The 144,179-nt window shown below is 43.6% G+C and overlaps 2 protein-coding genes across 10 annotated transcripts; one reads left to right on the plus strand and one right to left on the minus strand.

Moving 5' to 3' along the window:
• The first annotated feature begins 307 nt into the window (after nucleotides 1–307).
• PTPN21 (protein tyrosine phosphatase non-receptor type 21) lies at nucleotides 308–64,926 on the plus strand. 2 transcript variants are annotated; one of them, XM_036429584.2, is made up of 19 exons: nucleotides 309–503; nucleotides 5,102–5,488; nucleotides 29,740–29,909; nucleotides 33,314–33,411; nucleotides 34,856–34,923; nucleotides 35,984–36,054; nucleotides 38,029–38,116; nucleotides 38,763–38,851; nucleotides 39,790–39,877; nucleotides 40,553–40,632; nucleotides 45,014–45,074; nucleotides 46,228–46,312; nucleotides 48,296–49,764; nucleotides 56,058–56,195; nucleotides 57,043–57,264; nucleotides 59,508–59,636; nucleotides 59,824–60,058; nucleotides 61,314–61,474; nucleotides 63,576–64,926. In XM_036429584.2, the coding sequence occupies exons 2-19, from the start codon at nucleotides 5,309–5,311 to the stop codon at nucleotides 63,702–63,704; spliced, it is 3,561 nt and encodes a 1,186-aa protein (XP_036285477.1). In that variant the 5' UTR covers nucleotides 309–503; nucleotides 5,102–5,308; the 3' UTR covers nucleotides 63,705–64,926. The 2 variants fall into 2 exon arrangements, with proteins under 2 accessions (XP_045430636.1, XP_036285477.1); XM_045574680.1 differs by lacking the exon at nucleotides 29,740–29,909 and having other exon boundaries at nucleotides 308–503.
• A 10,116-nt stretch (nucleotides 64,927–75,042) lies between these two features.
• SPATA7 (spermatogenesis associated 7) lies at nucleotides 75,043–101,336 on the minus strand. Of its 8 annotated transcripts, none has more exons than XM_036429605.2 (12): nucleotides 101,169–101,336; nucleotides 96,513–96,587; nucleotides 93,240–93,335; nucleotides 90,147–90,194; nucleotides 88,256–88,389; nucleotides 83,539–84,005; nucleotides 82,375–82,441; nucleotides 81,194–81,309; nucleotides 80,643–80,699; nucleotides 79,154–79,231; nucleotides 77,797–77,854; nucleotides 75,043–75,650 (listed from the first exon to the last, which is right to left on the minus strand). In XM_036429605.2, exons 1-12 carry the CDS (start codon nucleotides 101,185–101,187, stop codon nucleotides 75,081–75,083), a joined length of 1,785 nt encoding a protein of 594 aa, XP_036285498.1. In that variant the 5' UTR covers nucleotides 101,188–101,336; the 3' UTR covers nucleotides 75,043–75,080. The 8 variants fall into 8 exon arrangements, with proteins under 8 accessions (XP_036285498.1, XP_036285491.1, XP_036285517.1 ...); XM_036429598.2 differs by having other exon boundaries at nucleotides 88,256–88,407; XM_036429624.2 differs by lacking the exon at nucleotides 93,240–93,335.
• Between the last annotated feature and the right edge of the window lie 42,843 nt (nucleotides 101,337–144,179).

Genomic DNA, 144,179 nt, shown 5'->3' on the forward strand with positions numbered 1-144,179 from the left:
CGGGGACAGCACGAATATCCCCCTTCCCCTCGTTTGTATGAAAAGCCCCGCTCGATTTGGAAACTCCTAAAATAAGCGGTCATATGATTAAAACCAGCGGCGGCGCGCCCCCTCCCCGGCGGCCGGGCGCAGCTGTCCCGCCTCCCCCGCGCCCCGCCGCCCGCATTCCAGCCCTCTGAGGTCACGGCCGCCGCCCGGATCCGCCCGCCGCCCGCCCGCCCGGCCCGGGGGAGGGCCCGGCCCCGCCGCCCGCCGCCCGGATCCGCCCGCCGCCCGGCCCCGGTCCTCAGCCCGAGCCCGGCGCCGCTCCTCCTGCCCCGCGGCCCGCGCGCTGCCTCTGTGCGCCTCCCCGCCGGCGGCCCCCGCCCCAGGCGGCTCCCCGGGAAGGGCCCGGGTTTGGGGGGACAGGAAGTGCGGCTCCGAGCCCCGGGAGCGCGCGGCGGGGCCCGGGAGCGGGCGCTGAGCGGGGCGCGCGGCCCCAAGGATGCGGGAGCCCCGAGCAGGTGAGCGCGCGGGCCGGGGCGGGGGGCGGATCGGCGGGGTGTGTCCGCCCGCGGGGACCCCGGAGCGCGCGGAGCAGCCCCGGGGGGATGGTCCCGGCTCTGGACGGCGGCTGGCAGGAGCGGAACAAAGAGAAAAGTCTTCCTTCTCCAGGTTCTCGGGGGTCTGTCTCCCGGAGTCATCCCTGAAGGGGCTTGCAGGTCTGTTCTGAGCTCCCCCTCTGCTCGTGGCGGCCCGATCCCGGAGCGGGGGGTTCGGTCTGTGCCCCCGGAGTGCGGAGTGTGCCCGGGGGCCCGGCGGAGGAGGGGAGCGGGGAAGGGCTGGGACCGGTTTTGCTTTTGGAGTTCAGGAGTGTTGACTCTGGAAAAGAGACTTCTTGGGTCTGCAAATTCCGACTTGTGATTTCTGCGCATCCTGATCAGAAGTTGCTGGCATGCTCGTCTTATTTTCTTTTTTATTTATTTTTCTTGCTGAAGAAGCCTTATAATAATAGCGTGTGCTCTCAAACATTCAGAACACTCCGTGTGCTCCAAGTGACAACCGCTGTATGCCTACTAGTTGCCAAAAGGTTTTTTTTTTTGTTTTTTTTTTTGTTTTTTTTTAAGTGTCGGATAAGACAGCAGTTTTACCCTGAAAATAGTTGATTGTTTTGTTTCTAGGGCGTTTTAGTCTCGTGTATCTACGTGTACATGGATGGTCCATGAGAAACATAAGTTTGAATGCTATAGATCTATATAGTACTCTGAAAATATCGTGTACTTTCTTTTAGTGATTATTTTAAAGCATCATTGGCAAAATATATATGGCGGGGACCTTATCAGCAGAGCGGGAAAGTACAGGATTCGGAGTTAAAGTGCATTGAGCAAGTTTGAGAGGGGATGGGAAGAGAAAACATTAAAATGAATTTACAAACATCTCTGTCTTTTGAAAACTTGAACAGAATATATATTTGTTTTCTTGTTATGTAACAGAATGGTTTTGTAGTTTTTTTCCTTCAAAAGCTAATTATGAATTGTTTACTTTAGTAGTGAGGTAATTTATAACTCCAGACCCAACTACCTTTCAAATTATTACATATTATTTTACACCGGAGACTCTCCAAAAAGCATCCTAAGTTTCTACTCCTCTATACATTTATAACTCTATGAGATCATTTGGTAGCAAGTACTGTACATAAATGAAAGTTAAAATGTGTAAATTAATAAATTTGTGGTTAAGCAAAACATTAACAGTAGGTTTTATGAGCAAAAATCAAGCTATTCTAATGATTAGATCTTGGGGGGAAAGAGTTGGGAAAAGTACCTGATACACACCCCCTCAACTTTTAATATTACATTAACATCTACCAAAATAAAAAAAGAGAACACATTGGCTTTTCTTTATCCCTGATACTGTATAGTGTTTCACATCTCAGGGATAATGGCAAAGTTTTACTCTGCATTTGCTTAATCAGAGCATAAGTTAATAATTACATTGTGTCCTATCTATTGCCTTCAATGTATAGCTCTACTTCGTAATGAAGAGACTACCATATTTGAACACCCTTTATACATATATTCATCTTTTCTCTGCATATATGCACTATCTTGTGCTTCCTGCACACTACTTAATCCTTCTTCAGTTACCATCATTTGTGTATTAAGCTGAAACATTACCTCATCTCATGAAAGGGTATTTAGTATAGGTTATGTATATACAATCTCTTAATATTTATACAAATGCTACTGGCTCATCAGAAAACTTTCTAGTTTAAAAGTATTAAGGTTCTCATGTCTTTCCTTTTTTTTTTTTTTTTTTAAGTATTTTTATTGATTTCAGAGAGGAAGGGTGAGAGAGAAACATCAGTGATGAGAGAATCATTGATCAGCTGCCTCCTGCACGCCCCCTCCTGGGGATCGCCTGCATGTGCCCTTGACCAGAACCAAACCTGGGACCCTTCAGTCCCAAGGTCTATTCAGGGGGTAGGGCAAGGTTCTCATTCTTGATTTTTTTACATTTTGCTTGAACTATCTATTTAGTTTATACCTTGACATAACAAAGAGCATTACAAACTGCAGGTGGAGGAGCATATCTTTTTATTTTTAAAGTTTTATTTATTGATTTTAGAGAGAGAGGAAAGAGAGCGAGACATCAGTTTGTTGTGCCACTTATTCATTGATTGCTTTTTGTATGTGCCCTGATGGAGGATCAAACTGGCAAAATGTGTGTAACCGGATGCCACTCTAACAGAGTTGCCTGGCCTGGGTGAGATAATATATTTTTTAAATTTATTTCCTATTTCCCTCCTTACCTACAGAAGTATGGTGCTTTTACCTACAAAAGGCACTCAGGAAATGCTGTTAATACAGTGCTATAGGTAGTAGTTCCGGTCTCCTCCCCACCCCTCTGGCCTTCCTCCTCTACTCCTTGTTTTAAACTTTTCTTTTTCTTTTCTCTCTCTGAAAATAACCAGAATTCAAAGACCAAAACACAAGCAACACAAACAAAAAGCCAGACAGATTGGGTCCTTATCAGAGGTACATCCCTGTAGGTAAATATAGATGCTTTTAATCTCCTTAAGGGCAGCGACGGCTTAGGCTTCGTCTTGTATTTTTCCCGATGCCCACGGCTCTGCCTGGGACCCGGAGATGCGAGGCACTTTTGCGGAATGGAATTACAAAACGTGGGCTGAGGCCCATCATGTCTGGGGCTGGGGCGCAGTCAGAGCGGAAAAGAGGCGTCTGGGCTGGACCCCAGCGCTCTCCATCCTGGGGTGAAGCTGCGAGGCCTGGGGTCCGTGTCTGCCTGCTGAGAGGAGGCTGGGGGCGCTCCCCGCCTCTCCGTGAGGTTCCGGACCCAAGTTCTGCCTCCTCCTTCCTCCTCCCCCCCACCCCGCCCAAGCTTTGCTGAACGATCACCTTCCTCTGCTCCGACGAAAGCGGAGGTGGGCCCTCTCCCGGGGTGCTGTCCCCTCCTCGGGGGCGAAGGACACCCCGCTAAAGTAAGAACCCGCGCTGGCCGCTCCCGCCCAGGAGTTACCATCCACAGGTGTGACGACAAACGCTGTTGAAGTCGCGTATTTTGGAGTCTTGAGGCTCCAACCCGGGAATCAAACAGGTTCCCAGCACCTGTGGCGGCTCAGAGCTTGGGTCCCTTAAAAGTTCCCTCCGGGAGCAGCCGGCCCGGGCCCGGCTCTAGCGCGTCCGGCCGGAAAGCGCTGCCCCGGGCGGAGGGTTCCGGGGCCGCCGAGGCTGCGCGTTGGCATGGCAACGCCGCCCGCTTTCCCGGGAGCAGCCGGCGCCCCGGCGCTCCGCGGTGTTCTCAGCCACGCGAGCTGGCCGGTCCTGGCCCGCCGCTCGGGAAGCCAGACGGCATTTAAGCCCTCGCCCGCCTCCTCTGGGCCGGGCCCACCGCCTCTCAGGCGTCCCCACCCGCCAGGCAGCCCGGACCACGTGGTGATCTGATCGCCGGCCGGTGCGGGGTCTTTTACGGTTTGTTTACAAAGCAATCAACGTGGTGACGTCACTACGTAGAAAGGCTTCTCCCAATGTTTGCTAGGCGCTACACCTCCTTTGAACTGACAGCTGCCATATGCTAAAGGGGATTATCCCTCTCCTTTGGGTGCAGTGTTAATTTGCCTTTGGAGAGTGGGGCTTGGGCGCAGCCTTTTTTTTTTTTTTTTTTTTTTTTTTTTTAAAGAGTAATGTTTTTTAAAAAAAATATTTTATTGATTTTTTACAGAGAGGAAGAGAGAGGGATAGAGAGTTAGAAACATCAATGAGAGCCGAAGCCGGTTTGGCTCATTGGCTCAGTGGTAGAGCGTCGGTCTGCGGACTGAAAGGTCCCAGGTTCGATTTCCGTCAAGGGCATGTACCTTGGTTGCGAGCACATCCCCGGTAGGGGGTGTGCAAGAAGCAGCTGGTCGATGTTTCTCATGGACGTTTCTAGCTCTCTCCCTTCCTCTCTGTTAAAAATCAATAAAATATATTAAAAAAAGAAAGAAAGAAACATCGATGAGAGAGAAACATCGACCAGCTGCCTCCTGCACACCCAAGGTACATGCCCTTGACTGGAATTGAACCCAGGACCCTTCAGTCCGCAGGCCCACGCTCTATCCACTGAGCCAAACCGGTTTCGGCTGGGCGCAGCTCTTTTGGAGGGTTTTGTAGTTAACTCCCCTAAAGACTCAAGACCCTCCTGTGTGGAGTATTGGGGAGCCAAAAAGAAGCAGAAAAAACAAACACCCCACCTTATCTTAACTGTGGAAAAACAAACAAACACCCACCGTATCTAAAATAGAAACGGAACCACTAATGCTAGCTATTCTGATGGGATTATCGTCCTGCCAGCAAACTATCTCATTTAATCCGAAACAGCCTTGGGTGGGGTCACTCTTTGCTGGAGTGAGTGAGGGGTGGGGTCTGACCCCAGGCGCCAACACTGCTCTGATGTCAACCCCCCCCCCCCCACCCCCCTACCTCTCCGCCCCTGCTAACGCCTTCCTCTTCCAAAGGACAGAGGAAGCTTATTCTTTGCATGTGGCTTTATTGATGCTGATTTTGAAAAGCAAAGTCCGGAGTTGCCATTGCCCGGGTAACCGGCGTGTTGTTCCTTTCCTCAGCACCGGCGTGGATGCCCCCTTCGCCTGGCCTCTGGAGACTCAGTTGCGTTTTAATGGCGGCGGCAGCTGCTGGGTGAGCAGCCGGTGACTGTGCGTGCCCTCTGGCTGGAGGGCAGGAGAGGAGAGATCGCCCTCCTCCTCGGGCACCACCCCTGCATTGGTAGCCCTGCATTTCCCTCTTTACTCCTCCACTCTTGAAGAGAGAAGATGCCACTGCCATTCGGACTGAAACTAAAACGCACCCGGCGCTACACGGTGTCCAGCAAGAGCTGCCTGGTCGCCCGGATCCAGCTGCTCAACAATGAGTTTGTGGAGTTCACGCTGTCTGTGGAGAGCACTGGGCAGGAGAGCCTGGAGGCGGTGGCCCAGAGGCTGGAGCTGCGGGAGGTAAGCCACACGTGAGCCTGCCGGCTTCTCTCCTTCCTGCCCAGCCACGGAATGGGTGCTGGCTGTGCGTGCTCACAAGCATGTCCCTGGCCAGGATACCGGGACTAGGCTGCAAGCCCACAGTCCCGTGAGGACGGAATAGATACAGAACAAGAGGTCTTTCCTTGGGGGTAAGAGAGAGAAGAGAATGCACAGTGCCCGAGGTTTTTATTTATTTATTTTATTTTAAATATTTTGTATTGATTTCAGAGAGGAAGGAAGAGAAAGAGAGAGAGATGGAAACATCGATGATGAGAGGGAACCATGGATTGGCTGCCTCCTGCACGTTGGACCTGCAACCCATGCATATGCCCCCAACTGGAAATCAAACCCGGGACCCTTTAGTCCGCAGAGTGATGCTCTATCCACTGAGCCAAACTGGTTTTGGCTATGAATGCATTTTGGATGATCACGTTTCTTTTTTCTAATATAATACCAAATAGGGCTTATCTTGATCTATACGTGTACTGACTTCATTCATTCAACATTCATGGTTTTCCCCGGGCCAGGCCAAGATTATGGCTTGAGTTTGAATTCTGGTTGTTTAGCCTTGGGCAGCTCTGTGACCTCTCTGGGCTCCCGTTTCCTCATGGGAACCATGGGGATCACAAGGGTTATCCTCAGAGGGGTTGTGTGATTTGCTGTGCTAGTAAGGCCAAGCTCTAATCACTAGTTGCTATAGTAACCATAGGGAGGTTTGCCCTGGAAACCCCCCCCCCCCCCCCCCATCTAGGCAATAGGAGTAGAGTCCTCAAATATCCACCTAGCGGCTTCAATTTATTTATTTATTTAAAAATATATTTTATTGATTTTTTAGAGAGGAAGAGAGAGGGATAGAGAGTTAGAAACATCGATGAGAGAGAAACATCGACCAGCTGCCTCTTGCACACCCCCTACTCGGGATGTGCCCGCAACCAAGGTACATGCCCTTGACCGGAATCTAACCCAGGACCTTTCAGTCCTCAGGCCGACACCCTATCCACTGAGCCAAACTGGTTTCTTTCTAGTGGCTTCAATTTAAAATGCTATGTAAGGCCTTTGATCAAAAGGGTCTAATTAAACCTAGGGTCCTTCCACCCTTTGGCCACCTGGTTCTAGGATAAAAGAAAGATGAAGAAACTGGTTATTCCAGATAAACATCTGATTTCCTAACTGGCAGTAGATAAACGGTGCGCCTGGTGACCATCCAGTCATTTGATGATTCAGTATTGAAGAGTTAAATGCCAAGCGCATATGTATTAGGAGCTTACCCTAGTGTTGATACCAGTAAGAGAACAGTCCAGGTCCATGCTATGATAGGGGAATTGGAGGATGTTATAGACCACATGTGTCAAACACAAGGCCCGCGGGCCAAATCCTTGATAGCATGTGAGTTGGTTAACAGCACTGTTAAGGAAAAGATTGTTCCACTCATTTTAAATTCACATTTCTGGTTAACATTGTCAGTTTATGACTGTTCAGTAAACCATTCGGCCCGCGATTTAGGCTGGATTTTAGATTTTGGCCCCTTCTCTGATTGAGTTTGACACCCCTAAATATAGACAATAGGGTTTGGCAGTAAAGGGAGAGATTTCTTGGGTAAGGGATATCTGAACTGGCACCTGAAGAATGGGGCAGGGTGGTCCTATCAGGGGTTGGGAAAGACTATCCCAACAAAGGGCCAGAGACAGGAAGCAGATCTACCTGGAACCTGAAGTGGGGAGAGGAGAGGGGGGCGAAGAAGGGACCCTATACCGCGTTTTGTTAAAGGGTTGCGGCGTATCTTGAAAGTAATAGGGAAGTTAATGAAGGGCTTTTAAATGGGTGTGGGACGATTGGTTTTTTTTCGAAGAGTGGGCCCTCTGGGGAGTCATTAGAAAGGAGTAGTTGGAGTACAGATGGTGGTCCCTTTGATTTGGATGAGATGGACACAGCGGGTGGAATCTGGAGAGATTCAGGACCCGCCTTCGGGGTGTTGGGGAAGGTCTAGCCGGGGGTCCAGGTTGATACTTTGGTTTCCAGTAAATGGCGGGAGCTATAACTGAGCGAAGAAACATAAAAGAAAGAGTACGTTTGAGGGGGAAAGGAAAGGGGTGGTGAGCTCAGATCTGAAAGGATTGACGCTGAGATGCCAATTGAGATGTTGAGCAGGCAGAGGCAGTTGTGGGTCTGGAACTCAGGTGAGAATCCAGGAGAGAAGAGATTTTGGAATAACCAGCCGAGATCAGTTAATGAATCAGTTAATGTGAGAAGGTGGGAGGCTGTCCGGAAGGAAACAAGATGTAGCAGACTCTCAGGGTTGCATAGAGGAGGGGAGCCTTGGAAGGAAGTGGAGATGGAGCAGTCCTTATGAGGAGAGCGTAAACCAGAAGAGTTGGCCTCAGCAACCGCTCCTATTTACTTGCATTTATTCCATCGTTTTTGCTTCCTTCACCCATTTTCCCCTATTTTGGTTTCTTTTTTTCTATAATTCTTCCTCATTCACCAGATCTGCCTACAAACCCTATAGAGTTAACGTCTTGAGAAACTGTGGTTAATTTATTTTTGAGTACCAGGCATGGGATGTGTCAGTAAATACAGGTTGAACTGAACCCACAGGCCTTGCCTTCATTCTGGTTAGCCAAGAAGTCCAGGGAGCTTGCTATCCCTTGTTTAAGGTGATCAAACTCAGGAATTAGCAACTTCATACAGCTGTGGGGATTTTTTTATTTTTTATTTTTTATTTAATTTATTTTATAGATTTTACACAGAGAGGAATTGAGAGGGATAGAGAGTTAGAAACGTCGATGAGAGAGAAACATCGACCAGCTGCTTCCTGCACACCCCCCACTGGGGATGTGCCCGCAACCAATGTACATGCCCTTGACCGGAATCGAACTCGGGAGCCTTCAGTCCCCAGGCCGACGCTGTTCCACTGAGCCAAACCGGCTTTGGCCAGCTGTGGGGATTTGAATGATTTTTTTTTTTTTTTTTTTTTTAACACAAGGGGGTAGAATGCTTTGAGAGGGAGCAGATGTGACCCCTAGAAAGTGTCTTGCCCTTGCACAGGCTGTCCCACCATCCCCACCATTTCATGGCAGTCATGGTTAGGAACTTCGTGTGTAGAGCAGATTTTTTCCTCACCAAGTTCCAGAAGCTTTCCTCTGTAGTGTGTAAACAAATGGCTCAAGCGCCAGGCCTAATCGTACTGAATGACTGCTCAGAAATAACCTGGCTCAGTGACACCTGTTCTGAGTTTGTGTCCATACATTATTTATAGGATTCATACCAAGTGGTATTGGCATGTTGTTGTCTCACACTGTTCTCCCATCAGGCAAACTCAGAACCATCGTAGTGTATAGATTTGGCTGATAAGCTTCGCTATTGCCCATATTTAAATTGGGGGAGGAAAAATTCTTTCCTTGTCTTGCCTAATCACATACCATTTCACTATTATGACACTTACAAGGGCTCCACAATAATACCGTTATAACGCCGTATCCGCGGGCTTCAACTATATTGACAGCATTTTATTTCTTAAGCTGGATGTGTGGGTATATGGTGTTTGCTTTTTGGTCTTTTTTTTTGTCAGGTATTTTTTAATACATGAAGAACCTAATAACAAAGGTTAATATACTTGTATTTGACCTAGTTGTCTTAGGGCTGTTAACTGTTCTCTAAATTCACCATATTTGAACTAGGGAAAGTGACTTTTAAAAAGGGGAAAACAATCCTCATAGGAAAATATTGCTGTTTATTATAGCCACAGCCTCTCAGAGCTGTTGGAATTCTCCGCCTATCATTCAGAGTCTCATAACACTTTCAAAGAGAAGCTCTGAAAAGCCTTATAGAATTTAAGGGGAATTAGGACATCTTGCTTCCAGTATTGAAACTAAATTATAGCGGTTTGATGGAGGTGGTGAGACGGGGAAGGGGGGGAAAAACAGGGCGCTTCATCTGGGCCCAGCTACTCCCATGGGAATCAGCACAGCCGAATGTCTCAGGGAGGGAGACCTGTGTCACCCCAGACCTGTGTCACCCCAGCTCCCTGAGAAGGATTATAACCAGGATGCAAGTTCAGTAATGAATGCCCAGCTGTGGAACCACCAGGGCCCCCGAGTGAGTGTGCCATGACCTTCCTGTAGGCAGGCCACTTGGGAGCCAGAGCAGCTTGGTGAGCAAGAAATGAGAGAATGGAGGTTGCCCTGAAAAACCTTACATATCTTCCTGATGGACTGCCGCCCGGACCACACCAGTTCCTTCGAGTCTGGGTGGTTTTTCTGGGAAGGGCTTAAGGTGGGCACTGGCTCTCCTTGCCTCTTGAGAAGACTGCTTACCAGGGCGATGAACTCATTTGCCAGCAGAATCCAAAACACCTGGTTTGGACCCCAGTGCTGCCACTGATGAGTTGTGTGAAATGACTTAATTTCCCAAGTCCACTGTTAATTATCTCTAAATTGAGAATAACAGTATCTACTTGATGGTCATTGTGAGGATTCAGTGTCAAATGTAAGCCGTTTAGTGGAGGACCTGATATTTAGGGAAGTCTGAGTAAAGGTTATTTTTCATTACTGTTATTATTTGTGACTCCCATTTCCATGTGGTGGTGGCTGATCCACTCTGCTTCAAATTAACTCTTTCCTTTTGTACATGTCTTTGTTTCTTCCATTTACGAAGAGAACATAGCTGTTTATAAAATGTTCTTATAGTACAAACAAGTAGAGTCGTCGATTGTAATCACACTTCTTATATTACTGAAGGGCTAACTTTTCAGTAGATCACTGTAATTTAGCAGTCATATTTGAGCCTCTGTTTAATGCCAACTGAAATTAATTTGTGCAATGTCACTGCCTCATTGCCCTGAGCAACTAGAGCTTCAGTAGGTTTTTACTTTCCTATTAGCCTATTTCTTCCCTCTTGTCCTCACTTAACTACTATGATTAAAAAAAAAAGTTTTAAGGAAATTTTGGATTAAGATTTTCCCCCCCTTCTTTCTAGTGCACAGGGTGAATTAAGATTTATATTTTATATTTTTTCTTTAATGTGTGTATTTCTCAAGAATTCTTTAAAAATCTTATGTTTGATAATTCCATTTTTATTATTGTATACTGTCCTGGGTTTTAATTAGATTCATTGCAATCTCTTATTTACAGGAGCCTTCCTGGGCCTTAAAGTCCTTCTTCAGCTAGGATTTACACGCTGTTGGAGTTTTTTAAGTTTTTAAGTTTCTGGTTAGGAAATAGGAAAGTTATAAAATTCTGAAAGCCTTCTGAAGACAACTTTTTCATAATTTTTTGCTATGATTTTTATGTGTTTTAGAATTTAAATCTTAGAGGGCATTTTCTTTCAGCTATTTCTGAGTTTTGTGTCTGTAGAGGGTAAGTTTCCTCATTGTTGTCTACTTATATGGCATATATACATAACTACAATTTTGAGGTTGATTGAGATCAATACTCAATTATTCCTAAAACGACCTCCAGCATATTTTGTTGAATAAGTGGAAAAGTCTGGCAACATTTAGAAGTTCTTACTATGGCCTCTCATTTTAAAATTATAATGATAGGCTTTGATATTTGGTTACTGTGTTGTGGTTTATCACAGGTCTTCAGAAAATGTTTTTTCATTTGTATTTGAAGTGCATCACACATAAATCAATGTTGATTTTTTGTTTTGTTTTTTTTGTTAGAACATAAGCTTCACCAGAGTAGGACTGTTCTGTCACCACTGTTTGGAATAATGCCTTGTGCTTACACTACATAGTTGCTGAATAAATGTCTACTTATTCTTATTTATTTTAAATATATATTTTATTGATATTTTACAGAGAGGAAGGGAGAGGGATAGAAAGCTAGAAACATCGATGAGAGAGAAACATTGATCAGCTGCCTCCTTCACATCCCCTACTGGGGATGGTGCCCACAACCAAGGTACATGCCCTTGATCATAAATCAAACCCTGGGACCTTTCAGTCCACAGGCTGACGCTCTATCCACTGAGCCAAACCGGTTTGGGCTCTACTTATTTTTAAACTAAGAGTCTTTAAAAAAAAAAAAAATTAGATTGATAAGCATGGACAGCAATTCAGTTTAGTCAGCCTTTATTTACTGCATGATTTTATCTCCTGGAGAAAGTTGAACATTTACTACAACATTTTGAATACAACTTGAAAAGCACCTTTTTCTTTAGCCTTTTATTTTTCACTTTGGGGATTTTTTTTTGGAAACACTTAGAAAATGATCTCGTTTTAACAACCCCCTAAGATAAGATTGCTGTATTGAGGGAGTGTCCACTTGGCTGAACTTTGAACAAATGCATCTCACAGTGTTTCCTGGCCAATGGGAACATTTTTGGCTAAGGGAGTTGTTGGCAGGGAGAGGAATCAAGCACATAATGCAAGCCATTCCTCTCAAGTGCAACTTTAGAAAGTGCTCTTGGCCTCCAGAGTGTTTTATTTTAAATTAGTGGCTCAGGTATTCCAAATATCCACTGACCTTATCTTGACTGTTACCTGAGTAGGCCTCAAGAATTTCGAGCGCATTTCCTTCTGTACTAGCTGTTTTCATTTGGACTCTAAAAATAGCTGAAATATGTGTAAGTTAAAAGTGTAATTACCTGCAAACTTTTTGAACTTTTGGGCTGGTAGTTATTAAATCAGCTATGTATGTTATGAAACTAATAAGACTGACAAATAGGCATGGATTAGCAAATATATATATTTTTTAAATATATTTTATTGATTTTTTTACAGAGAGGAAGGGAGAGAGATGAGAGTTAGAAACATCGATGTGAGAGAAACATCGATCAGCTGCCTCTTGCACACCCCCTACTGGGGATGTGCTTGCAACCAGGGTACGTGCCCTTGACCGAAATCGAACCCAGGACCTTTCAGTCTGCAGGCTCTATCCACTGAGCCAAACCGGTTTCGGCAAGTAAATATTTTTAGTTAGATCTATTGAACCATATGAAGCAAGTATAAATCTCAAGTTGACCTCTTCCCTTAGATCAGGGGTGGGGAACATCCAGTCCGTAGGCCGTAAGAGGCCTGAGCAATCATTGGGTCTGGCACTGCCAAGGCAGTAGACATGAGTTAATTAAATGTTTGACCAAGGATAGCAGGCTAATTTTTAGGTTGGTAATTTGGTATGGCCCATGGATGCTATTATAAATATCCAAGTGACCCTTGGCAGGAAGAAGGTTCCCCACCCTGCCCTATCAGATAAAGAAAGCTTTGCAAAGTCCAGAGCTGATGATAAGTGAGCAAGGATTTTTTCTGATTTTTGGATTATCTGTTACTTTTTTTCATTGTGTTTAGATAATTATGAACCAGTCATATAAGTAAGTAGAGGACTTATACATACGGATATGAAGATAGTATGCACTTTAGAATAAATATTATCACACAAGTTAATACAGAATTCATTTGGGAATGTGTTTACTTAAAGAAATGGAGTATTAATCAACCGTCACCTCATTCCTTTTTTTATTTTTTTTATTTAATATATTTTATTGATTTTTTACAGAGAGGAGGAGAGACGGATACAGAGCTAGAAACGTCGATGAGAGAGAAACATTGACCAGCTGCCTCCTGCACACCCCCTACTGGGGATGTGCCCGCAACCAATGTACATGCCCTTGACCGGAATCGAACCCGGGACCTTTCAGTCCGCAGACCGACGCTCTACCACTGAGCCAAACCGGTTTCGGCTCATTCCTTTTTTTAAAAAATTCACCTTTCTAGTAAATGTAGAGGCTAACAGTCTAAGATGCCATTCTCTTATTATTCCTTGAGTCTCTCTCACCAACCATCTGTCGTGATAATGTAGCCCCATGATCACATGGAGTTAAGTGTGGTTTACCCCTGTGGGGAGGTTGGTAAGTTGAGGTACAGAATGGCAAATGTGGGGAACTGATGGCGATTGGGAGCTCTAAGTTCTGTCATTGTACTTTGTGTGTATGGCTTCCGATTTCATTCCTTATCATAGTAGAAGCTTTAATAGCGTTCTGCTATCCTTCTGGGTGGTTGGCCATTATTATCCTGGAAGCTTAACATGTCTTATCTGGTTTAATCCTCACAATGAGTTAGGCCTTATCTTTTCTATTTTAAAACGAAGCTCTGAAAAATTGGGTAATTGGTTCCACTAATCTGGGTGGTCTTGTAGCTAATGAGCAAAAGAACTGGAATTTGAGTGTACACCTGGAAGACGTCTGCCTGAGCTTTGTTAAAGTTAGAGGGGTCATGGACCCCTTGGAGAATGCGATGAAAATGCAGAAGTTTGCACACGGTTTCAGATTCATGGATGCCCCTCTCTCAGTCCATCTGTGAGCTCCTATTTCCTGGGAAGTAAATATGGAATGGCTGGGGGCCTAGAAGCCTCTTGGATGAAGTAGTTTTCCCGATTTTTTGGTTTAACAGATTCTTCCCTAATCTTTCTCCAGAGTGAAAGTGCGAATAGGATAGGATCTTAGTGAACAAATTCAAGACCTTCGTAAGTTGAAGAAAATAACTTTCCTCGGAAGTATACTCCTCACCTCCTTCTCCCACAAATGCCCTTTTTGTTTGTTTGTGTTGTTTTTTTAAAATATATTTTTATTGATTTCAGAGAGGAAGGGAAAGAGAAAGAGAGAGAGAGAGACAGACAGACAGACAGACATCAATGATGGGCTGCCTCTTGCATGCCCCACACTGGGGATCAAGCCCGCAACCCTGGCATGTGCCCTGACCGGGAATCGAATCACGACCTCCTGGTTCATAGGTTGATGCACAACCACTTAGTTATACTGGCCAGACTCAAATGCTCTTTTTATTTATTTAAAATGTATTTTATTGATTTTTTTTCAGAGAGGAAGGGAGAGGGATAGAGAGTTAGAATCATCAATCAGCTGCCTCCCGCACATCTTCCACTGGAGATGTGCCCGCAACCAAGGTACGTGCCCTTGACCGGAATCGAACCTGGGACCCTTTAGTCTGCAGGCCGACTCTCTATCCACTGAGCCAAACCGGTTAGGGCTCAAATGCTTTTTTTGAATGGCCTTCATATTCAGATCTCAGGAAAGGCCATTTGGGTTATTCGTTTCCTCCCTGGGACAACTACTATTAATGGGGAAACAAAACAAAACTCCTTCCTAGGAAGAAAGGGGGGAGGCTGTGAGTGGGATTCCATTGCGGTTCTGGCGGTAGATCCATGTCTGTCTTCCCCACCAGATAGCACCTTGGTGCCCACCAAGAGGTCAAGCAGTAGGTGTGTGATAACTCTTCAGTGAATGAATGGATGATCATGCTTCCATTAGGCATTAACCAAATTCCAGGCCAGTTGTTGAGACTTATGCTTCATTCTTCTTGTCAGATACACACCTACCTTAACATGACACTTTCCTTCCTATGAACAAGGCCTTTGCTCATATGACTGTCTTCATAATATGCTGGTGTCTAGTTTTGGGGGTAGGGATGCAAAATTATGCTCCAAGACTGAGTTTGTCTTCATCAGCAATTTATTTAACACAGGCTCACTGTGGGAAAGTCACAGGCTAGAAGCATGTGGGATGACTGCCTTCTTAATAAGTTGATAAAGAAATACTGTAGCTCGCCTGGCATGGCTCAGTGGTTTAGCATCGACTTATGAACCAGGAGGTCATGGTTTGATTCCGGGTCAGGACATATGCTTGGGTTTTAGCTTAGACCCCCATTGTAGGGTGTGCAGGAGGCCACCAAGCAATGATTTTCTCTCGTCATTGATGTTTGCATCTCTCTCTCCCTCTCTGAAATCAATAAAAATAAAAATAAAATTGTAACATATTCCAAAGCAGTGATAGATTAATTACACTATTGTTTAAGGCAAGGGGAGATGAATTTAGTTGAGGTGCACCTTTTATAAGTTGGCACTCAGCTTGGCCCACTGAGAGCTGACGCCCAGTTGCCAGCACAACGTAAAAACTTCTTGTTGCTGGAGCACGTTGCTGGGGAACGAAGGCGTGGAGTTGACCGCCATGATGTTCTTCTCCATGGGGCCTCTGAATAGCTTTTGCCACTGCTGGTAGGAGGCACCTTTGCCAGGGCAGGAGTTAGTACCCCCAAAGGTCTTTGGAGAGCTATTTAGATCAGCCAAGTGTAGCCTTGCCTAGACCAAACATTCTCACATAGCTCTCACAAAGTCTGGGTATTTATCATCTAAATGTCTCCTGCCACAGTTGTTTCTTCATATATTCTTATCAATAAGCCCCAGTGGAGTCCCTCAGCAGCTGAGCTACTAAGTGCTTATCAACCACTCAAGTGAGATATGGCATCCTCACAGCTCACCTCACTTAAAAAAAAAATTTTTTTTTTTTACATTGATTTGTGAGAGAGAGAGAGAGAGAGAGGAAGAAAGAGAGAGAGAGAGAGAGAGAGAGAGAGAGAGAGAGAGAGAGAGAGAGATATTGATTTATTGCTCTACTTATTTATACATTTATTGGTTTGTTTCTTGTATGTGCCCTGACTGGCAATTGAACCCACAACCCATGGCCAGGGCACCTCACTCTTAAATCAAAACAACTTTACTTATAAAAACAACTTCACTTTAGATCAAAACAACTTCACTTTTAAAAACAACTTCAGCTTTTGTCATAAGCAAGTGGATTTGAAGTCATATCAAACTGATACAAAACAGCTGGTTTTGCAAATATATTCCCATTTGAGTTTCTAAGCAGTTTGTTCATAAGTAAACGTCACTTAGATTTAACATTTAGTAAACTAGTAGGATATCTAAGTCAATTTAAAAATGTTAAGGATTAGCTTAAAATGCTAATTTTACTAGAAGAAACTATGCATGTCACAAATTTTATATGTGAGTAGTAGCAGCATGTAGTGGAAATAACTTTTCTATTGAGGGTTTGTGGTACTTTTTTTTTTAATACATTTTATTGATTTTTTACAGAGAGGAAGGGAGAGAGATAGAGAGCTAGAAACATTGATGAGAGAGAAACATCAACCAGCTGCCTCTTGCACACCCCCTACCGGGGATGTGCCTGCAACCAGAATCGAACCCGGGACCCTTCAGTCCGCAGACCGATGCTCTACCACTGAGCCAAACCGGCTTTGGCTTCTGTAAGATTGCTAAAAGGTGTGCAGCATTTAGATTTATGAATAGGGCTCAGTAATTGTGCCATTTTGAGCAAGCTTAAACTGAGCGGGGTAAGAAAATATACACGTAACTTTGTGCTTGGTGGCAGCAACTCATTTTATTTGTGGATATAAAATAACTTGTCTTTGCTCAGTCCTGTTACAATTGTTTAGGATCAGACTTTGGCTTGACAAACTACTTTTAATGGCAAGTTAATTGTCAGAAGATTGAATTCAACTGATTGACGAAGCGGGTTTTGTAGGCAACAAGGTAGAGTTTAGGTGCCAGATGAACTTGGATTGAAATCCCTGCACCACCTGTGTGCCCAAGAAAACCGTGGATTTTGTTTCTTTCATATGTGATATGGTTACATGTGGTAGTCAGAATGATAGCTAGGTAATTATTGGTACTGACCCTATGCCAAGCGCTGTACTAGCTGCTTTGCTGGATGTCTAATTTAACCCTGAGTGTGATCGACTTCCTTCTCCTCCCTCCATCTCGGTGATGGAGTGGACCAAAGGGAGGTTCTGGCGCAAGACACTTGTCAACTGTCAAGTCAGTTTTTTGTGTGTGTGCAAAATTATTTTTCTTTAGCTATTTCCATTTTCTTTTACATCACGTATGTTTGTTCTTTAGTTAGAATAATTTACTGAGAAAAAAATGGATCAAAGAAAAGTGACTTGGTGTTATTATTTAAAAAATGTTTAATTACATTTATTGAGGTAACATTGGTTAGTAACATTATATAAATTTCAGGCATAAAACTTTATAATAGAACATCTATGTATCACCCAAAGTCTAGTCTCCTTCTAGAGAAGGTATTATTATTGTTAGCCAATTAAATCAGTTACATCACTTAGAATTAAGATATTCGGTGTAACATCTTCTTTGTCCCAGAGATTGGTATGAATTATCTAGAGCACATGTGTCAAACACAAGGCCCGCGGGCCAAATCCGTCCCGCCAGGCCTTGCAATGTGGCCCGCACCGCGCTGTCATCACTGCACTCCGCTGCGTTTCCATCACAATGACAGTTTATGACTGTTCAGTAAACCATTCGGCCCTCGATTTAGGCTGGATTTTAGATTTTGGCCCCTTCTCTGATTGAGTTCGACACCCCTAATCTAGAGAATACCCCTATCCACCCATAGTTTGCACTTACACATAATATTTAGACAAGTGCATATTTGACTTGTCTGTATTTTTAGTACTGGCACCTAATTTGAAGTCGAATTTATGTTTGAATGGCTATTTCATGAAAAGAACACTTATAGGTTCTATATTACAGCATGATAAAAAGGAGAAATAGAGCATGTTTAATAATAAAGACTGTATCTGAAATTACATATTATTATGCATAGAACATCTGTCACCCACTACTGGGACATAGACTTCACTGTACACTACTGCGCCCCGCTGCCTGGCTGTGAGGCAGTCAGTGACAGCCCAACCAGGATGCAGGTCCTCCAGCTCCAGGCTTGGCATTTTTCCTCAACAACACACTACTTTTCCTTCGAGCCTTTGCTATTTTCCTTAAAATCAAAAACAAAACAACAACAACAACAATCCAAGCATTGGTATTTTCTTTTCTTTAAAAAAAATACATTTTATTGATTTTTACAGAGAGAAAGGGAGAGGGATAGAGAATTAGAAACATCGATGAGAGAGAAACATCGATCAGCTGCCTCCTGCACACACCCCTTACTGGTGATGTGCCTGCAACCAAGGTACACGCCCTTGACTGGAATCGAACCTGGAACCTTTCAGTCCACAGGCCGACACTCTATCCACTGAGCCAAACCGGTCAGGGCCAAGTGTTGGTATTTTCTAATAATTTATTTTAAAAGGAAAAGTTACCAAAGACAAAACCCTGTTCATGAAGGAAGTATTTAGGTGTCGAATTTCCTATATGAAAGAAGATGGAATATGAAACTTGATGCTGGTTAAGGGGATTTGAAGAGTATGATTGTGGGAGCTAATATTACTTGAGTGCTTACCGTGTATGAGACACTCTTCCAAGTGCTTTAAATGTTTTCACTTATTTTGATCCTCAAGATTCCTGCGAGTGAGGCACTATTATATTCTTCTCTATTTTACAGAGAAGAATATAACAGGGTAGACTGAGGCTCAGAAGAGTTACGTCACTTGCTCATGGTATACACGGCAGGAATCACACCTGGAGGAGCAGCTGTGGCTCCTTGATGGGCATCTTTCTTCCTGACCTGTAGCCGTGAGCACGTGACGGCTGTTCTGCCATGGAGCTGGGCCCTTCAGTGCAGCCTGGCACATTGCAGCCTCCCAGAGCTGATGGAGATTGCTTTAAGTACCCTTGAGATATTTGTTGTCATTCACTTTAATTAGTACAGTTTATTATCATGCTTACAATATGCTTTTTCCCCCCCAATTCATCAATTAGTTTATTTATTTTTTATTTTTTTAATAAGATTTTTATTGTTCATATTATTACAAATGTTCCTTCCCCCCCCCCCACCATTGCTCTCCTCCACCAGGTTCCCACCCCACCCTCTGCCCTTTCCCCACCCCCCATTGTCCTCATCCATAGGTGCACAGTTTATGTTCAGTCTCTTCCCACGCCCCCCTCTCCCCTTTTCCCCAAGAATCATCAGTTCACTCCCCTTCCATACCTCTGATTCTATTATATTCAACAGTTAATATTGTTCATCAGATTTTTTTAATTTCCTTGGTTTTTAGATTCACTTGTTGATAGTTACGTATTTGTTGTTCATAATTTTTATCTTTGTTTACTTTCTCTTCTGAAAGAACCCCCTTCAGCAATTCATATAATTCTGGTTTGGCAGTGATGAACTCCTTTAGCTTTTTTTTATTAGTGAAGCTCTTTATCTGGCCTTCGATTCTGAGTGATAGCTTTGCTGGGTAGATTATTTTTGGCTGTAGGTTCTTGCTATTCATCACCTTGAATATTTCTTGCCATTCCCTTCTGGCCTGCATGGTTTCTGTTGAGAAGTCAGCTGACAATCGTATAGGTGCTCCTTTATAAGTTACTACCTTCTTTGCTCTTGCTTCTTTTAATATTCTCTCTTTGTCTTTTGCTCTTGGAATTTTAATAATGATGTGTCTCGGTGTGGTCCTCTTTGGATTCCTTTTGTTTGGAGTTCTGTGCGCTTCCTGGACTTGTAAGTCTAATTCTTTCACCAGGTGGGGGAAGTTTTCTGTCACTATTTCTTTCAGTATGTTCGATATCTTGCTCTCTCTCATCTTCTGGGACCCCCATAATTCTGATGTTGGTTCGCTTGAAGTTGTCCCAGAGGTTTCTTACATTATCTTCAATTTTCTGGATTCTCTTGCCTTCTAGCTTCTGTGGAGGAGTGTCTTCTGGCTCTTTATGTTTCAAATCTTTGACTTGATTCTTGCGATCTTCCCTTCTGTTTTTAGGACTCTAAAATATTTTTTATTTCAGACAATGTATTCTTTATTTCTTGTTGATCCCTTATCATTTCTTGTTGACTCCTTATTAATTCTAGTTGATCTCTTTTCATATCCTCATAGGCCTTATCCATCTTTTCTAGGAAATTCTTGAAAAACCTTATAAGCGTAGATTTGAACTCTATATCCAGACGCTTTTTGTCCTCCATTTCTTTCGTTTGTGATCTATTTTGTTGTCGCATTTCGCAGTTACAGATGGGACGGGGTTTCAGGGTGGAGCCTGCAGCTTTGGCTTCCGTCAGCCCCGCCTTATGCGGGTCCTTCAGTGTTCGCTGCCAGTGCCTGAGAGAAAGGTGCCCTCGATTTTCGCCTGCTGCCAAACAGTCTATGCTCTCCCCCAATGAGCCCAGTATTGGGGTTCAGTTCAGTTGGAAGTGGAGTTGGAGGTGGCGTTCACAGCAATCTGGAGCCCCAGTCTCCTTCCCGTCAGGGCAATCCCTCGACACAGCCGACCGTCCCTTCTCTGCGCGCAGTGTGCGCGCCTCCGGGACCTCCTTTCGCCACTTCCCCGGGGTTCTACAATATGCTTTTAAAGTCACATCAGGCTAAGACTAGATTCTTTCTTAAAATGAATTAAGACCCATATTCATTTATAGTTCCCAAATCCTCTTTCTGAGTCCCTTTATCTCTGTATGGCCCTCCCCGTTGACCAACCACATCATAACCATTTCTGAGAAGGGACATGAATCATGACTAGCCAGCAAGACTAAGGTGACCAGATGTCCTGCTTTTGACGGGACAAATTGTCAAAAATCGGGGCTGTCCCGCCAAAAGTGGGACGAGGTTGGGAATGAATGCCTGACTTGCTGGGGCAGAGCCGGGTGGATGGTAGGAAGCCTTTTGTAAGTTTGTTCCCTGGTGGAGTGGAAGCATCGGGCTGATGAAATACGCCTCAGGAGAGTTCCCTTCTGAGAGATTTCCCAAAGCAGCGTCTGGTTGCACGGCTGTAGGGAACCTGGGAGAACTAGTGAGCCAGCCATAGTGGTTCTTGCTGCCGCCCCTGCTGAGCTGGGTCATTGGGATTCAGCTGCTGTGCCCACGGAGGTATCCCCACCTGTTACAGCAGTTCACACCAGAGTTTCCATCCTGCCACCTGGGAATTCCTGAAATGGGGACCAGGCCACTAGACATTTCCCATTTTTAATTCCTCTTTTGCAGGTTATGATTCTGTCATGAAACCTTTATTGTCTGTCTCTTCTCTCCCACTCCTCTTTTATTATTATCAAAGAGGAGTGGGACTTTTATTATTATATTCCTTGAATATAGGATAGTTGGCTATAGGATAATGAATAGTGGGCAATTCGTATTATCCTTAGTAGCAATACATATTTATGGTCAGTTCAACTGTTCTACTTTTAAATTATAATGAAAATACCTAGTCTTATGTATTTTTTTTTTTTAAATAGCACCTCTTGGAATAAAATGTAACTGGTATTATGGTACTTAAACAATTAAAAAGTATTGAGTGTATATTTCTGAGTTATGTACCATCCATGACTTATTCGTCAGTGAGAACACAGTTTAAAAGGAAATTCATTAAAGCCGTAAGTGTGCCCTTTGCTAAATGGAACTTTCTATCCTCAATAAAAAAGGGATAATAGCCTTTTTGTATTAAAAAAGGAAAGAATTTTACTGTTTTCTTGGAACATTTGTGTACATGGAAGAAGTGTTTACTGTAACTGGAATGTGGAGAGAAGAGTTACTTCATGTACGATGAAACCAAGCGTTGATTAATGAAGAAAACAGTGTAGCTTTTAGTAACAGAAATCTAGGAGTTTCTTCATGTGTATCTGTTAGAATTTTAACCACAAAAATAATTTACTTGATTTTATAACCTTGAGATCTTTCATGGCAATACTAATTTAAGAACAGTGAAGCGACTGTATTTTTTTTTTTTTTTAGGACAATGGAAAATATGTTGGGTAATATTCTTTTAGGCAATAGAAATTAACTTTGACTAGATTCTTTCTTAAAATGAATTAAGGCCCATATTCATTTAAAATGGATTTATCCTCTTTCTAATTCCCTTTATCTCTTTGTGGTCCTTCATGGTTACCACTTTCTGAGTCACATGAAACAGCTATAATTTTGACCTGACAAGAGTGAATGTCAGAAAAATAAGCAGCTATTCCTAAATATACTCATTTCATCTCTTTTCATTTTTACATTGTGTAGTTACCACTTCTAAGCATAATGCTCACACTGCTCAATACCTATGATAAACCAATATAAAAAGAATAACTGAGACTCGAATTCAGGAAAACATGAAACAAATTTTTTCCTGTGAATTCATTGAAATTTTAAATCTGGAGTATGGGCCAAATAAGGCTGAGGTTATATGTCTTTTCACTCTCTTATCAATAAAAAGAGAACAGTTATGAATGATCTAAAACATTGACATTTGTGAATTAAGCTAATAAGCAAATCCGAAGATGCCCACATTTAGAGATCTGAACAAAGAGAAATCTGTCTGATTCTGTTGGAATGGGATATAAGAAATGGGCCTGTAATATAACAAAATAGACAGCTAAAGTAATTAAAGCATGGGAGGCGTGGCTTATCCTCAGGTATGAGGGTTTTAAACTAATTGACCTTTTATGTGGTTGGTACAAGATGGAGCATGTCAGCCTTTGTATGGGAACTGTGCAGGAACATCTGTTATTTCTAACATTTTGGGGCAGTAAAATGTATGTAATAACATTTTGTATTTATTCCTAGCTTGGTCTTTAAAAACATGCCAGTATCATTTTAACTTTATAATTGAATATATTTCTGTGTAGCACTTACTGGTATCTGACCTCCCATATATTTTGCTTGTCTTTCTTTCCCTACTGGAATGTAAGTGACATGGGTTGTGTGTTCTTTTCCTCATTGTTGTGTCCCTATAAGGGTTTGACACATAGTAGGTGTTCAGTCTGTATTCACTGAATGAATAGATGAATTTTTCTAAGCCCATTTTTTTATTAGGAAATGCAATATATATGTTTTTTTAATGAAAAAATGTATTTTATTGATTTTTAACAGAGAGGAAGAGAGGGATAGAGAGTTGGAAACATGGATGAGAGAGAAACATCCATCAGCTGCCTCCTGCACATTTCCTACTGGGGATGTGCCCGCAACCAAGGTACATGCCCTTGACCGGAATCGAACCTGGGACCTTTCAGTCCACAGGCCAGTGCTCTATCCACTGAGCCAAACCGGTTTTGGTGCAATATATATGCTTTGAAGGATGTTTGTACAATATATATTTTTTGAAGGATGGGTCATTGGGTTCTTCATAGCATCTTACTGTTCAGGATAGTAAATAGAGAAGCTATGAGTCATCTATGTAGATAATGATCCCCATTCATGCCTCGTATTTCCTTTTAATAAATCCCTGAAGTTGGCTTGTCATTGGACCCTTTTTCCTGGAAGTGAAATGTTACAACAGCAACAAAATCTGCTTTTGTGAGGCCCTCAGTGTTCAGTTTAATAAAGGTTTCAGTGTTATTAGGAGATAAAGATACACTCATGATGGTTATATTTCTGAGTCCTCATAGGTGCTAGGGTATAGTGATATTGCATATTATCACCTTGAAGGCAGATAATATACTCCCTGACCAAGGACACAAGAAAATGGATTAAAATTAAACAGGAAAGGACAACATGCTGTCTGCTTGGAGGCAGTGTGACCACCGCACTCACTGCTGAAAGGAAGAAGTACCGTGCTCCATTATTTATGGCAGACTCCGTGTGGAGCCAAGAGCTGGGCTTGAATTAGGTTAACACTTGTTAACCACCCGTGTTAGATGATCTCTGCCTGGGAAAGGCTTTATCGGGTGCTATCTCCTCTCCTCTCGCTCCCGATGAAACGTCTGCTGACTTCTGCCTCGTCTAAGAAAAGCACCAGGATAAAATTATAGTTGCCATTTTATATGGGATTAACCTGCATCAAACTCAGGGCATCCGTGGCTTAAAAAACCCTCCCGCTAATTTGTGTGTCCTTCTGCTCTGCCTTAAAAATAGCACAACTAACAAGGCTCTTAAAATAATTAGACAAGAAAGGACTTGGGGCTTAGGGTTCACATTCTGGCAGAGTTTGGACCTGCTTATAACAATGGTGTCTCTTTAGGTGACTGTGATTTGGGACACGTTCTTCGACCTGAGCTCCACAATGTGTTGTAGCTATGTTTTCTTCCGAACAAAAAGCTCAGTTACCGGATCACTTTGTTCTCTGAGTAAATGTTGGTTCATTAAAACCCTGTTGTGCCTGTAAAGAAACCAGCTTTTTTAACCGCCTAACTTTTGTTTTTACTGTTGTTTACACAGCGGGCACAATTATCCATACAATTTTTAGGAGAGTAGCTAGTAAAATCTTAAACAGCTTATGAGGAAATCCTTGAGCAACTTTAGTAAGACGACTGATATGTTTGTTTAGAGCAAAATAGGAGAGAAAAGTATCCCACTGTGAAGAAATTTCACAAAAACCTGTTGAATGATAATGGAGGATGGAAGATGCTGGAAGATTCAGTGAGGTAGAGGCTTCTCTTGGGGTGAGTTTCCCACAGGCCTTGTCAGCTTGCGTGGGCATCAGTGAGAGCAGACAGGGCTGTGGGGCAAGGGAAGCCCCGTGGATTCTTACTAGGGAATGTCCTGGGGAGAAAAGAAGGCGTGATGGAGGTATTCCCTGAAAGCCAGTAATTACAGGCTGGTTCCTGGGAACATTTTAACTGCAGCTAAACCAAGCCCATAAACTCTACAAGACATGCACAGCCCAGAAGATTCGATTCAAGGAAGAGAAGACACATGATCCTGGGAAACTATCCCAGACCAAGTAATGACTGGGAAGAGTCAAAATGTAAGGCACCTAGGGGGCCTGTCTGTACTAAGGTTGTTGTCTGGGGAAGGGGGGGGGGGGGGGGAGTTCCTGGTATATCTTAACTTTAAATAAAGGAAGACCTAAGTATAGATAGTTATTAGGAAGCAGGAAATCCAATTAACTCACGGCTAGACTCATCTATTTCTGTCTCATTTCCCCCCTCCCCCCTTTGTTTCAAATGCACTAAATTTGACCTATTTAAAAATTTAAAAAAGTCTGTATTTTGGTTGTTAGTGTGTGTGTATGTGTGTGTGTGTGTGTGTGTTTTAGTGTTTCTGTTCTTTTTTTTTTGTTTAAGGTATTTTATTGATTTCAGAGAGGAAGGGAGAGGGAGAGAGATACAAACATCAATGATGAGAGAGAATCGCTGATCAGCTGCCTCCCTCAGGCCTCCAACCAGGGATCGAGCCTGCTACCTGGGCATGTGCCCTTGACTGAAATCAAACCCGAGACCCTTTAATCCGCAGGCTGATGCTCTATCCACTGAGCCAAATCAGCCAGGGCAGTGTTTCTGTTCTTTAAAATAAATCTTTTTTGAAATGAAATTCATATAAAAAATTAACCATTTAAAAATAAACGATGTAGTGATTTAGTACATTCACAATACCTCCTCTATCTAGTTTCAAAACGTTTTGTTACCCTGAATGAAAAACCTGTACCTGTTAATCAATTACTTTCCTCTCTCTCCCCCCACCCCCCAAACCATCAATCTACTTTCTGTTTCTGTTGCTCAGGATTTATCTACCGGTATTCTGAACATTTTTTTAAAATGGAATCATACAATATGTGATCTTTTGTATCTGGCTTCTTTCTCTCAGTATAATGTTTTTGCAAATCATCCACACTGTAGTATGTATCAGTGCTGCTTTTTTTATGGCTGAATAATGTCCCATTGTATGTATGTTCCAAAATCTGTTGATCCTTTCTTCTACTGATGGACTTTTAAGTTGTTTCCATCTTCTGGCTATTGCAAATAGCCCTTTGCTGAGCATGCCTGTACCTGTATTTGAGTACCTGTTTTCAGTTCTTTTGGCTGTAGTATATCCACGAGTGGAATTGCTGGTTCATAGGATGATTAATATGTTTAACTTTTGAGGAACCACCAAACTATTTTCCATTGTGGCTGAACTATTTTACATTCCCACTGGCAATGTATAAAGGTTTCAGTTTCTTCACATCCAGTACCTCATTGTGGTTCTGAGTTATATTTGACTAATGACTAATGACGGGAAGCTTGTCTCATATGTGTTTGGCCATTTGTATATGCTCTTTGGGAAGAATATCTAATCAAGACCTTTGCCCTTTTTAAAATTGAGTTGCCACCAAAACCGGTATGGCTCAGTGGATAGAGTGTCGGCCTGCGGACTGAAAGGTCTCAGGTTCAATTCCATCAAGGGCATGTACCTTGGTTGCAGGCACATCCCAGTAGGGGGTGTGCAAGAGGCAGCTAACCGATGTTTCTAACTATCCCTCTCCCTTTCTCTCTAAAATATCAATAAAAATATATTTTAAAAAATAAAATTGAGGTTTTTTTTGTTGTTGTATAAGAGTTCTTTATATATTCTAGATACTGGATATGTGATTTGAGGATTTCTTCTCCCTTTCTATATAGTTTGCCTTTTTTACTTTCTTGATTTGGTCCTTTGATGCACATACTTTTTAATTTTGATGAAGTGAAATGTATCTGTTTTTTCCTTTGTTGCTCATTTTCCTTTGTGTCATTATCTAAGAATCTATCAATATTTTAAAGTCATGAAGATTTACCTCTATGTTTTCTGCTAAAGAATTTATATTGTAGTTCTTATATTTAGGTTGTTGAACCAGTTTGAGTTACTTTTAATACATGATGAGAAGTACAGGGGCCTGACTTTAGTTTTCCTAGACCTGTGGTCAGCAGAGTGTGACTCTTCCACAAAATATCACGGCCTGGGCAAGTCCATTTTGAAGAAGTGGCATTAGAAGAAGTTTAAGTTAAAAAATTTGGCTCTCAAAAGAAATTTCAATCCTTGTACTTTTGATTTTTGTTTCTGTTGACTAATGAGTTTGCTGACCACTGTTTAAATCTAGACTGTTTGTTGAAGAGACTGTTCTTTCTCCTCTGAAAGGTCTTGGCACTATTGTCTAATCAGTTGACCATAGATGTGTGGCTTCATTTCTAGACTCCATTCTATAATAAGTCTCTTCTTATACCAGTACCTTACTGTTCTGATTAAGGCAGCTTTGTAGTAAGTTTTCAAATCAGAAAATGTGAGTCCTCCAACTTTGTTCTTTTTAAATATTGTTTTGGCTATTCCATATGCATTTGAGAATTGGCTTTCCCATTCTGTGAAAATGGCTATTGGCATTTTGATAGGGATTGCATTTGAATCTGTAGATCACTTTGGAGAATCTTGCCATCTTAGCAATGTTAAGTATTCAATCCATTTACATGGTATGTCTTTCAATTTAATTTCTTTCAGCATTGTTTTGTATTGTTCAGTACAGAAGCCTTTTCACCTCTACGGTTAAATTTATTTCTAGATGTTTATACTTCCTTTATTTTCTTTTTGAAATTTTCATCCCTGATCTTTGCTTGGAGATTTGCTGAATTTATTAGCTCTAGTAGTTTTGTTTTGGTGAGGGCATCTTTGGGATTGTTTAAAAAATATGTTTTTATTGATTTATATTTTTTTAGAGAAAGAGAAGGCAGATGGAGAGAGGGAAACATCAATCTGCTGCCTCCTATATTGAACCAATCCAGGCACCTGCCCTAACCAGGAATCGAACTGGCTACCACTAACTGAGCCACACAGCCCAGGGTGAGATATATATATATATATATATATATATATATATATATATATATATATTATTTTTTTTAATAATACAGGATCATGTCTCCAGTGTATAGAGATAGTTTTACTTCTTTCCAGTTTGGATGCCTTTATTTCATTTTCTTACTTGGAGAGAATTCCCAGTACAGGGTTGAATAGCAGTGGAGAACATAAGCATGCTTGTCTTGCTCCTGATCTTAGGGGGAAAGGTTTCAGTTTTTCACTGTTGAGTATGATGTTGGATATGGGTTTTCTTCAATGCTCTTGAAAAATAAAATGTAATAAAGTATCTTTTGCATCAAAAATTAAATAGCATTAAAAAATTCATTTCCTCAGCTGCACTAGCCACATTCCCAGTGCTCAGTAGCCACGTGTGGCTAGTGGCTGCTGTATTGGAGAGTGCAGGTAGAGAATATTTTCATCATCGTAGAAGGCTCTATTTGGTAGTGTTTCTGTAGAGCCTAGGACAAAGCCGCGAGTTTTGTAATGACCTTGGCAGTAAATTGATCGGGAAGGGGTAAATATTAGCAGTGGCCAGAGGCTGTCCTTTCAACCCTTAAGTGTATTAATGCCCTTTCAGGTTGACCAGGCCCAGAGCTAGTATTGATTTACCTGAACAGGTTCCTTACACAGCAAGTGAGATCTAAATGTCTGGGCATTTAAAAGCACACAACAAACATGTGTATAACTTAAATAACTTAAAATTATAAGTTATTTTACTGCTTTAGGTATAACTTTGTGTGTGTGTGTGAGAGAGAGAGAGAGAGAAAGAGAGAGAGAAATAGATATTTTACTTCCATGGCTTACAGTTGCTTTAAGTTTGTCTCTAATAAGCTTTTGGAGACAAAGAGGAGTTGCAGTTATACAACTGTATTAGTATTATTAGAATTTAGAATATTTACAGAGATGTGTTTATTTATAGAAGTCAAATTTTAGAGTAGTGAAAGATTGGATGAACATTATCTCTTCAGAATTCTACAACGTAGCCTAGCCAGTGTGGCTTAGCTGGTTGAGCATCCTCCCATCACTACAAGGTTGTCAGTTTGATTCTCAGTCAGGGCACAAGCCCGGGTATCGATGTTTCTCTCTCCTCCTTTCCCTTCCTCTCTCTGAAATCAATAAAAACATAAAAAAAGAAAAAGAATTCTACTAGGTAGAGCCCCAGTTATGTTTGTTATAAATTATTAATTATAATAAAATTTAGTTTTTCAATATTTTTTAGCATATGGTTTTTGTTAAAAACTGTCTGTAAAATTTCATAGCACCCACTACCTTCTGCTGTCTAGGCCATGAAGGCACTCTTTTGGTGCAGGGGTGAAGAAATAGTCTGCAAAAGTAATTGACTTCTCACCTTTTCCCCCCAGAATATGAGTACCTACCTATAGGTAGGTCTTGTCTCTCTCTCTCTCTCTCTCTCTCTCTCTCTCTCCCTCCCCCACCTCCTTTCAGGTTTCGCTGTTGTCCCTTTCTGAGCAGTGAAACAATAGAAATTGCTGTCTCTTGGTCCCAGGTCATGGGTTAGAGCAATTAAAGTATAGCCAAAACCGGTTTGGCTCAGTAGATAGAGCTTCGGCCTGCAGACTGAAAGGTCCCTGGTTCGATTCCTGTCAAGGGCATGCACTGTGGTTGCAGGCACATCCCCAGTAGGGGGCATGCAGGAAGCATCGGATCGATTTTTCTAAGTCTCTATCCCTCTCCCTCTTTTTAAAAAATAATAAAAACATACATTAAAAAAAAAAAAAAAAGGTGCTGAAACCGGTTTGGCTCAGTGGTAGAGCTTTGGTCTGCGGACTGAAAGGCCCCAGGTTCGATTCCAGTCAGGGGCATGTACGTTGGTTGCGGGCACATCCCCGGTAGGGGGTGTGCAAGAGGCAGCTGGTTGGTGTTTCTCTCTCATCGACGTTTCTAGCTCTCTATCCCTCTCTCCTCCTCTCTGTAAAAAATCAATAAAATATATTTTTTAAAAAGTATAGAGACCCTTTGGTACATTTCCGCCTCCTTCAGTGATCTCCCCTCTTTCCAGATCACATACTTCAGCCTCTGGTACTACAACAAGCAGAACCAGCGCCGGTGGGTGGATCTGGAGAAGCCTCTGAAGAAGCAGCTGGATAAATACGCCTTGGAGCCCACCGTCTCCTTCGGGGTGGTGTTCTATGTGCCCTCCGTGTGCCAGCTGCAGCAGGAGGTCACCAGGTGAGAGTCCCTGCTCTGCTTTCAGGAAAGGATCGCGTGTGGTTGGAAAAGTGAAAGGAAGGCTGCAGTGCAGGCTGGCCTTTGCCCTCCCGCCCCACTTTACGTGGAGGTTCTGGCATGCGGTGTGCCAGAACGCCTTACTCACTGCCTTTGCATGAGTTACGGCTTCCCTGGCACAAAGGAGTGATTAAGGGGAAAACTTTTCACCTCGGCTGTGGACTCTTCTCGTAGTGTGTTCGCTGATTTGTTTCTGACCTTTCTAACAATCAAAGGAGGGAGGGGGGAACATTTAGTCACAGAATCTGTGTTCCTTCTTCAAGAAAGTGTACAGCCGGGTTCTCACAATTCTTTGACCCCAGTGGCTGTGTGGGGTAGTGATATGAGAGGGGGAGAGGGAGAGGCGGGAGGTGTTGAAGGTCCGAAAATGTTGGCTAATATGTGCCCTTTCCCCTTCCCCTCTTCTCCCTTCCCCTTCCTCTCTCCCTCTTTCTAAAAGCAATAAAAACATGTTTGTTTGCTTTTTAAATAGGAGTATTTTAGTCATAAAATTATGGTACAATGAGGACAGACATTTTTTTTCATTTGTACAGAATGGAAATGATGACATTGGTATATTACAAAGGACACCCATCATAGAAGGTAGATTAGAGGCAGCAAGACTGTAGGTAGGAGACCAGTTAGTAATGTCCACGCCATAATCTGGGCTTTAGGATGTGGACCTGAACAAAGGCATTAGCTGTGGGAAGGGCTGAGAGAGAGGAGGCCCTGTAGCTTCAACCAGTGTGTGATCACACATTAATTGGTTGTAGCAGAACCTGATGGATACTGGTAAGTTGTAGCAGTAAGGGTTAAGGATGTAATAAGGATGGCTATCTGTAACAAAAGCCCTTAACTTTGCCTTCCTCAGTGGAAGAAGGCCAGAGGTCAGCCCTGCAGGGCTTCTAGATCAGCTCCACCAGGTCTGCAAGGACCGATGCTCTGTCTCTTCCTGTCCCACCGTCCTCAGCGTGCTGGTGCTCTTCCTATTCACTATGTAACCTTGGAGCCAAAGAATCCTGGACACCACCGAGCTGCTGCATTCACATTCCAGGGAGCAGGGGCTAAACCCGGCTCTCCTCTAAGCAAGTCATGCTGCTTTAAGGGGTCTTTACCGGTTCCTCAGCCACACTCACCACATTTAAAAAAAAAATTTTTTTTATTGATTTTTTACAGAGAGGAAGGGAAAGAGAGAGTTAGAAACAACGATGAGAGAGAAACATCGACCAGCTGCCTCCTGCACACCTCCTACTGGGCATGTGCCCACAACCAAGGTACATGCCCTTGACTGGAATCGAACCTGGGACTTTGTAGTCCGCAGGCCGACGCTATATCCACTGAGCCAAACCAGTTAGGGCTCTCGTTTTAAGTGTGGCTCATGGCTGCCCTCTGGGACAGCACAGATATATACCATTTTCACCACCGCAGGACGTTCTGTTAGACAACACTCCTCTCTACATCCAACAGTTAGCTCACAGGAGAAGAGATATATCACATGTCCCCATGAGAGTACATCAGGCAAACCGAGAATGTGGAAAATTCTACATGATCAGTCACATCGTTTTGTCTATAAGTAACATGAAAATGAAGAGGAGGCATTTTTTTCCCTAAAATTAAGAGAAATTTAGAAAATAATCAAATGTAACCTGTGGACTTTGTTGGGATCCTGATTTAAAAAACAACTGTGAAAAGACTTGACGCAATCACAAAAATTGTTCATGGACTGGATGTTGGATAGTGTTAAGGCATTATTAGTCATTTATTTTGTTGGGTATGTTAAAAGTGTGTGTGTGTGTGTGTGTGTGTGTGTGTGTGTGTGTTTAAGCTGACTTTTTAGAGATATATACTGAAGTATTTGTAGTTGTTATGATACATTTGGAATTCTCAGGGTCAGGGAGGGGAGAGCATAGCGGAGACGTGGCAGGCATAAAGTTGGCAATTGGTGAGGCTGCATGGGAAGGCTATGGGGGTTTTTGTATTTATTGTCTGTATATCTTTCAAAATTTCTATAATAAAACTTAAATATATAAACATAAAATGTCTGTGTTTTAGCTTTCTATTACTAATCTAGGAAAAACAGGTGAAGACTACCTCACTGCATATTATTTAAAATGTCTGTTGTGCAAAATGAGGCACCTGATCTATTATAATTATTTAATGTAATCTTTTTGTGTAAAAATACTTTATGTTGGAAAGTTGACAAGTCGATAAGGCTTTAGGTGATATTTTTATTTGATCAGCATATTTGGCTTTTGGGCACTATTATGGAATGCTTGCTTTAGAATTAACATGTGCAGTCTCTTTCCTTGCTTGGTTTAGACAGTTTTGAATTCAGGTTTGCATTATACCAAGGCGTTACTTTTTTAGACCGTATTGGCAGAGAGTTGTTGGATCTTCATTTCACATCAGGTCCCCAGCATCTCAGACAGTGCGTGATGCAGAGCAGGTCCTAGTAATCACCAGTTAAAGAGGGTGAATCAACGGGAGGCAGAACAGATCTGCACTGTAGAGCTTTACCAAAATGGAGAAAAGATAGCATGAACTGGTGGTGATTGGCTTGAAGTAGATGGATTACTGATAAAAATCGTAGTATTTACTGTTTCTTGAGTGCCAGCTGTGTTTAGTACTGTGTCGAAAGCTTTAAATTATACTCTTTCAATACGTTCAGCCTTGTGAAGGGACAATGGCATTCTCATTTGGCCAGTGACAATTTAACGCGTAGGTTATGGCTTGCTCAGATTCCTGCAGAATGCTAGATTGGAGAGCAGGAATGCAGCCTCGGTCTGTGTGACTGAAGCTTGTGCTGGTAAGCAGTGTTCCGAATATTGAAAGTGTAATAATAAGTGAACTCATTTTACAAGAATATCAAGAAAGCATTTAGCAGCTACGCTTTTAGGGATTCCATCCAAACAAATTTCAATATAAACCTGGTTTGAAATATCAGGAACTGTTTTCTTATGGGTTTATTTTCCAGAACAAGGGATCTGAGTAAGCAAAGTCTTATGTTACCAAGGTACTAGTCAGAGTTTTTAAAGTAAAGATTGCCTATGGCATCTCTCTCCAACTAACAAGGACAGTATGTAGGGACTGTCTTATGGGGCATAAGATAGATGACCAGTTGTCTTCTACATGGTTACAGCTTTGAAATAACTGCAGTTAAGGAGAAGTAACTCAATAAATTGATTGTGTGTGTGTGTGTGTGTGTGTGTGTGTGTGTGTGAAGGATGTTCTTGTTTTTCTTTGAAACCATCCAGGATAAGGTTTTAGTTGACTAGTTTATGCTCCTCTAATAAATTATGGTAAAATGCATTGTCTCAATTGGAGCTAATGTTGGTGTTAACTTTTTAAAATTGACATTTCTTTTGTAGGTATCAGTATTATCTGCAGCTGAAGAAAGATATCTTGGAAGGAAACATTCCGTGTACATTAGAGCAAGCAATTCAACTAGCAGGCTTGGCTGTTCAAGGTAAATGATGACAACTGATACTGTACCCGACCTATCAGATTAAAACGGTTATAACGAAAACAGCAATGACTTCTTAAAGTAACGGACTTTCTATAGTAGTGTAAGTATGTTGGTGAAATGTTTCTCTGTTACCGAAGGGGCTTTCTTGTGGGAAGAATGAATTTGGGTTTTCTAATGAAGGGAAACTTCTGGAAGGATAAACATGTTCTCATGTCAACAGAGAAACAGAGGAAAAAAATACACACACAGAGCATTTGCATGCTAGGTATTCCTCTTGATTTGCTGCTAGCTAATATTTTAGGAAGAAAGATCAGCCAAACAGTTAGATGGAAGAAATTATGACCACTTCTACTTTAGGCATACGTCACTTGTTTGGTTTCCTAAACAGTGTTCCTGGGTCACAGAGCATCAGTCATAACAGATCAAGTTTGCATTTCACGGGTAGTTTTTTTTTTTTTTTTTTTTTTAATATATTTTATTGATTTTTCACAGAGAGGAAGAGAGAGGGATAGAGAATTAGAAACATCGATGAGAGAGAATCATCGATCAGCTGCCTCTTGCACACCTCCTACTCGGGATGCGCCCGCAACCAAGGTACATGCCCTTGACCGGAATCGAACCTGGGACCTTTCAGTCCCCAGGCTGACGCTGTATCCACTGAGCCAAACCGGTCCCGGCTCATGGGTAGTTTTTTGGATCATTTAATTCTGTCATTTTTCCTTTGCCCTAACAATATGCATTTACACGGATATACAGCATATCTTCTGATGGGCCATTTGTTTTGTATGATAACTGGCATTTAACCTTGGGAATTGAAATTTAGTCAGAAGAATTATTACTAAAATTCATCAGATATTAGCAGATGTGGAGATCTTATTATTTCTAGACAAACAGTTGTCTGACACGTAGAGTCACTTTCCTTTTCGAGGTCCTTTGAATCTTCCTACATGTCATCTTTGGCTTTAAGAGCTGGTTTTTCATAAACTTTTTGCCAAACTGTGATTTATTTTTAGCGGCTAAAATTTTCTAAACCAATACATCTTGCTGTAACATATTCAGATGATCTGGTTCCATTCTCAAGAGGTATAATCACCACTATGAACACTTTGGTTTCTTCCTGACATTTTTCTGTGCACGAGTAAGCCCACATGATTATGGGGCAGTTTTTTTTTTTTTAATTATAAAGAGGAGATCACATTACATACAGTTTGTAACTTATTTTTCACTTTATTAATAGGCATTTTCCAAGTCAAGACACATGAGTCTACCTAACTAATGTTTTAAGAATGATATTTTTAAAATATACACTTTCTAGCTGTAATGCAGATTTGACTTCTGAATCAGAAGCACACTTTCTACGTAACGGCATATCGAGTCTGCTTTGAGCATGGGTTGCTATGCAAATTAAATATAACTGACGTGAATATTTGTCATTTTTGTATAGCTGATTTCGGTGACTTTGATCAGTATGAATCCCAGGACTTCCTTCAGAAATTTGCCTTATTTCCTGTGGTAAGACTCCTTTTGACATTGGGCCTTTATATAAACAGCTTATTTCCATGCCCTTAATACTCCCTGAAATGAATTCCAGGAATAGTGTTAAAGAATCAGTTCCCTCTGAGGAACAACGCAAGTATAAGTATTTTTCCTATAACACCTTTCTTGGTTGTGGTAAAGCCACGGGAACGGGAGGGTCTGCAGTCACGGGGCCATTCCCAGAGACGTCTGTTTTATGTTTGGATGTTGAGTCTAAAGAGGGGGATTCATTTCCTGCTTCTGAGGAGCCACACAGAGGTTTTGCTTTTAACCGAAGGCTTGAAACCTCCCAAAATTATGTTGAAACTAGAGACCCGTAGCATGATATTCGGGTAAGAATAGGCCTTCCTTCCCCTGGCTTCACTCCCAGCCGCCCAAAGCCGGCAAGCCCTTGCTTCTGTCTGGGACACCACTCCAGTAGCTCCCTCGGCCCCCCTTCCCCTCATAGTAGGCTTTACCCTGCTCCCTGCCTCCATATGCAAATTAACCTCCATCTTTGTTGGGTTAATTTGCATATCCACTCTGATTGGCTGTGGGTGTAGCAGAGTGATTGTTAATTTGCATATCTCTTTTATTAGGTAAGATAAATTTGGCTTCTCAGCAACAGTTTAAAAAGTAGATGATGGGAGGACACTGCCTTCTGCTCTGTTACTGGTTGCCTTGGCAGGAAAACTGCGCTGGAGCAACCAGGGGAGGGATGCTCTTCCGAGCATTGTCTGCATAGCCAATGGGTGTGTACAGGTGTCCTAGTGCCGGGATAGCAACTGGCCGTGGATGCTACCAACCTGACCTGACCCAGTGGGAACTTCCTTTGAGGCTGAGTGGAAAAGGCAGGGCGAGTGTTTGGCTCCTGAGCAGAAGCCACTAGATTCCTTAGGCAGTCCATGATTACGGGCTGGGGCCAAGCTCCCCCAGATTCCTACCCATCCTGCTTCTGCCTGACAGTGAGGAGAGTTGGGTAGCGTCAGCAGCAACGAATCTTCCTGAGAAATTGGGGTGACTCGTGTACATACTTACTGCAGTGTGTTTTCTTCAGGGGTGGTTGCAAGATGAAAAGGTATTGGAAGAAGCAACCCAAAAGGTGGCCTTACTGCATCAGAAATACAGGTAATGCTGAGAAAGGAAGGTGTGGCAATGGTATGGAACCAGTGCCTGTTTGAACTTGAAATGTGAAATTCAGCACTTAACGCTGCTGCTGCTGCTGCTGCTGCTGCTGCAACCGCTCCCCCTTTGGAGCGTCCGCATTTTCAGAGCACTCACTCTGTGCCGAGTGCTGGTCCAAGCACTTACCATGTTACCTCATCTATTATCCATGTTGTCCCCGTGAGGAGGCTGAGACCGTTCAAAGGGTGCCCATCCTCCACCCCGAGTATGAGAGGTTTTGGTGCCAACCGGTCCTCTGTCGGTCAGTTCAAGGTTGGAGAGACTCCTTTTCCTATGTGATGCAGCAGGCGCAGGGTTTTCTTCTCTTCACCTTTGGATGCTGTATCTCTGTCCTCTGGGGAAGCTGTGCTAAGAGCTACAGTGCTTATTGCACTGACTTACCATCCTGATAGACAATGACTTTCTTGGATTGTGAATCTGTACGTGTTGTTGGAAGAAAAACCCTCCCCTGGAGAATGCTAGGTCTCCATTCTAAAGCAAATACACAGTTCTAAGTATGTGATATGTCATTCTATTCTTATAACCACTCTTTAAGTCAATGTCATTATCTCCTTACAGATTGGGGGAGCCAAGCTCAGAAAGACTAAATAACTTGCCCAAAGTTACAGGTGGTAGAGGTGGGATTTTGGACCCAGGTCTGTCTGATTATAACCTATTGTTCATCCCCTCCCATTAAACATAACCTTGTGCCTTTAGTCTCTCCTCACTCAAATCCATACAATCGCTCACCAAGGATTAATCTCCCTAAAACATCACTGTTCCTCTCTCTTTCCCAGCCACCCCCACACCCTTTGTCAGATGCTCGTGAATTTGTTCTTGCTCTTCACTAGCCTGAGTTCATTGCCCCTGGTGTTAAAGACCTCCTATGAACTGGTTAAATCCTGCCTTCCCCCACCCCAGCATAATGAATCCCTCAGGCCTACCTCCCCTTATCTTTCGTTCCTTTCCTTCATTCATTTATTCATTCATTCATCTGCTTAAAGACATAGTGGGGGAGATAAGTTGAAAACAGTCGCCTGCCGTCCAGAAGATGCATTCCGTTCCCTGCCTTGCAGGCTAAGGGGTAGGCAGGACTACCCACTGAGGAGGCAGTTAGAACAGTCAGAACAGAATACGGGAGCAGCGGGGAAATGTGTACAGAATGTGGGTTTGCGTCGTGGGTTTGCATAGAGCTGGGATGTCTGACCTGGACTCGGGGTTCACAGCAGGTGATAGAGAAGGAGTGATGGACACCTAGGCCGAGCCTCGAGGGATAGGTGCACAGGTGAGTGACAGGCATCCTAGGAAGAGGGATTAGTGTGTGCAAAGGCCCAGAGGCCTGAGGGAACGTGGTGTATTCAAAGAAAGGCAGAGTTTGGGGAGGCTGAGGTATGGGGTGCCCTGTGGGTATGGGGGAGCAGCAAAGATGAGGCTGGAGAGGCAAGTTTCCATGCAGCTGAGCACTTTCTCTGTCCACACCACCTTCCTACCCACCCATCCTTCTAACGGTGTCCCCGGAGTAAAAAGGATTTCCATCCTCCTAACTCGTACTTTCCGCGCTTTGATCCCTTGGCATTGAGCATGGGATGCTCAGTACCACCTGCTGGTTTGGATAGTGAGCAGTTAGTGGCTTAGAAAGAATCCTAGCCTTTCCTCAAGATGTTCCAGGGGTTGTCTTACTGCCTGTGTCCCCCTCGCCTGTCCAAAGCACAGGGAGAGGATCCTCCCTAACTAACCTCCGTGTGCAGCACCGTGCTTTGCATGTGGTCAGTTTTCAGTCAGTGCTGGATTGATGTAACCCATGGCCGATGCTTAGAAACTTGGAATGTTTGTAATGTTTGAGGCCAATGCCTGTGTAGTATTTGAGAAAAGCTCTGTGGCTTTGTTTGTTGGTGTTTAGTTTTGTGGCCAATCTCACTGACATGGTTTGGGTTGCAGAGGGCTTGCAGCCCCGGAGGCGGAAATGCTGTACATGCAGGAGGTGGAGAGGATGGAAGGCTACGGGGAAGAGAGCTACCCTGCGAAGGTAAGCGCACGGCGGCCGGGGCGCTCCGAAATGGGTCTCAGGGTTCCCGGGGGATAGCGGGGAAGCCCAGGGCGCCCTGCTGTGCAAAGGCCCACCTCGTGCAAAGGCCGACCTCGTGCAAAGTTCTGGGCGTTTCAAAGCGGAGGTTCTTGTGGCCAAATGGATGCAGTGAACATGTAACTGATTTGCAGTTTGTTCTCTGAATGCTCTTGAGGGCGTTCCTTATGGGGCCCATCTCTCTTTCTTTTTTTTAATTGAGTTTTTACAGAGAGGAAAGGAGAGGGTCAGAGAGTTAGAAACATTGATGAGAGAGAAACAGTGATCAGCACTCCTGGTGTGCAGGAGGCAGCTTATCATTGTTTCTCTCTCATCAATGTTGTGCCCACAACCAAGGTACATGCCCTTGACCGGAATCAAACCCGGGACCCTTTAGTCCGGAGGCCGATTCTCTATCCCCCGAGCCAAAGCAGTTAGGCTCTTCTATTCACACATGTTTACGACACATTGGTAACTTTCAGACTTTTCCCCTTCAGAGCAGTTATCCCGTGAGTCTTCCGCGCATTCCTGCCTGGGAAAGAGGTTTGGGGACGGGGTGCAGGTGTGGTTGCTCTGCACCTGCCGCCTGAGTGTGTCTTTCTCCTTTCAGGACAGCCAAGGCAGCGACATCTCCATCGGAGCCTGCCTGGAGGGCATCTTTGTGAAGCACAAGAACGGAAGGCCTCCCGTGATATTTCGGTATTCTTCCTACATCGTTCCGAGCCGTGTCTGTGGCTCCCATTTTTAGTCTCGATGTTAGTTATATTGCTCATAAGTATCCCCCAAGGTCTCGTTAGGAAATGGAAATACGCCTTCCTAGGAAAAAATACCACCTCACTGCCGGCTTCTTCTTGTAAGCCGCTTTCTTCAAAACAGGTGTGCAGAAAATGGTGCTTGTAATAGGGGTCGACTTGGGACATACTTAAAAATGCGCCCCTTTTCTTCCCATATGGAGGTGTTCTCTTGATGTGTATTTTCATATGAGCTCTGATTTCTAGGGCTATTTCTTTTTTGTTAATCCTCACCTGAGGATATTTTTTCCATTGCATTTCAGAGAGAGTGGAAGGGAGGAAAGGAGCAAGGGAGGGAGGGAGGGAAGGACAGAGATGGAGAGAGAGAGAGGGAGAGAGAGAAACATTGATGTGACAGAGACACATCTACTGGTTGCTTCCCGCACTCAGAATGGGAAGCGAACCTTCAGCCCAGGTGTGGGCCTCTCTAGGGAAGCACTGGGCCTCACTGACCTTGGTGTCCTTGGGACCTAACCTCGTTTCTGACCTTGTCATAACGCACACCCTTTTGCACATCTTTGTAAGATGTTTGTTGAATGAAGAAAGGGGTCATTGGCAACTGGCTCATGTAGGGACCTTGGATCTAACTCATCTGACAAATGGAGATAAATATATTTTACGTTTTCAAGCATTCTTTGGCCTTGTTTAATATACATGCACTTTATTGCAGCTCTGGGTTATCACTTCAATTAGAAAATGCATGCTAGAGCATTAAAACAACAGTCTTATTTCCAAGATGATCAAATATTGATTTATGTATCAAGCTCAAACGTGGAAATCACATGTTCCACCTCGTGGTGTGCGCATGAGCACTCACATTGCCGCTTTCTGTTTGTCTCTCTCTAGGTGGCACGACATTGCTAACATGTCCCACAATAAGTCCTTCTTTGCCTTAGAGCTGGCCAGTAAAGAGGAGACCATCCAGTTTCAGACGGTGAGTGGGCAGCGGGAAGAGCATGGGATGTTCTTCCTGAAAGTTAACATGTTAGCATTTCTGTGTGTGTGTTTGGGGGGGTGAGGGTGGGTGGCATTAAAGTGATAATACTTTACAGTTTTATAAAATTCTATAACATTTCACCTAATGGTAGTTTTGTCATAACAGTGCACTTGACAAAAGTAATTGCTCAGTGAATATTGTCGAATGAATCCTTAGATGACTACTAAATGTAAGCAACTAAATAGGGGAGAAAGTAAGCACTGATATCTTAATTTCCATTAAGTGAATAGCTCTGTAGAAAGATTATTTTACAGTGATTTGTTTTTGCTCCCTTGAACACATGGCAATATTGAGTCACCGAGTCAAATGTTTTGTTTAAAAATGTCTCTGAGTTACCTATTTGTCAAGATGAAAGTAGGTATTTTCATAACTTTTCAATTTCTAAGTCATTTTCAAGCTGTTTAATACAAGAATCACACTGTTCGGATAGATTTTTTTGTCTTCGTAATTTAAATCCTAATGATAGCATTCCTGTGAAGACACAGTATTGGAAAAGGAAAGAGTCCCAGTGTGTTAAAAGTGACTTAACATAATTACGCCTTGTCCCCAGATACACTCTGTGTCACGCTGTAAATGTGCTCTCACTTATTTTATGCATATTTTACTTACTAGGAGGACATGGAAACAGCAAAATACATGTGGAGACTCTGTGTGGCGAGGCACAAATTTTACAGACTCAATCAGTGCAGTCTGTAAGTATATCCTGCTCATGGTGGAGAAAAGAAGAAGTTGAGACATTTTCATCTTGAATTGTATTGTATCATCTAGAAAGGCCAGTTTTATGAAATAGGATATTTCAAATGGCATTTTGATGATAAACTCTTGGCTGTTTTTGCATGTTAAAGTGATATCCCTAAAATTTTTAAAATGTATTTTGCTTTGGACCAACTTCTAATAACTACAGATATGCCTCTAAGATTTCTTTGAACCATTTACTAGAATCATTCTAATTTTTGAAGTTAGAAACTGAATATTTTTTATTTTTTTTAATCAGCATTTTGTGTAATTAAGGATTATTGCTTTCAAGCCATGTGAAGAATGTATGGCTCTTTTTCCTAACATAGTTTTCTTAACCTACATCCACTGCCCCCTACTGGATCATTGTCATCAGCACATAAACATGCTGTAATATTTCACATCTTAAAACACTTTTTCTTTGTGCCACAAGCTCCCTAGCTGTGGCATTGTGTCTCTGCTCTCCTTTATAGTAAATTTCTTTCTGTTTTTTAAAAAATATATTTTATTGATTTTTCACAGAGAGGAAGAGAGAGGGACAGAGAGCTAGAAACATCGATGAGAGAGAATCATCGATCAGCTGCCCCCTGCACACCTCCTACCCGGGATGTGCCCGCAACCAAGGTACATGCCCTTGACCTGAATCGAACCCGGGACCTTTCAGTCCGCAGGCCGATGCTCTATCCACTGAGCCAAACTGGTCCCGGCTGTTTTTTATTTTTATTTTTTAATATAAATATTGATTTCAGAGAGGAAGGGGGAGAGAGAGAGATGGAAACTTCAATGATGAGAGAGATTCATTGATTGTCTGCCTCCTGCACGTCCCTTATGGGGATCGAGCCCGCAACCCAGGCATGTGCCCTTGACGGAAATTGAACCTGGGACCTTTCAGTCCATAGGCTATCCACTGAGCCAAACTGCGGTCTGCCCCTGTGCGGACTGTTGGAGTGTCCGTGTCTGCGTTGTGATGCGATGTGTCTGCCTTGTCTGCCGTGGCTCCCCGAGGGCAGGCTCCTCCCATCCATCTGTGTGCCCTGGAGCCTGGCGGGGGGCCTCGTGTTCAGGCTCAGCACCTGGTGGAAGCTTGTATGACACAGTGATGGATCCGTGGGGAGAAGAGCCCTCTCGCTCCTTGTTGCTTTCCTTTTACTGCTGATTGTCAATTGGAAAAAAAAATGGGCCAGAAGGAAGAGGAAAGGCTGGGGAGTGCTTGTGTTTTACAGGGACCTGGGTGTGAAGAGAACCTCCATCAGGAGAAAATGTGCAGAACCACCTGACGATTAGCACTTAGGTCCCCATCCTCCCCTCCCTGCATCCCTGCATCCCTACATGCGTGTTTTCAGCCGAATCCTCCTGCTGGTCTGGTGATGGGGTTTCTGAAAGCACCAGCTGGTGGAGAGGAGAACCCCTGCTTCCTTGTGATGTGGGAGCCTCTGCTTGCTGCCTGGCTGGGATTTGTGGTGCATTTGTGGATGGAAATGTTTTGCTGCTGCTAGATTTGGGAGTGTTGCTAGTCCAGGATGGTTGCATTTGGGGCTCCTCCGGGCTAGGGGGGCGGGTAGGTTCTAGGCGTATAATCAGTTATCAGGAGCCTGCGCCCAGGAAGCTGACAGACCTGCCTGTTCAAATGCCGGTTCTGCCGCTTATTTTCCACATGAGCAGCAGTAACTTACTTCATCCGAGTATCAGTTGCTTCATCTGTGAAATCAGGGTAACAGCCGCCCTGCCGCACGGGGCTGGTGTGGGCTCCCCGGGATGATCCCGCTCCGTCTTCAGCCCTGTCTCAACAAGTCCTGCCATTTATTCTCCTCGGGGCTGGCAGCCTTTTCTTGTTTTGTCTTCCCGATGCACGCATGCCAGTGATTTCCTTCCTGCCTTCTTCACCGGCCTTGTGTCAGCAGCTCCCGTCAGCATTGAAAACGGCCCCCAGAGTCCGGAAAACACACCAACAGTTCCCCCACGTTCTGTCGTGTATTGGGTGCGGGGTAGCTGGTCCCAAATAAAATGCATCAACAAGGATACTGGCAGGAAGAAAGGGGAGGTTAGAAAATTAGAACGAGGGCTGGGCTGACTCCGCCAAATGGCGTGGCGGGAGAAAGAGGACCTCGCTGGTGTGTGTGCAGCGGGCAGTGTCGCCCACGTGCTGGGCGCTGCCGGCCAGGGTCCAGGGTAGTGCGTGGGGGGGCTGCCGCCGGTGTCCTGGGCTCTGCCTCCCGGGGTTCGTGTCTGACACACTGCGGCTGACTTTGGCTGCAGGCGGGGCAGCTCTGGGCATGTCGTTTGAGGATTCTGTCGGCAATCCTTCCTCCCAAGTCTCAGTTTCACATTTGTAGTGCTTTCAAGTTCAGTCCACATCAGTGAGTCTCTGGGCTAAATAGAAACTTCAGAAGACCAGTTTGCCTAAACCTACCTTGACCTTGGAGAATGAGCAAAGGAAGAGTGAATTTCAAGGCTGCAAAAAGTGCAGTGTCTTCAAATTCTGGACACAGATTTTAGGAATATGAACACGCAGTTAAGGACTATTTAAAAAAAAAATAAAGCCGCCTCCTCCTTCTCCTCTTTCTCTTCCTCCTCCTCCTCCTCCTCCTTCTTCTTAAATATATTGTTATTGATTTCAGAGAGAAGGAAGAGGGAGAGAGAGACAGAAACATCCATGATGAGTGAGAATCATGGATCGGCTGCATCCTGCAAGTCCCCCACGGGGGGTCAAACCCACAACCCGGGCATGTGCCCTTGACCAGAATCGAACCCGGGACCCTTCAGTTCGCAGGCCAACGCTCTATCCACTGAGCCAAACGGGCCAGGGCAGACACAGCTTTCTCAACCTGCTTCACCAAGGAGGCCTCCTTCTCTACCGGCATGTGTGGCATTTCTGTAGTCTAACGGAAGTGGTGTCCACTATGTTGAGTAACATAAATCCTGGCAGAACGGAGCGTCCTTGGGAAAGAGACATCGGCTCGTCAACAGGGTTATTTATTACATTCCAAAGATAATGAAAGAAGTTATTAAAGCCTTTAATTTAAAAAGAATCATCTGGTCAAAGCGGTTGTAGTCGCCCAGTGGTAAGCTAGTGGACAGGGTTTGAATGCGATGTTCGTTGTGAGAGCGCTAGGAATGCCGGCCGGGGAGACGGGGCTCCGTGTCCTGGGGCCCGAGTGTTCACTCTGTGCTGTGGGTTTGCAGTCATCAGTCCTTGGAGCAGTGCAACCGAAGGTCACAGCATATTTCTGTAATCATAATTACGTGTCACGTCGGATCACAAGCCAGAACAGAGGGCGAAAGGTTTTTTTTTAAAGTGCTTTGACAAAATTATGTAAGTCATCAAAGCCAAGAATCCGTTGTGCTTATGTTCCTAGCTCTCACTTTCAACAAAACGGACCACACAAAAACACAAAATGCCTGCCTCTGTGTAAAGACTGTAGAATTACAAATGGGCTTCTCTGTTGCTTGTTTCTAATTTTATTCAGAGACGGGGCTTGTCGGGACTAGTTTAAACCCTCAGATTAACTGGTAAATGTTAGCTGGCCCTCCTTCTTGTTCTCATTGCCCTTTAAAAACATTTATTTTTTCCCACCACCATTGATCCCTCCTATGCCCTCTCCCACCTCCACCCTTCTCATTGCTTTTTAAAAAGTACATTTAAAACCAGAGAGAAGTTTCTTGAAAGGAAGGCAAAGAAGTGGGTTTACCATAGGCCCACTAAAACAATTTTCCTACGTTTTTGCTTTCTCTAACTTAATTCCTTAGAAGAAATACAGGTTCTTAAGTTACCGAAGTTACAACTTATCTCTTCATTATGTTTGGAGTCTGTGGTTCACAGAGTTTAACTAAAGGCAGTTGCTTCTGGCTTTGGGGCTGGCAGCTGAAGGCCGCCCCTCCCGTGTATTAGGGGGGTGGTCAGTGCTGAGCCAGGCCTGTGGAGCGATGCATTTGCCCTGTCTTGCTGCCTCTGGGGCGAGTTTGTGGGTGGCCTTGCCTCGCCTCCTCCCCGCTCTGCTTTTCCTGGAGGGACCGGGGAAGGTCCCGTCTCCCGCCCACCTCCCGTTGTCCCCTCTGGTAATCCAGGCAGCAGATGCTGCAGGAGGAGGCTCAGCCTCTGGCGGGGTCAGAGAGGCCTGGGCAGCGGGACGGGGCCAAGGCCATGCCAGGGATGGGGATCCTCCTTCCTTGACTCAGATTTGAGATTGGATTACTTTGTCTTTTGCATGGGAACCTTTATCATGTTACCGTCCTATTAATTTGTTCTGGTAGAATTAGGAAGATGGCATGTATGTATGAGAGAGTGAGTGAGAGAGATAACGTACGTATACTCTTCTAAGGACACGCCTTATTTTACAGGCAAACACCGACCGTCACCGTGAACCTGATTAGGAGGAGGTCTTCTTCAAGGATGTCTCTGGTAAGAAAGAAGGAAAGCCACGCTGGCTGCGTTTCCGTTAGTGCAGTGGTCGGCAAAATCATTAGTCCACAGAGCCAAATATCAACAATACAACGACTGAAATTTCTTTGGAGAGCCGAATTTTTTAAATGTAAACTTCTTCTAATGCCACTTCTTCAAAATAGACTCTCCAGGCTGTGGTATTTTGTGGAAGAGCCACACTCAAGGGGCCAAAGAGCCGCATGTGGCTTGAGAGCCGCAGTTTGCCGACCACAGCCTGAGTGATTCATCTTTCTTAATAGAGTAGGCTTATGGCAGTGCTGATTTTTAGTGTGAACATAAAAGTGTGTCAATATTCTATTGTTTTTTTGACCAAAGAAATGGTGATTTCCATCCTCCCCCCCCCCCCAAAAGGGTAAGCCCAGTATTGGTATAACATTTATTAGATTATACATTGAAATATTAGGTCGAATATATAATAGAAAAAAGAAAAAAAGAAAAAAAAGAAATATTAGGTCTAATCTAATGTTTAAAATTTTGACTGTGAGCCAAGAGTAATCAGGAGTTCGTAGATATTTTTTTTAATATATTTTATTGATTTTTTTACAGAGAGGAAGAGAGAGGGCTAGAGAGTTAGAAACATCAATGAGAGAGAATCATTCATCAGTTGACTTTTGCACACCCCCTACTGGGGATGTGCCCACAACCAACATACATGCCCTTGACCGGAATCGAACCCGGGACCCTTCAGTCCGAAGGCAGACGCTCTGTCTTCTGAGCCAAACCGGTTTCGGCAGGAGTTTGTAGATAATTTAAAGAACTGGACAGTTTTGCCTTTTAAAATGAAATTTACTCCATATAAGCTTCTGACATTCATATGTTTACAGGAGGATCCAGGGCATTTTTGCCTGTCCCTCCTTGCCCGTAACTTTTCGGTCGCAGCCCTTCTCTTGTGCTGTGTGATGTCTGCCCTCAGTGCATGGGGCTTGGCATTGCCACTCAGGGAAGCAGTGAGAATGGCAGATAGGAGCTACGGATTTTTATGTTCACTTTTCATGTATGTCTGTGCTCCTTTGGGAGTGTCTTAGTGGAGAGGAAGAAGCCAGCAGACAACGCCTTTGCATGTTACCTAGGCAGTGTGTTCTAACCCTGCCTCCAACTTCCCATTTTTCAGCCTAAGCCTCAGCCCTATGTGATGCCCGCCCCACCCCCGCTGCATTACAATGGACATTACACAGAACCCTACACTTCTTCTCAAGGTAAGGGGCACTGGCTCTCAGGGGCCTGACAGCATGATTACAGTTTGAGTATATCATGAGATTTGGGAACCTTGAAGCCAGTATAATTTTTGACTGAAGTGACATGCAAAATTAGTGTGATGATTGTAGCCATGCTAGATTCATAGGATAGGCCGCCATTATATTCTGTTTCTTGGACATGCATAGAAAACATGCAGTGCATTAGTTCCCCCTTGGGGAAACGAAGGGCTGTTTCATCGGTCCAGTCAAACGTGTTTTTGACTTTCAGAAAAAGACAATGTGTTGTGTTGTAAGTGTACTCTTTGAATTTCAAATCTTTGACTTGATTCTTGTGATCCTCCAATCTGCTGTATAATATTTTTTATTTCAGTCAGTGTATGCTTAATTTCTAGTTGGTCCTTTTTCATATCCTTGAGAGTCTCACTAAATTTATTGGCCTTTTCTAGAAAATTCTTGAAAAACCTTATAACTGTGGTTTTGAACTCTATATTCAATCGTTTGCTTTCCTCCATTTTTTTTTTTTTTTTTTTTCATTTGTGACCTGCTTCTTTGACTCTGCATTTTGGCTGCTTCCCTGAATTGATAGAGTGGCTTTGTGGCTAGGTGTCCTATAGGGTCCAGTGGATCAGCCTTCCCAGTTACCTGAGATGGAACACTCTTGGTGCACTCCCTTGTGGGCTGTGTGCACAGTCTTGTTGTAGTTAAGCCTTGATTGTTGTTGGTATCACTGGGAGGAATTGACCTCCAGGCCAATTGGCTGTGAGGATCAGCTGTGTCTACATTGGGAGAACTTCTGTGCTGGAGAAACTCTTATGAGACAAGGCTTACAAAAACCTCTGTGCTCAGTTTGGATGGGGTGGAGTCTCAGGGCAGAGCTGACAGCAATGGCTTCCTGTCAGCTCTGCTCTAAGAGGCCCCTGGGTCTCAGTGTCCTGTGGTAATCACTGCAGGCATCTCTGAGAGAAAGCCGCCTTTGAGTGTTGCCCGCTGCCAGACAGTCCAGTTTCTCCTCGAATGAGTCTGGCTCCCAAGAGTCTCGCCTGGAACTGGAGTTAAGAGCAGTTGGAAGCTTTTGTCTCCCTCCCAGTTGAGAAAGCCAGCCATGTATTCAGTTGACAGCCCTCTCCGCGCACGCACACACCTCCGTACCTCTGCCTTCTGTAGCTCCTCTGAGTCTCAGTGCTTTTCTCTTTCCTTCTAGTTGTATAATTTCCACTCAGCCAGCCTTCCTGTGGTTCTTGGATGATGTCCGTTTTGTCTTTTAGTTGTAGTTTTGAAATTATTGTGTGAGGCAGCAATTTAGGTGTTTACCTATGACACCATCTTGGTTTCTCGCAATTGTATTCTTAATATTAGACTAGATTTGCCTCATCGTTATTGCGTGCCATGTCCTGAACTTCATCTTCGGAGTTGGCGGAGCCATCCCATACTATAGACGAGGAAATGACCTGCCCAGGGTTACTCAGTATGTGTGTGGGGGAAGTCAGGTCACTTCAGTACCATTTCCATAAACTACATCATCAACATTCAAGACCCCTCTCAGTATCTGTCTAGAGTAATTAGTCTGGTCTAGTCCATTTTTTTTTTTTTTTAAAACACCTCATTTTAAACTACCGTATTTTTCGGACCATAAGACGCACTTTTTTCCCCCCAGGAGTGGGGGGAAAAAGTCCCTGCGTCTTATGGTCCAAATATAGCCTACACATATACTTTAAAAAAAAAAGTTTTTTTACTTGCCCGGCTCTGTGTGGTCTCTGTGTGCTTGCCCGGCTCTAAAATGGTTCTAAATGCTGCTGTTTACTTTACAGGGTTGATTACATGTGTTTATGACTGTGATGTTGGGTTTAATGCACATAAAATATTTTAGGACACTGTTTCAGAATCTTTTTTTCTTCATTTCCCTTCTCTAAAAACTGGTGCGTCTTATGGTCCGGAGCGTGTTATGGTCCAAAAAATACGGTATATCTTACTCTTTTCCCCCAGATAACCTCTTTGTCACCAACCAGAATGGATACTACTGTCACTCTCAGACCAGCCTGGATCGAGCCCAGATCGACCTCAACGGCCGCATCCGGAACGGCAGCGTCTACAGCGCCCACAGCACCAGCTCCTTGAACAACCCCCAGGCCTACCCGCAGCCCTCACCCATGTCCTCCAACCCCAGCATCACGGGGAGCGACGTCATGCGGCCCGACTACATCCCGTCCCACCGGCACAGCGCGCTGATCCCCCCGTCCTACCGGCCGACCCCCGACTACGACACGGTGATGAAGCAGCTCAACCGGGGGATGGCTCCTGCCGAGCGGCAGAGCCACTCGCTGCGAAACCTCAACATCGGCCACTCGTTCGCCTACAGCCGGCCCGACGCCGCGCTGGTCTACAGCCAGCCCGAGATCCGGGAGCACGCCCCCTTCCCGTCCCCCCAGTCCGCCCACTACCCGTTCAGCCTCAACTACAGCTTCCACAGCCAGTGCCCCCACCCCTACGCCGCCGAGCGGAGGCCCGTGGTGGGCGCCGTCAGTGTGCCCGAGCTGACCAACGTGCAGCTGCAGGCCCAGGACTGCCCGGCCCCCAACATCATGAGGACCCAGGTGTACCGCCCGCCCCCGCCCTACCCACACCCGCACCCGCGGCCCGCCAACAGCACCCCGGACCTGTCCCGCCACCTGTACATCAGCAGCAGCAACCCTGACCTCATCACCCGGCGCGTGCACCACTCGGTGCAGACCTTCCAGGAGGACAGCCTGCCCGTGGCCCACTCCCTGCAGGAGGTCAGCGAGCCCCTCACCTCGGCCCGGCGCGCGCACCTGCAGAAGAGGAACAGCATTGAGCTGGCGGGGCTGACCCACGGCTTCGAGGGCATGAGGCTCAAGGACAGGTCCATGTCGGCCTCGGCCGCGGACGTGGCCCCCAGGGCCAGCACCGCGGGGGGCTCCCAGCCCAGTGTCTTCCCGGACCGGACAAGACGGGGAGAGGCGGCCGAGCAGGAAGGCCTGAGATACGGTCACAACAAGTCCCTGTCCGAGGCCACCATGCTGATCCACAGCAGTGAGGAGGAGGAGGAGGAGGAGGAGGAGCTGGAGGAGGACGGCAGGGCACAGGCTGTGCTCGCCCCATGCACACGGGAGCCCCGGGGCAGTCACTCCCAGGAGCCGCCGCCTGCAGGCTGCTCCTGCACCGCGGCCGCCCCGGGCGTGGGCCCTCTGCACATCCACGAGCCCAAGGCCCACGTCCCCGAGGCCGAGAGGAGGGGGAGGGAGGGCAGCCCCGTGCACGTGCCTGCGGAGGCCCGGCGGCCCCGGAGGGACGGGCTGCTGACGCCCTCCATGTCCGAGTCTGACCTCACCACGTCGGGGAGGTACCGGGCCAGGAGGGATTCTCTGAAGAAGAGGCCGGTGTCCGACCTCCTCTCGGGAAAGAAGAACATCGTGGAAGGGCTTCCGCCGCTGGGGGTAAGTGTGAGGGGTGCAGGGGAGCCACAGCCACCCACCCGCTCAGTGCCCTGCAGGCTGGGGTTTCTCAGCACCTTCTGCGCTCCTCGATCTCTTCTCTGGCTCAGTATTTTTTTTATGTTTCCAGCTCTTTTTCTTTCTTTTTATTTCAGAGAGGAAGGAAGAAGGAGAGAGAGATGGAAACATCAGGGATGAGAGAGAATCACCGACCGGCTGCCTCTTGCGGCCCCCATTGGGGATCGAGCCCGCAACCCAGGGATGTGCCCTTGACTGGAATCGAACCTGGGGCCCTCCAGTTTGCAGGCTGGTGCTCTATCCACTGAGCCAAACCAGCTAGGGCCAGCTCTTTTTCATTTAACATTTTTTATCCCTCTTTTGCCCTTGACTATGTCTTTGACTTATTTGGAACACATTTGAGTTCTATTATCTATGGAAGCGATAGAGGTTGATGACTTGTTAGTGGTTTTTCTGGAGATAGATTAAATGTAAACGTTGGGAACTCTGTGGAATAGAGTAGAAAGAATGAATGGAACGCTTCAGCCACGCAGTGTGAAGGGAAAGGGAGCTGAGGTTTGGTGACCTGAGCCCAGATTGCTTTGTCCGCCGCCTGTTCGCAGCCCCTGTGCTGGCGCAGCAGCCAGGGCCGCCTTTGTTCCGTTTGCTGCTTTCTCCTGGGATGTCCGAGAGCAGCGTCCACACCGGGCAGTGTTCCTCACGCGTCCGTGTGCCGGGCGTGTGGATGCAGCTTCGGATGTTGGCTGTGATCCCTGAGGGCTGTAGCATGATCCTGGGGTTGGGAAGGTGGCTCTTGGTCAGGAAAGCTCCAGGTCTCTTTGAAAGAAAGATGAACTGAGAACCCAAGGAAGGTCCCTCGTAGAAAATACAGGGAGCCCTAACCGGTTTGGCTCAGTAGATAGAGCATTGGCCTGCGGACTGAAAGGTCCCAGGTTCGATTCCGGTCAAGGGCACGTACCTTGGTTGCAGGCACATCCCCAGTAGGGGGTGTGCAGGAGGCAGCTGATCGATGTTTTCCCTCTAATCAATGTTTCTAACTCTATCCCTGTCCCTTCCTCTCTGTAAAAAAAATCAATAAAAATATTAAAAAAAAAGAAAATGCAGGGTTACTAGTAAATAATCAGGATAATAAGTAACCATGACCTGGTTAAGCACGCCTTACCCATTGGAAGGAAAATGTAAAAGAGCGTAACATCATCCCTAGATGCCTTTTTCATAACATCTACATGGGCTTTGCCATGTCCAGTCTACAACAGGCCTATTGTTCCTGCGGGGGAGGAAGCGGACTCAGATATTCAGTAGCTTTCCAAGGTCGCAGAGCGAGTGAGGGACTAACTGTAATTTTATTTTTATTTTTTTATTTTATTTCATTTTTTTAATATATTTTAGTGATTTTTAAAAAAAATATATTTTATTGATTTTTCACAGAGAGGAAGAGAGAGGGATAGAGAGTTAGAAACATCAATGAGAGAGAATCATTGATCAGCTGCCTCTTGCACACCCCCTACTGGGGATGTGCCCGCAACCAAGGTACATGCCCTTGACCGGAATCAAACCCGGGACCCTTTAGTCCGCAAGCTGATGCTCTATCCACTGAGCCAAACCGGTCCAGGCTATTTTATTGATTTTTCACAGAGAGGAAGAGAGAGGGATAGAGAGTTAGAAACATCGATGAGAGAGAGTCATTGACCAGCTGCCTCTTGCACACCCCCTACCGGGGATGTGCCCACAACCAAGGTACATGCCCCTGACCGGAATGGAACCCGGGACCTTTCAGTCCACAGACCAACGCTCTACCACTGAGCCAAACCGGTTTCGGCACTAACTGGAATTTTCAACTGGCATTTATCTCTGTAACGTGTTCTCTTATCTGCTACACTGTTCTCCGGCAGTTATACTGTATATATAATGTGTTGTTAAGTAATAATTGCTTATCTAAGCCTCGCTGTTCTCTGCCTTCCCACCGAAACCTTCTAACTTTGAGTCCCCGAGCTTTGGCCAAGCCTGCGTGGCCTTGGCCTGCCAGGGTGTCCACTCTGAGACGTCTTGCTGCAGCAATCAGGCTTCCGCTCACTGCCTGGGCCTCCACTCCCAGCCAGAAGCCATGCGCTGACCTGTCCATTCTGTCTCACATGGCTCCCGGGTCCTGGCAGCTGGGATTCCTCAGCTCTGCCAGACGGCAACCTCAAACATGGGCCCATTGCCAGCGAGGTTCTGGCCTTGTATTTTTAAAAAATATATATTTTGTTGATTTTTTACAGAGAGGAAGGGAGAGGGAGAGAGAGCTAGAGACATACATGAGAGAGAAACATCGACCAGCTGCCTCCTGCACACCCCCCACTGGGGATGTGCCCGCAACCAATGTACATGCCCTTGACCGGAATCGAACCTGGGACCTTTCAGTCCGCAGGCTGACGCTCTATCCACTGAGCCAGACCGGTTTTGGCTAGGCATTGTATTTTAGATCCTCTGAGATGCTGTAAGCATCTTCATAAATAGGAAAAAGTTCCCACGATGTTACTGTGCTTATGAAATAGATAAGTACCCATAAATTAAAACTACTTATAATAGTGCTGTGGATTTAACTGTGTTTTCTTTTAATGAATTTTGGGTTTGAGTAATTTAAGTTTACTTCTAATTTTGTGGGAAAGCACATTCTTACTGCCCTACCTGTGCACTCAGGCCCCTGCCTCAGGTTGGCTGAAGGTGTGGGCTCATCACCAGTGGCTCAGGGTGGGGCAGGGGGTGGATGTGATTCCACAGTGACCCCGCTGGAGCCCCTGAGCCAGCTGCACAGTCCCTTTCATAGTGAATACTCTCCCCTAAGTACATCAAGACCTGTCCATCATTTTCATGAGACCGAGTCTTTTCCCCAGAAGATACTTGTTTTAGTGTGGTCCAGTAGGGAGGCCTCTTGTCTCTGTGCGCTTTTAGTGGGCCAACAAGTCCTGCTAATTCTGAGGATTTTGACCAATTTGGTTCCCTAAAAACACAAGTTTTCTCTCTCACTGACTTTTAAGACCTACAGGATTAATTTAATAAGACTATGTGATTGGCTTGTGCTTTTTGCTCCCCTTCTTTTCCCTTAAGGGATTCTCTTTACTTGAAAAACGTGCATGGGAGCTGGGGCCAGGGGACAGGTACAGGACCAGATAGTGGGAAAACTGCTCTGAGTCTAGACCACATGTGTCAAACACAAGGCCCGCGGGCCAAATCCGTCCCGCCAGGCCTTGCAATGTGGCCCGCACTTCGCTGTCATCACTGCACTCCGCTGCGTTTCCATCACAATGACAGTTTATGACTGTTCAGTAAACCATTCGGCCCGCGATTTAGGCTGGATTTTAGATTTTGGCCCCTTCTCTGATTGAGTTCGACACCCCTAGTCTAGACCCTGCCCTTTTTTTTAAAGTATATTTTTATTGATTTCACAGAGGGAGAGAGAGATAGAAACATCAATGATGAGAGAGAATTATTCATCAGCTGCCTCTTGCACGCCCTACACTGGGGATCTAACCTACAACCTGGGCATGTGTCCTGACTGGGAATCAAACTATGACTTCCTGGTTCATAGGTCAGCACTCAACCATTGAGCCATGCCGGCCCTGGGTAGAGCCTGCCTTTTAAAAAATTATTATTATTATTATTAATATTATTATTATTATTATTATTATATTAGTTCTCTGCTCAGTGGGCAAGACCCTTGTGTACCAGAACCTCAGTTTCCCTGTCTGTCACCCAGGGGCAGTCATCTCTGCTCTGCCTGCCGTGGCATGAAGTTTTCCGTAAGGATAGGCATGAAAATTGCTTCTGAATTCTATATGCAGCGTAACTGATTTTATTGAAAGGTGCTATTTATTGTTTTGACACCGATGACCATTTCTCTATATGAAGAGGCAGTTGTGTGACCTTGGGCAGCTTTTTAATCTCTCTGACTCCGTTTTCCCTTTTGTCAAGGAAGAGGAGCCCAGAGAGTTGTTGGGGGGATAAAGTGGGCTCCTGCACACAGGCAGTGCTCAGAGTTAACCTGCTCCTGGGATGTGGCACCATACATTTCTCTCACCAGCTACCCCGGAATTGAATAGCTCAGCCCTGTTGCCACTGTATCGCTTAACTGTGACAACCAAGACACTCAGCTCACACACCAAGGTGAATCGAGGTTATAGAGGCTTAGGATTAAAAACAGTGACATCAGTTGCAGACACGCAGGATCACTTTAGCACTCTCCACCCTTCTCCACCTCAGGGACGTGATCGCTATCTGAAAAGGTGGACTGGTTTGAGTGCTCATGCAGCTGCATCAAGATTTTCTTTGCATTGTACAGTCTTAGTGCTCTGTGGTGGTTCTCTCGTAAGAAATCACCTGCAGGTGTTCAGAGCCACGGGCTGTGCTCTCAGGGCTAAGAAAGGGGTATGGCTGCTTTTGACTCTATGCCCCTTTCCTCAAACTCTGGCCTTAGCAGTAGCCTGGCAGCCAATCAGCTTCCTGCACCTGATCTTCCGCGGGGGCATCTTGACCCACCCCACCCTGAACGGTGAGAACTGACCGTTAAATCTTCAGGACTCTTGTGATTCAGTTGATGTTACATTGACATTTTGAAATAGGCCATTGTGGGAGTATTTGTTCCATGGAAATTGGCAAACTTGACAAATCAGAACTTTGCCCCTCTGGAGAGCCAGTGTGTTTTGTACACGTTTTCACCTGCACAGGAACCTTTAGTCTCCCTCTCTCCTCTGTTCCCGTCTCCCTCCTCCTCTCTGCCTCTCAGGCTGGTAGAGCTGGTTTCATTTATGAGGCAGAACTGAGAAAACCATGTTTAAAAAATTGGGGATACTGCTGTTAGGATAATTATGACTTCCAAGGTGGTGCAGAACATCTAAGGAAACTTAGCATTCTTAGGCTTATTTGCCTTAGAGACAATCACTCACTTTAACCTTAAGTTTAGGAACATCTGATCTCAGGAGAGAGCTTCTGTTGATGTACTCTCTCTCTTTTTATTTTTTTATTTTTTAAATATATTTTATTGATTTTTTACAGAGAGGAAGATAGAGGGATAGAGAGTTAGAAACATCGATGAAAGAGAATCATCGGTCAGCTGCCTCTTGCACACCCCCTACTGGGGATGTGCCTGCAACCAAGGTACATGCCCTTGACTGGAATCAAACTTGGGACCTTTCAGTCCCAAGGCCGACGTTCTATCCACTGAGCCAAACCGGTTTCGGCTCTCACTCCTTTTAAATAAATGTGTTTTTATTGATTTTGGAGAGAGGAAGGGAAAAGGAGAGAGAGAGAAACGTCAATGAGAGAGAACCATTAGCATCAATGGGCTACCTCCTACACGCCCCCTACTGGGGATCGAGCTCACAACCGTGGGCACATGTCCTGACCAGGAGGTGACCTCTTCGTGTGTGGGTTGATGCTCAACCACTGAGCCACATCAGTAGGATATGATGATGTGCCTCTCTTATATCTGATCTTTCTGGTGTCATGATGGAGATTTTAGCTCTGCTTGGTTTTCCTGGTTTAAAAATGTGGTGATCTGCCGGGACTGGTTTAGCTCAATGGATAGAGCATCGGCTTGGGGACTGAAGGGACCCGGGTTCGATTCCGGTCAAGGGCATGTACCTTGGTTGCGGGCATATCCCCAGTAGGGGGTGTGCAAGAGGCAACTGATCGATGACTCTCTCTCATCGATGTTTCTAACTCTCTATCTCTCTCCCTTCCTCTCTGTACAAAATCAATAAAATATATTTAAAAAAAAATAAAAAAAATAAAAACGTGGTGATCCAACTCAGGTCACACAAGCCTGAAACATAACACAGAACAGAACAACATGCTACCATAGCAAACATTCCATTTTTTCCCCCCCAGAATGATTTAAATAACTAATATTTTTTCCCCTAATTTATATATTTTTTAAAAGACATCAAAGCTTCTTGCAATCAGGAGGTTGTATTTAAAGCCTTTTTTTATGTACAGTAGCTGATTTTGGTGTGCTGAGTTGAAATTGGGGAGTTCTATGCAGGAATGCTGACTGCTGGGAGCCTCACCTTTCATTACAACAGAACCCCGAAACCAGCTGCATTTCAAAACCTCCTATCTGGGCGACTTATCTGGGCTTTGGCCTTGAAAGGAATGTCACCCTCCTAATATTTGTTAGACCAGTGTGCGCGAGTGTGTGAAGGAGCGGCAATTTCTCCTGTGTGTTGCCAGTCTTCAGTTTCTCTTCCAAGGGGCTGTGCTTGTGTATATTTCATATATACATACGACTATTTTTACAGGGAATGAAAAAGAGCCGAGTAGATGCAAAAAAAATGGGTCCTCTCAAGCTGGCTGCCCTGAACGGACTCTCGCTGTCTCGCCTGCCTCTGCCGGACGAGGGGAAGGACATGTCAGCCAGAGCCACCAATGACGAGAGGGTACGTACCAGTGGGCCGGTCCCCTCCCCAGCTGGCTGCTAACGCGCTGTGTGCTTCCTGAGATCTCAGAGCCTTTTCCGACCCTTTCAGTGATGATACATGAGTGTTAAGGAATTTTGTGATCTGGACCTCAAACTTGGGGCAAATTGATAGCTAATGTCTTAAGTTCAGGCTAGAATGTTTTTTTTTTTTCTTTTTCTTTTTTCTTTTCTGCATGTTATGCTTTACCTTCTTCCAGCCATCTGTGGCAGTCTTGGTTTTTGATGGCTTTCAAGTTAGAGAGGAGATCTGTAAATGCCTCTGAGAACACACAGGGAAGAAGGCAGATGTTGCTTTGATCGCACTGAAAATTCTCTCCATAGCAAAGGATTACTGAAGCTTTCAGAACTTCCTTGGCGACCACGACAGACGTGAAGCACACCAAGCAAAAATGAATGTGCTTCCCACTGGGTGCTGGAGATGGTTTCCAGCATTTACCCCTGTCTGCAGCTTTTTATATGATTATACGTTATAAGATTGAGGCATGCGTTCATTGATATTGGAATCAATGATCCTACTCTAGGAATACTGACTTCCACAGGGAATTTCCTGTGTCATAGGGATCACAAAACTGACCCTAATTTAGAGAAATTGAATCCACAGATTGCTTTAGGCCAACTTTTCACCTTTAAGCGGAACGTTTTTGCTTTTGTTTCTCATCAGTAAGATTAATGCATTTGCTCTTGTTATGGCTTGGTAAAAATTTAGCTCTGGTTTCACCCAGAATTTTTACTTGAAGCAGCTGTACAGCCAATGGATAGCTGTGCCTGTGACTTTATCCTTGTCGTCCCCTGCTTTCTGTTGACAGTGTAAAATTCTGGAACAGCGGTTGGAGCAGGGAATGGTGTTCACAGAATATGAAAGAATCCTCAAAAAACGGCTCGTCGATGGGGAGTGCTCAACGGCCCGACTCCCCGAAAATGCAGAGAGAAACCGGTTCCAGGACGTGCTTCCCTACGACGACGCCAGAGTGGAGTTGGTCCCAACCAAAGAGAACAACACTGGGTACATCAACGCGTCCCACATTAAGGTGAGAGGAGCATTTACACTGACGAGCAAGACGGGAGGCTGTGAGTTCAAGTACACGACCTAGAATGACATTCATACTTGTATTCTGAAAACACCTGTTTTTCTTTTAAATTTCTTTATTGATTAAGGTATTACATATGTGTCCTTATTCCCCCATTACCTCCCACCTCCCATTCATGCTCCCCAACCCCCTGTTATCTGTGTCCATTGATTAGGCTTATATGCATGCATATGAGTCCTTTGGTTGATCTAACCCCCTTACCCCCACCCTCCCCTTCCTTCCCTGAGAAAACATCCACTGGGGCCATGGTCTGCAAACTGAGGCTCGAGAGCCACATGTGGCTCTTTGGCCCCTTGCGTGTGGCTCTTCCACAAAATACTACGGCCTGGGCAAGTCTATTTTGAAGGAGTGGTGTTAGAAGAAGTTTACGTTTAAAAAATGTGGCTCTCAAAAGAAATTTCAATCGATGTACTGTTGATATTTGGCTCTGTGGACTGATGAGTTTGCCGACCACTGGGTTGGGAGAACTGTGTTATGTGGTTAACTGGGAAATCCAGACACCCAGGCCGGGTAGAGAGTGTTTACAGAGTCTGAGCCACCTTCGCTCTGGCCACGCGCTGAAACCCTCTGCCCCCAGCAGTGTAATCAGGACTCGAAGCACTGACTTGCCCAATTTCAGAACTTTGTCTTTCTAAATCAGAAGACTTCATCCGCTGCTCCTGAGAGAATCTGTAAGCTAGACCTGGTCTTTCCTCACTACCAACCTGTGTGCATTTTTATGTAACAAAAGCGTCCAGTTTTTTAGTGTTTTCACCAAAGCTTTTACTGGAAGTGGTGCCGCCTGCTCTCTTTGCACACTCCCCGTCATCGCTCTTAAACAGTGTTTTGTTCTTTGAAGAGGCAGCGCCACCTTTTCCCCGGAAACAGTAAAATGTCATTGAACTGGGGCAGCCTATTGCACCCATTAACATGGAAACAGCAATGGTTCACAGGAGGGAGAGAGGAGGCCAGCTTCTCTGTCTCCATCACTCACACCCTCCTTCCTGCCGGTGAGGGTCAGTCCCCTTTGTGGGAGGGAGAGACGTCCTCCCAGTGTGTGAATGAGTCAGGATCTGTGGTCAGGCGCTGTTTCCTTCCTCCCACCTTCTGTTTAGTTTGCAAGTGACATTTGGGGACACCAGTTCCACACGTGCAGCTTTCCAGCGACCTGGTGGTCTGCCTGTGAGCGGCACACTCTTGGTGGGGTATCTGCGCATGTGCTTCTTTCTATGTGGGCACAGTCTGCTTAAGAAGCGAGCCTGGCCCTAACCGGTTTGGCTCAGTGGATAGAGCGTTGGCCTGCACACTGAAGGGTCCCAGGTTCGATTCTAGTCAAGGACATGTACCTTGGTTTTGGGCATATACCAGGGGAGGCAATACCTATATACATATACACATACACATACATATACATATACATATACATATACATATACATATACATATACACATACACATACACATACACATACACACACATATATTTTAAATCCTTCTTACACATTTTAAAAAATATATTTTATTGACTTTTTTACAGAGAGGAAGAGGGAGGGATAGAGAGTTAGAAACATCGATGAGATAGCAACATCAATCAGCTGCCTCTTGCACACCTCCTACAGGGGATGTGACTGCAACCAACATACATGTCCTTGACCGGAACCAAACCTGGGACCCTTCAGTCTGCAGGCCGATGCTCTATCCACTGAGCCAAACCAGTTTCGGCTACATAACTTTTTTTAATATATTTTTTATTGATGTCAGAGAGGAAGGGAGAGGGAGAGAGAGATTAAAACATCAATGATAAAGAGAATCATTGATCAGCTGCCTCTTGCATGCCCCCTAACAGGGTATCAGGCCTGCAACCCAGGCATGTGCCCTGACCGGAAATTGAATCATGACCTCCTGGTTTATTGGTCGATGCTCAACCCCTGAGCTACACAGGCTGGGCGGCAGGCAATATTTTTATTTTAACTTGAGAACTAAGATTCAGAGAGGTTCAGCAAATTGCCCCGGGTCGCATAGATATTATGTGAACTCATAGCAAGTTTATAAAGATGTCAAAAGTGGAAATTGTACTAACAAGGAAAAAGAATAAGATGAATGATGTAGTTCACTTTTTGGTATTACCACAAACAAATGTGTATACATGCCTGTGTACCTACGTGACATATGCACATTCATTTTTTAACCTTTTCTCGCCTCAGGTCTCTGTCAGTGGAATCGAATGGGACTACATTGCCACACAGGGCCCGCTGCAGAACACCTGCCAGGACTTCTGGCAGATGGTGTGGGAACAGGGAATTGCCATCATAGCGATGGTGACAGCGGAAGAGGTGAGTGCTCATTTCTCTCCATCGGTGTTCTCCGTCTCCGATGAGAAGTTATGGTCGGTCCTGTGGGGATCCTGACGCTCGGAGAGAGGGGCAGGTTGGGAGAGCGATCCCGCGCCTCGGCGTGCTGTCTCTTGTGTCGCTGGGCCTTGCGTTGTGTTCTGACTGTCCGTGTGTGCGTCTTTAACAGGAGGGCGGAAGGGAGAAGAGCTTCAGGTACTGGCCGCGCCTTGGTTCCCGGCACAACACCGTCACCTACGGGAGGTTCAAGATCACCACCCGGTTCCGCACGGACTCGGGCTGCTATGCCACCACCGGCCTGAAGATGAAGCACCTGCTCACGGGCCAGGAGAGGACCGTCTGGCACCTGCAGTACACGGACTGGCCGGAGCACGGCTGCCCCGAGGACCTCAAGGGGTTTCTGTGTAAGTGTCCCCGCTGCCAGCACGGCCCCTGCGGGGCTCTGACCTCAGCCATGGAGAGGAAGGCCTGTGCTCCTGGAATAGTTCCGTTATGTTGTCTCGTATTAACTCTGGGCTTGTGTTGTTGTTTTTTTGTTTTTTTAAAAAAATATATTTTTATTAATTTCAAAGAGGAAGGAAGAGGGAGAAAGAGATATGCCGTATTTTTCGGACCATAAGACGCACTTTTATCCCCCAGAAGTGGGGGGAAAAAGTCCCTGCGTCTTATGGTCCAAATATAGCCTACACATATACTTTAAAAAAAAAGTTTTTTTACTTGCCCGGCTCTGTGTGGTCTCTGTGTGCTTGCCCGGCTCTAAAATGGTTCTAAATGCTGCTGTTTACTTTACAGGGTTGATTACATGTGTTTATGACTGTGATGTTGGGTTTTAATGCACATAAAATATTTTAGGACACTATTTGTTTCAGAATCTTTTTTTCTTCATTTCCCTTCTCTAAAAACTGGTGCGTCTTATGGTCCGGAGCGTCTTATGGTCCGAAAAATACGGTAATAGAAACATTGTAATGAGAGAAAATCATGGAATGGCTCCCTCCTGCACTCCCCGTACTGGGGATGGAGCCTGCAACCTGGGCATGTGCCCCTGGCCAGAATCAAACCCGGGACCCTTCAGTCCGAAGGCGGACACTCTATCCACTGAGCCAGACTAGCCCGGGTGGGCTTGTTTTAAGAGAAAAGATTTTTAAGTGTTTAGGGGAAGCTTAGCAGGACTTTTTATTATTTATTTATTTTGTTTACTTTTATTGATTTCAGAGAGGAAGGGAGAAGAGGAGAGAGATGGAAATATCAATGATAAGAGAGAACCAGTGATTGGCTGCCTCCTGCATGTCCCACACTGGGGATCGAGCCCACAAGCTGGGCATGTGCCCTGACTGGGAATTGAACCATGACCTCAACCATTGAGCCACGCCGTCGGCTAAAAGAAGTTTTTTTTTTTTTTTACGTATAACGTGGTGGTGAGTGAAATTCGGTGAATGACTCTTGGGGAGTTTTTCCTCCCTTGGGTTTTGTAGGTGAGAAAACGGGAGGCCAGGCGGAGTCCGAGCTCATCGAGACCGGACTGTCCGTCAGTGGTGGGGCCCGCTGACTGGCGCCCTGTGCTCGTCCGGGGTCCTCCCCGCCAGTGGAGGTGATCTGCAGACTGTCAGTGTGATCTGCCTTATACCCCGAATGTTTCTCTATCTCATTGATACTTCACAGCATACCTGGAGGAGATCCAGTCTGTGCGACGCCACACCAACAGCACGAGTGAACCCCAAGGCCCCAACCCCCCGCTGCTGGTCCACTGCAGCGCGGGCGTGGGGAGGACCGGCGTCGTCATCTTGTCCGAGATCATGATCGCCTGCCTGGAGCACAACGAGGTGTCTTTTTCCTTCCTTTTCGGCGTGGGGAGAGGTGGGCGAGGCGCAAGTCCGGGGAGAGAGGCACCTCGTTATCTAACAGCTCTTTCTGAGCGAGGTTCCTTGGTGTGTGTTTTTCCCCACAAGTAGGAATTTTTTTTTTTTTTTTTTTGGTCTAAGATAAAAGTCTGAATTTTATTTTTATTGATTGATCTATTTAAAAAATATTTTTATTGCCGAAACTGGTTTGGCTCAGTAGATAGAGCATCAGCCTGCGGACTGAAGAGTCCCAGGTTCGATTCCTGTCAAGGGCATGTACCTTGGTTGCGGGCACATCCCCAGTAGGGGGTGTGCAAGAGGCAGCTGATCGATGACTCTCTCTCATCGATGTTTCTAGCTCTCTATCTCTCTCCCTTCCTCTCTCTAAAAAATCAATAAAATATATAAAATAAATAAATAAATAAATAAATAATATTTGTATTGATTTTAGAGAGAAAGGGAGAGGGAGAGAGAGAGATAGAAACATCAGTGATGAGAGAGCCCTAGCTGGTTTGACTCAGTGAGTAGAACATCAGTGGCCTGAAGACTGAAGGGTCCTGGGTTTGATTTCAATCAAGGACTCATGCCTGGGTTGCAGGCTTGATCCTCAGAAGGGGGCATGCAGGAGGCAGCCGATGGAGGATTCTCTCTCATCATTTTCTCTCTCCCCTTTCCCTTCCTCTTTAAAATCAATGAAACATAGTTTTAAAAAATGATGAGAAAGAATCATCCATCTGCTGCCTCCTGGGAATCAAACTGTGACCTCCTGGTTCATAGGTCGATGCTCAACCCCTGAATGACGCTGGGTGGGGCACAAGTGGGATCCTGGGCCTGGGGGCGCATGTGCATCAGCTGGTTCTCCTTGAGCACCTGTCTGAGCTCCAGTCACTCTTCCAGAGCTGCGACTTTCCCCGCACAGCTCCGTGAGTTCTCCCAGATCGAGCGAGGGCTTTTTGCACGTTGACTTTTCTAACACCGACTCGGGGGAGCAGATTAGTAGACTGGGGAGCAGATTAGTAGACTGGCCAGCTTTTCTGTGTCTTTATGGACCACTTCTTTCCTGTCATCTGTCTGCACCTCTCCGGTCATGATTTCCATCATTTGGTGGACCTGTTGCTGCTGAGAGTAAGAGGTCATACAAATCTGATGGTTGCATTTTTTTTTTTTTTTTTTTTTAGTAAAACCAACACAGAATGGATGAAGCAAATAATGGTTGTAGCCTTGACAAAATACAAGCTTCAGCCATGGTCTGCCATTGTTTGACCAGGGAGCACGTTTTATCTCCATGTGAGATCCATGCCATGGGAGTTAGACAGGGTTTGCCCTGCACATGCTCAGTAATCGGCTTGGATGTTCTAAGGGCAGCGCCATTGATTCTGCAGGTCTGCTGGCTCACTTCAACAACACAATCCTTGAGGCCATCAGATGTGATTTTGGTTCCTTGTGTTCTTGTGATTGGTTTTTACCAATATTTCCTTTATTGAACAAGGCTGGTTCTTTCATATCACACCCATCTTCCATAGGAAATGGATCAACCACTTTCTCCTTGGCCCCCTTGTTGCCGCCTTTCATAGGGTATTTATTCTTTTAAAAAATATATTTTATTGATTTTTTTTTTTACAGAGAGGAAGAGAGAGGGATAGTGAGTTAGAAACATCGATGAGAGAGAATCATCGATCAGCTGCCTCTTGCACACCCCCTACTGGGGATGTACCCGCAACCAAGGTACATGCCCTTGACCGGAATTGAACCTGGGACCTTTCAATCTGCAGGCTGACGCTCTATCCACTGAGCCAAACCGGCTTTGGCAGGATATTTATTCTTGCCGACCGCCATGGTGTGCTTCTTAGAGAACCAAATGGTCCTTGGGTTCTCTTGTTTATTTGTGTGTTGTTTTGGTAGAAGATGCCCAGGTAGACGAGTTAGAAGGTCGACCATCTCCTAACCCAGTGGGCGGCAAACTCATTAGTCAACAGAGCAGTGAGCTGCAGTTTGTCGACCACTGTCTTAACCAGGTTTGTGCTAGGACCTGAACTCTCCCTGGGGGAGTGCCTTCCGCTCACCGCTGCATCTCTCACTCTAGGTGCTCGACATCCCCCGGGTGCTGGACAAGCTGAGGCAGCAGAGAATGATGCTGGTGCAGACCCTGGTCCAGTACACGTTCGTGTACAGAGTGCTCATCCAGTTCCTGAAGAGCTCCAGGCTCATCTAAGCTCCCACAGCTGCGGAAGGGGACCCGCCTCCGTGAAGCGTTTACCGTCAGGACAGGGCCGGCCTGAGTCACATTGAATCCCCCGACACACGTCCCCGCAGCAGGCTCGCTGGGGAGCCAGGGCAGTGCGGATGCCGGCCCCGAGGGAGTGTGATGGCTGCGGGGATTCCCCTGGGACGACGCCAGAGATGGAGGGTTTGGTGTCCAGGGAGCGGCCCTGCCCCGGTCTGTCCGATTTGCAGCACTTGCACACGTTTTTTGGAGACTGTGTTTTCTAGACAATTCTATATTTTACTGAAGCTCTGCTGGGCAACTCTGGCAATCATTAACAGGCATAGATTTCTATCTTAAACAAGTCTTTGCTAATGGAATTTTATTTCATGACTAAAATATTTTGGGGTTTTCTTGTTGAGAAACCAAACTTTTCCATGGAGAAAAGCCACAAAGACGAGTGGTTCCTTTGTAACTTTGTATGTAAAACCGTGTTATTATCTTTTGATATTTTTAAAAAATAACCTTGGGTACTTAACAGTTTAGTTACCAAATCCAACGTACAAGAAGAATCTAAAAGTGTTATTTTGGAATATGTAGAAAGCATTATTATATTCAGAAACATTTTTTATCCTAAAAAAATTCATATATTTTTTACCTTCTATATTTTCCAAATCACAGTTTGACTCATTAAGGTACGGAAACGAATCAGCTAAGGGAAAGCTGTGAATGAAGGCACGTCGTTTTTAAATGGAAGAGAATGATCAGATTCACTGCTGTTTTTTTTTTTTTTCTTCTCAGTATTATTCATAAACCTAAATGAGTTTGCTTTTGTTGGTTGAAAATGAAGTGAAATTGCGCAGGTTGGGTTTAAGCTCTCTTTCTTGGTTTAAAACAATACACCTGGGTTAGAATACGTGTGCTGTTTTCCCGATGAAACGCTAACAGGAGCAGGGGCTTTGGAAGAGATCGGGAGGAAGAGGATGTAGGGTGCCTGGGACACGAGGACGTGTAGAGTCAGTGCAGGATGGCAAATGCAAGATGCCTTTGTTTTCACAAAAACGCAGTATTATCTCTCCTCAGACAGAGGCGCTGGGATGGGGAGGGGGAGCCCGGGGGCGTGGGGCTGACCCCCCAGGGATGGGTACCCCCAGGAAACCCCAGGCCTGTCAGTGTCAGAGACCACTTGGGCTCCCTTGGAGTTCTTCCACCGCAACCTCTATTCTTTTTTTTTTTTTTTTTTTTTAACAAATACAATCAAGTTAATATTATCATGGGAAGGAGCCTTAAAGAAGCTTCCTTTTCTTTGGGTTGAAAGAAGAGTTAGTCACAGTTTTACCTCATCTCCCAAGACCACAGGCCAAACGTGTGGGGCTAGCAGAGGTCACTCGGTGTTCAAGGGGTGCTTGAGATTTAGCTTCCCTGTCCCCTGGCTTCACCCCTGAGGTCAGTGTTAGCCTCTTGGCTACCCCTCCCCCACCGCAGTGGGCAGGACAAGGCTGACTGGGGGGAGAGGGTCACCTCTGGCCCAGGCCAGGGCAGCCGGTCGCAGTGGGAGTTTAGGTTCGGACTCATTGGTACGTTTGGCCGAGAAGCCACCCCTTTCTTCCTTCCGAGGCTGCTTCTCCAAAATAGTTTCCAAATGTCAATATCCTAGGGGCGTTTCCGGTCCCTGTGTTAACTCCTAAAGCAGTTGGTACTGTTGTGACCGCTGAGTATGTATGATCAGCTGTGGGACAGGTTTCCTTCATACAGCATGGACCTAACTCCGAGTTACCCAGAAAGCAACCATGTGAGAGGAGAATTCCGAGGATGTTAGTGAAAAGGAATATTGGAAGTGAGCACATTTGTCATGTAGGAACAAAGTAATTAATTTTAAACCTGACATTGTTTTTGAGAGTCCTGTTTAAGGAGCAGTAGACCGAAGTGTAAACATTCATAATGAGCTCTGCAGAAGAATGGAATGGATGAAACTTTTTTAAAAAAAATATATTTTATTGATTTTTCACAGAGAGGAGGGAGAGGGACTGAGAGTTAGAAACATCGATGAGAGAGAAGCATCGATCAGCTGCCTCCTGCACACATGGTACCGGGGATGTGCCCGCAACCGAGGTACATGCCCTTGACCGGAATCGAACCTGGGATCTTTCAGTCTGCAGGCCGACGCTTTATCCACTGAGCCAAACCAGTTTCGGCGAAACCTTTTTTTTTATGGTGATGTTTCCCATCTCCACACCATGTAAAAGACAGAAGGGTTTCTGATGATGTTTTTTTCTTCCATGGTAGGTTTTTAAAAAATTCTTTTCTGTCAGGTTGAAATATTTTAATGTGTCCCACTGGCAAGAACATAACGTAAGACAAAATCTGAAGAGTAATATATGGTATGTTTGTGTTCCTGTTGTCACAATTTGAATATGAGAAAGTATGAGGGCCGAATTGCAATTTGAATGTCACGCTCACGATGTTGCATGTTTGACGTAGTTTCTAAGACCATGTAACCTTTTGTCCCTTTTGAATTTTTAAATTTTTCATTATAGTTCGTGAATATGAAAGTATTTCTGAATAAAAATACATCTAAATTATAGACTCTGCTACTCTGTGATTTTCAAGAGCGAATTCTCAAACATTGAGGTGTCATAGCTTGCCTCGTCTGAATTGAGGGTGCTATTGTCTGCCAAAAGTAGGCAGTACTTCAGTATCTTCATGGCTTTTAGTTCCCTGATATTGTTAATTTTGAATCAAAATGACCAACGTGTACATTTCTACAAAAGTAGGTTACAAATGAGTGCCTCTCGGGGGTCCATTTTGGCATCTCTGACATCACTTCCCGGTTAGTTAGAATATCACTTGGGATGTTCATTGCAGTCATTATCATTACTTTTTCCTGGAACACCTACTCTGAGGCGTTCAGAAAGCCCTAGGAGTTAGCCTTTCACACCTTTTGGCAGGATTAAAACAGAAGCTGTACCGGTGCTTCCATAGAATCTTTGTGAAGGAGCAAGGTCTGGGCAGGAACTTGGAGGATGGTGTTGGGTTGTGGGACAGAGTGATGACAGCATGGCCAAGCTTTCATCATTGGGAGAAAGGTCATTTCAAACGGGTTCATGTGTTAATGTTCATAATTTTAAGAAAATATATGTTATATATAAAACTTTATACGTATTAAAATCTAAAGCTGGAGGTCAGCTGCAGTGTAAGTGCAGATTTAATGGAGATTTGCAAGAACATATGGAAATAAGATAGCATTCACTGTAAATCATTTTAAAAAATCAGACTAGAAGGTGTTTTTCAAAAGGAACTCTTTTGGCTATAAATTTAGGGGATTTGCTTCCATTAAGATTTCATGTGGAACAAGCTAAAACGATAGCTTCCCAGTTTAAAGTTTACTTTAAAAAATGCAAATTGGAGGGGGCTCTTTTTTTGAGCGGAGGAGTGCATTTCGAAAATAAAGGAAATGGTACATTAGGAATTCGCTTGGGAAAATGTTCCTCAAAAGAACACGAGTTTTTCAAATTCTTAGAAAGAATCTATTTACCCTCGTGTCTACAATGGGAGAAAAATGAGGCAAGATCAGAAGTCCGGTTGTTAAAAGTTGGTGTGTTTGGGGAGGGTGGACAGAGAATTTTAGAGAACTTGCGAAGAGGTCCTTGGATTGTTAAAGTGGCGTCATTTTCTTTACATCAGTGCAGGCAGTTCCCAAATAAAGATTATGCTCTCGAAGTTCAGATGTATGTTGAATTACTGACATGCAGTAATATTTCCCATTATGAACAATACTTGGAGTGTTAACTTTCTTGGTTTGTCTACCCTAAGCAATTTTAACTACAGGGGCTCTGAATGGGAAGCAGTGGTACAGAATCCAGTGACCACTATGGGTACTCCAAGGAAAATATACAGCAGTTTTCCCCTGCTGCTCCCTGGTGGTGAAACAGAGAAAGGGTTCTCTGAGTCTGCTTGGTAGTGGGACTGAGCCTCGAAGGCAGGCTGATCGGTGTCTCAGGAGGGACCTAAGATATTCATAAGTGAACATCCCATTGTTTGTTCAGAACCTTGAGTGTCGCATAAAGGGTAAGGAACAGAATGGGACCTAAGATGAGGCGAGCAGGGATGCCACCAGGTGACTGGCTGCGAGGTGGGGCAGGGGTGAAGGTTGATGAATTGGCAATACAGGCCCTGCCTTTCCTGTTTCCATTCACATATCCTTTGGATTGTCACTAGCATGAAACTGGAAGTAGAGATGGACCAAGAAGGAAGCTTACGGTACAGCACCCAGCTGAGGAAGCAGCAGTTCCAAGGCAGTATTCCCATGTAAAGGGCAAATCCAGGTCACGTGTATGTAAATTAGGGTCTGGCTGCACATCTTATTTCCAAAGATGTTTAAGTCACCTCAATGTATTTGAGAAATTAGAATACTTAGTTTTAAAAAACGAGTAAATCTGAATTGTCTCCAATATGTTGATAGATTAGAAAGAATAACCATATACATGGTTATACATACTGATTTTAAATTGTTTTCATATTATAAATAAGTACAAATAAATGATAAAAAAGAGGAATAATTGTGTTTGAACTGACAGTAGAATGATATTATGTATGGGTGACACATGGTTCCAAGTTTTTGAAAATTATTAGGTAAATTTTCTGATCATTATCCCTTAATTTCTGTTAAATAACCTTGTATGCAGATAAAAGAACCATTTGAAATCTCTAAGACCCATTGGCTCAGAATCTGATGTTGTTGTACCCACCCTAGCTATAGCCATGCATGAAATATGCAATAAATATGCAATTTTAACTGGACTGAGAGGTGGTTTTAAACTGTGTAGAAAGACCAGAACTTTATTTCAGTGGTCACTATTGACATTTTAAGCATCTATGTGTATTGTAAATTCACACTTTAAAAGCTTGGAGGAAAAACAATAACACTACAGTTCTCACCTTTATGAACAGGTCTATGCTACCAGAGAAATTCAGAGGGTTGGGTTACCTGGGTTAGTCCTAACATGAGTCTGTTAGTGTTCAATTTTTGTGGTAGGTTGTTGATGAAACCAATACAGAGTTAATGATATCTGGCATTCCATTTCTATTTGCTCATATATCAGCTGAGAAAAAGTGAACAAATAACAGGGGAATATAAATTCGGTCACTAATTTTTCCTAAGAGTGCAAACATTGCAAGTCAAACTGCTGTCACAAATGCTAAGAGACTATCCAGATGTTTTATCCTAGAAGTTTATTAGAAATCACTTAAATGATTGGACCATTGAATGAGACAGATCTTGGGTTCCTTACTTTACAGTGATAGTTATTGAAATGTAGTAATATAATCATAGAGGTAAGTCTCCTGAAAGGATCTAATGGTTTTGTAGTTTTATTGGAGTAATAGCAGTTCAATAATGGTTCAGTCCAACAAATAGCCTGAAAAAAGTAAATGTTCTCCAGAGGAGAAAGACATACTTCCAGACCAGACTTAATAAATGCAAGATGAAAAATAATACAAAACTTTTAAACCCACATGAGTTAAAAAGGTGAAAGGAAAAAATATGATAATTTGTAATAATTGGTAGACCTCTAATAGGTGTGTTTGCATAGTTTGGTTTTATGGCACAATAGAGAAATTAAAGTAGTTATTGTATAGGTATGTTTCTTAATTTTTTTTTGAAAATGAGTTAGTGTCAGACCCTCTCCATATTAGAATTTTTTAGTTCTATATTCAAAGTAAGCAACTTAATTTTTTATATAATTGACCTATTATACAATTATCAGTATACTCAAATTCTAACACACTGAAAATGAGGGAAAATATTTGTTAATATATTAAGACTTTTAAAAAATATATTTTATTGTTTTTTTACAGAGAGGAAGGGAGAGATATGGAGAGTTAGAAACATTGATGAAAGAGAAACATCAATCAGCTGCCTCCTGCACATCACTTACTGGGGATGTACCCACAAGCAAGGTACATGCTCTGACTGGAATATATCCACTGAGCCAAACCGGGCAGGGCTATATTAAGACTTTTAAGAAACTTGGATACACAGTCAAACCTTACTCAAAAGATTGATTGTTATTGGGCCACTGAAATAGATTTTTCCTTTTTACTGAATTCTCAAGTAATTTTTTATATCAAAATATAAAACATTTAAATTTTTATCATGCAATAGAGGGAGATATTCTGATTATAATTGATGCTGTTTAGTTCAGATGAAGAATTACTCTGTAACAAACCAGAAATTTTTTGTATGTTTTTGAGTTGTTAGTAGCTAGAGCAATCCAACCCCAATCCACAGTAAATTTATCAAAGCATAATTTAAAAATAAACATTTAGATACTAGCAAGTCTATTTAAATAAATATTGAAACAGAGGTTAATATGACTTAATGGCCCTTTAAGAAACAAACCCAAAATTTGGAGAAAATTTGTATGAGTACATTTTCTTAGAAAGTCACCTGTAATTCAAGCAATGCACGGAAAATTCCACCTTTTTGAAATGGTACTATAAATTGTTGTATTATTTTATAGTTCAAAAAGCAATTTTATGTGGTGTACTGTCTGGTGATAATAATGTAAAAATGTATAATCCAAGCTTAATTCTTCTAAACTGTCATTGGCTTTTTACAGTGTGTACATTTAATGGGCATATGAGTTTAAACAACTGATATATGTGAAATATATATATATATAGCCATAAAATAAACATTGAAGCAAGATATGATTTGTGTGAATATAATAGTGCAATTAAAGCTAACTTGCCTATTATTTTCATTCTCGGTCTTACAGCAAAGAGGCATATACAGTAATTACTATTGCCCCATTGTTTTTTTAAAATAATATACTAGTAATAGATGTTTCTTTAAGTAGTTGCCAATCTGCCATCACACATCTCCACAGAAATTAATCACTTACGAGTAGAATGCATTTACCAAAATAGCCAGCTTCACGAAGGACTTTGTGGAACAATTAATATAGTTGAAGAGTAAATTATGCACTTATATGCATCAACTTCCCAACAGGTCGCCAGAGCTCCTCACTACCGTCCCTTAGGGGAACTTACTATTATCTGTGAAGTCCACTTTGTGTTTTGGTGAGGTTGTTTCTCACCCAGCAACAGCAGCTGGGAACTTGGTAAAAATGCAAATTTTTGAGGCCCATCCCCGATCTGGGAATTCTGAATCAGAAACTATGGGATGGGCCCCGCAATCTACCTGAACAAGTTTTCCAGGTGATTCTGGGACATTAAAGGGTGAGAACCACTCCTTTAGTAATAACAGATCTAGATCTTAAATTGGGGTTCAAAATAGATCTTAAGCTGGGGTTTATTACATAGCCACGCTATAACTTGGGGGCACTAAAGTTTATTTAGGGACTTTTTATTAGGTTACTGACATTTACAGTTGCGGTAGGCTAGATAATGGGCCTCCTCCAAAGATGCCCGGGCCCCTGAGGTGGAGGATGTTACCTTCCATGGCCAAGGGGACTTTGCAGGTGTGATTAAGGTTCTTCACTTGAGGTGGGGAGCTTGTCCTGCATTCTCCAGGTGGGCCCACTGTCATCACAAGGATCTCTCTGTAAGGACTAGTGAGATGAGATGTGATGATGGAAGCAGAGGTGAGAGAGAGCTGAAGATGCTACACAGCTGGCCTTGAAAATAGGGGGAGGGGCCACAAGTGAGGGATGCAGGCAGCCCCTAGAAGCTGGACAAGGCACAGAACAGATTCTCCCCTAGAGCCTCCAAGCAGCCCTGGCAACGTCTTGATTTGGGGATTTCCGACTTCCAGTACGGTAAGGTAACTAACTCCCCCCCCCCCCCCCCAAGCTACTATGTTGTCATAATGTCACAGCAGCAATAAAACAGTACATACTTCCTCTCAAGGAAAATCTTGATGGTAAACTCTGCTATTTTTAAGATCTTGGAAGAAGTAGGTGAATATGAAGTGTGAGTCAATGTAGCAGACTGCTTCCCAGGACAATGCTAGCACAAGAGGGGAAAGGTGGAGAGATGTTTCTGCTTCAAGAATTAACTAAACCTTGGCATCACCTAGTCTACACTCTTAAACCGAGGCCCAGGCAACCATACTTGTCAGGTTGTCATCTTGTCCCATCAAAGCTGGGTCTTTTTCTAATTGGCTTCACTGGGGGAAAAAGTGACTTTTAAAAAGAAGGCTTCTCAGGAAGATGCTAATTTATACTTTAAGTCATTTAAATGTGAGTGAATGAGGTGGTGTTGAAGGATTGGGTGAAAGAGGTGAGAAAATATAGATTGGTAGTTACAATATAGTCACGTGGTTGTAAAGTACAGCTTAGGGAATAAAGTCAATAATACTGTAATCAGCATAGATGGGGCCAGGTGGGTACTGGAAATATCAGGGGGAACGCTTTGTAAAGTATATGATTGTCTAACCATTATGCTGCACACCTGAAACTAATACACAATATTGAGTGCAAAGTGTAATTGAAAAATAAAACACCTATTTAAAAAGAGGGCAGCAGAGGGGAAATGATATTCTGAGCAGACAGGAAACACAAAGGCTCGGAGAGAGGCCCTCTGCATGTTTAAGGGCTAAACAATTCAGGATGCCTGGGAGAAGGTGGCAGGAGGTATGCTGGGTAGGAAAACACGACGTATAAAAAGCAAAGGCCCTGTACTTTATCTTTTTAGGGAGAGGAAACTCTAAAGGGTTTATTTTTAAAGACGGGTTTGGCATGGTCTGCTTTATAATAATAGCAGCAGCCTGTACTTAACTCTCATACAACTGATTTTTAATTGTTGCAGCCCTGTGATGAAGGCTCTGTAATTACCCCCTTCAACCAATTGGGAAGCACCCAGCTTATTAAGGTCACAGCTCATAAGAGTCAATCATACCCAGGTGAAGTGGCTTGCAAGGCTCACATCATCACTTGCAAGGCCTCTACCGATCAGAGTTGAGATGGGCTATGGGTGAAGGAGAGGAAAGAGATTAAGATGTTGCTTGAAGTCCAGCTGGCATGACTCAGTGGTTGAGTGTCGACCTACAAACCACAATTGATTCCTGGTCAGGGCACATGCCCAAGTTGCGGTCTGGATCCCCAGTATGGGGTGTGTAGGAGGCAGCTGATCAATGATTCTCTCACATCCTTAATGTTTCTATCTATCTCTCCTTCTCCCTTCCTTTCTGAAATAAAAATATATTTTTAAAAAGATGTTGCTTGAAGAGTTTAAGCCAGTGTTTCTCAAACTTATTACTTTCTACCTTTACACAGCTTTGCTATATCCAAGAACCACTTTAGGTATTTCTTTCAACCAACTCATCTTCTCTAAGCTTAATTAAAAAAAAAAAAAAAAAAAAAATATATATATATATATATATATATATATATATATATATATAATTGATTTTTTACAGAGAGGAAGAGGGATAGAGAGAAACATCAATGACAGAGAATCATTGATCAGCTGCCTCCTGCACACCCTCTACTGGGGATGTGCCTGCAACCAAGGTACATGCCCTTGACCGGAATCGAACCTGGACCTTTCAGTCCCCAGGCCGACGCTCTATCCACTGAGCCAAATCTGTTCCAGCTAAACTTAATTTTTTAAAGAGGAAACTTGGGAATAACAACAACAAAAAATACTCTAACAGCTACAAAAGTCAGGAAGGGCCACAGTCCCACAGATGAAAAGCTGTGCCCAGAGTTAGAGGCCAAAGAAGGTGGACGTGTCAAAGCAGGCAGCAGAGTAGGTCTGGGGCTGGGCCCAAAGGTGGGGGAGCAGGAAGATGGTTTCTGGGAATGTCTTACACAAGATTGCAGCTCCAGCCATGGGAGGAACTGTGAGCCAGGGCAATGAGTGTGAGTTAGTTGATGGCTAATGAGGTGAGGGGTTTGTCAAAGGTGAGGCTGGGACTGTAGAAGGAGCCTGTGGGCTGAGAGAAGGATGAAGTCCAAGAAGTTGGCCTAATTCCTTTCCTTCATCCTGAGAGGGATGAAAAATGACTGATAGGGACACTCAGGCTGGGAGCCAAGAAGAGGGCTGGGATATTTTAGGAGGTTTAAGAGGATTTCAAGATGGGGAAAGGTTCCATAGAGGGCTAAGGGGAAGAATTCCAGATATTAAGACCTGGGGGGACGGGGGGTGATGGGGACCGAGGAAGGGCTGTAGCAGGGTGACTGGGGCACAGACGTTGGAGTAGAGGGTTGGGTGCACAGCCCCATCATATTGTACTTTGCAGTTTGTCCCTAAGCCCAAGTCCTGAACGTAGTGGAGATGGTCAGCTTTCCGAGATGGACCTGTCATCCATGTATCACCAGAAATTGGCTCTAAAATGTCCATGGTATGCACACTACCTTTTGGGAAATGCTGGTGTGGGCAAAGGGTCATAAAAAGCCCGAGTTAAAGAATGGGATACTTGGAGGCCATTGCTAAGTTTCTAGAACATTTGGGCCATTATTCTGTTTCATCTTTTTATCTGCCAGTGCCTAAGGCACTCAGTCAATTACGTTACTGTAAGAGGTTGAAAGACCTAACTGGAGATGAGTCTCCTGAGACACAGTATTAAGGACCCCATTCATGAGCTACAATGGTAAGGGGAGGGTGTCTGACAGCAAACCTGCCCTCACAAGAAGGGATGCTTTTCCAGGCAGTGACAGACTGTTCTAGCTCACTGGCAACTAGAAAGGCCTTGGGTTTTAGATATTACAGTTGAGAAAAATAAAAAATAAAAAAAGGAAGACACTGTAGACCAGGCTTAATGTTTCAGGATCTATGCCAGATCATAAACCATTTCCCATCGCCTACAAAACCTCTTCTGTCTGGATAAATTACGTTCTGAAAAACAACTTTAGAAATTGTGGCCGACAGATCCTAAGTGACCCAATGATTCCTACGTCCGCATCCACATCCTTGTGTAAGAGTAGGTGGGGCCTGTGGCTTGCTTCTTATGTCAGAGATGCTGGAAAGCCACGCTGTGAATGCCTGTGGAGAGGGCCGGGCAGCAGGGAATGGTGGGCAGCCTCTGAGAGCTGAGGGCAGTCAATGGCCAACAGCCACAAGAAATCGAAGTTTTTCAGGTCTGTTGCTACAAGGAAAGGAATTAGGCCAACAACTTGAAAAAAGTCTGGAATCAGGTTCTTCCCGGACTCACAGCTGGGGTGCAGCCTTGTGATACCGAGTACAGGACCCAGCCAAGCCATGTTTAGACTCTTGATCCACAGAAACTCGGGTAAAGAATACATGTGTTTTGTTTTAAGCTGCTAAATTTATGGTAATTTATTATACATCATAGAAAATAAAAAAACAAAACAAAACAAAACAAAAAAACAAACAAAAAAAACCCCTTAATATATAAAAGGAAAAAAGAGGAAAAGGAATATTGAATTATTGGCCATTTGGGACATTTATTAAGGAAGATCAAACATCCCCAGGGCTGTCCTCAATGCGCAGTGCCATGATTTGCAGAGTTGCCTCCTCCAGGTCCCGATCGCTGCCACCCATGACCGTGCAGAGCTGGACGGACGGGGACAGGGCTAAGCGGGAACGGTCCAGCTCACTTGGAGTCTCTGTCTTTTCAGTGTCACTGTCACCTTCAATGACAGTCACAGAGGTCTCTTGGTCTCCTGAGCTGTCAAAAATATTTGGATTTTTTTCATCCCGACTTGAAGGTCTAAGATTTGTTTCCTCGTTCACCTGTTCAATTATAACCTCTTCTGAATTCTTGAATTTATAGATTGGTAGGAAAAAGTCATTTGGTGAGAATATCTCATTCTCATCCTTTGGTTCAGTCTGCAACATAATCAAAGCTTGTCGGCACTCCTGATGCTCCTGTTGAATTGTGGCCCCTTGTTCATTTTGTGTTGAATTCTCAGCCTTTTCAAAATCAAGTAAATTCAACAAATCAAAGTCATCTTGCTTCACCGAGCTTTCCTTGGGTACACAGCCTAAATTCACCTTTAGGATATGCAGCAGGTGGCGCATTTTCCTCTAAAATTAAGAAAAAGGCAAGAATAAGGACATTAACCTGTTAACCGAGTGGGACGTATAAATACATCAAATGTAAACAATATTGGGTACAGGTAGGACATAAGAATACGTCCTTGAAATATACGTTGCGCCTTGAAATGGGCGGGACGTATATTTCCAAACAACAAAGGTATTAGTCATCCATACATGTCTAAACATGAATTTAAGACACGGAGGGAATCAGTATAATTTCGCTAGTGAGAGTGATGGACGTGTTCAACAAGAATTGTTTTGGAGTTAACACATGGCTTACTGAATAAAGGGTATAGGATTTACTTAGATAATTTCTATAGGTCAATTCATTTGGCTGAACTCTTGTGTCAAAACAATACGGACATTGTTGGAACAATGAGGATAAACAGAGTCGGAATCCCCAGTGAAATAAAAACAAAAAAATTACAGAAAAATGGACATATAGTAAGATTCAAAGACAAATTTATGGTTTTAAAATGGAAGGATAAAAAAGACGTATTGCGGGGACCGGTTTGGCTCAATGGATAGAGCGTCGGCTTGGGGACTGAAGGGTCCCGGGTTCGATTCCGGTCAAGGGCATGTACCTTGGTTGCGGGCATATCCCCAGTAGGGGGTGTGCAAGAGGCAGCTGATTGATGACTCTCTCTCATCGATGTTTCTAACTCTCTTATCTCTCTCCCTTCCTCTCTGTACAAAATCAATAAAATATATTTAAAAAAAAAAGACATATTGATGCTCAGTTCTATTCATAATGACGAAAAGATAATGATTGAAAAGGGAGGAAGAAGGCAAGAAAAACCAAATGTTGTCCTGGATTATAACAAGAATATGGGCGGCGTAGATTTGGGAGATGGAGTTATGGTGGCCTACACGGCTGCCCGTAATAGGGTAAAAAAATTTTATAAAAATTTTTTTCTAAGATTAATTGATATGTGCTGCTTCAATGCATATATTATATACAAAAAAGATAAAGGTCATTTGGATCGATTACATTTTTTGATAGAGTGTGTAGAGAAATTGGTAAATAACAACATAGTGAAAACCCACCCAAATACATCAACAAGCAGCTCTACATCTAAACCATCACACTTAGTTGAAAGGCATTTTCCAGAACAAATGAAAAGCAATATAGGAAAAACTAAACCCAGGAAATGCCGAGATTGCTACAAAAAAGGTGTTAGGAAAGAAAGAATCTACATACTGGTGTCTGGATTGTAAGGTAGCACTATGCATCAACAATTGTTTTAAAATATATAACACGGAAGTTGAGTTCTGAATTTTTACATCTATATTTTAATTTTTTAAACTCAATATTTCTATTTTATTTGTGTGCTTTTGTTTATTGTTCTGTAATTGTTAACTTTTTAATATTTTTATTGTGTATCGAAATAAAAAAATATATTTTTGTAATCTTTATAGTTGTTTGTAAAATTTATAATTTTTTAATTCGATGTTTCCATTTTTTTGTTGGTATTCTTTTCTATTTGTTTGTAATTTTGTATTTTCCTTTCTGCTTTATATATAAATAAACAAAAATATATATTTCATAGTCTTTTCATTTATTTTAAGTATATATAAAAAAAAATAATATAAAATTACATCCTCTGGGCGTGACATACTGACATGTCCTAGTGAAAGAGTACACGCCCGTTATATGTTGCGTAATTAAAAAGGGAATTCCCTGCCAAAACCAGTTTGGCTCAATGGATAGAGCGTCGGCTTGGGGACTGAAGGGACCCGGGTTCGATTCCGGTCAAGGACATGTACCTTGGTTGCGGGCATATCCCCAGTAGGAGGTGTGCAAGAGGCAGCTGATCGATGACTCTCTCTCATCGATGTTTCTGACTCTCTATCTCTCTCCCTTCCTCTCTGTACAAAAATCAATAAAATATATATAAAAAAAAAAATAAATAAATAAAAAGGGAATTCCCCGGTTAACAGGTTAATGAAGATAGATAAATTGAATTACTTTTGTCTGCAGTGCTGCTAATTTGTGCAGGACTAATACTTCTCTTTCTACCCACCCCAAATATATACAAAGTACAAGGGAAAAAAGCATTTGCTTTTAAGGCATCTCTGAAGGTATAGAAACACTTTAAAATTCTTTCTATAATGCAGTTTTAAGGAAACAAACCTCCTCCAAATGGCGTTTATTTTGTCTGATATGTCGCTCAAACAGCCGTTCTAAAGAGCTACAAAAGAGAAATAAGAAATTAATATCTCCATCAGGAAATCAGCTGAATGTAAAGCAGCAAATAACTAAACTACTAACGACTGGACACATTTTTTAGATGGCTCTTTTTCTTTCTACAGTTAAAGACCAATCCTCCCCTGTTCCGTCAAGTTCTCCACCATGAAAGCTAGTTCAGTTCCCTCTATGCATTTAAGTCAAGGTAATGGACGCCAATGTTTCGGAGAAACTGCATGCTACTTACATTTCTGTGAATAAAATATATTAAATGAGGTCCAAAAATTCTTCCTCTCTCTTTCACCCCCCCCACTAAAAAGCTGTTTTTCTCTCACACAAATATGCAAACACCATAAGCCTCTCTTCTCTTCTCACATACATACTACCCCCATAAACTAAACTCTAAAGAAAATTCTTTTGTGAGGTATTTTAAAAGGCTGTCTACAGTATACTTGAAAAAAATTCCACTGATTGTAAATCCATATAATAACCTAAAAGTTTATCATTTACTAAGCACTACTAAGTGCTAGGAACATAGTAATAATTACACAACTCATTTCCTCTGCTACCATTTGTTATTACAATGAAGTTATGAGCCAACTTTATAGTCAGTAGTTATGAAATAATTTAATATTTTTTTAAAAGCCCAAGAAATCCTTACTCTACATTTTGCAATGGCTGTTTATGTTTTAAAATGTTATTTCCTTCTAGGCAATTTTCTGTGCATGTGGTATACATAATGGGCTCTTATGCTACATAACAAACTTTGTCTCAATGTCTCATGAATTTTACAAAAGTAATCACTGTTTAAGCTGATACAGGACCACACAGTTTCATTAAACATGCAAGAACTAATCTGCAAATTTGCCATTTAATTTATAGTATGCAAACCTTGCTTTTAATTATTCCTCACTTTATTAGTAGCAGATGTAACCAAAATACTTGCTTTTGATTCTCACCATAATTTTAAGTAGCAAAATTGAATTATGTATCTTTGCTAATATGTAGCAAAAACTTTATTTTATAGCCAAGAAACATAATGGTTTTTAAAGGAATAAAATCTCTAATTTTTTCTATAACTCCCCCAAACTGTATGTCCACCTAGAGCATGAATTAAACATTCTTTACAATTTGCTATCAGTTATAAGAATATAACTTTTCCCTAAGAAAGCAATATAATTTTTCATTTCCTAATAGGTGAAAATAACTTAAAAACCTAATAACAAATGAAGAGTATTTAAAGTACTTTTCAACCACTATGTATTACTAAAAAAAAAACAACTAAAAACACACACAAACTAACCTGTTTGAAAATAAACCAAGTTTCAAAATTTCATCTGTTATATCTTCAATGAAACTCAGATACAACAGTTCTTCTTCACTGCGAAGGCAAAGCAATATAAAGCATAAAGATTATTCATTACTCTAAAAACTATAGGAAATCTCACTACTAATTTATTAGAAATGTACTTCTGGCTCATATTCTTAAAGAGGAATATTATAAAACAAACATCAACTTCCTGAAATTATGCAAGGATAAATATTGGAGAAAATATTCCCTGAGAGAGTAAAATTTCACAGATGTCTGAGACATAATAATAAACAAGCAGGGAGCCCTAGCCCGTTTGGCTCAGTGGTTAAGAGTGTTGGCTCCAGGACTGAAGAGTTGTGGGTTCAATTACAGTCAAGGGCATGTATTGCAGGTCAGGGGCATGTGGGAGGCAATCAATCGATGTCTCTCTCTCACATCAAAGTTTCTCTCTCCATTCCACTCTCTAAAAATCAATGGAAAAAATATCCTCAAGGTGAGGATTAACAAGAAACAAAAGGGGGCGGGGGAAGAGAGAAAAAGCAGGGATTAAATAGAACAAGACAGAGGCCAACCAAGGATGAGGGCAACCAAATGTGACCCTTAGGGGCACATGTTCCTGATGTGTTTTCCATGTCCTCAGGCTCCAGACCCTGCCCAGCAGCAGAGGCTAAGCTCTGCACGCACTGGCAGGAAGAGAAAGAGCACAGTCGTCCCAAGACGCAGGGACTTATCTCCTGTTCCTCAGAGAACATCATGTTTTAAGATTGGGAAATTTTAAATTATGGAATCAGTAAATATAAGGGAGGAATTAATAAGCAAGTCAGATAATACAAGATCAAAATGTATAAAAAGTTATATTTTCAAACTGCTTAACAGTCTAATATTTAAACATCAAGTTTAAAAATAAATTAAACTATAAAAATATAGGTGTGGGCAAAGGTAGGTTTACAGTTGTTTGAATGGAAAATAATGGAATAATTAATAAATAATAATACAAGAATAAACTTTTGCATAACTCACAACTTTTGCCGACTCCTATAGATTATTTCCCCCTAAAAATGCAGCTTAATTAAACAGCATTAAGATCTAGAAGTAAAAAAAAAAAAAAAAGGAAAAACCCGTAAGTATAATATCTACAAAGAACTGGTGAGGCTGGAAACCTCCAGGAAGGTTGTCCTGAGCTTCTAAGTCTAAATTTTTCAAAAATGATTTTTACTTATAAAAATATACAAGAATTATGGTTACTAATTGTAAAAAATAGGTACTATTAACTTAGGGACAAATTTCCACTGGAAATAAAGATGAAGTGTTGATAGTTATTTCAGGAAATTTTGGTCATTTTCTTAAAGAGACAGGTTAGACAGTTGAACCCCAAAGCTTTCTGTGAGACAAATTAGTGTTCAATCCTAACTTACTGAATAATAGTTTGTATGGTTCTTAATTCTCACTAAGCAAAATGAAAAGATGAGAAAGATCTTACTCAGAGTAGATTTTTCTCCTTGAAGGAGGAGGCTGCTCGGAATACTGACATAATGCCCTGAAAAGAGAAAATTAAAATATTTGAACAATGGTTGGCGCCTTGGCCGGGTGGTTCACTTGACCAAAGTGCCATTCTGTACACCAAAAGGTTTCGGTTTGATTTTCCGTCAGGGCACATACCTTGGTTGTGGGTTGGGTCCCCAGTCAGGGCTCATATAGCAGGCAACCAACCAATGTTTTTTTTCTCTCTCTCTCTCTCTCTCTCTCTAAAAATCAATAAAAACATGTCCTTGGGTGAGGATTTAAAAAAACACTGGTGGGCATATAGTAAGTGTTCAATAAAATCATATATTAGTAATAATAGTTGCATATCTATGATCTAATCCAATCTTCAGAAAAACCCTGTCAGGTATATTCGGTAGGTATTATTTTCCTCACTAGTGAGTTCACCGGGGGCAGAAAGGCCAACTAAATAGCCAAGACAGATTTTTTTAAACCCATTCTTTTAATTACAGGGGAGACAGTTTGACAGATTTCCCCTGAAGCTGTTACCTGGCTGGGGAGCACTGCAGAGTGCCATCCTTAACCTCGTTCCACGGTAAGCCCTTCTCTTGGGAAGGTGAAGGAGTTAAGTTTTCTTTGGTTCCATAGGTCATACAACCAGGTGCCTAGGGATGCAAGAATATATCCTTATTTTGCTTATAAAATACAACGTAAAAGCAGAAATAAAGCAAATAGCACATTTCAAAAACAGTTGAGGTAAGAAAGGAGATATCCAGTAGAAGAGCGACATACGTTACAACAAAGGATGTTTTAGAATATATTTTCCACCCAATCAGGTCATTTTTCTTAAATTTATTTCAAGTAAGGTGAAACAACCCACTGGTGTGGCTCAGTGGTCGAGCATCGACCTATGAACCTGGACATGACAGTTTGATTCCTGGTTAGGTCACATCCTCAGGCTGACGGCTCGATCCCCAGTGTAGGGCATGCAGGAGGCAGGCGATCAATGATTCTTTCTCATCATTGATGTTTCTATCTCTCTCTCCCTCTCCCTTCCTCTCTGAAATCAATCACACACACACACACACACACACACACACACACACACATAAAATAAAGTAAGATAAAACAACTTATTTCTTATATTTGAATGAGGGACATTTTAAATGTTAAGAAATCACCACAAATAAACATATGGAGAAAATGATACAAATATGAAGTTTTGGGTAAACTTGAGAAAAAATACCTTACTTAGAATTCAAGCAACCAATGCCATCTTATCAAACACATAGAAGTAGTGGCCATGGCTGTATAAATAATAATATTAATAATCTACTGGCAGCTCACTTTTATAGAATCCTTGCTTTGGGCCACATACTCTGCCAGCCATTTACTTGCATTTTAAAATTTCATCTTTACAATGCAAATTTATGTACAGTACTTTCTATCTTTGAAAACCACATTTAAGGCATTTTATTTATCTACTCTTCTATCCAGCCAGCCAGCCAACCATCTAGAAGAGATGCTAATAACACATAATTTCCCAAATTGGCAGGTTCCATCTGGCCATTCCCAGAGAGTAAATAGGCAAACCTTCTGTACACTGGCTGGATCGTGTGCAAGAAGTACCACCAAGAGATCACTCTTCACAGTCCAAATAGCTACACACGGTTGTTAGGTTAGAGCAGCTGTAATTCCAATGTGAGGCACAAGGGTCTCATTTCTGTTACCTGCTTTATGGCCACTTCTGACTCCGTGAAGTCCTTAGTCTCAACTGTCTCAAAATCAGACTCAAAGCTGGAATATTTAAAAAAATACATGGTTAAGCTTTCAAAATACAAAGACTGTGTGATAATGAGCTTTACAATCTAGAAAAAAATAAACTCAAACATAGGAGATGAAATCCATCTGTTCTTATAAAATGTATTATTTCTAGTTATTGAATCAGGAAATAAATGTTGTTTGGATTACCTATACTTCTTTTCCTTTTTTTTGGATAGCAGCTACATTTCAGTTGGCCAGAGTGGGATTAGGGAAATGAGAACTTTTATGTTAAAAAACTGTCATAAATATAATCATACTTTCCTCATTTCTTCCTCACTTGACAAATTCTGTCATATATTCAATTCCTTAATTCTTTGATGAAATGTATGCAGACACATCTGATATTACTTCTTGTATTTACCCAGAGGAAAGAATATTAGTCATAAATTGCTTTTTACTTTCTAAAATAACTAAAACCTAGTACCTCATAAACATTTGTTCATATAACCTAGGATAAACAATTAAAAAATCAGCGTACACTTAATATTTTACAAGATCTGTTTGTTTCTCCGAGCACTTGGCAAACTTTCACATTATGTGCCAGGCACTGTTGTATATGAAGACATTATTGAGGCAAATTATACTCAACTTCTAGAAATGATCCCAATTGTCTAATGTACACCTGGGGCGTTGTTGCTATACAACACTGGGGCTGAATATTTGCAGGAAAGGGAGCACAGGGGTAGGTGTTTCTCCCCCTTCTTTGACCCACTGTTTTGTCATTTTTATCATAAAGCAACATACATATTTGCACAAATGCTCTTTGATGACATATTTTAAGAACTCTCTGAAAGTAATCTTTTAAAACACAAAAGTTCTGGTATCATGTCAAAAATAAAAAAAAAATTGAAATATGTAACATTCGTGTATATAAAGAGTTTGACAAATGTAACAGTTCCTGGTTTTTTAACAATTACTCTGAGAGCTCTAAGTGATAAATGTAAAGGGAAAAGTCACAGTAATGACATTCCATTCAGAAGGCACATAAACTACATGAGATAAAAGAAGGAATATTATTTAGTTTCCACAACATTCCAAAATTTTTACTTTTGGCTGCTAATGTGCCATACCTGCTTAATTCAGTCTGGGTTTCGGCTTCTACCCGCTGACCTGTAAAATCCTTTTTTCTTTTGGCAGGTGTATAATACCGATACTGTGACAGGAAAGATTTTGCTTCTGTTTTCAAAGTTCGTGGAGTGAATGGCAAATGTCCATTCGAAAAGAGTTCAGAATGTTTATCCAAAAGGTCCCCACTGAATGTTTTTTTAATGACTAAGTGAGACCTGAGGGAATTTGTGCTCTTGGGCCTTTGGCTGTAGGAGGTTGCAGAGTGTGTTTTCCTGGGCCTGGAGGGGGTGCAATTTATGCTGGACAGGAAGGAACCGAAGTTCTTCTCAGCACCATCCATGCGGCTGTCACTGGATTTAGGTAGACTGAGGTGCAGTCGCTCTGAAGAAGTCCCTGGTGACCTTGCAAAGGACGAATATTCATTCACTTCAGCTAACACGTTGTCTTCATTTCGTGGTTGTCCTGCGGGCTAAGAACATTGGGTTTTGTAGTTAGTAATCACACTCGAGGCCAGATGCACAAAGTTCACGCAAGGGGGTCAGCCCTCGCAGCTGCGGCAGCTTGCCTTGGCCCTTGCAGCCCCGGTTTCATCCGGAAGGTCATTTAGCTGTCCGATCTAATTAGCATATTATGCTTTTATTATTATAGATTTGCAAATTCATAAACATTATAAATGGCTGCCTCAGGGGCTTATAAAATTAACTAATATGTCCCGAAAGATGTTAGCATTGTATATAAAGTTCTATTCTTTTTTTTTAATCATTAACATGAAAATATAATTCCACAGATAAGTTAATGGCAAATCATTTTTCTTTCTAAAAAATGATTAATAACATACGCCTATATTTTTTATCTTGGCTTTGAAAGGGAAGGTATTTTTGACTGCTCCATTTTTTGTTTGTTTGTTTATCCTTGGAAGAACCATTTCTATGGGATATCTATAAAGTCTAAAAACACATAATATTTATTCTTTTATAGACTAGATGCCTCTAAAGCTCTATGACTCTAGATGTTATGGACACCTGTGTTTCCTGTACAGAACCTGAGTTAGAGAGGGGGCTGAGGTGAAAATGGTTAGGATTTAGTCAGCTATGTGAGTCCTATAAGCTCCCGGGGTGAAAAACAAAAGGAGTATGGGAAAAGCCAGTGCTTCCTTTGTATAAAGTACTATTCCTCCCAGTGAGTAGAATAAGAGAGGAATAATAAGAACTTCTATCACTGCTGCTAATAAGTACAGAGTGTTTACTATGTGCAAGGTACTGTTCTAACTGATTTACATGTACAACTCAACCGTCAAAACAACTTCTGAGTCGTGATACAGTTATTAGCTCTATTTTATACGTGAAGAAACTCAGGCAAGGGTCTCATAGATCTGAACCCAAGCTAGGCCTATGTGCTTCACCATTATATCATATCATCTATTTTAAAGATTCATTTAATCTGGTGTGGCTGCTCACTGAGCACTGGCCATGCACTGAAAAGTCTGTGGTCCAATTCCTGGTTGGGGCACGTGCCCGGACTCGCAGGCTCAGCCCCTAGCAGGGTATGCAGGAGGCAGCCAATTGATATTCTGCTCTCAGATTGATGTTTCTCTCTCCCTCTCTCTCTCTCTCTAAAAATCACTAAAAGTATTTTTAACAATACCCATATTAAAACATAACTGAAATATTTTATGGAGGCAAATGTATAGAGTTACAGTGGCTAATAGAAAAATGAATAGAAAATATCTTACATTTACAGATTAAATTATATATTTTATTTTCAACAAAACCCATTCTTATCTCAAAATATCATTTTTTAAAAAAAATCCTCACCCAAGAATTCTCCCTTCCATCCCCATTGACTTTTAGAGAGAGTAGAAAGGAGGAAGGAGGAGAAAGAGAGAAACATAGATGTGAGAGACACACATCAATTGGTTGCCTCCAACATGTGTCCCAAATAGGGCCAGAGATCAAGCCTGCAACCGAGGTACATGCTTTTGACTATAATTGAACTCATGACTCTTCAGTTTGTGGGCCGATGCCCTAACCACCGAGAAAAACTGGCCAGGGCTCAAAATACAATTATTAATTTACTAGAGGCCAGTACATGAAATTCATGCACAGGAAGGGGGGAGTCTCTCAGCCTGGCCTGCAGCCTCTCCAATCTAGGACCCCTCAGGGGATGTCCGACTGCCAGTTTAGGCCCGATCCCCAACCAGCAGTCAGACATCCTTCTCTCAATCTGGGAGTGCTGGCTCCTAACTACTCTGCCTGCCTGCCTGCCTGATCGCCCCTAACTGCCTCTGCCTGCCTGCCTAATTACCCCTAACTGCCTCTGCCTCGGCCCAAAGCCTAAGCTGCAGTTTGGACTCCCTCTGAGGGAGGTGACCTGGTGTATCAGGGGAAGGTGCTGCCCCCATTACCCGGCTGTTGCTGCCACTGCCAGCCTGAGCCTGGGCCCTTCACAGCCATGCCTCGGCCCTCACAGCCACTGCGGCTTTGTCGGTAAGGATGTTGGAAGGTCATTGGGAAGATGCCTGCCCTAATTAGCATATTACCCTCTGATTAGTGTAGTCAAAATGCTGGATAATGGAAAAATATTTTAAATTGTCAGTTAAAAAGTCCAATCACTAAAAATGAAAATGCACATGTGAATCAAATATTGATGAACAGATTCCGAGATGGCAAATTATAGCACAGCGTCTGGCAAATTTATTTTAAAGGAAGCTACTCTATTCCTGGTCCTTTTATCTATGCAACAGCCCTGGGGGCTATTAAGCATTATAGCTTCCCTGGTGACTCCCAAATTTATTTTCAGTCTGAGAGAAATGCTGATATCAACTCTCTACTGAAGTTCCAAAGGCACCTCAAATGAAGCACATCCAAACCAGCAAACTCAAACCCTACATTATCCCCTTCTCCAAAGAAAACATTGCACTGTAACTCTATACAAACATTGCACAAAACATTGTCCTGTTATCATTCCTTCACCATCTTCCCAGCTGCCCACACCAGAAGCCTGGAAATCTCCTTAATTTTGGCCTCTTGCTCTTCACATCATCGAATCAGGCACCAAGTCCTGGGGAATTCTCCTTTGTAAGTATTTCCTAAATATTTCCCTTGTGCTCCCTTCTGCTGTCTTAGATCAGGTCTTAATCATTTCTTTCCCAGATTATTGCCAACTGTTTTATAACCTGTCTCACCCTCCTGGCAGTGTAGTTTTTGTAAAGTATGATAACATAACCTCCCAACTAAAAACTGGTCTATGGTTCCCATACCCATCAAAGAAAATCAACTGGATTCACTATTGTGGTACAAATGTCTTTAGTTATTCCTGTTTACTGATATATGCAATGGGAAGTGCTGGAGTCAAATATGAAATGTGATAACTAGTAAGCAGAGCAGTGAAACTGGCTTTTTTAAATTTTATTTTTATTTTTATTTTTATCACATCAAGGGTGTTGGGGGACAAAACACAAAGCTCAGGAACTGATCTAGATGATCTAGGAGACCATGCTCATGACTCCGGGATCCTCTAGATGGCCACATCTCAACTAGGTGACTTGCAAAGAAATTTGCCCATCTTGAACACTGGAACAGAGTGAAAAGGGAACACTAGCCTTCAAGAATCTGTAATCATATGCTGCCTCCATACAAACTTGCAGCCTAAATGTGTATTACCAGATGGTCCACAAAAACCTTAAGTCAAGACAAATAACTTTTTTTTTTTTTTATTAATGCATAAATTGTAGGGTAATCTATATATAAAAGCTGAAGCTACTGTCTAACCAGTAGCTATGATGCACACTGACCACCAGGGGGCAGACGCTCAATGCAGGAGCTGCCAAGCTGTAGTGACTTGGCAGTTGTAGTTTCAGGTGACACACCCAGAACCAGACAGGAAGGAGCACAATTCCGGGATGCGTCACCTGAGAACCATTCTCTTGCAAACTGGGACCGCTCAGGGGATGTCAGAGAGCTGGTTTCAGCCCAATCCCTGCTGACCAGGCCGAGGGACCCCCACTAGTACACAAATCCATGCACCAGGCCTCTAGTATACCGTATTTTCCAGCGTATAAGACGACTTTTGAAACAAAAAAAAGTCAACTGAAAATCAGGGGCAAAAGACCAAAATTGCACAAAAATTACCTGCAGATCTTGACGGCAAAGTAAGTCTTTTCTTTGAAGTGGGGGATAGTCTTACACAGCAAATATAGGCCTAAACCTATGTTTTAACTGTAAAATTAGGGGGTCGTCTTATACGCCGGAAAATATGGTGTATATATATATATATGTCTGTATCTATATCTATATCTATATCTATATCTATGAAGTTGCTATCTACCTATCTATATGAAGCTTTCCTTGTCATCTAAATTTTCAAATTTTGGGCATAGACTTATTCATAATATTATCTTACTCTCTTTTGAATATGTGTTATTTCCCCATTTTATTTCTGCCTTCAATCTTAAGTATTTTCATCAGAGATTTGTCAGATTTATTAATCTTTTTACTTAATCATTTCTATTGTATTTTAGTAGGACTTTGTTAAAGTCCACAAGTAGATGTGACAGAGACTGTTTGGCCTGAAAAGCCTAAAATATTTATTATCTGGTTCTTTACAGGAAAAGTTTATTTCTGACCCACAGGAAACATGTTACCAAAAAGTAAGGTTGTACCACCGATGAAATAGCTTAGAAATATCTACTTGTAAAAGGTGAAAAAAATGCCATCTTACCTTTTGTAGAGTGTTAAATAATGCCTTGGAAATATTTTTAGAATTGGCCTGCATTGTAATTTTAGTTACTTTCAACTCCCTTTCACATTGTGCTAATTCCTTTTTGAGTTTCTCTCTTCGTTGTTGATCTGCATCTGATGGGGAAAACAAATCTTTTGACATACAGAAAATAGAAAACTTAATTTTTTGGTCTTGGAAAGCTAATAAAGCAAACATTTTTATTTTTATTTTATTTATTTAATTTTTTTATTGATTTTGTACAGAAAGGGAGAGAGATAGAGTTAGAAACATCAATGAGAGAGAGTCATCGATCAAATGCCTCTTGCACACACCCTACTGGGGATATGCCTGCAACCAAGGTACCCTGGTTACCTTTGATACCCTGTATCAAAGCTAGTCAAATTTTAGAGTTGAATAGAAGTAGAATGACTTGTATTTTCATATAACATTGAAAATTTAACATACTTCATAGGAATCTATCTCACTTTACTTTTCACAAGAAAATTTCAATTTTTAAATCACCCTAATTTGAATTAGAATTTATAAAAAGTTTTACATGCTGAAAAACAAAGGTAACTTACATGTATATTTAAAGTTTCCATTATAATTAAGAAAAATTTGTAAATGCTAACGTAAATGTATTTGCCCTGGTCAGGTGGGCCAGTTGGTTGGAACGTCATTCTGTGCATATTTGGGTTTGATTCCCAGTCAGGCTACATGTACAGTTTGTGGGGCTCAGTCCCCAGTGGGGGGCCTGCAACAGGCAACAGATTTGATGTTTTGCTCTCACATCCACATTTCTCTCTCCCTTCCTTTCTCTCTAAAAAAATCAATTTAAAAAATCTTAAAAAAAAACACACAAGAATTTTCATAGTTAAAAAAAAAAAGATGGCTCAAAATGTCTATAAAACCTGCTTCTAAGTTATACTGACTATAATGAACATCAACTCTATAACACAAGAAGTAATAATGACTACTAGTTATACTTTAATTTGGTGATTACAATCTTCACACTTCTACTCACTACAATGTTCTTTATTTACATGGCAACACAGAAAAACTCCTGCCTCAACTGAGGGCAGAAAATGCTGGGGGATAAATAAGCACTAGCTAAGTCTGAATTCTAAACACAAAAAAAAGAGGAGCAATTTTTATAATACAACCTCTATACTGTCAACTCCCGAAGCCTTACCTCCATCCTGAACCCCAGAAAAAAGAACAAGTGCTGGGAAGGATGTGCAGAAACTGCAACCCCTGCACACTGTTGGTGGGAATGTAAAATGAGGGCGCTGCTATAGGCAACGGTAGGGTGGTTTCTCAAAAACTTAAAAAGAGAATTACAACATGACCCTGCAATTCCACTTCTGGGCATACACCCAAATGAAAGCAGGGTCCCAAAGAGATATTTGTACATTCACATCCATAAAAGATTATTTATGACAGGCAAAAGGTGGAAACGATCCAAGTGTCTTGAATGTGTAAAGAAAATATGATATTATGCATACAATGGAATATTATTCAACCTTAAACATGAAGGAAATTCTGACATATTTAACAACATGGATGAACCTTGAGGGCATTTCACTAAGTGAAATAAGCCAGTCATAAAAGGAAAAACACTGGATGATTCCCCTTACACGAGATACTTAGAGTAGGCAAATTCATAAGACAGAAAACAGAGTGGTGGTTGTGGGGAGAATTATTGTTTAATAGGTATGGAGCTTCAGTTTTGCAGTTAAAAGGAGTACGAAAAATTGACAGCGGCGATGATTGTACCACAATATGACTGTAATTAATGCCATTGAACTATAGACTTAAAAATGGTAAAGATAGTAAATTATGTGTAATTTACCATACATTTTTTAAAGGCAATATATCAAAAATTACTTACATTTGATGCAGGCACTTATGCTGAGTGGAGCTGAGCAGTCTACCACAGCTGAAAGAAGAAAATCAGTTATTTAATAATATTCTTAATATTTACAAATGATAAAAAAATATCATGTCTGGAAATCACAAAAAGTTCCAGAACTTGGAGATTTTTATTTTCACTTTTATGATACTTTTAGAAATGAACAAATATAATATCCTTTAAAAAATATATATATATATATTTTATTGATTTTGTACAGAGAAGAAGGGAGAGAGATAGAGAGCTAGAAACATCGATGAGAGAGAGTCATCGATCAGCTGCCTCTTACACACCCCCTACTGGGGATATGCCAGCAACCAAGGTACATGTCCTTGACCAGAATTGAACCCGGACCCTTCAGTCCCCAAGACGACGCTCTATCCATTGAGCCAAACCGGTCTTGGCGAACAAATATAATATCCTTGATAAAAAAGTACACTGGCTGGGATTAACAGCTCACTAGATACTACAAAAGAAAACATGAGTGCACTTAAAAGCATAGCAATATATACTAAGCGAACAAAGCGAAGAAAGGCTGGATACAAACACACAGAGAGCATCACTGACCTAACCCACCCGCAGCATGCACTTACTGGTAACATACTTGTAATTGGAATCCTATAACAAGTTTGGAAAGAACAAAGAGCAAAACTGCAGGACCTACACTAACTGATTCCAAGACTCACTGTAATGTTATAGAAATGTGGCAGTGTGGTATTGTAATAAAGACACTCATATAGAACAACAGAACTGAAGAGTAAGTCCAGTTCTGTATGGTCAACTCTCAAATAGTGCTAAGGTAATTCAACAGAGAAAGAATGATCTCTTCAACAAACAGTCCTAGTTATATTTGGATACTCATAGGTAAAAAAAATTGCTCCTTATATCATACCTAAGAAAACCAACTCAAAATAGGTCACAAACTTAAATGTAGGAGCTAAAACTTATACTTCTAGAAGAAAACACATAAGAAAATCTTAATGACTTAGATTAGGCGAAGATTTCTTAAACAGGATATAAAAAACATAAGCGCCCAGTCAGTGTGGCTCAGTGGTTGAGTGTTGGCCTATACACCAAGAAGTCTCTAGTTTGATTCCCAGTCAGGGCACATGCCCAGGGTTGCAGGTTCGATCCTTAGAAATGGGGATGCAGGAGGCAGCCAATTGTTGCTTCTCTCTTTCCCTTTCCTTCTTCTCTCTGAAAAGCTGATGTCTTGACTTCATGTCACAAAATATTATTCTTTAGATTTTCAATCACTTAAAATATAAATGTCATAAGATATGAACTAAAATTTAAAAAATACATTTGGTGAAAAACTGGTGAAATTCAAATAAGGTTTGTAGTTAATAGTATTATATCAATATTAATTTCCTGGTTTTAATAATAATATGATTATATAAGATTTTAAAATGGGGAAAGCTGGATGAAGAGTTTCTGTGACTGTACTATTTTTTGCAATTTTTCTATAAGTCTAAAATTATTTCAAATAAATATTTTTAAAAACAAAACGAAAAGACAAGTTATAGACTAAGATAAAATATTTGCAAAACATGTATCTGATATAGGATCTGTGTTTAAGATATAAAGAACTCTTACAATTTAATACTAAGAAGACAAATAACCTATTTTTTAAAAATGGGCAAAAGATTTGAACAGATATTTCACCAAAGAAGATATACAGATGGAAAATAAGCACAAGAAAAGTTGTTCAACATCAGTAGGCACTGGAGAAATACAAACAAAAGCCCTACCTAATATCCACTAGACTAGTCAGTAATGAGCCGCCAATTGGAAATGCTGGTGAGGCTACGGGAGGGATCGAAATGCAAAATGGTCTAGTCCCTCTGGGAAAACAGTTTGGCAATTTCTTATAAAGTTAAAATGTATTTACCTTATTACCCCACAGTTACACTCCTAGTAAATAAATTTATCCAGTGAAACAGAAGTATATGTTCAAAGATTACATGTGAATGTTTATAGTAGCTTTATTCCTAACAGCCAAACCGAGTCAAAATAATCGAAATGTCCACCAACTGGTAAATGAATAAACTGTGGAACATTTCATTATATGGACTACTACCTTAGCAATAAAAAGGTATACTGTTACACACAAGAACATGGGTTAGTCTCACAAGTGTTAGCTAAATGAAAGAAGTCAGACTCGTAACAATACACACTGTATGATTCCATTAATATAAAATTCTGGAGAAGACAAAACTATAGTTAGAAAGCAGATGAGTGGTTGCCAGGAATGGCAGGGAGGACATTGCTTGCAAAAGATTGGGGGGAAGGGGGGGACTTTTTGGGGTGATGGGATGCTCTATATCAGGGATCAGCAAACTTTTTCTGTAAAGGGTCCGATAGAAAGTGTTCAGGCTTTGCGGGGAGATATGGTCTGTGCCACGACTAGTCAATGCTGCCTGTCAGCGAGTGTAAAAGCCACAATAGACAAAACGTGAAAGAATGGATGTGATTTATTTATTTATGGACAATGTGATTTGAATTTCATATAACTTCATGTTATAAATATTATTTTTACCTTTTCCCAACCATTTAAAAATACAACTGCCATTCTTAGTTCACAAGCTGCAGAAAAAAACAGGTGGCAGGAGGATTTGGCCTATGAGTTGCAGTTAGCCAATTTCTGTTTTAACAGCGTGACTGTGATGTATTATATAATACAATGTATGTATTATTCAACACATTTAACTGTACACTTAAAATTAGTGTATTTTCTGGATGTACGTTATATCTCAAAAAGCTGTCTAAAAAAAAAGAGATTAGTTAGCATCTTCTTTGTGAAACTTTAGTATATTTGAAAATAAAAAAGTAGATTATAAACTCTTACTATATTAAAAACAATATCTAACCATAAAATAATATTAGGAATAACACAGGTAAAAGGAAATTACATAGGCGCTATATAGATTTCAAATTCAGTTCTATACCAAACACAAATTCTGATATATATATGTATATGAAGTATATTCATTTTTGCTACGAATTTACTCTAATTAGAAGTGAAGTCAAGGGTTTAAACTAGGTACAGTTTACACATTTGCACATTTTTACCTTTGGCTGAAAGGATTTTATTATAGTGCACAGCCATGTGATTCTTGACCATGTGGAGAGTACTTAGTCTGAGAGAGGAGGAGTCAGTGCAAAAAGCTAAAAATTAAAACATATTTAATTATATATTTAAAGTTAGTATAAAATCATCACAAGATAAACAAATTACTGATTATTAAGTTCTTTTTTATAAAATACTCTGAAATTCAATCACGAAGATACATAACTTTGTGATGCTGAATATGTGCAAGCCTTAACTTGGCACTGATAACTGATGAGCTATCAAACTTTCTAAGAATGATTTTTACAAGCCAGAGAGTTTTGAGAAGAGATTCTAGCATATAACTAAAAATGTATAGCCATTTGCCTGATTATTAAGTAATGAGTACAATGGAGTATTACTAGGTCATAAAAAAGGATGAAATCTCACCATTTGCGACAACATGGATGGATCTAAAGGTATTATGTTAAGTGAAGTAAGTAAGGCAGAGAAAGACAAATGCCATTTAATTTCACTTACCAGTGGAACATAAGAACAAAATAAATGAACAAACAAAACAGAAACAGATTCACAGATACAGGGAACAATCAGAATTGCCAGATAGGAGGGAGTGGGTGAAAAGGTGAAGGGTTAAGAAGTACAAATTGGTAGCTGCAAAATAGCACAGAAATGTAAAGTACAGCCCAGGGAACATCGTCAATAACATCATAATAACTATGTAGTGCCAAGTGGGTACTAGAATATTCTGAGGGCTCACTTCCTAATTATCTAATTGTCTAACCACTATGCTGTACACATGAAACTAATATAAAATAATAGTGAATGTCAACTGTAATTAACAATCAACTTTTTTTGGACTTGATTACATGGAGTCTGGGAAATTAAGCAATGCCCAAACTCCAAAAGTCTACACAAAGATTCTATTCTAAGAGGCAAACTTCTAACTTTAACAAGATCTACAAATCAACTTATGCATTTTTTGAAGTATTAGAACTAAGACAAGTACATCATATAGAAATTCTGTGATATTAAACTTCTTGGTGTCATCTATTTAAAAAATCCTAAAAATAATTATCATTTATATACAAATATCAAATGTATATGTAAGCATAACTTTCTTAAACATTAGAAACAGTTTTTGTGGTTAAAAAACTGTATGTGGTTAAAAAAATATAATCAATAGCTAAAACGGTAGCAGAGATTGAAAAGTAAGTGGCTTTCCTGACCTCTGCTTCCCCTCCTAGAAGAAAACGCTTACATTTTTTTGCATCCCTGCAAGGAAATTCTACACGTGGTATAAGAACATACGAGCCCTGGCTAGTGTGGCTCAGTTGGCTGAACGTCATCTCATGCACCGAGAGGTCACCGGTTTGAATCTTGGTCAGGAAGAATGCCTGGGTTGTGAGCTGGATCCCCAGTAGGGGGGCATGCAGAAGGCAGCCAATCAATGTTTCTCTCCCTCTCCCTCTTTCCTTTTCCCTTCCTCTCTCTGTAAAATTCAATAAAAACCTATTAAAAAAAAAAAAAGAATATACAATAATGATGAGCTTGATACTACCACTACTATAAACATTTACTGAACAGGTACATGTATGCATTGTTCTTTACATGTACAAACTCATTTAATTATTATTATCACTATTTAATAGACATGGTAACTGAGGCACAGAAGTATAAGGTCTTTAAGATCACACAGCTTGATAAAAGACGCAGTTTAGATGTTAACTAAGGCAGCCTCATACTTACAGCTACTATATAACTGCATATATAGTCCTTAAAAAAACTTAACAGCCTCGCTAGTGTGGCTCAAGGATTGAGCACTGACCCATGAACCAAGAGATTACTGGTTTGATTCCTTATCAGGACACATGCCCAGGTCTCAGGCTTGATCTCCAGTAGGGGGCATGCAGGAGGCAGCTGATCAATGTTCTCTCACTGATGTTTCTATCTCTTTATTCCTCTCCCTTCCTCTTTCTCTAAAAAATTAATAAAAAAAGTTAGCAAACTATTGATATATATTACTAGAGACTCAGTGCACAAAATTCGTGAACTCAGGGGGGGTCTCTCAGCCCAGATTGTGAGAGGGTGTAGGCCAGGCCAAGGGACCCCATCAGTGCACATTCAAGGCTGTAGAGCACATGTGTCAAACCCAAGGCCCGCGGGCCAAATCCGTCCCACCAGGCCTTGCAATGTGGCCCGCACCGCGCTGTCATCACTGCACTCCGCTGCGTTTCCATCACAATGACAGTTTATGACTGTTCAGTAAACCATTCGGCCCACGATTTAGGCTGGATTTTAGATTTTGGCCCCTTCTCTGATTGAGTTCGACACCCCTACTGTAGAGGGACTCAAGAGGTTGGCCAGCCAGGGTGGGACTGCAGGAGGGATCTAAGGTGTGTCTGGTCCATCTTACTCAGTCCCGATTAGACAGACCCCAGCAGCAAGCTAACCTACCAGTCAGAGCGTCTGCCCCCTGGTGGTCAGTGCATATCATAGCGAGCAGTTGAGCAGCCTTAGCATATTATTAGCATATTACGTTTTGATTTGTGAACGGATGACCAGACGATCAGACACTTAGCATATTAAGCTTTTATTATATAGGATTTTTCATCCTGGTCTTCCATGTAAGTTCAAAGTTTTATTCTGGCTCTATGTGTATATATAGTTTGTTACAAAGAAATAAGTGAAAATGTGATATTCCTTTCACATTTGGAGAAACAAGTATCAAGGAATTTTCATGTAAATAAAGAAAAAAAAAAGCCCCTTTAAATTATTTTGCATAATAACCCAGTCTTAAAACTTGTAAACTGTAATTATTAAAATGTATTTTAAGTTTACATTAAAAATTTAAAGGCTTTAAAATACTGTCCTTTCACAGGACCTAGAAATCCACTTGAATGAGGAAGCCCGTGCTTGTTCCTGATGCAAAGCGCCCTTCTCTGCACAGCTTTTCCTTTTCAGTGCTTCTGTCTATAACAACCTGCAAAGCATCTTTCCACCAAGACAGGCAGAACTCAGAGCAGGGAGCCTGCCAGCAAGGAGCAGAGCTGGGCTGGAGCTGCAGCAGGGAGAAGGGGAGACCAAAGCCCACTTCCAGCGCTCAGTACTAGTCTAAAATGAGGGACTCCTAAGTTAACCTCAAGAGTTCCTAAAATATATAATTAATAATATAAGGTTCAAATATTGATTAAATAATGTTTCATCATGTCATAATTTACAATTAAACAGTCAATCTTTACCAAACAACCTTTCACCATTTCAAGTACCTCACTTACCGTTACTTTTGGTGCTCAAGTGTCCTTTAAATAGGCATGGTGGAACAGATCTGGGAAGGACAGAGCTTGCTCTGACTTTTAACCAAAAAAACACGAATTAGGATAAACAAAACACAGCTTTCACAAAGAAAACAATATTGAACATTTAAAAAATAATAAACTTTTATTGGTAATACTGGAGTTGTTTAAAATTGTATTCTAGCCGAAACCAGTTTAGCTCAATGGATAGAGCGGCGGCTTGGGGACTGGAAGATCCTGGGTTCGATTCTGGTCAAGGGCATGTACCCGGGCATATCCCCAGTAGGGGGTGTGCAAGAGGCAGCTGATCGATGACTCTCTCTCATCAATGATTCTAACTCTCTATCTCTCTCCCTTCCTCTCTGTACAAAGTCAATAAAATATATTTAAAATAAATAAATAAATAAATAAAATAAAATAAAATTGTATTCTATCATGTTACTAACCAGAAAGGATATATCAGACAAAAATTCTGCAGCCATTGATAAAAAGTTTTCTCTCTTAAGTACATAAGTTATTTTCAAAACAGCTGTATCTTGAGACTTTAGTTTCACTGAGTAAAATGATAAACACATCAATTATTATGTTATTTGATATATACTGATTTCATCCTATACACTGCTGGCTGAGGCATAATAAAACTATTTCAGTTAATCATAGTCTGTTCTACAATTAATTTTAAGAAAATAATCCTCTTACAAAGCAATTGAGTAAATTAGAAATTACATGTTACTATGTGTAAATACATATGTAAAAAAGAATCAGAACTTGATGTTTAAAAGATGTCTTAAAGTTCATCTAGTCTAACTCACCCTCCTCCTCTTGCTTGGATGCTCTCTCTCTCTCTCTTTCTCTCTCTCTCTCTCTCTCTCTCTCTTTTTAATATATTTTATTGATTTTTTACAGAGAGGAAGAGAGAGGGATAGAGAGTTAGAAACATCGATGAGAGAGAATCATCAATCAGCTGCCTCCTGCACACTCCCCACTGGGGATGTGCCTGCAACCAAGGTACATGCCCTTGACCGGAATCGAACCTGGGACCCCCTCAGTCCACAGGCCGATGCTCTGTCCACTGAGCCAAACCGGTTTCAGCTGGATGCTCTCTTAAACAGTCTTTATTTGGAAGTCCCCCTTCCAAATTTGTCCTTCCTTGAGCACTCTCCCTTGGCTCTTGGATAACATACAGAGATTTCTTATGTCTTATAGTTACTCTTTTATGATAGTTCAACAATTCTTTTTAATTTTTAAATATTGATTTTTAGAGAGAGTGGAAGGACAGGGAGAAAGAAAGGCAGTGATTTGTTGCCTTCCAGATGAACCACAATTGAACCTGACAACCCTTCAGTACACAAGACGATGCTCAACCAACTGAGTCACACGGGCTAGGGCTAGTTTAACAATGCTTTAAATATCCCTTGTTTAAATCATTTTATGGTTCCCATCTTCTGATTAGACCCAGATTGATACAAAGGGGCATGAAAAAGTAGTCTCAAACCAAATGCTAGGGAAAAAAACCATCATCCTCTAAGTAGATTGGGACTCAAATCGTGTCCATGAGATCAAAGGTCTTGCTAGAGTAATGAAATTCATCAGTATGTGCAAGCAGCTCAGTCCCCCACGTGTCACCACCAAGCCGGCCAGAAGGAACTCCAGTGAGGAAAGGGGAGGGTGTTTCTTGTGGCAGAATTTCCCAGGAATGCCAGGAGCTTGGCGATCTGATGCCACTACCAAGTGTCTCTTCTGGACCAACAGATTAAAAAATAATTTTTACTTATCAAGCTGCTTTCAGTTATCTATCCTTAAAGGTTGTTTTTCTTCGCTCCTTCCCAAGTCATTGATAACAGAGTGAATGGCAGTTTGTAACCCTCAATCATTTCTCCCCAATCTCCATGGGGGAAGCTGGAAAGAAGACTTGATAGATGATCTGGTCCAACATTTACAAATAATTAAGGCCCAGGGAGTGAACGTGATTTGCTGAAGATTACCTAGTAAATAGCGCACAAAGATTACCAACAAGATATTCTGTTTTGTAGGTGGTACTCTTTCTACTACGTCACTATACAGAAAGTTTGCCCTACCAAAGAATGTAAAAAAAATGTGATACCAAAAAGAAAATGACAAAACAACAATGATTTTTTTTTTCTTTAGGTTGTGTTTTAATATTTTGCACTCCGAAATCACCAAAAGTAATCTTAATGATACCTAAGAAATTTAGAAAGTGCCATCTTTTCAAGTAAAATTAAATATTTTGTCTTTGGCTAAAATTATTTATGGTTTCTTATCAGTAATAATAATTATGATCTAAGACAGTGGTCGGCAAACTGCAGCTCACAAGCCACATGCAGCTCTTTGGCCCCTTGAGTGTGGCTCTCACGTGCGGACGCCCACGAACAGTGTGATTAAAAATTCGTGGCTCATGCGCAGAAGTCAGTTTTCAGCTCTCAAAAGGAAGTTCAATTGTTGTACTGTTGATATTTGGCTCTACTGACTAATGAGTTTGCCGACCACTGATCTAAGAGAACGGACTACCCCAGATATTTGTTGAATATCATATTTGTTTTAAAAATTCAAAATCAATAACAATGTTTGCTATATATATTATAAAATATCCTAAAAATGAAGCTAATTAAATTGGGTAAGGTATAAAAATAGAAGCTTTTTACATTTTGACAGGAACACATTTAAAAAAATAATTAAATAAATACTGAGAACTTACTAAGTCCATTATATTCTAAATTTTACATATATCCTTTCCCATGCCCCCACCTCTGGTGATGAGGAAAATAAGACATTTGGAGGGGGGCAACGGGTGCTAGCAGCCTGAGTCTGTATCCCTGATGCACATTCCTGTTTGCTAGTCACTGCCCCTTCCTTAATTATCTGGGCTTGCAAGACCTGTTTACCTAAATACCCCCATTTTACAGAGACCATAAACCATGTTCACTACACAACCACTAGAGGGGTTATCCGTGCTGGCGCCAGGCCAGGCTTTTAGGTGTGGTCTCATGGCCCCCTTGCAAAGCCCGTGAGAGGTCCGGAAGTCTGAGCCTTATTTGGGGGCCAAAAAAAAGCCAAAGGGTATAAAGAAAAAGCTTCCTCCATATTGGCTTACTCAGAATTTGGACAACTGACCAGAGTCACTGTACTAGTACATGTGAAACATCTGAAAATAAATGACTTTTTCCCAAATCTCCGGGTATTCCTGCATCTTTTTCGGTCGCCTGGTACATTCTGTAACACTAGCATGAGATGGTTAGTAAGAACAGTGGCTCTAGGGCTTCAATTCCCCACCTGGATTCCAAGCCTGGTCTGACACTTAACTGTGTCCTTGTTGAACTCTTAGTTTATTAGTCTCCAGTGCTTATTCACTGTGAAATGAGGATAATACCTACAGAATGTTTCTGTGGATCAAATAATGAGATAACTTGGAAACAGAGCTTAATGTTAGAAAATTTCTGAAAACCACAAAAACTGTGTGGCAACTGCAGGGGTGTTGGGGGTATGGGGGGAGGGGCGGTGGTGGAAAAGGTCATAAAGGGGATAAATGGTGATGGGAAAAAATAAAATAAAATTTAAGAAAAATAAAAGAGGGGGGAAAAAGCATGCTGGTTTGTGATTTCTGGGGCTTAGGCTAAGGGAGAATTATCCCCGACATTCAGAACAGCACTATGACTATGTAATAAAGGCACAATCATATTCCAAGTGAGACATTACATGGACCATCTAGCAGCCTGGCTTAAAGGTACTCTCTTAAATAGATAAGAACACTGAATCGGGAGGCAAGGGTCTAGAGATTGCCTTATTCGGCTTGAAAAGAAGAATGCCACTTTGTTAGAGAGACAGCGAAGAGGCAAATTTTTTCCATTGGGCCGACGATTTGCGGAGCTTTTGCTATGGGGCCCCAACTGATCCACGGTGAGGTCCACTTGACCCTGAGTGCGTTCAGTCAAGGACAAGATGCGCAGGAATTATGGATGAGTTCTTTGCCACTAAAACTGCAGCCAGTAACACAGCATCACTTGAAAACTTATCAGAAAATCAACATATCAGCCCCCCTACTCCCCCAACAGATGTGCTGAATCATCATCTGCATTTTTAACCCGATTCCTATCCGCTTTAAAGTTAGAGAATCCTGGGTTACTGGACTCCGGGGCGCTAGTGACGGAATGAATGGAAGAGGTGCTACTGACTGAGTCCTTACAATGTGCCAGGAGCTTTGTGTGCATTATCTGCATGTATTCCTCAGGAACTCCAGGGCATGGGTGTTCTACAGGCTCTGGCGCAAGAGACGAGGAGACCGAGGGTCCCCGCTGTGGGGTACAGCGAGGGGGGGGGGGCGAGGGAGGTCCGATCCCCAAAGACAGGGGCCATCGAGGCGCTCAAGGCGGAGGCCCGAGTTCAGGGGAGCGAGCGGGCCTCCCGGACCGAGGGCGACCGGTTCCGAGCCAGAAGCGGACCTGCGAACCCCAAGGGCAGGGTCTACTCCAGTGTCCCTGGCAACTCTTAGGTCCTCAAGGAAGACCAGCAGGGAACGGACGGAGAGCGAGCGCCGGGGGCGCGGCCTCTACTCCGGCGCGGCCCCGACCCGGGCCCCGGCCCCCGGCCCCCGGGCTTCGAACCCCGGGCCCCGCCCTTTACCTCTTCGGCTGCCATTCATGCTGAGAGCCGCCTCGCCGCCGCGGAGACGCGGGGTCCCCCTGGGTCGGTCCCCGGCTGAGCCAGCCCCGGCGGCGGAGGACTGTCGAGGAGGAGCCGGTGGCAGGCGGCGGAAGCGGGGGACCGTCGCCGGGCCGGTTGCTAAGAGCCGGCTCCTCAGCGTCAGGATTGTGACGTCACGACGCAGGACGCGCGCTCCCGCAGCCCCGCCCCCCGGGGACAGGAGGAGAGCAGCGGAGGATGGAGAAGGTTTAGCGGGGCTGGCAGCCAGCCTGCTGTTGCGGAGACCCTGGCGGTCATCCATCCGTCCAGCGGCCTCCCGGCCGGAGCCGAGCCCCCAGCACCGGGCTCAGGCCTTGTCCCTGCGTCGGAGCGGGGAGAGAAGGTTCCAACCAGCATCCGGGGCCCAGGGAAAAAGTTAAATGCAAACGTTGGTTTAGGTGAGGGTTCCATTTAACTACTTCCAAGTAACTACCGTTTCAAGCAGCCCGGAACGTTTGGATTAGCGAAAATCCTGGGGATGAAAACAAACAAACAAACAAACAAACAAACAAACAAACAAAAAACTACATCTGCATGTGTATATTTTAAGTCGTAGCCACAATAATCCGGCTGCATTTCCTTCCTTCTCACTGTGCTCTTCCCCCTACCACTTCTCCTTCCCAGCTTCGCCCTATTCTTGTCTTGAGGCTTCCATCTGTTTTCCTTTATGATGGAAGAGAGTTGCTACATCAACAAGGAGTTGATTTATCCGTGGCTTCGTACAATTTAATTTTGAAGCAGTAACCCTTGAATTCTCCTTGGAAATAAGTCAGACCAGGGCAGGGAGCATTCTGTAACGGAGCGTCACAGGACAGCTGCTCTACTGACATTTGGGGTTGGATGCATTTTTTTGTTGGGGGTGGGGGGTGTCGGGTGGGTGGTGGGTAGTGGTTGTCATGCGCACTGTTAGAACCTTCAACAGCATCCCTGGCTTCTCCAGTAGCAACCCGGCCACTTCACTCTGGTGGTGACAAAAATGTCCCCAGCACTGGTGCAAAATGTCTCGAGTGTAGGAGGGGGACAGAATTTGCACACATATCCACCTTGGTTGAGAACTATTGCTGTGGTGGGAAATGTACTGTCTTTGGAGCCAGGAATGTCGAGTTTGTGAGTGTTCTGCCACTTGCCAGCAACATCTTGAATTAGTTTCTAAACCCTTCTGAGCCTCAGGTGCCTCTAAAATGTAAAAGATACAACTTTGTAGTTGCAAGCATTAATATATGCAGTGCCTGGCAAATAAAGAAAGCTACTCGACAAATAATGGTTTTTCTCTCTTCTAAGACTTATGTCTCAGAAGAAGTGGAGTATCAGGGGATTCAGGCATAAGCTAGTAAGTCAGGACCCTATGACAAGGGAATAAGCCAGAAAACCTGTTATGGTGACACCTGAAGTTCTGGTTCTCGAAGACTCCAGGAAAAGGAGAAAATTAGGTTCAAAACCAAGGAGAGTGGAAGTCTGTGTGTGTGTCCCAAACAAGGGCCTAAATGGTATCGGGGCAGAAAAGTTCTTAGAGAACAAAAACTCTCACAGCCCTGGCTGTGTAGCTCAGTTAAGAGTGTCATCCTGATACGCCAAGGTTTCGGGTTCCATTCTGGTCAGGACACATACAAGAATCAGCCAGTGAGTGCACGGATAGGGGGAACAACAAATTGATCTTTCTCTCTCATCAATTAAACAAACTCTTTTGCCTACCTACTCACTAATGCTTGATATCCCTACTTAAGAATATAAAGCCTTGCCTCGCCAGTATGGCTCAGTGGTTGAGCATGGGCCCATGAACCAGGAGGTCAGGGCACATGCCCAGGTTTTAGGCTCAATCCCCAGTAAGGGGTGGGGGGGAGGGAGTGTGCAGGAGGCAGGCAATCAATGATTCTCATCATTGATGTTTCTCTCTCCCTCCATCTCTCTCCCTTTCTCTGAAATCAATTTAAAACAACATCTTTAAAAAGAACACAAAGCCTTTCATTGTACTACTAGCATCCGGAAAGTTCCTTGCATATAATAATAGGCATTCAGTAAACGTTTATTAAGTTAGAGCTAAAGCTTAAAAGGCAAACACCTCTGGGAGAAGCAACACAGTGACTTGATTCACACAAAGGTGATGCCAGTTCCTCTTATGGAAAGCAGATTTTGGGATGAAAAGTAGGTTTTTCTTTGAAATAGGAAATGATTGGGAGAGAACAGCACAATGGGAAAGGATCCTGATGACAATATTGCTTGGTATCCAACTTCAACCGAAGCCATCACTTCATTATTTGTATTTTGTTTCAATTGTTTCAAGAAGTGCACACTGGGATTTTCTCTCTCCAATGTTAGCAGTGAACAGGTCCTAAATGCAATTTAATTTGTCCTTGGCCTCTACTCTGTGTGTATAAACAAGACGGAGAACTTCCTTCTGGGTTGTTATTCCCAAGAGATAATCCATGGGCAGATGTATGGCACCAGATATGCTTATGGTAGGTAGCTCTCAGGAACACCCTTCCATTGGGAGAATCGCCACCGTGTAGTGGTCTCAGAGAGGAAGTGTTCCTGAAGTCCTCCTGTTGACTATTTAATATGAACTTCCCTTTATTTAGAAATTATCCCAATGGTGTATTTTTGTGACTGATGTCTAGAAATTTGGATATCTGTATTTTAGAAGGAAAACCTCTTACTCTCCTTATAAGTTGGAATGAGTCCTTTTATGGTTGGGTTTCTCTTTTTGTTTTAGTGACAGGAAGACCAAAACTAATATTTGTGCTCAGTTGCAATAGCTATTCATAGCTGATTTTTCTATTTATCTCTTTAATGCTCTCTACTAGCAAGTGGCTTTATTCTGTTACATTTATGTTACTTTTATTTTAATGGCCCAGTTGCACCTATACTTTATAAGCCCTTTGGAAATGGAGATATAAATTACACATATTACACATACCATAATAGTGATACATAGTTTATTTTAATACATACTATTTAAAAATGTATTGTAATATTATATATACATTTGATCTATACTATTATAGATGACCCTTAGTTTCATAACCCAGAACATTCCTGCAAGTTATATTGACTTGGACATGCTTAGCACCATCAATGAAAATTATCCAATAAATGCAGTAAGAACAATGAGATAAAGGCCAAGATAATCTTCTTTCACTCAGTGGGTTATTAGGAGCATACTTTAATCTTTAAAGTCCCCAAAGGACAAAACCGAAGAGCATTCAGGAAACATTTTTTAAGGACCACATACTAGGGCAAAATAAGAGAAACAAATAGTGTGTGTGCCCTTTGTAGTGCCTCAGCGTCAAAACAGAATCCCTGAGGTTTTATGACTGCCTGAGGAATGTTTAAGAAGTCAAGCTAGTGATTATCTTATTCTCCAATCAAAAAGACTATCACTATTGATTCATCTAATCATGGAAGACGTGGAGCATTAGAGCTTGGAGATATTAGTATGCTGTGAAGTAATGGATTAATTTGCTGTTTGTCACTAGAGGGGGCTTTAGGAAAGTTTTAAGCTGTTTCCCTGTGAGAGAGACTGCCAAGCCAAGGCAATATAAACGTACACTTCTTACTCCAGGTGTGTAAAGAATGAGAAACATGCTGAAGCCGGTTTGGCTCAATGGATAGAGCCTCGGCCTGAAGACCAAAAGGTCCCGGGTTCGATTCCAGTTAAGGGCATGTATCTTGGTTGCGGGGCACATCCCCAGTGGGGGATGTGCAAGAGGCAGCTGGTCGATATTTCTCTCTCATTGATGTTTCTAACTCTCTATCCCTCTCAATCCCTCTCTGTGTAAAATCAATAAAATATATATTAAAAAAAAAAGAATGAGAAACACTTTGAAAAGTCACGCCAAGGTAAAGCTTCTCCAATTATAGTTGGTGACATACACTTTTTTTTTTTTTTTTTTTTTTTTTTTTTTAGCTCAGGAAGAAATTACTGTATTATCTAAAGGCCCTTCATGGACAAAATAAATAAATAAATAAATAAATAAATAAATAAATAAATAATTGTCAACCTATAAGTTGATTTTTCTTAATTTTGTTAATAAAGCAGGAGAGAAGAGGAATGTCCATAATTCCCTATAAATAAGTATGTCCCTAACGGATAGACAAAAAGTACAGGCAGACAAAAGAGAGTGGTAATAGGATACACTGACCCCCAAATGACCATTTTGAGTTCTCTTAAGGAATAGAACTCTGATATCTGAACACAAATACAATCCATGGAAAATGATCATTCTCGGAACTCTTAACACCACACTGAGTTTGCACTGCACTTTTTAACATGCTCCATTTTACATTTTAGTTTCATTTTCCCCACCGTTGAAAAGAGCACAAAATTGTGATGCTCTAGGTAGCTTAGCTGGCTTCTCTCTCTCTCTCTCTCTCTCTCTCTCTCTCTCTCTCTCTCTCTCTCTCAAAAATATATTTTATTGATTTATTTTACAGAGAGGAAGGGAGCCGGATAGAGAGTTAAAAATATCAATGAGAGAGAAACATTGATCAGTTGCTCCTTGCACACTCCCCACTGAATATATGCCTGCAACCAAGGTACATACATGCCCCTGACCAGAATCGAACCTGGGACCCCTCAGTCCATAGGCTGACGCTCCATTCACTCTGCCAAACCGGTCAGGGCTTAGCTGGCTTCTTGTTACAAAAGATTTCCTCATGTTATGACCCTTTGGTGGAGGCTGCTGGAATCGCAGGTAGCGGGCCCAGTAAGAACTGTCACAGTCCTCCATCACTCCCGTTTCTCCCAGCTGTGTCCTGTCAATCTTTTTGTCCAATTAAGAAAACAAGTCCCTGCGAACAGGATTTAATCATTCAGTGGTTACTAGGTAACCTGTCCCTGCAGCTGAAGAAAGGCATTTTCGTGGTCTTTCACTGCCAATCAGCTGCCACAGGACATGAGGGATGATGCTCAGTCTGAAGGTTTGATCATCTCCACCTAATGTGTCCATTTACAAGTGTCTTCACTGTTAAAAATACAGCAAAACAGCAAGCATTTTTACTAAGTCGTTAGTCTGCTCTGGTAATGTTCTTCTCACTTCAAAAGTAGAGTTGGGAATTTTAACAATTAATGGATTTCTGGGAAGTTGTAATAAAGCCCTTGTGAGTGCATCCATGATTCATAGACTGCCACATTCAAATCAATTTTAAAAAACCCAACAGCTTTTTTTTTAAGCCGCCAATGTAGACCATCCTGTATCGATGCCCTTCCAAGCTTTTCTAAGGGATTCCATTCCTCCTCCAGTCACATTTTCTTCTTTGTCCTCTAGGATGTCTGCCTGCAAACGTGTCCATGAGGCTGAATGACACCAAATTGCTATTTTAAAGATCAAAGTGGTCAAATACCACCGACAATATTGTTCGGTTTGACCTAATAATATAGTGTTTTGGAGAGCACCGTTGGAAACTTAGCTTTAAATTTAGGCTGTGTTAGCAGTTTCTTTTTCTTTCTTTAAAATAGGGGTGTCGAACTCAATCAGAGAAGGGGCCAAAATCTAAAATCCAGCCTAAATCGCGGGCTGAATGGTTTACTGAACAGTCATAAACTGTCATTGTGATGGAAACGCAGCGGAGTGCAGTGATGACAGCGCAGTGCGGGCCACATTGCAAGGCCTGGCGGGACGGATTTGGCCCGCGGGCCTTGTGTTTGACACATGTGCTTTAAAAAAACATTGATTTGCCAGCTGGAGCCCAGGGAGGGTAACTAGTCCACACAAGTCAGTTTTCTGACTCCAGTGCAGGGCTCATTCCTCTAAATGGGGACTCGTGCGGCGAGACGGGATCCCAGTGACGTCTCACTATGCGTATTTGCTCTTCTATGCGTGTGCGGCCTACAATAAAGGAACCGCCGTTTTCGTGTGCCCTCACACACAACTAAATGGGACTGCTCACGTTCTTTGCCTTCAGAAAACCTGAGTATGCTGTCCGAGATAAAGGCGAGTATGTGTATTTTAAAGTCATATGGTTTTTCTAAAAGACCAGCATATATTACTCTTCCAAAATGAAAGAGACCAGCTGAGCTCAATTTTTCTCCTAACGCTGGAGATGGTTACTGTACCATATTCTAAGGAGACTATCATTTCCATCGAGTTTAGATATTTTATTTTAATATATTGATTTTTTTTTTTACAGAGAAGGAGAGGGATAGAGAGTTAGAAACATCGATGAGAGAGAAACATCGATCAGCTGCCTCTTGCACACACCCCCCCCCCCCCACTGGGGATGTGCCCACAACCAAGGTACATGCCTTGACCAGACTTGAATCTGGGATCCTTTAGTCCACAGGCCGACGCTCTATCCACTGAACCAAAACGGTCAGGGCGAGTTTAGGAACATTTTACACTGGAGAGCTATCCCTCACGTGGGGCAGCCTTTCTTTTTCCAAGAATGAGAAGAACAATATTCGAAACTCCCTGTTAACTAAACACTGTCATCTTGTTACCCCCAGCATTAGTAAGCATGGACTGTGTAAGGTCTGTGACTATTCAGCTCTCGTTTCCTCTTCCAGTTCCGCAGGACACCACCATACCTCCCCTGGTTTCTCTACAAACCCTTCAATGATCCTCTAGCTTTTACCTGCTTAAAACACAATCACTGGCAGCCAGTCCTCCACAGCAGCGTTTTTTAACCGCTGTTCCACGGCACACTAGTGTGCCGCGAGATGTTGCCTGGTGTGCCGTAGGTGCAGACAAGACAAGAATTTTATAATTTTTCACTATTTTGTTTACTTAATATTTCATAATAAAGTAATTATAAAATACTTTCTTTGTGTTTATTTGATTCCTATTCAAGAGAATTACTTTATATATAGTCAATATAGGCACAGAGTTAAATTTTTTAACATTTTCTAATGGTGGTGTGCCTCGTGATTTTTTTCATGAAACAAGTGTGCCTTTGCCCAAAAAAGGTTGAAAAACACTGCTCTACAGGGATATGATAAATTGTCAGGTAACAAAGAAGTCAATAGTGTTGGCATCCATTTACTTTTGAATCATGGTGCTACAGTTTCCTAGCTGTGTGACCTTGACCAAGGATCACATTTCTTCATCTGTAAAATAGCATATTGTTGTGAGAATGGTAGGAGGTTAAGACAAATAAATGGCTTATCTCAGTGCCTGGCTGCCAACATTGGGATTCCCCGAGAAGCAGACCCTGGGGCAAGGGTTAAAATCCAAGTAGTTCAGGAAGAGCATTAAGGTATTACCCAGTTGTTGTGAACAATGCATCCATTCTTTTTTTTTTTTTTTTTTAATATATTTTATTAATTTTTTACAGAGAGGAAGAGAGAGGGACAGAGAGTTAGAAACATCGATGAGAGAGAAACATTGATCAGCTGCCTCCTGCACACCCCCCACTGGGGATGTGCCTGCAACCAAGGTACATGCCCCTGACAGGAATCGAACCCAGGACCTTTCAGTCCGCAGGCTGACGCTCTATCCACTGAGCCAAACCGGTTTCGGCTGCATTCCATTCTTAATGTTGCATTAGGGCCAACAGACTTGGTGCAGTTTTTATCACCTCGTATCAAAAGCATAAAAATCCTTGATGGGAAAGTACTTGAGACAAGGGTCAGCCAAATCACAGAGTGCTATGAGGTCGGTATCAGTGTTGATAATGCCTGTGAACATCTCTTCACAATGTTAATATGTTATTACTAGAGGCCTGGTGCATGAATTCGTGTATGGGTGGGATCTGGCAGGTGGGTTGGGAGGGTGGAGGGTGGAGAGGTGGAGGGGATGCCAGAGGTTGGTTGGCTGGTCCTGCCCTCAAAAGGATGTGGGGGGCTGATCAGGAGTGGGGTCAGCCAAGGGGCCAGGCCTCCTGGTTGAACTCCCATTGAACTCCCAGTGGAGGGGACAATTTGCATATTATACAGGATTAGGACAAGATATCTCAGGGACACAAAGGTAGACACACTCCCAATTGCACACTGGCTAAAACTACCTACCTGGTCTCTGCGCCTATTAGACAACCAGGGTTTGTGGTGGCTGCCTGTCTTTCTGGACTGATGATGTCTCTATTTTCAGGATTCGTCTGATGCTTGGATTATGCAGAAATCCTGCAGACTCTGTAAGCCATGGGTCTACCTACCTCTACCAAATTTCTACTCCAGTATTGGGTTCTCATGGGTAATCTTCCCAATCGTGTCATGCATCTCATTGTACACGATTCGACACATAATTACATTTTTTCATGATCAGTTCCGATGGGATTTGAGTAGATCATTATCAGTAGTTTAGTATTTTTATATTTTTCTTTTTTCCTTTTTATTTGTATTCACAAATTTATTTTTAATAAAGATGCTTTTAATGCTGTGATTCATATTGTCATCTTTACAAACATGTGAAGAACATTAAGAAAAATAAAAATAAATACAAGAAGTTTATTTAGATCAACCCAGTCTACACCAGTAGGGGGGTCCATAAGTGAGAAAGAGAAGGAAAGAAAGCCATCCAAGGGTGCTCTCATGCAAATGGTCAACAGGATCTCAATCCCTCCAGGGAACTCTGGGGAACGGTGCAGGATACCCCATGGTGATCCTACCCAAGGTTAAGGATCTGGGGGATTTACCCCCCATCTACCATCAGTCCTTGTCTAAGGGCTGCTGGGGAGAGTGTTTACTTCCCCATGGGCAGGTAAAGGGGGCTTCTGTGTTCAGAGGAAGCTCTAGGCAATAAGGAGCAGATATTGACAGTGAATTTGGGATTGCAATGCAAGGTAGTGGCAAGGCTAAGCACTGATGGGATCTGCTTCTCTGGACATAGTAGTTGTCCAACACACATTTGTTATTTGTAGTTTTAAATGTCGTTAGTGACCTTTTAGGTTATTTTCAAATTGAAGATGCCTGGCACAGAGAGGGCACCTGTTGTGAACACTTATTTTGTTGGCCCAGCATCCTTTCCCTTCTCTTCCTGTAAGGCATACACTGCATCTTTTTTTAAAAAATATATTTTATTAATTTTTTTACAGAGAGGAAGGGAGAGGGATAGAGAATTAGAAACATCGATGAGAGAGAAACATCAATCAGCTGCCTCCTGCATACTCCTACTTGGTATATGCCTGCAACCAAGATACATGCACTTGACTGGAATCGAACCTGGGACCTTTCAGTCCGCAGGCCGATACTCTATCCACTGAGCCAAACCGGTTTTGGCAAGGCACTGCATCCTTTGTCCTTTGGGTGGTATTCTCTCAATCTTCCCTCCTTCCCACTCCCACTCATCTCACTTCTCCTGCCCCTCCATTTACCACAGGAGTGGGGAATGTGACTCTCTCTGGCCAGAACATGTCCAGTCAGCTGGTTATAGGGACTGATTCAAAAGTGGGTGTGGGGGACCATTGCCAGCATCATATCCTATCAGTGTCTTAGCTGCTAGGGTTTGCTAAGCTGGGAGATAGAAATTCTGGGCTGCTGACAGCTACCTTGCTTTCTGTGGAAAGCACATGCACAAAGAGAGGGAGAAGGAGAGGGAGAAAGGGAGAGAAAGAGGGAGAGGGACAAGGAGAGAGAGAGGGGAGGGAGGGAGGGAGGGAGTGAGGAAGGGAGGGAGGGAGGGAGGGAGAGGGAGGGAGAGAGAGAGAGAGAGAGAGAGAGAGAGAGAGAGAGAGAGAGAGAGAGGGAGAGAGAGAGGGCATCTGGAAGATGTTATTTGAGTCTCCAAATATAGTTCTGGTTTTTGAACTGGATCTTCCAGTTATATGAGCCAATAAATAATTTGCTTTTACTTGCAAGAACCCTGATGCATTTGTAGCATGAAAGACTTATCTTTGAACACTTCACCTTCCAATATAAATTTCCAGTAGTTGTAAAATCTGCTAGTCCGATGTTGGAGGCAAGTGTGTACTGGCAGTATCTTTATATTCCAGAATATTCTTCCTCTCATTTGAAGTTTTGGCATTTCATGTTATTGCTCAGTCAGAGCATTAAATAGCTTGATATTATCTCATGAGAAAGTTCTCCCTTTTGCAATTCTTTCGGTCCCAATTACATCAGAAAGTAAGCCTCCAGTTTGATAATGGTTTGGCTTTAGTGCCTCTCCCTTTTGCTAATCTTTCTAACAAATACTGAAGCCCAGGCCATAGTATTTGAGGGCATTATTTTATCTTTGTTGTGCTTATTTAAGGCAATTACTACCGTTTTTCCCCACAATTGTAATTGAAAATGCTTAAATTTAAAAGTGACTAAATTGAAAGGAAAATCGAATAGTGTGGGTGGTGTAGCAATATGGCAAATGTCATCTAGGTGGCATCGAAAAGACTCCAGTTTGGGAACCACTTGCTTATGATAATGTATTCCTGCTTCCATAGTGGGGAAAAAGGTAGACACGGGTCCACTCAGGTCTGGCTTAGGATAGAATGGCAACATTACAGAATGAAGTCTTATTAAATTGGATCCTTGGGCTGCAGGGCCTTGAATAAGACACCTCTCTGAGCCTCAGTTTCTAACCCATTTTAAAAAAAGTTAAAATGCAATAAATGTTGCTTTCAGTCCTTATTCTGTGAGAACTGGGTATTTTTAAAGGTAACTTTTTCCTAGTTTTCTGACAAAGGCCAAGTTTCTAATAACTTTGGAGTTATTTTAAAACCCAGGTATCAAGCTGTGTATGGAAGATGGCACATTTAGTGTGAGTTCACTAAGGTTTTGTTCTTAAAAAAAAAAATTACTCATCGTCTTAAGTCACATTCAAACACCTGGATTGTTGATGTAAAAATTGAGTGTCAGAGTGAGGAATTCCATTTTCTAGGTGGTACCTCCTAGACCAGTGGGAATAAAATGGGTCTTACTCTCAATACTCTTGCCTTGGAAAGCAATCTGCTCTGTTCGCCTCAGGTGAATGCTTGTCTACCCTTACATAGCCAGAGCAGAAATAGACACTTTGTGTCTGAAACTGATGCTGTTATGGTAATCTGGTTATTATTATTATTATTATTATTATTATTTTATTATTATTATTTTTTTTATTGTTCATATTATTACAAAGGTTCCTCATTTCTTCCCCCTTCCACCAAGTTCCCACCCCACCCTCCGCCCCCTCCCCACCCCCCCATTGTCCTCATCCATAGGTGCACAGTTTATGTTCAGTCTCTTCCTCCCTCCCTTCTCCTCCCCCCCATCCCCAGAACAGTCAGTCCACTCCCCTCCCATATCGCCGACTCTACTACAATGAACCGCTATTATTGTTCGTCAGGTTTTTCAATCTCCTTTTGTTGTTGTTGTTGTTTTTTTTAATTAGTAAACTTTTACACTTCTAAGAATAAATTTTAAAATTATTAGATTTTAAACCTTTTTTTTTTTTTTTCTGCCCTGGGAATTGAGAGCAAACTTGTTTACATGTAAACTTGCCCTTAGGCTATCAAAAGGTGTAGCCATTCAAGTGTAAATGGACACATTGTTTAAATGTAGCTGCTGGTTGGAATTGGATTACCTGTTCTGGGTGGGAAGGGCTTGTCATTCCCTTTCTCCATTAAAATTAAGGTGTTAGCTTTAAAACCTCTTTTTGGCAAGAGACCTTAAACTTTCAGAACTTTAAATTTTTCAGATAGTAAATCAGTTACTTAGCATTTTCTCAAATCAATAATACCTCCACATGCCCAAGGATACACTTCACACAAAAGACATTTCCAAATAGGTCAACCAACCTCATCCAGGCCCCACACCAGGCTCTCACAGATCAACACCCCAGCACTATCCTTGATCTAACTCAACACATCCAGATCTAAGCCTTCCTCATTTGATTCAGCAGACCCTTAAGTTCCCCCAAAAGTTTCCAGCCATGTCTGAGAGGCAGCCTTGGGGCAGAGACAGGTGAGGAGTGAGCTGTTCCGGGCCTGGCCACTGCCGCTCCCAACCTGGCTGCTCCGGGCGTGGCTGCTGCTGCTCCGGGCCTGGCCGCTCCCAGCCTGGCAGCTGCCGTTCCGGGCCTGGCCGCTCCCGACCTGGCTGCTCCAAGCATGGTTGCTGCTGCTCTGTGCCTGGCTGTGCCTGGCTGCTCCCATCCCGGCTGTTCTGGGCCCGCCTGCCCCAGCCCCGGCAGCTCCGAGCCTGGAAGCTCCCGGTCTGGATGCTCTGGGCTTGGCTGCTGATGTTCTCGGTCTGGCTGCTCCCGACCCGGCTGCTCTGGGCCCGGCTTCTCCGGGCCTGGCCACTCTGGGCCTGGGTGTTCCTGGACTGGCCACCCTGGGCTTGGCTGCCTCCGCCTCAGGCCTGGCTGCCACTGCCCCAGGTTTGGCTGCTCCAGGCCTGGCTGTTGCTAATCTGGTTCTGACTGCTGCTGCTCTGGGGCCTGGCTGTTGCTGCTCCAGGTCCGGCTGAAACTGCCTTGTGCCTGGCCACTCTAGGCCTGGCCGCTGCCGTTTCAACATTCTGTCCTTTTTTTTTTTTTAAAACGCATTTATGTTGCAATGTTGGCTGCGGAGTTGAATTCTGACTTAGTCATCGATTTTTCAAGATCTTCTTTGTATTCTTTCTTAAGTAATTTTACTATCTTTTGCTCTCACTTGATTTCTTCACATTGAAAACTTCTTCTGTTTCTTCCTCCTTGTCCTGGAAGCTCAGCAGTTTGGCCTGTGGCACCCCTTTGTTCTCCTTGGGCTCCTGTGCTGCTTCAGCCTGTTGCAGGGGTTGGTGCCGCCCAGGAAGCAGCTCCCGGCCTCGGCTCCATGGCCCACGCTCAGTGGTTGAAGGCCCAGGGGCACCCCCCCCCCCCCCCCCCCCCCCCCCGGGAGCCCCATCGCCTGGCTCCTTGCTGGCGCCCGGCTGGCCGGTGTCCAGCAGGGGCTCCTGCTCCTCGTCGCATTCCTCCAATCTGGAGCTTTTTTTCTCCTTCCCGCTAGGGGCGTCTAGCATCAGAGTCAACAGACTGTCCTCTGTGCTCAATGTGTGCCACTCAGGGGCTTGCTTTTCGCCGGTCCCCCAGGACTCCACCTCACAGCCCCGTCTCCCTCTGCTTGAGCCTGGGTCCCCAGGGATTGGCCTAGAACTGGTGTTCAGAGCAGTCGGGAGTGGGGCTCAGCACCGCCGGAGGTTTTGTTTCTTCCTGTCAGGGCAATACAGCATCAGAGTCAACATTCTGTCCTCTGCGCGCAATGTGCGACTCCGGGGGCTCCGCTTTTCGCCGCTCCCTGGGATCCCGCCTCACAGCCCCGTCTCCCCCTGCCTGAGCCTGGGTCACCAGGGTCTGGCCTAGAACTGGGGTTCAGAGCAGTCGAAACTGGTGCCCAGCATGGCCGGAACTCCTGTTTCCTTCCCTCCAGGGCAATACAGCATCAGAGTCAACATTCTGTCCTCTGCGCACAATGTGCGCGACTCCCGGGGCTCCGCTTTTCGCAGCTCCCTTGGGATTCGCCTCACAGCCCCCTCCCCCCCTGCCCGAGCCTGGGTCCCCAGGGTCTGGCCCATAACTGGGGCTCAGCGCTGCTGGTTCTGGTTCTGGGGTTCAGCCCAGGCAGGGGTTTTTATTTCCTTCCTGCTAGGGAATGCCAGGCATGCACCCAGCCTTCTCCTCCTCTCCTGCTGCGTCCTCTCCGTGTGTGCGTGCGTGTGCACAGCATGTCTCTGTACCTTAGGATTTTTCAGCTCCTCTGATTTTCCTTCTGGTTTTCTCTTTCCTTCTTGTTGTAGAATTTTCAGTCAGTCGACTACCTGTAGCTCTGGGCAATGTCCACTCTACATTTTAGTTGTATTCCATTGAAATTGTTGTGTGTTGCTGCTGTTAGGTGTCTACCTAAGCAGCCATCTTGGATCCTCTCTCTCTGGTTATTATTTAACTGGAAAGGAGTACAGAGAAGACCAGATAATATAGATATGCCATTTATTCAGCTTGCTAATTTAACACTCTTCGAGTCTGCTCCCTGCTAATAGGGACTTGACAAAGGCAATAAGGACTGAGTGACATGGGAAAGTGCTTTCCTGCCTGTCCATCACACCTGGGAACAGGTAATTGGCCAGAATAGGCATGACCAACTGCAAGGGTCCAAACATCTAAACTTCTCAAAAGAGGAAGTTGGAGCTCTCTTGGCTCCTGGCCCTCTTGGGGCACCTGTTGGGACACCCAGGGCCATGTGGGCGCCACCCAATGGACTAATATACTTTAATTAATTGGATGCTGCTGGACTGGATCCGACTGCAACATAGAACAGAAGCTCTGGACATTGGCTTGCTCTGGCTTTACTGGAATCCCAGCTGCACCTTTTCCAGGACTTAAGGTTTAAGGTTGCATGGAACTTGACAACCTGAGGAATGTAACTCCAAGCAAATAAAGTCTTCGACCACATCTCATGCTCCCATAGGGGCTTCTGAAAGTGCTCATTTCAGTGGTGCCCCAAGAAGCCCACCAGCAACGAGGAATCCCACTTGTGCTCTCCTCTGATGGTGATACTACCACTGTCACTCCATGCTGTCTCAAAAGGTAAGAGATCCTCCTTTTTTTTTTTTTTTTTTTTTACAGCTGCATAATATTCCATTGTGTAAATGTATCACAGCTTTTTAAATCCACTCATCTACTGATAGGCACTTGGACTGTTATTAGATCTTAGCTATTGTGAAGAATGCTGCTATGAACATAGGGGTGCATATATTTTTCCTGGATGGTGTTTCAGGATTCTTAGGATATATTCCTAGAAGTGGGAGCACTGGGTCAAATGGCAGTTCCATTTTAATATTTTGAGGAAAGTCCACATTGTTTTCCATAGCGGCTGCACAGGAAAAGAACCTAGCATCAAACTGAAAAGGGAACCCACTGTATGGGAGAACATATTTGCCAAAGTTACATCTAATAAGGGTTAATTTCCAAAGTATATAAAGTACTCATACAACTCAACAAAAGGAAAATAAACAACCCAATAAAAAAAAATGGGCAGAGGAACTGACTAGACACTTCTCTAAAGAAGACATGCAAATGGCCAAGAGACATATGAAAAAAAAAAAAATGCTCTACACCATTAATCATCAGAGAGATGCAAATTAAAACCACAATGAGGTACCACCTCACACCTGCCAGAATGGCTATCTTCAGTAAATCGACAAGTGTCGACAAAGATGTGGAGGAATAAAACCCCTAGTACACTGCTGGTGGGAGAAATTATTTTATTGGGTCTTCTTAATTTAACTAATAAATCACAGCACAACCTCTCCTCCTCCGTTATTTTCCCTGAGAAGGAGACCCATAGCTACCTTGACTCACACAAATTCCCTTCAAAATAATTCACCCAATAAACCCCAATTTTCCAATATATAAGGCAAAACTTAGATAATGAGTACAGGTGTTTCAAGGACAAACCCGGTTCTTCTTTGGCAAGTTCTGAATGAATGGGGAGTTATTTGAATCCATTCTTTTCAAATGCAAAACTTCACCTAAAAGTCCAGGGTAGAGAAAAAAGTCTTTTCTCATAGGCCATCACACAAATTCCACCTCTTTGGGAACGAGGCCTATCTCTGCCAGGATAAAAAAAAGTCATGGGAGGAGGTGACTGAGTGAATAAAATCTGCTTCAGTTTTTATTTCCCCATCTCTACTGGACTTCCCTTGACTAATGCCAAGAAATCCTTAACACTGTCCCTCCCTCCGCTCAGTCACGTGTCTGGCCCCAGCCTTATGTGCTTTGGCCCCAGCTTTATATGCTTTGATCCTTCCACATGTGGATAGGTATCCTACCACCAAAGAAATGCCAGCCAATTTTCAAGAGTGTTTCAGATACTTGGATGAGTCTTCTGAAAGATACTTGGATAAGGCACTGAAACATCACATAGATATATACGAGATATAGAAAATCCTCAACCAGTAACATATGTTAGCTCATTGGAATGAAATGTTTCTTCTAGCCTCAAACTTCTACCATCAGAAGTAATGAATCTAAGGCAACCATGCAGACAAGAAAGCCATGGAACTTTATGAATAATGTCCACTCTCGGTTGTCCTCTTGCAATTGAGAGAAAAGTGTTCATCTTCTCCAGGCTCAGGTTGTGCCTGCCTCACCTGCCCTTTGTGTTGGAATGACATCAAGGAATAAAATCTAGCTTAGTATCACTCCCCAAAAGAGAACTAGACAGCTAATATGCTCAAGAAAAAAGCCACATTCTTCCTCTTAAGCAAAATACAGATTGTTTCCAGAAACAATGAAATTGTTATGTTAAATTGCCTATTGGTAGCATAGTGAATCTGGAAGGGAAAAAAACAAAAGCATTGCACATGCTTGAATTTTCTTACACATCAAAGCTTTTGGCAGTTAGAGTGATGATGATATGCCATAACCATGGTATAAGGCAACTCTGGCCTTTTCTCAACGGGGGTCCATTCTGAACACTCAGAAAAGTAATGGGAGACAGTGAGAAGGATGTGGTTGGGTAGGAGGAGGGGGAAGACCTGAGCCTCACTCAGGGCACCCCCCCCAGGAGACTTTCCAGTCTGGGCCAGCTCCCTGCTATTAATGCACGAAAAGAGGAAGCTAAGGGTGGCCAGCTCCACATGTCAGCTGACTGGAGATCAAGAAGGGATAACTATCTGTGGGGGCCCTGGCCAGAGTACCCTGGATATGAAAGGCCCATTTGCCATACACATGCCCCACGGCAACAACACCATAGTGTTACTATGTTTAAAGGCTCATTTGCCACATACATGCGTGAGGGCAATGACTCAGCAGTAGCACTATACTTACTGCGCAGGCATAACCTCATATAACTGTGTGAATGTAGCACCGACGTCACTAATTGGCATGAGGCCTCTTTTGTTTGAGCGAGCATATAAGGTGCCACTGACCAGCGGTTGTGGGCTGCTTTGTTTGCAATAAAGCATGACCTACCCCTCCTCACTGCCCTCGTGTGTGGTCCTCCAATTCCTGGTGTCCAAAGGGGTCAAGTCTCTGGCAGAGGAACTTAGACCCAACACCATCCATATTCCAACCCTGTTCATCCTGTTCATTCCGACACCCTTCTGGCCTCACTGTTCCAATGGAGCTTTGGAACCACCTTCCAGCCAACTCTTGTTTCCTGGGTTTCGTGTGTCAATCTGTTTCAGACCATTTAAGAATGGCTTTTAAAGGCTCAAATTTTGACAGGATTCCCTATTTCCCCTCTTCCCCCAAACTTTGGGTGGTCTGGTCAATTCCTCCCTCACCATCCTATCCTCCTCCCATTGAGTGCTGTCAGAACTGGGATTGTTCCCATCTGAGAGAGTCACCTCCACATCCATTAAAATGCTATTCCTTTCCCAACTCTCTTGTTAAGCTAGGTGCAGCTGATGTTCAAAATATTTAACAATAGGTATATGATGCGGGTACCAATCAATCAGAATGAACACCAACAGTGAACAGTCTTCACTGAAAGGCCAGCACCCCCCCACTGAACATGAGCCCCAAAGTAAGGATGAGGAAACACAGGTCTGTGTTGAGCAGCGGCTTTTCTTCCATCGTTAGCCTGGTGTTCTTCAAAAGCCCCAAGCTGTCTTCGGTAAGAGCTCGCTTGACTGAATGCATCCTTGAAAGAGAGGACAGCCTTCCCTATGTGGGAGCAGGACATGCCCTGCTTATATTTTTTATTTATTTTTATTTTTTGGGGGGGAGGTTTCGGTGTTGACTCTTTTTGACATTTAGGTAATATCTTTTCATAAATAAACATCTCCACACCTAGAAATTTCATCAATTGTTTGTGTTCTGAAACAACTTTCCTTCCAAAGGACAAACCTTTCCATGTTGCTATCACACCACGAACTACTCACAAGTTCCACGGAAACCCATCACTCTGAACTGCAGCTTCTCCTGCATTCAGGGGTCAGGGAGAACTACACTGGTCCTCACAGACTGGCCTTCTACCGCCCCAATGGAATTGTGCCACCGGGTTTACCCCTCTCCAAGTAAGCTAGACAGATTGGCATCAGAGAGAGGAACCACGTCAAAGGTTCCCAAATATCAATTATATTTTGGCAGGCAAACTAAGAAGTCATATTAAGACACTAGCCATTTCCTGGGAACAAAAGCCCATTCCCAGAGGTGTATGAGAGCCCAAAGTATCACCAACACCAGCTAGTAATTAATCTCAGGGAAAGCTCTTCAAGTGTGGCTCTATTACAGGCTAAATATACCCTACATATACTTTGGATACAGATGTTCTATCTATTCCTCATGTTCCTTAGGGCTGCCAGCATAAGACCAGGATCCGTTCAGCAGCACTAGTCATTGAGAAAACATGCTGGACACAATGGAGCTCAGCTTAGAGATCGGCAGCCGTGATGACAAGACAGTTTATCTACCTCCTAAAGAGCATGCTCACGGAGTGGCGGTTGCAGCCCTAAGTATGGGTGCCGTTTGGCAATTTACCATGGGAGGAAACACCTCGATTCTAACGGGGTTTGTTTTGGCATCCTTCCCTATGCTTTCCAGCATTCCAGGCTGGCCCTTTGATCCATATGTACATGACGACCTTGGAAAAAGAAATACTCAAGGCCAACTCCTTCCATGGGGCCCTTATGGTTATGATCTAACGTCTGATTTAACTGACAAGATCATCAAGGGTGCGTTAGCACTTCTCTTGCATGTAATCAGAAAGCCTCAACAAAACCTAATGTCACCGATAACAAGAAGATTTATCACTCTCTACGCTGCTACTGTGTGCCCAAGTTTGCAGCCACCAATTGTTGACTTTGACCCATCTCTTGATTACAAAGCAGCAGCATCTTGGCTTGCATATAAAGGGCTTGATGTTGTGATGCTCAAGTTTCTCCTTTTTGGTGAAGATCATCCCAGCATGGGTCCAATGGGAAAAGCTTCCATTGCCCAATTGAGATTGACTGCCACCTTTGCGGAAATGGCATCTTCTCTCACCATAAAGGCATTCTTCAATGACGGATACACAAAGGCAAATGACACTTCCAGGAGTTGGTGAGGAGATGAGCGCCTTTGCAAATGCAGAGAAATTAGGACATGGTGAGGCTATGTTTCCATAATGCAAAGTCCTTCGTCTACCAGGCCACGAAGCTCTTGCTCTTGTCAACTTCTCAAACCTACGCAAAGTTGCAAACACAAGGAAAAGGAAGATCGATGGAACTTTCCGCGATTACATTCACCAATGGGGAGGTTGAATTCGCGGTCATGCAACCATCCATGAAGAAGACTATGAGCAGTAGAGATATTTCAGGGATCAAGAAGGTGTTACCCCTCTCGGATGAAGAGATCACCACAGGGTGCTCCACCCTGATAAAGTGCAAGCAACCTTGCAGTCCTCGGTAGAAGCCATGATTAAATCTGTTAATAATTTGTTGGCGCGTTTCCCACCACCAAATTGACAGGCAGGATCATTGACGTGGCTATATACTCTGCAAGTTGTTCTGAAGAACATATACAAACTACCTCATATTTCTTTACAAAACTATAGTTAAGCCTTATAACTTGCCGATGTGTTGTTAGGAGCCTAACTAATAAAAAACATGACACCATGTCTCTACAGGTCCTTATCTGGGCTCTGGAGATAATAGTCGACAGATTTGGGGAAGGTATCATCGACGATGTCAGGCCAAGCTCTGAGGATGAGAGCCAGCATAGAGAAGAGGACAAAAAGAACAACTCAAAAAGAAAAGGAGGAAGAGATACTGGAAGCCAGAGAAGATTTGAGGACTGGTACAAAATGGAAGCTGGCAATATCAACATCAGGATCTCTGGAAGTAGCCCAGATGGCAGCCAACGCAGTATCATGCAATCTGGACCAGACTGCGCTGGAAGAGATAGCCAGTCAAGTCTTTATGGAGGTTGTGCAAGTTCAGGCAGTGGAGGAAGGATGCTCTATCAGGAGTGTATTGTTGCAGCTAGTGAACACTCTGAAGGGTGTGCAGGAGAGAGAAGATGGGTCGAAAGCTCTTAGTGGTAAACTAGATGCAATCTTAGCTGAATTAAGAGTCATTCATGATGATGTAGATGAGATCAAAGCACACATGAAACAAACATCTTCCTTTATGTCCAATATTCCACCACAGGGCCAGATGGACATTACCTCTTGCCTTCGTCTTCAGCCTGTCATCAGTCCCACTAAAGAGACACCAAAGGCTGACAGCAAGAAGACTCCTTCTTATGTGGATCGTTCTGGATCTAGTTTCTACAGCCTCTTCTCTTAAAGGCTTGCTCTGTGACACTTGGTCTACACCTAGCTCCATTCAGTTCAATCTCCCTTCTCCACCTGACCAGAAATAAGCATGTGTCTCATGTGTCACAAGGATCATGTCGCTATGAACAGATTCAATCAATGGACATCTCACTAGATGTCAAACTCAATACCTACACCTCATGGGGTGTATTCCAGGACTGTGATTTTTTTCTACAGGCCAGAAATGAAGCATGCTAATTGCCTAGAAGTGGCTGAGTACCCCAAAGATCCTTGTGAGGATCAGTGGTATAATAGCAATCATCCTTATATATGATGGCTTCACAACGATATCATGGTATGCTTTGTGTCTTCCTGAAGCTGCAGTCCAAGTGGCATTGATGTATCACCCTCTTGGGCTATATTGTTCCTTTGATGATTGCTCTGTCTGCTTAAAGGAAGATATAATAAAGGGAAGTTGTGTCTTGTCTTCCTTCTCTATGTTGTCATTTGACCCGGTTACTAATGTAGAATACTCAACTATAACCCTTGGAGGAATACTAATAGACTATCCTTTACATGTGATGATTCCAGTGTTGCACACCTCCTTTCCTCTTGACGAGACTGTTTCCTTTGTGGATGATAAGGTCAAGATTACTTGTATGGAAGACAAGAAGTGAGAAAGGAGAGATACCATCCAACAGTAGATGATCAAATCCAGCCTGCCTAACTGTTAGGACAACCTAACTGTATTTTCAACCCTGATGAACCTACTCTATAAGATGTTACTCTCGAAACCTCTGACAGACATGTCACGATTTGTTCAAGAGATTATGGGAAGGAATGATGTTGTTGGTCTTGTCAATAGGGACACCATTCTGTACTGGCCAGGTACCAGGCAAGAATTTGAGTTTTTGTTGTGAAAGAATGCTACACAATACCTCCCAATTCAAGTAGGAAATGACAAATATTGCCCATTTACTGAGATCTTTTATGCTGTTTCACCTCTTGTGCCTAAGGGGTTATATGTTCTTATTCGTATTCAGGGTGAAATGGCCTTATTAGAGACAGAGGGCCTTTCTTGTTTAAGACAGCATTTTGTGGGCATCTTTGGGGTAAAATGAGGCCAATCTGATTGGATCAGTTCAAAGAGTGGTCCAAGCCTAACTGGGCAAACCCTAACAAGTCTTTCTTCTGCTCCTGCTTAACTCTGTTATCAATCACCACAATCACATTAAGCATTCATTTGTATGTAGCTATTTTCTAACAGCCAAACTCTCAGCCAGAAAAGCTCCCAGCCTCACAAAATACTAGTGTAAATAATCTCTGGGTGCATCCAGACTCTCAGCCCAGCTCTCCATTTTCCCTGCTGTAGCTGGGCCTATCTAAGGCCAGCACCTCACCTAGTGTAGTTCCACACCAAGCCTGACTGAGCAAGTAAATGGTTGAGCGGCTTCAGTTCTCCCCTCTTATTCCTTCCAACCTCATGGGCCATCTGATAGGGCTTAGCTTTCAGTGTGCTTTGTAGACTGACAGGGGAGTGTGGGTGCCCAGCTATGGTGGCTAGGACACCTTCCTGTGACTGTAACCACCTTGGCTGCCATCCCTATCTGTGAGCCCCAGGACTGATCCCTGAGCTTCCACACATTCCTTGAGGCAAGTTCACTATCTTTTGTGTATCCATTCTAGTAATGGGGCAATCAGAGCTCCTGCGCCCTTGTGTACCCAAATCCAGACAATCGTTATGTAACCCAAAATCATAGAACTGGGTTTCTGCTTTGTACCCTGTTTCCAACGCCTGTTCTGATTCCTCAATCTGGTTCTCCAGATCAGCTGCTCTAATATTCTAAGCTCCCAGAAGCCCCGGTCCTAACCAACCACAACCAAGTCAGGGCTGTTCAACCCAGCAGTGGGAGCCCTCTGCTGGAAAATAGATCTCCACTCCTCCTTCCTCCCAGCACTCTCTTGGGCCAGATCCAGATCTAGAGCATACACCTCCTCCTTTGGATGCCTTTTTTGACTTTTCTCATCATAGAAAAGTGAGAAGATCTCATCCTTAGGATGCAAAGCCCCCACATCGTTCACCTTCTCTTGTAATTTTGTTTCAACTTGACTGCCATGTCTAGCAGGCTGTGACCTCCTTGAAGGCTGGGGTAAAGTTTTGACCATTTCTATACAACCTTATTGCAATACATTGCCTAGCACAGAGAAAGAACAAAATGTCAACTGCGAGAAGTTTGGATGGATGAATGAGAATGTGAATGAGCTTTCTTAATAATAGCCAGCTCATCTGTCCTTCTAAGCATTTCCTGAATTTCCAAGACCTAGATCCAGCCTAGTGATGAGAGCTTTCCAAGAAAGCTAGCAGCTCTAGCCACCTAGCTGAACCTCAGTTGTGGGGAATCTGTTGTCAGTCTTTTAGTGCCCTGGAGTCTACCCCATCCTAGTGGTAGTGTTGGTGGTAGGATGTCTAGTGCCATCCCACCCTTCCTGACCACTCATTTCTTTGACCATGTCTCACAGAAAACTAATCGTCTGGTCACACCAACAAATTCCAGCATGTGATACAGAACCCCCTTTTAAGTGATGGCATAAATTGGTACCATTTTCAGAATGGCAGTAACATTATGTCTACTTAAATAATATTCCAATAGCGACTGATTCATATTTCAGAAACGACAAAGTTCACAGGCTATGGAAGAGAGGAAGAGCAAGGAGGGTGGCATTTTATAATGTATCCAAATAAAGGCCAAACCCTTTAAAAATTTTTAACCACTGAACACCAGCAACTTATAGAGAGTGTGCATCTAACCCTGACTGTAGACAGGTTTTGCAGCATTCTGCATAGGTTGTCTCAGTGCCTCATGAGAGGGCACAGAAAAACAATCCAGGGACTTAGTTCAGGAGAGCCCATTCTATGGGGTGGGAGGAGATTTGAAAAAGTATCAGGGCTGAGACTCTCAGTATGAGACTCCACCAGTCTGTACTTTTCAGAACAATCCTGATTTCCAATATTCAGTTCTCAAAAAATATTTTGGCACTTACTCATCCAAATGGCATCTCCTGGGTTATCTATCACACATAAGAGTTTATGTGTCTTTTTTGAAGGTTGGTAAAGAGTGGTACACATTGGTACATTCCAGAAGAGATGTCCTCTGACATGAGCCTTTTATAGCTAGCGCTGCACACTCTGTGCAGAGCCCTTCGCCAAATAAATCAGAAGGGAGCTTCTCAAGCTCAGAGCCTGTAGACAACACTCTCTCTCTGGCAGGATTGGGGCCAATACTAAAGCAGAAGGTTCTAAAGACCACCCACATCAGCAGAAGATGGCTAGAGGTCATATGGCCTGGGACAAGTCTTATCAGACAGGGTGAGAAGCTTGAAGAGACTTTGGGCATTGGAAAACTGCCACCACTGACAACTCAAGTGGGGCTGCCTGCTGGGGTCACTGAAAGCCTCATCAGGGACACATCATTTCAAGTGAAAAGTACTAAACTACCCAATGAGATGTGTCCACAGAGTTTCCAAATTGGGTCCTCCAGGGACCCAGAACTCTCTATGAGAACCGTGGAGGAGGATGAGACCTCTTTGGCTTTTCCTTTATTGATTGCTCATAATCCTTGCTCTTTGGCATTATCTGTGTTAACACAGTCTATCTTTTGTAGTCATGAAGTTGACACATTTATCCTTCTGGGTCTGAGTGTTCTAACCTTTATTTTCTCAGGTGCCCTTTCAGCTTTGCAGTCTCCCCTAATTCACTCTGCTGCCTCGGGGCCAGATGAGAAGTGTTTACCCTGCTGGTAGGGTTGCACCAGCCGCTACAGTCTGGAAACCGTGTCTAACCACATAGCTAGCAAATCCTCACCTTAGCATTCAGTAGTTGTCATTGTCCTCCTGCCACAGTGCAATAGACAGCTGGCATGGATTCTTGGGAAAATATAGAATCTTTCTATATGTTCCCCAAATAGCAAACCCAAATCTTCCAATGAATGGGAAACTCACACAGCTCAACTGCATCCCTTTGCCCCGACCATCCCTTCTGACGTAAGCTCAGTCGCATCCCAATGTTCCCATCATCTCTTTGGTACCTGGCCAATATCTTACAGAATTCCTAAACACCTTCTGGTGCCAAAATCAGGATCCATGGGTTGGTATCAAGGGGCCCACAAAAACACGGAAATAGTAGCTTTCATCAACTCTCATAGGAATTCATGATCCAATTGATGTAGGTATATTCCAGGCAAGTAGGAGAGCCCTCTGGCTCTCCATGAAAATGAAAAAGAAACAATTTTGTGCCCAAACTGGAAAACCACTAGCAGGAACTTTTGGAGGTAACCAACGCCATAACTCCATAGCCTTTCAGTTCTATCAACCTCCATTCACAGGCCTGTACCCCATCTCTCCCAGGGTACTGCTGTATCTGACTCGAGTCCCGGCTTACTTCCCATACATTTTGGTGATTCAGCTTGGAGTCTCTGAGTTCATCGCTGGGGAAGTTTCTATCCCCATGAACACCATGGCCAGCTTTGGTACCTACTTCTTCTAGGAAGAGCAAGACCAGAAGGGCAGTTTCTGGGTGTCCCCCATTCCCAACTCCAGCACACCTTTCCACTGGGGATCCAGAAATCATCTGTTGTGATGTGCCAGTAAGAGGCCACCCAAAGATGCGGGAGGGGCTGTCCACCTTGTCCCTGAACACTTAAGTGCAACTATGCATTTCTCTGCAGTGTGTGTATAAAGACCATTGCAAGCAAGAGCACCACTAGTGGTTCACCCAGATCCACTCTTCTCCTTGTCCAATATCTGGCTCTGCATTTCCCTCCCTTCCTCTGGCTCTTGATTTCAGCAGGGGCCCAGATGAACCATCTTCTCCGGCTCAATGAATTCTTCAGCTTTTGCTTTACATGCGACTTTACCCAGTTCTGGCCCTTGTAAAGAATACTCTAACACTTTGGCCATAGAGAGCTTCCTCTGCACGGTCCAGCTAAACTCCCTCACCTCCCACCTCCCATCTCCTCAGATTTGCCTAGGTTGCAGGAAGAGTTATCTTATAAGTTTTTCAGATGCTTGGACTATTCTTGGGGAAAGAAGGGCATTTCGAATCATCACTCAAGGATGTGAACTCGCCCACATTTTGCTATTTAAAAATTTTGAAAGCAAAGAAACTGGGTATTGTATTGAAGCATTATTTTCTTCCCTTTTCCCAGATAGAAAGTGGAGCCCTGGCCTCATGGGGCACATGTTTGGATGCTTCCTGGCTACCCTGAATGAAGCAATAACCAGGGAAGGCCTTCCTCTTCCCTGCAGGCTGGACTTCATTCTGACAGTTCCTTCTTTCCCACGTGGCCTTGGCGGCTCAGGGTGGCTGGTGGGGCACTCACTGTGAGTCATTTTCTGGCCCTGTCTCTCTCCCCCAGACCCCCACTGCCCACTTCCTCCCCTAGAGCAAACGGTATGCTGTCCCTGGTCCTAACCTGCCCATCCCTTCAGGCACCTTACAGTCTAAGTCTTTTCCTTCTTGGGAGCCATCCAAGACCAGATCCACTAAAATATGAGTTCCCAGATGAACAATGAATTAGACAGGAAAATGACTCACCCATGGAGTGATGAAGTTGGGCCCCCGTTACCCTGTTTCCCCGGGGAGGCAGATATCTGAAGGGGAGGGCACTCCATTCAGAGATCTGCCTTTCAGCACCCCATCTCTGTCGCTCATCTTTCAGAGCACACCCTGTCACCCGCCTTCCCCTCCCCTCTTTCTAACCCCTCTGGCTCAACTCTTTTTTATTCCTTCCCTTCTTCTCCTCTTCAGCCCAGTCCAAAAGTAGTTCTGGATCATGGGCAGGAAAATAGGGTGATGCTGAGTAAAGGAAAGGGGGGATATAGGAGATTACACATTCTCTTTATTCTGCTGCTGGAAACAGCAGGGATCTGGGGTTTTATCCCATCCTCCCCTTCATACCATGGTTTGTTCCCCTTCCACTCGCCGGGAGAGTTCTGTGCACTCTGCTTTGTCGTTTTGTCAGGGAAGCACCAAACGAGAGAGAGAGAGATGAAGGTATAGAGTCACAGGACGTGAGGTCTATGTGAGAAGACATTTCAACCCCTAGCAACGGAGTGTGGGTGTGGCCCCAGTCACAGGCTGTGCAAATCCGAGTCCCTGAACTGTGCACAAGGATCACCACAACAGCGTCACCCCCCCCCCCCCCCCCGCCTTCCCCAGACCTCTCACAACCCTGGTGGGCTCCCAAGGTGTTGGGACATGAATCCTAAAAAATTCATCTGATTCCAGATGTATACAAACTGAACTGATGCAGCCCTTTCCAAAGATCTGGCCTGGGCCTCAATGCTTCAACATCGGATGGGGTGGGGTGGGGTGGGAGGTGTAGGGGGGTAAAGCTTGGCCCCCAAAGCCAAGAGTCAACCTCAAAGACAGAGCCCTTCATCAGCCAGACGCCATTCGAAACCTGAGCAGCCCTCTGCCAGGCTCCGGCCCTGGTTGATTTCTTTACTCTTCGTATATCTAAGTGGCTGTGTTTGTTTTATCATAACTCAGCAGACAATTCCCAAACGCATCCTGAATAAGAACACTGTGGGGTAGTCTGTGCAGGGAGGAGGCTGCAAAGGGGGCTGCATTTAACAGGAACTGGGACTTTCAAAGGATCCCGGGAAAGAATAAAGAAGCAGTATGCCAACATCCTTAAAACAGTCTGATTTGTGAGCAGCTCAATCCATCTACTTGTTTCTCAGGAAAGGGAATATGCATAGCGTCCAATGGACTGATATGGAAAACAAATGGCCCATGTGATATTTGCTACAAAGACAGAGGGAGGAGGAGCCCCCACTTAACTCTGGATTTGACTTTTAGCCATTTGTTCTGCAGGTGGAAGGAAGTCGCCAAAAATTCTGTCCTCACGCCGAGGCTCTGTTCATTTACTCTGTGGCATAAAAGGACAACGGTGGCCCCTTCTTGACTTTGGCCCTCCCTGGGCAACCATAGTGATTTTCCATGAGCAATCATCCTTTCTGAGAACTGGACAACTTGCTAAACTTCACCATGGCATGCGTCATTCTGTGTGGGTGGCAAATCTAGCCACCCATGTACCCTAGGGGGCGGGGAGTGGGAAGAAGGACCTGACTGTGAGTGGTAACTTGGGAACTAGTCGGGAAAGCAAGGCTTTCTTCTCGAGAAGAAACATGATGCCTGCGCACCTAGAGGCAGAAGAGGCAGCAAAGAAAAGCTAAGGCAAAACCCCGAGGCGACCTTCCTTCTCTCCTCTCCTCACAAGTTATTGGCACCGACGTCCTGCCCAGACAGAGCACACACTCTATGTGAGAAGACATTTCAACCCCTAGCAACGGAGTGTGGGTGTGGCCCCAGAGGCGAAGGAGGCAGCGTCCGAGTTAATTAATTGGCAGCTGGAACAATGGAAAAAGAGTTCTAACTCTAAAGGGAAGGCTGCTCTATTTGAAAGTCTGTCTTTTTCTCTCTTTCTATTTGTCAAGGACTCACCCAAGGTCATGTTGAACTGAAGTCTTAAGTCATCAATCCATGAGATTTCCCAGGTTGCAAACCCACCACCAAGCCTCTGGCCTCTCCCAGGGCAAAGGTAGTGAATCCAGGAGCCAAACTGCCAGGGGGAATTCCCAGGCTCCTCCGGGATTGGCAGCGCTGGGAGCCGGGTGCCCAACCCCCAGCCCCCATAACCTTTTCACTCTCTCGCGCCCACTGTCAACATTGGAAGGGGGAACACATTTCTATTTCAAACTATAAGGGACAGCAATTGCTTCTGCCTTCTGGGGGGATGCGGTGTGATCCGCCTGTCTCCATGGTTTTCCTGCTGAGGTACCAGTTTGAGGAGGCTCTTGAGATGAGGGCCACTGAGCTAGCTCTACTCGTTGGCTTAATCTGCATCCAGATTAACCGTTTTACTTAAGAAAGCAACCAGGATTTTGGTGCTGCCTGCAGATGCCACCGGTGAGGAGAGAATGATCGTAGAGGAAATGAGGAGATAGTGGTGAGGGGGCCTGGTGAGAGACGTGGCCCGAGAAGAAACCCCAGAGCCAGGGAGGGCCCGTGGGTTTTGTTTCCTAGTCTATGTGGTGCCAAAATCTCGTCTACTAACCCCAAACCTTCAGCTCCACAAAGAGAAGTAGCTAAGTTTCATTCTGAAGTAACAAGGGGGGGAAAAAAAAAAAAAAAAAAAAAAAAGAAGAGTGAGAAGCAGTCCAGGAGGGAATTCAGTAGGATCTGAAATATGTAGAAAGGGAAGAACTAGAGAAATTTCAAGGCTCACGGACAATCCTCGGATATATTTGAGGGTGCTAGGGCTCTTGGGGTTCTGGAGTGGGGATTCCAGCTAGTGACGTGGTTACAAACAAAGAGAGCCCCTGACCTGGAAAGACAGCAGGACAGCAGGACTTGAATTGCAGCAGAAATAACGTTGACTTACGTAACTTCCTCCCAGTTCATCTCATCACACCTGGGATCCTTTTCAGTCATCTTCCTGTCGCCTCGTGTGCATCCACAGAGTCAGTTACCCCCGAGGCCTGCTCTGTGCACTCCCTTATTCTACCACTCACTTAGTCTCTCTTGCTGTCCTTAGCAATTATCTTGGTACATTTTTTTTTTTTTTTTTGTTCAGACATTCTCATTCTCATCTCTCTCCCGCACCCCCATCAAGATCCTGCTCATGACTCTCTGGCTTAAGTGGAGAGAATGCCTTCTCTTTCCCTTTGTTCTCTTATACCACGTGCAGCGGCCAATCAGAACCAGAGCAGGAACATTGCTGTGCCCTCTGCACAGCTTTCCTGTCATCTGATTATGAAGCTGTTCATGGACATGAACTTGACATGAACATTATTACATCTTCCCCCAAACTTAGCAAGTGGTGAAAACACGCAAGGAAAGATCCTTCTGTGATCAAATGTCTAATGCCAACTTCCTTTCCTAGTGAGTAGGGGGACGTTGCTGAGACCCTCACCCAGCTTAGTCATTCTAAAGCTCTGTCCCCCAGGAGGTCGCCTCAGGACCAGGCAGACCGGCAAGGCTAAAAGTCATCCATTCAAAGCAGCTTGTATTATGCCTTCACAGAATACACAGACTGCTTCCGGTTCTGACGTCTGGGTACAGTTTCTGTTTTTAAACCAGCGAACTCATTCAGAATAAGTTCCCTAAGGCTGTCGCTTCGAAATAGTGTGTTCCATCTAAGCAGGAGAGACCCCACAGGGCTCAGGGCAGAAACTAACTAAAAGAGAAGTGTCAGGAAAAACTGAAAGGCCCACATTGTTCTACGTAAAATCCGATTGCACACCCCCCCCCCCCCCCCCAGCTTGGCCTGCAATTTCTGTTTCCCTAGTCAGAACACCGAAGCTGCGCACGAGGGTTCAAAGTAAACACACTTTCTGGTGTCAGGTCCACTTGGACTGCTTCACTTACTAGCCTTGTTTACTCAGGCGAGCTCCTCTCTTTTCTCCGAGCGTCAGTTTCTGCATCTGTAAAATGGGAATAATTGGTTCTACCTGGAAAAGTTCTTATAAGAATTGACTTCTATCATGTATGTCAAGGACCCAAAGGAGCGACAAGCAAAGAGTGGACCCTTAGAGAGGGTGACTGCCTTCCCCTCCCCCTCCTCCCATTTCTCCTTTCATCCAACCACATTGCTTCCCATTACCCTCTGACATGAAAATTGTTTCCTAGTGTCGGGGAGAGGGTGGTTGTGAACAGCTTGGACCTTTTCTTTCCATCTCCAAAATGTCACATTCAACTCCATCCTTGGACACCAATGTATGGAGATGCATTTAGGCCACCAAATGCCTGACAAGTAGGAGATGGGGAACCACAGAGAAAAGAGGCAGTTAGAGCTACCTCTTGCTTCTTCTAGCAAGTGGAAGGCATGCCAACCCTTCATCCGCACCACTTGCTGGAGCCCTGGGGTTTTCAATGAGCTCGAATGTCACCCGAGCTCCCTGGCTTCATACCACCATGACGTTTTGTCTGTCTCGGCAGAGCTGGATAGTGTTACCTCCTCCAGGAAGGAGAGTTAAGTCAACCAAAACAACAAATCCTTCTATCATTGGACAGGAGGCCGCTGGTATAAAATTTTAGACCCTGGGAAATAGAAGAGGTCATGACATTTGGGAGAGTGGTATTATCAGACTCAACCCATCAGATCATGAAGAAGACTGGACCGGGTTTTTGTTAGGCAAACCTTTCACAGCTTAGCATCAACTCAGCTGAACGCAACTGCTCTGTACCAAAAACTCATGCATGAGCCAGTTCAACACACACATTTATTGAACACCTGCTTTTCCTGGGGCCCAGAGGATATAGAAACAAATCCAACAAGCCTCTCCCCCCCCCCCCCCCCCCCCCCACCACTCCATCCTCATGAAGTCCCTAGGCTCTTAGGGGAAACAACCACGTAAGCAGATAATGTGAATAAGAAATGGAGTTAGGAAGAAACTTCTGAGTTCACCCATCAAAGGAGTGAAAGCTGGGCAGGTCATTTTAGGCAAAAGGAACATAGGTACAAAAGCCGGATGGGAGGAAACAGCAATACACATTTGCAAGGCACAAGAACTTTCTTTTACAGAGCTGATACCCGACAGCCACAGGGGAGGCTGGGAAACCAGGAGGGTCAAGGCCCCAAGGCAGGCCCGCTTCTGTGCCCAGGACAATGCCTGAATTCTGTAGGAGATGGGGAACCACAGAGAAAAGAGGCAGTTAGAGCTAGCGCTACCTCTTGCCTCTTCAGTAGTAGTGTGAAGAGTGAGCCAAGAGTGGGGACCACTTTGCTAGCTGTGAGGTTGGGGTTTAGAAAGGAGGAGCATGAGAACAAGGCCCAGAGCTGTCTTGCTCTGTAACACAGTCCTATAATCTACAGAAAGTAAAGCAGCGGGGTGGGGTGAGGTGGTGGGGGTGGTGGTGGTGGTGGTGGTGTTGGTGGTGGTAGGCGCATGTCTATTTTGTTGGACAAGTTGCTAGAGGAGGTGGGATGGTGGGTACATGATGTGTCCTCAAGCTAAATCTTTGACTGGGCATGACTCCAAATAATTTTGTTAAACTAACATCTGAAAAATTCAGATGATGCCCCTATGGTCAAGGTCAGCATGGGAGTTCAGTCCAATGTGAGTCCAAAGAAATCCACTGAGACAGCCCTTGTCTCAATATGTTCACAGGAAGGCTGTAGGGGGAGATGCCTGGCCTCGCCTCCCAGACGTGCCTACTAAAGTCACCTGGAGAATGGACCAGAGAAATAGGAAGCTCTCTGTTTCCAGAGATTGCTATCCGACAGCATTTGTATGAGGGAAAAGCTCAGCCAGAGAGTGATTTCCAATTCACAGAGTTATTTCTTACTGGGAAGTGCTATGGGCTAAGAAGTGGGGTGTAGGGGGAAGCTGGAAAGACAGAGGAATCCAAGTGCTCTGCCCCCTGGCGGAGAGTCACAATATCAGCTGTGCTCCTGGAAGGCTATCTGGTGTATCTTGAGAGCCAAATGGCCCCAATCTGTGTAAATCACCTGCAAATTGCCACCTTAAGTAAATGAAGACAAGAGAGGACAATGGATTTTTTTTTTTTTAAACGAACTGAGATCGTTCTTTTTCCTCTGGCTAGTGTCTCTCCTGCTACTCCCTATGAACTTCTCTAAGAAAGGCTTTGCACCTGAGTCTGCTTGGTGCTTCCAGAGGCAGACATTTGAGTATCTCAGGAATCAGGAAAGGTCTGGAGCCTCAAATCCTTTTCAAAAAGGACCGATGGAGTCCAGGGTGTGCAACTTTACACGTGCTGTCACGAGATACAAAAACAAGAAACCAACTTGGCATTCATCATGTGATTTCCCGATGGAAGTAAAATTTACTTAGTGAGCGCATGAATGGGGCTTTTTTTGTTCTTGTTCCCTGTTTTAATTAGACTCGTAACTATAGTTACCCTCATTTCTTAGAGGAAATAAGCTCCATAGGGGGCAGCCAATAAACATTGTGTAGAAAAGTTTACTTATTACTATGAGAAAATGTAATGCATAGTGAAATGTAAGAGCAAGCACAAGGTCAACATGGGAACATTTTTGTATGCATTTATCTATATTTATAGGTAGATTTGAGAAGGAGAGAAGCTAAATATAAATCAAAATGTCAAGTTATGTTTGCACAGAAGTCACTGCAGGTGATTTTTGTTGTTATTGCTTTTCTTCCTCTGGATATTACTAAAGTCTACTATTGAGCTTGCACTTTTAAACCATGAACGAACTTATTTTTTAATCTGCACAGGAACTTGGGAAAAGACCCAAGGACTGTCGTTTTTATTAGAAGAGACCCCTGAATCCATTGTCTTTCTCTTTTTGAGCAATTTGGCCTTATAAGGGGTAAAAAAACAACAACCCCCTAAAACAACATAACATTCAAAATTTCCTATTAACCTTATACATGCCATGTCTTCCACTACTATCCATGAGGGCATTTTTTTAAGGGTGTCTGAGAGATTCCTGCAAGTGATTAAACTCATCTAGCTAGAACGAGAGGGGAAGAAATGGACCCCATGAAATGGACATGGATACTTTAAAAATGAAGAAAAAATCAGAAATCAAAACATCTAAGCCGAGGTTTTTGTATATTCTCACATGCTCCCCCTCCACAAAAACTTAGTTGCCTGCAAGGACCTTCTAAGTTTGTGGCTGTCAGAGTGATGTGGGTTTCGTCACCTGCTTCCTCACTTTCCAGGTCAAAAGCAGTGACACTGAATGCGTCTCACCACACCGCTACGCTAGCCCAGCACAGGAGAGAAGGGCTTCGTGGTGACAAGTCATCACGCACCTAGGCCCTCAGTCGGGGGCCACAGGCAATGTCCTGCCTGCAGCCAGCACACGCGCCCCCCCCTCCCCCACCTAATATCATTTCTTCTCATGGCCTTCAGACCTTGCTGTCCAAACGGATCTGCTAATCTGAAATAGTGTGACCAGGGAACTTAGGGGGTCCAATTTCCCAGACACCTGTGGGAGTGGGGCGGTTCTTGCTTTATCTTCGGGAAAAGAATTTTTTCTAAGACCTGTCAGGGAGAATGAGATGGGGCAAAGGGTTACTTTAGGCGCGTGGAGTTTCATTTCTCCATTTCCAGAATCCTGTGCCCCTGAACCCAGTTCTGAAAAAAAAAAAAAAAAAAAAGGTGTAGCTGGGGGTCCCGGTAAAGCCAAAGGGAGGGCCAGTGTCCAGAGTGTCCGTTCCCTGTTGCAGCCGCATCTGGCAGAGCATCAGGTCAACTAAAGTCCATTAGTCCATCGTGTGGGTCCCACAAGGCTGTGGGGGCGCGGGGGAGCACATCCCCTGCGAGGGGAGAGCCGGGATCCTGGCACGTAAGACACAGCCAAGAGAGCTAGAGGGCAAAAACCAAGAGCCAGAAGAGCAAACTTCCTTTGCGCAGGAGTTTACATATTCAGTTTCCTTTGCCCTTGCAGTGGCCACCCCTCTTCTGGCCAGTGACCTGTTCCCAGGTGTGACTGACAGACAAGCATCTGCCCCCGTTGCTCAGACCTTACTGGGCATGATTCCAAGCTGCTTTTGCCCAGTCCCTTCCCCCAACAATCATCAAGGAACAAACTTGGGGGTGGGGGGTGGGGTGAGTGGGTGTGTTGTCCTGTCGCTTTTAGGCAAAGCCTTATGCATGGCATGCCTATAGGAGCTAGTCTTCCCTGTACCCACTTCCTGTTAATTCACACCGTGGCAATATCTGGGTATTATTAGGGATTATCCAAAGATTTTTGTTTCTCCTTCATTACTTATCCTGGAAACCCATTGCTCATTACCATTATGGCCTGCATGTTGCATTCCTTAAGTCTTGGGATGCAAATTAGAGCTATCATACACGTCTTCTATCTACATGCTACTCTCTCCTCGGAAAGGAGTACTGGGCTAAATTCCCAAAACATTGCCAAAGAAAGGCAGACGGCCACCAGGCCCACAGGGCAAATTCCCACGATGCTGGTCCCTCCCAGGGGGTTTCCCTTTGTTCCTCTTCAACAGGATCTCAAAGGCCTCGATTCCTCTGGTCTGGATTTGAACACAGAACGGCCTCTGGGGTTGCCCACCCCTGGCCGTTGGAGATCAGACAGGGCAAAGGATAAAAACAGCACTTGAGCCAGTGGGCTTCTCTTAGCATGCCAACTTGACCAGTGCTTTTCAAACTTTAATGTGTGCACGAATCACCGGGGAATCTTGGTAAAACGCAGATCCTTAGGCCGGGGCTGGGACCTGGGGTTCTGTATTTCTAACAAGCTCCCACGTGATGCTTAGGCCATGGCCGGTCCCCCAGCCTACACTTGGGTGCTCCAGAACCTCGACCTTCCCAGCCGTGGCATCTTCTGGATCCCATTGGTGGAGATGATTCATGATAACCAGCCTTGCCTGGTGGCAATCCAAGATAGGCAAAAGGTAATCAGGTGGCAAAGGCTATCACCTTAGCGCCCCAACACTTGACAGAATGTGGGAGGAACAGCGACAAGGAAAGCACCAGGGACAGCAATTGTCACAGAGGAGGAGGACTCATCCAAGGTGGCTCCAGAAGCTAAAGGGGCTTCACAATGGAGAGGGCAGCAGAGGACTTCCTCTACACCCCCCCACCCCTTCAAAAAAAACAAAAAACAAACAAACACCCCAAAACCAGACACAAAAACAATTTCAGAAACAGAACAAAACTGAAATAGAGCTTTCATTTTATTTTGACTGTTTTCTCTTGGAATCCAAAATGTTGGGGGGAAAGTACAGGTGAGAGGTGAGAATGAGATCACACTGTCCGTGTCTCTGGGTGTGGTTTATGCCTGAGGGAGGCTTTGGGGAATCTGCGGCTGAGACGCCAGAAAGGCAGCTGCGCATACAAGCAAATGAACCCGCTACGGGGGGCAGATTGGTGCGCCAGGCTACGGCCTTGAGGCGCCCTCATTCCGAGTGTCCAATGTTTTATGATCACAGGGCCTCCATGAATTAAGGACGCCTAGGGAGGATACGTTAGCTCCTTCCTAATGAAGCAGTCGCCCCTGGCTTTTCTGGAGTCTGTCAAAGGTTCCCATCCATCTACGGTCGCCATTCACACAGAAGGGGTAAGTGGGAACAGGCGTCCACACCAGGGCACGTCAGGCTTAGGAGGGATCCCACACCCAGGTTCCCAGGCCCGCAAAGGACTCTGAGGCCCACAGTGACTTGTCCAGTTTGAGTCCCAGCGGAAGCATGCTCTACTGTGCCGGGAACGAGGTGTCGTCTGCGGAAGAATCACAGCAGCTCCATACCATTTGGATGTCTGGATGCCGCTTGGCCTAAATCCAGCTCTGATCTGCAACTTGTGTACTTCAGAGAAGAAGTAAAAAAAAAACTACAGGGGGAACTTTTAGCCAAATGTATACTTCTTCTGCTGCTTATAGAAAACCACAGCTCCCCCAAGAGGGGTGCAGAACCTGAGAATCCAGCTACGATTCACAGTCCTGGGGACCAGGATATTGGGGGGAGGAAGGCAAGCCAGGGACCAAACAGCAGGTCTGTGTGGCTGGCGAGGGGCCGACCTCTGGCGCATGTGAAAGAGCGAGCCATCCCTGGAAGAAGGACATTCTCTTAATCGTACCTGGTTATCAGAGGTAGAAGCAAACACTTGGGCCTTCCCAGCTGGGCAAGAATCTAAGAATTAAGGGAGACGAATGGATTATCATATATGCAAGGTCTGTACCATCCCATAATTGTCAGGGTGACCTTTTTTTAAAAAAATTAAAAAAAGTCCCCCCCCCCCCCCCCTCAATGTCATAAAAGGAAGAGAATGAAAGAAAGACTAAGGGACTCAGATCCATAAATGCCAGAAAAAGAGTGTTTTGGATGCCCTAACCTCCAACACCAACAGAAATTTCCTGGGGAAGCTATTTCTCCATCACAATGCAGAGAAATGTGGTTAGGAATGTAGTACCTACCAGCTTGAGTAAAAACCTAGATCAGTAAGATCGGCGGGAAAAGTCAGAACACTATCCAACAGCCAGACCTTCTGTGTGGACTTGGCTAACCCCTGAAGCAGCACCATCTTCTTTTGTGTGTGCTAGTCCTCACCTGAGGATATATATTTTTTTCATTGCTTTTTCAGAGAGAGTGGAAAGAAGAGACGGGGGAGGGGGGGAAGGAGGGGGAGAGAAACATCGATGTGTGAGAGACACACATTGACTGGTTGCCTCCTGCTTGTGCCCCGAAAGGGTGTGGAGAGCAAACCCGCAGAACCCGCCACCCAGATAACATGCCCTTGACCCGGGAATCAAATCCACGATTCTTCGGTGCGAGGGCTGATGCCCCAACTGTTGAGCTGCACTGGCAAGGGTGGTGCCATCTTTGAAATGTTAATTCCAAGTCCTGGTCACCATTGTCCATTATCCTTCCAATGCTTCCCTGGCCCTATACGAGCTCTGAGGGCTCACTGATTCCGTACTCCTCCCCAGCCAATCCCCTTTTCATGACTTGCCTTCCTGTTCTGGAAGGACTCACAGGGAATTCCTTTGCGACCCCCTCCTGACATTGTTGATTTCCTAGCTTCTTCTCTTTCAGCCCACCAACACCCATTGCCAGCCTTGGATGGGTCCAAACATGCTCTCCCAACTGTGTTCTACCTGTGCACTGGGGTGTACTGCTTGAGAAAGACACCGCACATGGTCTTCAGACTCTCCTGGAATCTCAGTGCCCTATAATATAGCAACCCTCTCCCACCCATAATCTCCCCACCTTACTAGATCTTCTGAGACTTCACCACTCTTACTAGACCCATCCCATTCCCAACTTCCTGCCCTTCGCAGACAGTCTTGCCTCCTACTTCAACGAGGAAGATAAAGCCCTCAAAAAAGGTCAGGCAAAGGTCCCCTCTGCCAATTAATGTTTCCAAATTTGCATCCATCGTCACTCCAGCTTCTTCAGAGAACAGGATCTATTATTAAGTTCAAGGCAATCTCATCATCACCAGTGCTCTGCCTGTATCTCGTCTCCTCTCTTTCTGACCCAGGACCCTGTCCCTCTTTGATGCTTTCTCTCTCCCCTGAATTCTCAACCTCGCTCATTAGGTTCCCCCTGCATAGCTGTGAAGTGCACCCCAGTGTGTGCCACCCTTGTGGAGAAAGTGAAGGTCTCCACAGCTCTTCCTTCCACCTTCTCGTGCACCTGCCCCGTCTACTCCGCAAGCTGGTCTAGGAAACTGACCATGTTTGCTTCCTTCACTGCTTCCTTTAGCTCCCTGCACCAAATGTCTCTTCCATTGCTAAAAAAAAAAAAAAAAAAAAAAAAAAAAAAAAAAAAAAAAGCCCTGGTAAAGTTTATAGGTCACCTGAGTGACAAACCCAGGCTCAATAGACATCTCTCAGACTTTGCGTGCCTGCTTTCCCACTCCTTTCTCAAAAATCCCCTTCTTGTAGCCATGGCCCTGGCTTCTGTGATCCTATTATTGGAGAAAAACGTGCCCAGTGTTTCCCTGTTGCTACATAGTGGGGTTCTTGGGGTACTGCTGGAATAATCATTTCCGGAGGCCTCCCCTGGAGAGTGAGAAAGCTTTATTTCTGTGGAATTACACCCCTGGCTTTGCAAAGTCCCATTTCCCTTAGTCCGGTCATAGAAGAAGTGTAGCTGGGGTTTCAGCAGAACTAGAAGCAAAGCTAGTGTCCAGTGTTTCCTTTCCATGCTGGGGACAGGCCCAGTACAGCATCAGGCTAGCTGCAGACCATTAGTTCATTGTCTGTGGGGGTCTGCATGGCTGTGGACCACACTGGAAAATGCCAGGAAGCCAAACCTGAGCCAGGAGCCAAATGTGCCAAGAGAAACCAGGAGCAAAAGAGAGAAAACTTCCTCAGCTACGGAAGCTAAGTATCCCAAATCTCCACCTGCTTGCAGTGGTCACACCCATTCTGGCCAACGACCTCGATTCTCAGGTAACAAGTAGAATCATTTCTGTTACCCCAACTTGACTGGCCATGCAGATTCCCTTTCTCCAGTCCCCTTTCTCCAGTGTTTGGCAGGGAACATGCCTATAGTGTCTGGCCTTCCCTTTGCCCCTTTCCTATTATTAAAAATTAGCTAATTACAATGGTATCACCCCAACTCTTGTTTCTCTCTCTCACCCATGCTCCACTAACTTTTGTTGGTTTTGCTTTTTCCTTTCACATGCCCCAAAGTTCTAGTCTTTTCACTCCACATGCTCAGCTAAGAGGCTCTTACTCAGGTTCATGGCCTCATTTAATCAATGGAGGACCCACTGTAACCAAGTCCTTTTCTAACTATCTCCTGGTCCAAGTTTTATAAAGAACCCACAGGTACCTCATTTTCTGGTTCACTCCTTCTTTCCCACAACTTTCAAGTCACAAAGAGGGAAAGGGGCCCATTAAGTCTGGGTGCCTTCATATAAGAAAGAATCTCAGTAAGTTAGAAAAGTTGAAGACTAAGCAAAAGGAGAAAGGTCTCCACAAAATTGCAGAAGAATGGGATTATTGAGGGCAAAGTCGAGGGCTTAGCTTTGGAAATAACAAAGCTAACTTGTCTGAGAAAGACACCTTGGTATTTATTGAGTGTCTACAGGTTCCAACAGCACTTGGTGTATAATAGCTCACTTTATGCTTCCAATAATATTATAAGAGTTATATCATTCCTGTTTGACAGAAGAGGAAATACATTCCAGACAAGGTTGATTAATTTGCCCAAGGTTACAAAGCTGATAAGTATCAGTTAAGACTCAAACCCAAACCGACCTTCTCCAAAGTCATTGTTCCTAAGGCATGAGAGAAAATAAAACAAGGATCCTGGAGAGAAAAGAAATGGCCATGTGGAGAGGAGGGAAATTGAGAAGTGTGACAAGCTTCTGAATGTGAATATGAATAGAAAAAGGAATATCACAAAAGCTAATAAACTCAAAAGCTTTGTAGAATATTTTCCTGTGTTTTCCCATCATCTAATTTCTTTCTAAATAAAATTCAATAATCATAAGACTCAATAGTGTTTCCCTTCCAACTGATGTTCTAGAAAAATGTAAATGTTAAATCTCTTTTGTGTTATTTTCCCTTATTTTATTGAATTTTTAAGTGGAAAATTAAGAAGGGACTTGAGATTCTTTGTGCTTCCATCTTATTTTTACTCTCTTTCCTCTTCCCCCCTCACCCTTTGCTTCCCCATTACTTGTTGGTGATGAAGGAATTTTGTACATTTCATATTGCTTTAAGTCTTGGCAGCCTGGGCACTCAGTGCTCACAATAGATACTCTCTAGGGAGCTTGTATCTATTTTTCCTGAGGCTTAATCTTGTTCACTATCTTTCACTCTCATTGCTGACATTTCAAATGAAAAATGTTCACCAGAGCTGTAATTTGATTGGCCTCATAGGGAAGGGTGGTGGGGAAGGATGGAGTAAGAAATCCATATATTTATTTCCTTGGCTTTTTATCTAAACTGACTTGAATTTTCTATCAGTTAAGAGAGTGATCCTTCCCTCCTCTGCTTAGCTTTGGAAATAGATTGTGAGAACCAGCAAGAACTATATTGGATGGCTTGGGGCTGGTAGGTGTGTATTATGTGATTAGCCATAGTGTGTATGGATTGGGGGCTGAGGGCACTGTCTCTGAGGGAATGGCCATTGGAAACCTTCCCCCCAGGTTCCTCCCCTCTAAGGCAATTAAAATCCAAGAAACCAGGTAGTCTCTTGAAATATTATAGTGAGAAAGGGAAAATGATTCTGACTGATAAAAAAATCATAGTGCTAGTCCAATGACTTCAAATTGACTTCTAAATTTGGCTTCTGTCAGCTGTTCAAACAACACCTCTGCAGTGCAATGGTAGTTCAAAACATGTTCATCTAAATATATTGATAGTCTACTGTTTTTCTCTTTGTCTAATAGATGTCTCCATTAGACCTCAAGATTTTGGTGACATGCAGGGCAAGCACAGTGGTCCTTGTTTCCCTCCAGGCCCTGTTCAGCCACAAGTTGCCCTAAAAAAAAAAAAAAATCCACCTTTGTGCCAACTCCTCAAAGTAGCTTTCCCTTCAAGCTTGCATTAGAGAACAGGCCACTCATTCCCCTGGAAAACCTTTAATCCCAAGTTATCAGGAAATTCATACTGAAGAATGGACCAAAGCCCATAAAAACAAGACTAGAGGGGGAAAAATGATTAAAGTTAGAGATAGCAGATCTTATCTTTGAGAGTCAAGTGGTCATGAGACACACAGAGAAGCTACTGTGTGTCTGATGGGGATGCTGGTGTCCAGAGGAACAGCCAAAGGACAGTTTAACTGAATGGAACCTTGATGAAGGCCAAGTGCCGCTGCAACCACCCAATCTGGGGGGAGGGGCTTTGGAGGGGCTGCAGGCTTTGGTTGCTCTCACCTTCACCTAGTGAACATGTCACTCTTGTCCCAAAGTCATTAGTCATTTTTTGGTTCTTCTCCCACTTGAGAATAAGCCACTTCATAGATCTCAGTGCCCCAGCAGAGCCTGGCAAGAAATATGAAGCCAATGAACATGGAAGGAAGAAAAGAAAAAACCAAGGAAGGAGGGATGGAAGGAAGGGAAGGAGTGAGGAGGAAGGAACGAAGCAGGGAGAGAGAATAGGACAACTGGAAAACCTACATACAGACACAGAAGAAACAAAAACTTGAAAGAAGCAGCAGGACTTACCTCAAGCAGACAGTTGAAAGACCCAGAGGCTTGGGTGGAATTTCTGAAAAGTTCAGTTGGCTCAGCTCAGTGGAGAAGAGATCCAAAATGCCCCAGCGGCCAAGACAGAAAGGGAAAGGTTGAGGACTGGACCAGAGAACAGTGTCCCCTATTCTTTGTTCCCCTGAGGGCCAGGGCCAGAAGGTAACGCAGAGCCTGGCGACAGGGGTTCCCTAGAAGCACGTTGAATGAATGTGAAGTTCATCTCTAAGGCCCTCTCCAGCTCTGACATTATGGGAATCTGCCTTTCAGGCTTTCATGTCATGGGCGAATCCCTCTCAGTCTTCGTGCTTGGGTCTGGCAACAGAGATAGGACTGAGAGGACAGAGTCAGAAGCAAGAGCTTGGCCTTGAGAAGCAGCCTCACTGGTCTAGCACAGAAGGCTCCCTGTACTGCTAACCAAACCAGTGTTTTCTGCAAGAGATCTTTCTGCCGATGGAGGACAGCAGACACTGTCCTGGGAGAAGAGCAAAGATTCAGACTCTGTGCCCTGATTATCCTCTCCGTGGGTGGTTTATACCACAGATCCTGGTTCCTCATTTCCCCCACATGGGAGCCCTCCATAACCTGACTGTATAAAGATTAGGGCTAGCTTCCCACCGAAGGCAGATTTCCATTCTTCTTTCATTGTCTTCTGTTCTTACTAATGAAGGAGCTCAGCCTGGCTGACTTCACCTAATAATTTAGGGACTGTCCCATACCTTCAGTAGAAGGAGTGCAGGTCATGGTGGGAGGAACTACTGATGAGCTTTTTTCTGCATTTATGCAAGGGCAGTCAAAGTGGAAGGAAGGATGGGTGAGAGTGCAGATTAAGGGTGGGGAGGGAGGGAAGGAAAGGAGGGAAATTTGGAGGGACGTGGAGAGGGGAAGAAAAAGGGGAAGGGGGTGGGAAGGAGGTTGACCATATATACAGACACAGTTGAGGACTGACTAGGCTCAGCTGCCTCTTTCTCAAGTCCAGAGCTAAAAACCGCCAGACGTTTTGTTGAATTCATTTCTGAGAGAGCCAAGTTCTAAATGCCTAAGCTCAGATCTCAGGGCTGCTGTTTTGTAGCTGGGTGAGGAAGCCCCTTTCTCGGGATGGCCAGATGGCCTATTCCTTCAGCTGGTTCTGGCTTCCCAGACAAAGTTTTAATTGGACCCTCCTCTAAGGCCTGGCCCTTGCCCACCAACCTCCAGAGCACTCCCCTCTCCCCCCTGCCGCCCCAGCCTGGAGGATAAGTCCAAATTCCTCAACATGGTATTTGAGGCTACCGTGGTGGGCCTGGCTCCTTCATGTCCCCATCTGGGTCTTTTCATTCTAACAGCCCCTTGTGGCTCATAGCTCCTTGCACGCCCCCTGACCTGAGCCTCTGTGCTTTTGTTTGTTTCTTCTCTGCCGAGAACCCTTACCGAACCCCCACTCCCTGGCCAACTGCTACTCAGGCCTCTTCCTGAAGCCTGCTATGCATGACCTCTGCCACTCACCCCTCGCTGCTAGGTGGCAGAGGTGACGCCCTACCCTGGGCATGCCTCTTTCATGGCACTGGCCACATTCTAAGACATTGATCATTTTCATGGGTTTCACAGCCACCCCCTGACCCCCACCCCCACTGGAGAATAAGATCCTTTTGGGCAGAAACGGACCTCCACCTTTGAGCACCATGCCCAGCACACAGTAGGCATTCGATAAATATTTGTTGAATGAACAATCACCTTCTCCCTGCACTTGAAGCCCAGGTGCCCTTTAGAAGATGGAAAACCAAGTTTGAAGCCACTCCATTTGTTGCTCCCTCCCTGCAATCTCTTCCTGGATCCGTCTTATTCCCCTTTGTCACTTTAATGGCATGCCAGCTCAAGTTCTGGCGGGCAGCAGCCCTCCCCCAGCCCAGCAGCTGAAGTGAAACATGAGGAGTACTGGAGAGGGAGTCACTCACAGGGGACTCTCAGGCTGATCTGAAAGAAACTTGAGGGGCAGGATCCCCTCGGGGCAGCTGTGGGCTGGGCCGGGCCAGAGAATTATGGCTGTGTGGTTGTGTGTCTCCCCCCCCCCCTCCCCCTGCACAGGACAAAAAAAAAAAAAAAAAAATGACTCCCAGTTGAATGTTTGGGAGCAAACCATTCTGGACTCAGGAAAGTATCCAGGCTGTTGGTTGCGGCAGCAATGGTGGTGATGTGGGGCGATTTGGTGCTCGCGCTGCCAGGGGAGCTCGCAGCTTGACAGTGGT

Source organism: Pipistrellus kuhlii, unplaced genomic scaffold (genome assembly GCF_014108245.1).
Source record: "Pipistrellus kuhlii isolate mPipKuh1 unplaced genomic scaffold, mPipKuh1.p scaffold_m20_p_1, whole genome shotgun sequence".
Taxonomy (NCBI): domain Eukaryota; kingdom Metazoa; phylum Chordata; class Mammalia; order Chiroptera; family Vespertilionidae; genus Pipistrellus; species Pipistrellus kuhlii.

What these genes read in the sequence shown, in the direction of transcription:
- SPATA7 (XM_036429598.2), bottom strand. An exon ending in TATTTAACACTCTACAAAAG is followed by an intron (nt 84,006 to 88,255) that starts GTAAGATGGCAT and finishes CAATGTTCTTAG; the next exon opens with CCCGCAGGACAACCACGAAA. An exon ending in ACCCAGACTGAATTAAGCAG is followed by an intron (nt 82,442 to 83,538) that starts GTATGGCACATT and finishes TAAATATTCCAG; the next exon opens with CTTTGAGTCTGATTTTGAGA.
- PTPN21 (XM_036429584.2), top strand. Translation starts at nt 5,309, where the DNA reads ATGCCACTGCCATTCGGACTGAAACTAAAACGCACCCGGCGCTACACG. An exon ending in AGACTCAATCAGTGCAGTCT is followed by an intron (nt 40,633 to 45,013) that starts GTAAGTATATCC and finishes CTTATTTTACAG; the next exon opens with GCAAACACCGACCGTCACCG. An exon ending in GAGCCACCAATGACGAGAGG is followed by an intron (nt 56,196 to 57,042) that starts GTACGTACCAGT and finishes TTCTGTTGACAG; the next exon opens with TGTAAAATTCTGGAACAGCG.